This window comes from Mercenaria mercenaria, chromosome 18 (assembly GCF_021730395.1).
Source record: "Mercenaria mercenaria strain notata chromosome 18, MADL_Memer_1, whole genome shotgun sequence".
NCBI classification, from domain to species: Eukaryota; Metazoa; Mollusca; class Bivalvia; order Venerida; family Veneridae; genus Mercenaria; species Mercenaria mercenaria.
Window position 1 is genome coordinate 21119317 of NC_069378.1, and position 121896 is coordinate 21241212.

Consider the following 121896-nt stretch of genomic DNA (forward strand, 5'->3'; position numbering starts at 1 on the left):
GTAAAAAAGCAAAATAGAGTTATGGAACCTGTGCAATGTAAGTCAGTTTATCACAGTGAATAAGTGTGTGAAGTTTCAATGCATTCCCACAAGTAGTTGCTGAGATACCAGCTTACATACAAAAACTTAACCAAATCGGGACGCGGACGCCGACGCATGGGTGAGTCCAATAGCTCTACTATTCTATGAATAGTTGAGCTAAAAACAAAGAAAAAAAAAACAGAAAAAAAAACAAGAAAGAAAAAAATATGAAAAAAAAAAACAAAAAGAAAGAAAGAAAGAAATGAATTAAAAGACGAAAAAAGAGAACAAGCATTTATAGGGATGTGCCTCCAGATGTACATTTCACTATCTTATTCTGCAATGTTAAGACAAATTACTAAATTCTTTTCAAGATACCCTACATGTCTCATTTTAATTCATCTTCTCGTTATAAAATTAGTTCATGTACAGCACTACAATAAATTTTACATCTTCTCAGGCTTTCAAGTAGTCCTACTTTTTCCTACTTTTCCTACTATTTAGATCCCTTCCTACATTTTTCCTACTTTTTCTCAGAAAACTCCTACTTCTCCTACTTTTTTGATATTTTCAAAATAAAAAAAAATTAAAACATGTTCAATGAAATTTTAAATTAAGTAGTTAACATGATTATGCTTTAGTCTATTTGTAGAATGAATTGTGTTATATGATTTATGGTGTGATAGCTACTCATCAGGCTCTGATTGGACTACTGGACATGCTGCCATTGACCTCTTAGGGAATCTTCAGTGCCGGATCCAGCAAATATTGTCTTCTAAAGGTAAAGAGATACACATTTGAACACAAGTAGGCTAACAGATATGATTGCTGTGCACTGTAACTCTTTCCCAATGATGTGCAAACTGAGGGAATTGGGTGAACAGAAATGATACACTGTACTTTGACTTAGACCCAATTTTCTAAAGACATCTTTTTAAAACATAAAATATTGTGATCTGAATTTCACTATTTCAAAGTGCATTATAATGTTTCTGTTCACTCTAAGCATAGGTTAAGGTAGAACATAACTGTAGTGACCAACTATAATTCTATCTGGCTAAGCCGGATAAGAATTTGTTGTAGCAGTGCTGGGATGCCTTAACCTGATCAGTTTGCTACTGGTACTTCTCTCAAATGTAATTTATATTTTGATGTATAATTACATGAAAATATTTCTAAGCCACTGAAAATGTTTTAAGAAAACATTTGAGCTTTTGAAGTATCAGCTGCAAACATTAATGCTTGTAGTAGCTGAGCTAACTTGATATATTTTGCAGGTGTCAACTAACAGTCTAGATGTACCAAAGATAAACTAACATCCTTTAACATAGATACTAACTATGCCAGGTGGAAAGACTCATTTTAATGCTTCTTGGCTTAATAAGATTGATAAAAATGGACACAAACTTAATCAGTGGTGTAGAAAGGATTCGTCATCTAACTTGAATGGCTTCTGCTTTATTTGTGATAAATCAATTTCATGTTCCAATACTGGTGTTGGGCAACTTATGAACCATGCTGATGGACAAAAGCACAAAGATAATATGAAATTAAGAAATTCATGCTCCCAGAAGAAGTTCTTTGTTGAAAAACAGAGCAGTGTTGTTGCAAGTACTTCTCAAGGAGGAGGTGATACCGAGAAAAAATCTTCAATCATTCAGCTCCAGTCATTATCCCATAAGGAGCAAGTTTGTAAAGCAGAGACACTGTGGGCGTTTAAAGTAGCAGCTAGTGGTTACACATACAGTTCTTGTGATGGGACACCAGAGTTATTCCAAAGCATGTTCCCAGGTAGCTCTGTGGCAAAGGACTTTACAATGAGTAAATCAAAAGTATCATATATGATATCAGATGGGCTTGGTCCTTATTTTAGACAGACTATAGCAAATAAAATAGCAACTGATAAGATACCATATACAATTCAGTTTGATGAAACTGGTACAGTCCAAAATATGAAACAGTGTGATATATTAATCAGGTTTTGGAATGAAGAGAAAGGTGAAATAAGCACTATGTTTTTAAAGAGTGAACTGTTTGGTCATGCCAAAGGTGTTGATGTAGGATAGGCTTTAATTGATACTTTGAATGAAACACCTTATCAGATACCTTTAGATTTATTAGTATCACTTGGGAGTGATGGTCCCAATGTTAATAAGACTGTTTGGAACCATGTCAATACACATAAAGCTTCTCTCGGTCTACCTGAACTTACTGAATTTGTTCCATGTTCTATACATGCTGTTCACAATGGATTCAGAAAAGGTCTTAATGTCTATGGTGAGGATGCAGAGGAATTAGCCATCGACCTCTTTCAGTGGTTTAAATCACACACCTGTCAGAGAGAAGATTATGCTGCAGTGCTGGAAGACCTTAATCTTGATGAAAACATGTTTGTAAGACACGTTCAGTGTAGGTGGCTGACATTGATACCCGCTCTTGGAAGACTACTCAAGCATTGGGAGGGTTCTAGTAGATATTTCTTGAAAGTGCTACCACAGATTAGTAAAGATCAAGGAACTGACAAGTATCTGAAGAAGAATTCTAGGTACCTCAGGATTTGTGAAAAGCTGAAGTCCAAAGAAATTCTAGCACAGATTCAGTTTCTTATTAGTGTGGGGCCAGTCTTTGAAAGATTTTTGATCATGTTCCAAAAGCAAGAGCCTCTAATTCACATGTTGTATTCAGAAGCCTGTGACCTTATTAGGACATTGATGCTTAGATTTGTCAAACATGACATTGTTGCAGATGCCATCGGGTCTAAACTGGTTAAATTAGATGTGAAAGATCTGAACAACTGTCTTGATTTGAAAGAGATGGAAGTTGGTAGTGACACTGAGAAGACGTTATCTAAGCTTGACTCAGGAAAGCAGAAAAGTCTGCAATATGACATGAGGAAATTTTATCAAGAAGTAACAAGTTACTTGGCTAAAAAGCTTCCGGTTGATGTTGCTTTGGTAAAAAATATTCAGTGTTTACATCCAGAAGTAAGAGAGCAGGAAAGTGCCTTTAAACACTTGAAAAGGCTATCAGAGACTCTGCCAGGTATTTCAAAAGAAGAAGTTCCTTTAATCAGGGATGAATGGAAGTTGTATAGAGCAGATGATATTCCAGATAGCAAGATATATAATGACCAGGATGAGATTGATAGAATAGATCATTATTGGGGCTATGTCTTGAGCAGGAAAACACCATCAGGTCGTCTAAAGTATAAAAATCTGAGAAAGTTAGTGATAAGCTGTTTGTGCATAAGTCATGGGAATGCAGATGTCGAAAGAAGTCTGTCTATCAATAAGAAACTGTTAACTAATGAAAGAACACTATTGTCTGAAGAATCCCTGAATGGCCTCAGGTTGACTAGGGATGCTGTTGGTATGTACAAGGGTAAGGTCACAGACATTCCAATGACCAAAGATCTACAGTCTTCTGTTGCCAAGTCCTATCAGAAGTATAAGGATAGAATTGAGACAGAAAAAGCTGAATTTAGATTGACTGAAAGTAAAAAACAAGCATTGAAAGAACAAAGAGAAAAAGAACAGCAGTCACTGAAGCTGAATGAAGAAAGAAAACGAAAATTAGGGGAAAAAGAAAAAGAAGTAAAGAAGAGTGAACAGCAGTTAAAGGATGATCTGTCAAAAGCAAAGCATGTCTTTGCAGAAGCAAATAATAGACTTTCTGAAGCAATATAAAGAAGAAAGACTTCCAGGAATTAGACATAGCACAAGGATTGTTACAGGTTGCCAAATCAAACCTTGATAAGGTTGGTGATGCTTTGGAATGTTGCAGAGAAAAAAGGCAAGACATTGATTGCAAGCGGCAAAAGATGCTTGACAATTTTATGTACAAACAGAAAACATCATTGGACTCAAGTAAATCAAACAAGAAAGGAAATTGACTATACAGAGAGAGGATAAGCCACAAAACCAGCTCTTGGTTATATAGCTTTAATATGGTGTGACACAATCATGTATAGGAATATTATATGTATTGCAAACTGATGTTAACAATATATTAATACAGTCCACAACATTCATATCTGCTAAGTCCATCATTTAGGGTTATTTTTAAAATGGGGCATGGCTTGCTAGATGTAGAAAATACATGTTTGGTTGTTTTAGTATTAGATTAGTACTTGTATGTCAATGTTTTCAGCTAACATTTTAAAATCTACTTGACCTTGCATTTTAGAAAATGTTATTGCTAATGCATGATACTTTACTTTGCTGTATCATTTAGATGCTTTGTGGCTTATAGTGCCTTTAATAATACCATTGCCTGTAATTATATAAAGAGCTACACATAATCACTTTGTACTGTCTAGATTAACTAGACTGTTCTAGGGAAGATGAGCAGAAAACACTTGGCTTATTTTTGGACAAAATCTATATGTTTCAAAGAACTTTTCAGGCATAGTATTAAGGCCCAGTTGTGAAACATAATGCTTAAAGTTTTCAATATATCTCCCTAGAACAGTAGCTTTTATATAACATTGTGATTTATGATATGTAAAAATGTTCAGTTTGAATAATAAAATGAAAAAAAAATTTTAGGTTGATGGCAGCACTTCCATTGACTTCAGAACCTGATGAGAATGAAAACAGCTTCATACACCAAAGAATGAGTTCATTTCAAGTGTTTACATGATGGCACATGTGAGTAATTAGAAGATCAAATGGTAAGTTGACCGTTACAAGATCCTACTTTTAATGATCTGATTCCTACTTTCCTCCTACTTTTCTCCTACTTTTTTATGTTAGAGGCTCCTACTTTTCTCCTATTTTTTCTTCAAAAGTCACTGGAAAGCCTGTCTTCTGTATTTGTCTAGAGGCGCCGTTCCTATATCAGTATCAAAGAATGTAACATTTCCTATGTATATGTTTTTTGTTTGCAATACATTATTGTTAAGTGCAGATAATTACATTTTATATGAATTATGTTTTTGTTTGCAATACATTGTTTAAGTGCATATAATTGTATCAACAAAAGAAATATTGTACAGTATATTAATGTCTTTTATTTGGCAAACTTATGAAACAAAAATGTCAAAAAAGTCAGTTTATAGATGTCTAGAAAATTTTGATGAAAATAAAATGATTTAACCTTTTTCAAAATTTTTCCATTTTGGAGTACTACTTCAAAACCAGATTAAAAAAAAAAACAAGAGCACCGCCTTGCGGGTGCTGACGCTCATCTGATTTTTTTTTGTGTAATAGAAATATTGTCCTACCAATGATTTTCTAAGTCTAAAAAGGGCCATCATTCTTGCAAAAAGCAGGATAGAGTTATGTTTCTTGATATACAGTGTCCACTTATGATGGTGAAAAACTGTTGCAAGTTTTAAAGCAATAGCTTTGATAGTTTATGAGAAAAGTTGACTTAAACATAATACTCAACCAAGAAAATGATTTTCTAAGTCCAAAAGGGGCAATAATTATTGCAAAAAGCAGGATGGAGTTATGTTGCTTGCTTTACAGGGTCAGCTTATGATGGTGAACAAGTGTTGCAAGTTTCAAAGCAATAGCTTTGATAGTTTAAGAGAAAAAGTTGACCTAAACATAAAACTTAACCAAGAAATCTGATATTTTCTAAGTCCAAAAGGGGCCATAAATCTTGCAAAAAGCAGGACGGAGTTATGTTTCTTGCTGTACAGGGTCAACTTATGATGGTGAACAAGTGTTGCAAGTTTTAAAGCAATAGCTTTGATAGTTTAGGATAAAAGCTGACCTAAACATAAAACTTAACCAAGAAAACTGATTTTCTAAGTCCAAAAGGGGCAATAAATCTTGCAAAAAGCAAGATGGAGTTATGTTTCTTGATGTACAGGGTCTGCTTATGATGGTGAACAAGTATTCCAAGTTTCAAAGCAATAGCTTTGATAATTTAGGAGAAAAGTTGACCTAAACATAAAACTTAACCAAGAAATCTGATATTTTCTAAGTACAAAAGGGGCCATAAATCTTGCAAAAAGCAAGATGGAGTTATGTTTCTTGCTATACAGGGTCAGCTTATGATGGTGAGAAAGTATTCCAAGTTTCAAAGCAATAGCTTTGATAGTTTAGGAGAAAAGCTGACCTAAACATAAAACTTAACCAGGCAACACCGTCGCCAACGCCGACAACCATTCAAGTGATGACAATAACTCATCATTTTTTTTTCAAAAAATCAGATGAGCTTAAAATATAGCCATCAAATGCCCTTTCTAAAATATTGCTATGACGGATGTAGTACCTTAAGATGCGGCCACCATACATAACCCCTAGCAAAGTACTTATGTATATACCTACCTAGCCTAACCCTGGTCATACCTACACTTACCCTCTTCCAAACACATACTTATATTTTGATAAAAAAAATTTTCTCAGAGTAACGGAATGGAAAGACTTTCCAGAAGAATTACAGAAAACACTTGAACGGTATAATAAAAATGAGAGTATGGCAAAGGCAGGCAAACTGAACTCAGTACAGAGAGCATTCGTTAAGTATTTTGTAAGTGAACCAGTCAATCCTAATAATAAGAAGACAATCTTGTTAAGGAATTTGATGGAAGAAGGTTGCTTACATGGAATATTCCACAAAAATCAATGGATTGGTGATTCAACGCTAAAAGAGTACTTGCAGTCAAGAATGAAATATGAACTGAAAATACAAGCAAAACTGTCAATGAAAGACATGTTGAAAAAGGCACTTCAGACAAAACAGCAATAATGAACAGGCAGTACTGGACTGAACAGTTGAATACTCTTCGCCCTCACCCAACCCTTACCTCTTACCCTTTCCACTTACCCCTTCAGACTTATCCATTCGCACTTCTACCACCATCCTTCACCTTCGCCCTTACATTTCACCCCTACCCTTTAACTCCTCCACCATTCACCCTTACCCTTTACACTACCCATTTCACCATTATTCCTTACCCCCATTCTCCCTTACATTCACCTAAAGTCGTTGTCTGAGTCAATGTTCCAGAAAGAGTTGGAAAAGTGCAATGATCAATGTATCCAATGTATCTGCCATGTCTTAAAGTGGCTGAAATCCCCCTTTACCTTATACAATCATTTACTGTAGAAAACAGTTCTGACGATTCATTTAGTTTCTCATTTAAGTTGTAGCTATGACAGAATTGTCTATCAGAGAATAAATGTTTTAACCTTTAGCCTGCTGCCGGCAAGTGATTCTGCCTTTGCGACCAGTGCAGACCAAGATCAGCCTGCACATCCTTGCAGTCTGATCATGGTCTGCACTGTTTGCTATTCAGTCAGTAAATTTTCAGTGAACACCCCTTTTAACAGTTAATGGTTCTGTCCAAATTGAAACATGGACAAGTTCATTATAGAAATTTAGCAGGGTAAAGGTTGAAGTTCAGTAGTGTTCATCATTGTGTATCCTATTCATGCTGGAAAACAACTGTCTTGTTCATTAAGTTACAGGTCCAGTATTAAATCTACAGGGAGGCGTCGTGGTCCAGGAACAAAGCGCCGGACTCCAGATCCAAATGACATGGGTTCGAATCCCATAAGAGGCAAGTTTCTACCATATCCTTTTCAACCGAAAATTATGCACGAGAACTGGTAGGAAACCCAGGAAGCAATCATTGATCATAATTAGTCTCAGTTGTAAGAACTTGTTTCACAATTTCTATGTTATATAAATAAGTTTGAATTAATTACCCCTTCACCATCTACCATTCCCAACCTTTCAACCCTTACCATTCCACCCTGCCTTCCACCCATACCTCTTCACCCATTCCCCTTACTCCATTCACCCTTACCCTTACATCTTACCCCTTATACAATACCCCTTCACCCTTCAGCCATTCAACCTTCACTTATCCCTACAACCTAACCCCTTCACCCTTACCCATTTACCATTATCCCTTTACCCTTACCCCTCCACCACATCACCATCTACCATTCCCAACCATTCACCCTTACCACTCCACCCTTACCACTTCATCCTTACATCTTCACTCATCTCCCTTACACCCTTCACCCTTACAGCCTTACTCTTTAATCTTACCCCTTAAACAATACCCCTTCACCTTGTAGAAAAATCTTCAACTTAAACATGCAGAACTGCCTTAAACTTCATAATGTGAGTTTGGTTGTCTTTGTTCGTCAGACTGAGATATAAATATTAACAGATCACAGTAAAAAAGGCATGTCTTTTTAATTGTAGATTAGAGAAGAAAAAATTTCAAGGATTAGAGAAGTGGAGGAACCAGATAACGGCTTCACTGTGAGGTTTAGGTATCCGGACAGTACTTCTATCTCCAGTAGGTTCCTGCCATATATGGATATTGATGTGAGTACCATTCATTCAAGTAAATTTATACTCCAAGAATGATTCCATGTGTGATATAAAATGAGTCTTCATTATACAATGTTACAACAGAGCAAAACAATTAATTTTTTCAGATCTTATTGTGTGCGGCTGCAACACATTCTGACTCTACAGAGCAATTCTCTATCTATGTGCCGGGGACGGGTGTTATTGATAGTAACTCAACAAGAAATACATTGGGAGGTCTTGGAATTAGGTTTTCTACAACTGTTAATGTTGTTTGGCAAGAAGAGGTAACAATTCAAAGTCAAACGTCTACTGGAGAAATTAGCTCAATGCCAGAATTATTTCATTTAACATTTAATTTAGTAGCTTCAGCTGATTCTGTTTTCAATTGTTCCTTTTCTCGCATTAAACAGTTAAACTCTTGCTTGGCTTCTTTCGCATAATTAATGCACATTTGAAGGCTGGTCATTATAAATTTAATCTAATTTTAATTCATACTAGGTACTCTTTATACCGGCTTGGGTAAACAATATGAAATAGTCACCCGTTGAAATTCTAGATATCTTATATAATTCTACACTGAAAATGACTATTGTTCCCATCCGTTAAGACCAATGGAGAAGAGAGTAAACTAAGACAGCAGGAGAGAGAGAGAGGGTCTAGTAATCATATTTTTGATTATCATAATTTATTTGCAGGGCTCTGGACAATATAAATTGAAAACACAAGTAACTGGAAGTATTGTTCACAGGAGGGGAAAAGTACTTTTATGTGGACTACAATCAGTACCCGCATTATACAAATCTGATACTTTCATGCCTAATGGAAATCCTTCTACAAGAAGTGTAAAAATCCTTCTACAAGAAGTGAAAAATGACCAACTACCACCAACTCTTTATGTCCAGCTTGACAATACTTGCAGGTACTGTAAAAAATCATTTATGATTGCTAAAATACCTAAAACAAAGAAAAAGTACATAATAACTATTACACGTTGGTACAACAGAGTTCAAAGGTGTATAAAAACATTGACCCCTATACATACAGTATAGTAACAAACAACAAAAGTTCCATAACAGCAGAATATTTATCTAAAGGAACATAACATGCACCATGCACAACTAGGCTTTGTAATGATCACTTGTGTGAAGTTTCATTAAACTGTGGCGTGCACAAGATTCACACGACTCTATATTTTTTATCTGCTGAAATTTCTATGTATATTCTGAAGTCTGGAAAAATGAAAGTTTAACCAAAGTCTACATTGTAGAAAAATCTTCAATCCAAACATACAGAACTGCCTTAAACTTCATATGTGAGTTTGGTTGTCTTTGTTTGTCAGACCTAGATATAAATATTAACATATCACAGAAAAAAGGCATGTCTTTTTAATTGTAGATTAGAGAAGAAAGAATTTCTAGGATTAGAGAAGTGGAGGAACCAGATAACGGCTTCACTGTGAGGTTAAGGTATCGGGATGGTACTTCCATCTCAAGAAGGTTCCTGCCAGATATGGATATTGGTGTGAGTACCATTCATGCAAGTATGTTTGATATAAAATGAGTCTTAATTAAACAATGTTACAACAGCAAGACTATTAATTTTTTCAGATCTTGTTGTGTGCGGCTGCAACACATTCCGACTCTACAGAGCAATTCTCTATCTATGTGCCAGGGACAGGTGTCATCGATAATAACTCAACAAGAAATACATTGGGAGGTCTTGGAATTAGATTTTCTACAACCGTTAATGTTGTTTGGCAAGAAGAGGTAACCATTCAAAGTCAAATGTCTACTGGAGAAACTGGCTCAATGCCAGAACTATTTTATTTAACATTTAATTTAGTAGCTTCAGCTGATTCTGTTTTCAATTGTTCATTTTCTTGCATTAAATAGTTATTAAACTCGATCCTCAGCTTGGCTTCTTTCGCATAATTAATGCACATTTGAAGGCTGGTCAGTATAAATTTAACCTAATTTTAATTCGCACTAGGTACTCTTATACCAGCTTGGGTAAACAATATGAAATAGTCACCCGTTGAAATTCTCGATGTCTTATATAATTCTACACTAAAAATAACTATTGCCCTGTCCGTTTAGACCAATGGAGAAGAGAGTAACTAAGACTGCGGGATTGAAAGAGGGTAAAATATTCATATTTTGATGATCATAATTTATTTGCAGGGCTCTGGACAATATAAATTGAAAACACAAGTAACTGGAAGTATTGTTCACAGGAGAGGAAAAGTACTTTTATGTGGATTACAATCAGTACCCCCATGATACAAATCTGACACTTTCATGCCTATTGGAAATCCTTCTACAAGAAGTGTAAAAATCCTTCTACAAGAAGGGAAAAATGACCAACTACCACCAACGCTTTATGTCCAGCTTGACAATACTTGCAGGCACTGTAAAAAATCATTTATGATTGCTAAAATACCTAAAACAAAGAAAAAGTACATAATAACTATTACACGTTGGTACAACCTAGATCAAAGGTGTATAAAAACATTGACCCCTATACATACAGTATAGTAACAAACAACAAAAGCAGAATATTTATCTAAAGGAATGTAACATGTACCATGCACAACTAGGCTTTGCAATGATCACTTGTGTGATGTTTTATTAAACTGTGGCGTGCACGATTCACACGACTCTACATTTTTTATTTGCTGAAATTTCTAGGTATATTCTCAAGTTTTGAAAAATGACAGTTTAACCAAAGTCTTCATTGAAGAAAAATCTACAATCCAAACATGCAGAACTGCCTTAAACTTCATATGTGAGTTTGGTTGTCTTTGTTCGTCAGACCTAGATATAAATATTAACATATCACAAAAAAAAAAGGCGCATCTTTTTAATTGAAGATTAGAGAAGAAAGAATTTCAAGGATTAGAGAAGTGGAGGAACCAGATAACGGCTTCACTGTGAGGTTTATGTATCCGGACGGTACTTCCATCTCCAGAAGGTTCCTGCCATATATGGATATTGATGTGAGTACCATTCATTCAAGTTAATTTATATTCCAAGATTGATTCTATGTTTGATATAAAATGAGTCTTAATCAAACAATGTTACAACGGCAAAACTATTCATATATTCAGATTTTATTGTGTGCGGCTGCAACACATTCCAACTCAACAGAGCAATTCTCTATCTATGTGCCGGGGACAGGTGTTATCGATAGTAACTCAACAAGAAATACATTGGGAGGTCTCGGAATTAGATCTTCTACAACCGTTAATGTTGTTTGGCAAGAAGAGGTAACAATTCAACGTCAAACGTCTACTGGAGAAATTGGCTCAATGCCAGAATTATTTTATTAAATATTTAATTTAGTAGCTTCAGCTGATTCTGTTTTCAATTGTTCATTTTCTCGCATCAAATAGTTAATAAACTCCTGCTTGGCTTCTTTCGCATAATTAATGCACATTTGAAGGCTGGTCAGAATAAATTTAATCTAATTTTACTTCATACAAGGTATTCTTATACCAGCTTGGGTAAACAATATGAAATAGTCACCCGTTGAAATTCTCGATGTCTTATATAATTCTACACTAAAAATAACTATTGCCCTGTCCGTTTAGACCAATGGAGAAGAGAGTAACTAAGACTGCGGGATTGAAAGAGGGTACAATATTCATATTTTGATGATCATAATTTATTTGCAGGGCTCTGGACAATATAAATTGAAAACACAAGTAACTGGAAGTATTGTTCACAGGAGAGGAAAAGTACTTTTATGTGGATTACAATCAGTACCCCCATGATACAAATCTGACACTTTCATGCCTATTGGAAATCCTTCTACAAGAAGTGTAAAAATCCTTCTACAAGAATGGAAAAATGACCAACTACCACCAACGCTTTATGTCCAGCTTGACAATACTTGCAGGCACTGTAAAAAATCATTTATGATTGCTAAAATACCTAAAACAAAGAAAAAGTACATAATAACTATTACACGTTGGTACAACCTAGATCAAAGGTGTACAAAAACATTGACCCCTACACATACAGTATAGTAACAAACAACAAAAGCAGAATATTTATCTAAAGGAATGTAACATGTACCATGCACAACTAGGCTTTGCAATGATCACTTGTGTGATGTTTTATTAAACTGTGGCGTGCACGATTCACACGACTCTACATTTTTTATTTGCTGAAATTTCTAGGTATATTCTCAAGTTTTGAAAAATGACAGTTTAACCAAAGTCTTCATTGAAGAAAAATCTACAATCCAAACATGCAGAACTGCCTTAAACTTAATATGTGAGTTTGGTTGTCTTTGTTCGTCAGACCTAGATATAAATATTAACATATCACAAAAAAAAAGGCAAATCTTTTTACTTGTAGATTAGAGAAGAAAGAATTTCAAGGATTAGAGAAGTGGAGGAACCAGATAACGGCTTCACTGTGAGGTTTAGGTATCCGGACGGTACTTCCATCTCCAGAAGGTTTATGCCATATATGGATATTGATGTGAGTACCATTCATTCAAGTTAATTTATATTCCAAGATTGATTCTATGTTTGATATAAAATGAGTCTTAATTAAACAATGTTACAACGGCAAAACTATTCATATTTTCAGATCTTATTGTGTGCGGCTGCAACACATTCCAACTCAACAGAGCAATTCTCTATCTATGTGCAGGGGACAGGTGTTATCGATAGTAACTCAACAAGAAATACATTGGGAGGTCTCGGAATTAGATCTTCTACAACCGTTAATGTTGTTTGGCAAGAAGAGGTAACAATTCAACGTCAAACGTCTACTGGAGAAATTGGCTCAATGCCAGAATTATTTTATTAAATATTTAATTTAGTAGCTTCTGCTGATTCTGTTTTCAATTGTTCATTTTCTCGCATCAAATAGTTAATAAACTCCTGCTTTGCTTCTTTCGCATAATTAATGCACATTTGAAATCTGGTCAGAATAAATTTAATCTAATTTTACTTCATACAAGGTATTCTTATACCAGCTTGGGTAAACAATATGAAATAGTAACCCGTTGAAATTCTCAATATATCTTATATAATTCTACACTGAAAATGACTATTCCCCCCATTCGTTAGGACCAATCATATTATCATGGAGATGAGTAAACAAGACAGCGGGAGAGAGAGAGGGTACAATATTCATATTTTTGATTATCATAATTTATTTGCAGGGTTCTGGACAATATAAACTGAAAACACAGGTAACTGGAAGTATTGTTCACAGGAGGGGAAAAGTACTTTTATGTGGACTACAATCAGTACCCCCATGATACAAATCTGACACTTTCATGCCTATTGGAAATCCTTCTACAAGAAGTGTAAAAATCCTTCTACAAAAAGTGAAAAAAGACCAACTACCACCAACGCTTTATGTCCAGCTTGACAATACTTGCAGGTACTGTAAAAAATCATTTATGATTGCTAAAATACCTAAAACAAAGAAAAAGTACATAATAACTATTACAAGTTGGTACAACCTAGTTCAAAGGTGTATAAAAACATTGACCCCTATACATACAGTATAATAACAAACAACAAAAGTTCCATAACTGCAGAATATTTATCTAAAGGAACATAACATGCACCATGCACAACTAGGCTTTGTAATGATCACTTGTGTGAAGTTTCATTAAACTGTGGTGTGCACAAGATTCACACGACTCTACATTTTTTAATTTGCTGAAATTTCTAGGTATATTCTGAAGTTTTGAAAAATCAAAGTTTAATCAAAGTCTTCATTGAAGAAAAATCTTCCATCAAAACATACAGAACTGCCTTAAACTTCATATGTGAGTTTGGCTGTCTTTGTTCCTCAGACCTAGAAATAAATATTAACATATCACAGAAAAAAGGCATGTCTTTTTAATTGTAGATTAGAGAAGAAAGAATTTCAAGGATTAGAGAAGTGGAGGAACCAGATAATGGCTTCACTGTGAGGTTTAGGTATCCGGACGGTACTTCCATCTCCAGAAGGTTCCTGCCATATATGGCTATTGGTGTGAGTACCATTCATTCAAGTAAATCTATATTCCAAGATTGATTCTATGTTTGATATAAAATGAGTCTTAATTAAACAATGTTACAACAGCAAAACTATTAATTATCCCCCGACGAAAGTCAGAGGGATATAGTTTTGGCGTTGTCCGTCCGTCCGTCCTTCCGTCCATCTTTCCGCCCGTCCGTCCTTCCGGAGCCATATCTAGGAAATGGTTGGGAATATTTATTTAAAACTTCATATACATGTTCACCACAATGAGTTCTTGCGGCCCGTCAAGTTTCAGTCAGATTGCCCAAGTAACACCAGAGTTATGGCCCTTAGACGTTTCTAGTGTTACCTATATAGGGTACTATAAATATGGCAATTTCTGCATCATAACTTTTGATATATTTGACCTAGAACTATGAAACTTAAACAGAATTTAGATCACCATAATGTGGTTGTGTACACACAATTTCATTTGGATTTATTTGTAAATTAAGAGTTATTGCCCTTTAATTGTATAAAAATCCACATATTTGTACATAACAAACTTATCATTTTGTAGAATTTCATTAAATTTCTTTCTTTCTTTTCCATGAACATTTATTATAAACATGTGAAGTTGTGTACCCACACCAGGTCACCCACTTACCTTGATCACACACCTCCCCCCTATCCCCCGACACCCCCCCCCCCCCAAAAAAAAAAACAAGAGGGCCATGAAGGCCCTGTATCGCTCACCTGACCTATTGACCTAAAGATCATCAAGATCAACATTCTGACCAAGTTTCATTAAGATATGGTCATAAATGTAGCCTCTAAAGTGTTAACTAGCTTTTCCTTTGATTTGACCCGGTGACCTAGTTTTTGCCCCCACATGACCCAGATTCGAACTTGACCTAAAGATCATCAAGATTAACATTCTGATTAAGTTTCATGAAGATACAGTCATAAATCTGGCCTCTAGAGTCTTAACAAGCTTTTCCTTTGATTTGACCTAGTGACCTAGTTTTTTAACACACCTGACCCAGATTTAAACTTGACCTATAGATCATTAAGATTAACATTCTGACCAAGTTTCATTAAGATATGGTCATAAATGTGGCCTCTAAAGTGTTAACTAACTATTCCTTTTATTTGACCCGTGACCTAGTTTTTGACCCGACATGACCCAGATTCGAACTTGACCTAAAGACCATCAAGTTTAACATTCTGACTAAGTTTCATGAAGATATAGTCAAAAATGTGGCCTCTAGAGTGTTAACAAGCTTTTCCTTTGATATGACCTAGTGACCTGTTTTTGACTCCATCTGACCCAGATTTAAACTTGACCTAAAGATTATCAAGATTAACATTCTGACCAAGTTTCATTAAGATATGGTCATAAACGTGGCCTCTACAGTGTTAATTAGCTTTTCCTTTGATTTGACCCGGTGACCTAGTTTTTGACCCGACATGACCCAGATTCAAAATTGCCCTAAAGATCATCAAGTTTAACATTCTGACAAAAGTTTCATGAAGATATAGTCATAAATGTGGCCTCTAGAGTGTTAACAAGCTTTTCTTTGATATGACCTAGTGACCTAGTTTTTGACCCCACCTAACCCAGATTTGAACTTGAGCTATAGATCATCAAGATTTGACCAAGTTTCATTAAGGTATGGTCATAAATGTGGCCTCTAGTGTAAACTAGCTTTTCATTTGATTTGGCTTGGTGACCTAGTTTTTATCCTACATGACCCAGATTCAAACTGGACCTTAAGATCATCAATATTAACAATCTGACCAAGTTTCATGAAGATACAGTCATAAATGCGGCTTCAACAGTGTTAACAAGCTTTTCCTTTGATTTGACCTGGTGACCTAGTTTATGATCCCAGATAACCAAATATCGAACTCGTCCAAGATTTTATTAAGGGTAACATTCTGACCAAGTTTCATTAAGATTGGGCCAAAAATGTGACCTCTAGAGTGTTAACAAGCTTTTTCTTTGATTTGCCCTGGTGACTAGTTTTTGACCCCAGATGACCCAATATCGAACTCGTCCAAGATTTTATTGAGGGTAACATCCTGACCAAGTTTCATTAAGATTGGGCCAAAATTGTGACCTCTAGAGTGTTAACAAGCTTTTCCTTTGATTTGACCTGATGACCTAGTTTTTGACCCCAGATGACTTAATATCGAACTCATCCAAGATTTTATTGAGGGTAACATTCTGACCAAGTTTCATTAAGATTGGGCCAAAAATGTGACCTCTAGAGTGTTAACAAGCTTTTCCTTTGATTTGACCTGATGACCTAGTTTTTGATCCCAGATGACCCAATATCGAACTCGTCCAAGATTTTATTGAGGGTAACATTCTGACCAAGTTTCATTAAGATTGGGTCAAAAATGTGACCTCTAGAGTGTTAACAGTCAAATTGTTGACGACGGACGGACGGACGACGGACGACGCCGGACACAGGGTGATCACTAAAGCTCACCTTTGAGCACTTCGTGCTCAGGTGAGCTAAAAAAAAAAAATATTCCTTATTTTAGATTTTTTTCAAACAAACTTCATATACATGTTCACCACTATGAGGTTATGGGGCCCATCAAGTTTCAGACAGATTGCCCAAGTAACACCAGAGTTATGGCCCTTAGAAGTTTCTAGTGTTAACTATATAGGGTACTATAGATCTATAGATATGCCAATTTCTGCATCATAACTTTTGATATATTTGACCTAGAACTATGAAACTTTTAGGGGTGTAACGATACATCGAACTATCGATGCATTGCGATACTAAGTGTCCCGATAGCATGCATCGATAGAAAAGTCACGATCCAATAACAATCGCCGATAGTTCCTTCAACAATCGATAGTTTCGATAGTTTTGAAATTTTAGTAAATACAGAAATAATTTATAATTTATAAACCAAGAAACAGAGCCAGCTTTCATTTGCGCCTTGGAAAATGTTTACGTCTCCATTACAATAATTACCCTAACGGAATTTAACTACCATAAAGGACTGAGAAGTCTGGAGATAATTAATAAATTTAGTTTCTTAGAAACTTTGATTAAATATATTTAAATAACCTGTTAATCTTAGATGAGAAAATGTACTATGAACATGGAGAAAGAAGGATACTTGTATTATACAGCAAACTGTTCGGTAGGGCCCTTCATTTAGTGCTGGTACACCTTAAACCGATCCGTTAATTTTCGTCTTTTTCGATGCTTTGGGTTATTAAACATGTTGACACTCGCAACAAAATGGCCGATTCGTTTGAGTATACCTTGCATAGGTTTATTGTTTTACTTATTGTTCCAAAGCTAAGGAAGTCAAGAAATATTTAATGTTAGAATTATTTCTGTCCATTTCATTTATACAAACATCTCAATGTGTGTTAACAGCAATTATAAACAGTGCCATCTCTTACACTGTGTAACAATGCCAGTTGGTAGCTTTACTGTATAAAACAGGATGGCCGATAACTATTGCAATAGTATCGCAATAGTAACCTGCAATAGAATAGTATCGCAATAGTTTTTAAGCAATATCAATAGTATTGCAATAGTCAAAATTGGCCTCAATAGTCACCCCTAGAAACTTTAACAGAATTTAGAGCACTATAATGTGGTTGTGCACAGACAGTTTTGTACAGATTTCTTTTTGTAACTTCAGAGTTATTGCCCTTTAATTGTCTAAAAATCCACATATTTGTACATAACAAACTTACCATTTGGCAGAATTTCATTAAATTTCTTTCATTCTTTTCTGTGAACATTTATTATAAACATGTGAAGTTGCGCACCCACACCTGGTCACCCACTTGCATTGGTCACACCCCCTCCCCTTCCCAACCCCCTTCCCCTCCACACCCCCACCCAATTTTTTTTTTTTTTTTTCATTTCTTATTTTAGATTTTTTTCAAACCTTCCAAGTTGTACCATTCCCCCACCTCACTTCTCCACCCAGTCATGCCCACCACTGATCAAGCATCCTCTCCCCCCCCCCCCCCCACACTCCAACTTCACCCTTTTACCTTTTTTTTTTTTTTTTCATTTTTAATTTTCAATCAATATTTATAATCAGCATGTGAAATTTTGTTCCCTCTCCCATTCCCCTGCAACCCCACCCCCTAAAAAAATAAATATATACATATATCTATATATAGATATATATATTTCCATTCCTTTTTTTTTTTTTTTAAATGTTCAAACCTTCAACATGTTAAGTTGTGACTGCACAAACCTTGCCCCCAGCCATGTTCAAGATATCTTACCTGTGTTCTCTTAAGGACATCTGATCTTTTAAGTTCAAATGTACAAGTAAAACAGCAACACCTGGTGCCAAACCACTCAAAAGACAATATTTCATTCCAGTTAAACTTCAAGCTCACATTTCAATTAACTGCATTTAATTTTAAAAGCTAAGCTTATTACAGTAAGCATATCCGATTCAAAATAAATTCTTTAGTCAGGATCAAAGTATCATACATTTATTATGTACTCTTTAATTAAACATTTGTTTTCTGTTAAATTGATTTTGACTAATGAAATTATTTGCTTCTTATTAACATCCTTAACTTTTTGCCGGATATATCTTTTTGCCATTCCTCACCACAAACCCTTTCGGCAGGGGATACCAATTCATCGAATTTGCTTGTTTTTCCAGTTCTTGTTGTGTGTGGTTGCAACACATTCTGACTCTATAGAGCAATTCTCTATCTATGTGCCGGGGACAGGTGTCATCGATAATAACTCAACAAGAAATACATTAGGAGGTCTCAGAATTAGGTTTTCTACAACTGTTATTGTTTGGCAAGAAAAGGTAACAATTCAAAGTCAAATGTGTACTGGAGAAATCGGCTCACTGCAAGAATTATTTTATTTAACATTTTATTTAGTAGCTTCAGCTGATTCTGTTTTCAATTGTTCATTTTCTCGCATTAAATAGTTATTAAACTCCTCCTAGGCTTCTTTCGCATAATTAATGCACATTTGATGGCTGGTCAGTATAAATTTAATCTAATTTTAATTCTTACTAGGTACTCTTATACCAGCTTGGGGAAACAATATGAAATAGTCACCCGTTGAAATTCTCGATATCTTATATAATTCTACACTAAAAATGACTATTACCCCATTCATTTAGACCAATAGAGAAGAGAGTAACTAAGACTGCGGGATTGAGAGAGGGTACAATATTCATATTTTTGACTGTCATAATTTATTTGCAGGGCTCTGGAAAATACAAATTGAAAACACAAGTAACTGGAAGTATTCTTCACAGGAGAGGAAAAGTTCTTTTATGTGGACTACAATCAGTACCCCCATGATACAAATCTGACACTTTTTATGCCTATTGGAAATCCTTCTACAACAAGTGTAAAAATCCTTCTATAAGAAGGGAAAAATGATCAACTACCACCAACGCTTTATGTCCAGCTTGATAATACTTGCAGGTACTGTAAAAAATCATTTATGATTGCTAAAATACCTAAAACAAAGAAAAAGTATATAATAACTATTACATGTTGGTACAACCTAGTACAAAGGTGTATAAAAACATAGACCCTTATACATACAGTATAGTAACAAACAACAATAGTTCCATAACTGCAGAATATTTATCTAAAGGAATGTAACATGTACCATGCACAACTAGGCTTTGTAATGATCATTTGTGTGAAGTTTCATTAAACTGTGACTTGTACAAGATTCACACTACTCTATATTTTTTATTTGCTGAAATTTCTAGGTATATTCTAAAGTTTTGAAAAATGAAAGTTTAACCAAAGTCTACCTTGTAGAAAAATCTTCAATCCAAACATACAGAACTGCCTTAAACTTCATATGTGAGTTCGGTTGTCTTTGTTTGTCAGACCTAGATATCAATATTAACAGATCACAGTAAAAAAGGCATGTCTTTTTAATTGTAGATTAGAGAAGAAAGAATTTCTACGATTAGAAAAGTGGAGGAACCAGATAACGGCTTCACTGTGAGGTTTAGGTATCCGAACGGTACTTCCATCTCCAGAAGGTTCCTGCCATATATGGCTATTGATGTGAGTACCATTCATTCAAGTAAATTTATATTCCAAGATTGATTCTATGTTTGATATAAAATGAGTCTTAATTAAACAATGTTACAACAGCAAAACTATTAATTTTTCCAGATCTTGTTGTGTGCGGCTGCAACACATTCCGACTCTACAGAGCAATTCTTTATCTATGTGCCAGGGACAGGTGTTATCGATAATAATTCAACAAGAAATACATCGGGAGGTCTCGGAATTACATCTTCTACAACCGTTAATGTTGTTTGGCAAGAAGAGGTAACAATTCAAAGTCAAACATCTACTGGAGAAATTGGCTCCATGCCAGAATTATTTTATTAAATATTTAATTTAGTAGCTTCAGCTAATTCTGTTTTCAATTGTTCATTTTCTCGCATTAAATAGTTAATAAACTCTTGCTTGGCTTCATTCGCATAATTAATGCACATCTTTATCATTTCCATTTCTCTCTCTCTCTCTCACTCTTGATGTATACATTGCACTTTAACTATGGACTGGGCCCTTAAGTGACGTTCATAATGTCAACACACAAAGTGACATTTATATAATGTAACTTGAAATTAAATGCTTGTAAAATTTCATGAAATCTTCTGGAAAGTGTTGACTAAACCACAATGTTTCCAATATTACATTTTTCATCCATTTGGAAGATTTAACGCATTTATGCATGAAAAGGCTTGATTTTGAACAATGTTCTACATAACTTTCTTCAGATTAGTATTTTTCTGGTATACATACTCTTCGGTAGACAACCATGTAAAATGCTCTTTTGTACAAGCTTTTGCGTTAAATGGGGATTAATTATTTGTGTGATATTAGTCAAGTATGTATATGCAACTTGACTTTTGACTTTAAATGAATATAACTAGACTTTTGACTTTAAATGAAAATTGATATACGTTATAATTAATTCCAAGCTTAAAAACTGTGTAACAAGATGTTTTAGACTTTTAGCCAGGCTTTTAAATAATCTTTGAAAGAAGCAGATGCTTTTTGGTTGCTTCACACTGATGAATGGCTTAGTCACCACTGTGGTGGTTGAGTGTATGTTAGTCTGGTTTTGTCTTTTCTATACCTTCCTCATGCCTGGTACATCTTAAAAAGACTTGTTCACAAAGATGAGTAGATGTGCTCTGGTGAGACGCAGGGTTAAGGTCACACATAGATGTTAAAGATCAAAATTGACATTAAACTCTTACTTGTATGTTTTCCTTTGCAGCGACCACTCGAGAATGAAAGTGAACAACCAAGCAAGAAAGTAAAGGTAATAGATAAAATAATTTACATTGATCAAGTTTTTGCATGTAATTCATACTCTTGTGTATCAGACTTTCAGAATTTCAGTGTAAATTAAACTATGATTTGTGGTGAGACAAGAAGCTTTTGAGTGAGTAGTGAAATTATAATTTTCAGCAATCCAATAAAAATTACTTGTTTGATTAACAAACGAAATTCTTAAAGAGACTGGCCGTCATATTTAGGCAAAAATTATTTTGCATGAAAATAAGTATTATAACACATTATTTATATCAGAAGGTAATATATTGCATTTAAACATGTTTAAAAAATCAAGATCAAGAAAGAAAAGAAATTGAAGCCAGTGCTAGGATTTAAACCTTCGGAGACATAGAACAATCATTAACACAAAATTATTGCCAGCAAATTACACTTGATATCACGTGGGTAAATTTAGAATTATAAATGTATTGAACTCTTCAATCACTGAGGAAATATAATTATATCTGTCCCAGTACAAACACAATAGAAATCTGATTGAGAAAAGACAAAAAATAGTGTTTTTAAGGCATTTAATGTGTCAAGTAATAATTTCAAAGCCCTCTTTACAAAAACAACAAATATTTCCATGTTTATCAAAATTTTCTTTTTTTTTGTTACCTTATGACATTGTGCAAGTCCCTATAGATATAAATGAGAATATTTGTTTGTCTTTTCAGTTCTCTGTTGGTGAAAAAGTTTGGGCATTGTATAAGGATGGACATTCCTACAAGGCCAGGATTATCAGGATTAACAAAAATTGTAAGTATACTTAGTTATACATGTATTTATAGTGACACTGACTTAATAAGTAACTGAGAGTATAATCTGTGATCAAGGGTTGACTACACTTATAATTACTATAACATCTCACTAACTCCCTTGCAATTACTAAACCGAAGAAATTTAAGAAAGAAATCAATACAACCGAGTCATGATGCCCAACACTTTCACCTTCTATCATTCTATGAAGTTTGATCAAAGGTCTTGAATACTTTTCAAGTTATTCTCTGGACAAGCATTTTATTGTTTTATACCAAAAAAATGAGATAATTTAAAAACAAGAGCTGTCGCCTCAGTCACAATCAAATGCATACTTTTTAGGTGCTCCATGTTATACACCCAAATTTAAAAGTGCATGTTTATATATTCTGTCTTCAGCACTTCAGGAGTTACATATCACTACCCAGTTGCAGGTAGAACTACTTTCAGGTATCTGATGTACATATAAAACGAACGCCATGCTGTCCAATAACAGAAAAAAGGCCAAAATTTGGCGTTATATTGTTTCACCTAAAACAAGAGCACCGCCTTGCGGGTGCTGACGCTCATCTGATTTTTTTTGTGTAATAGAAATATTGTCCTACCCATGATTTTCTAAGTCTAAAAAGGGCCATCATTCTTGCAAAAAGCAGGTTAGAGTTATGTTTCTTGATGTTCAGTGTCCACTTATGATGGTGAAAAACTGTTGCAAGTTTTAAAGCAATAGCTTTGATAGTTTATGAGAAAATTTGACTTAAACATAATACTCAACCAAGAAAATTATTTTCTAAGTCCAAAAAGGGCAATAATTATTGCAAAAAGCAGGATGGAGTTATGTTGCTTGCTGTACAGGTCAGCTTATGAGGTGAACAAGTGTTGCAAGTTTCAAAGCAATAGCTTGATAGTTTAAGAGAAAAGTTGACCTAACATAAAACTTAACCAAGAAATCTGATATTTTCTAAGTCCAAAAGGGCCATAAATCTTGCAAAAAGCAGGATGGAGTTATGTTTCTTGCTGTACAGGGTCAACTTAGGATGGTGAACAAGTGTTGCAAGTTATAAAGCAATAGCTTCGATAGTTTAGGATAAAAGCTGACCTAAACATAAAACTTAACCAAGAAAACTGATTTTCTAAGTCCAAAAGGGGCAATAAATCTTGCAAAAAGCAAGATGGAGTTATGTTTCTTGATGTACAGGGTCTGCTTATGATGGTGAACAAGTATTCCAAGTTTCAAAGCAATAGCTTTGATAGTTTAGAAGAAAAGTTGACCTAAACATAAAACTTAACCAAGAAATCTGATATTTTCTAAGTACAAAAGGGGCCATAAATCTTGCAAAAAGCAAGATGGAGTTATGTTTCTTGCTATACAGGGTCAGCTTATGATGGTGAACAAGTATTCCAAGTTTCAAAGCAATAGCTTTGATAGTTTAGGAGAAAAGGTGACCTAAACATAAAACTTAACCAGGCAACGCCGACGCAGACGCCGACGCCGACGCCGACGCCGACAACCGCTCAAGTGATGACAATAACTCATCATTTTTTTTTTTCAAAAAATCAGATGAGCTAAAAATGTGCTTTTTGTCTTTTCATTTTAATTAAAACCTGAACCAGCAAGATATTTTTGTGCTATTTGATTTACAGGAAAATTCGTTTTCTTTCAGCTGCAAGTTATTTCAACTGTCTATGTCACCCACAACAGAAGATATGTACTGAAGACTGACATGACCGTTTTGTTATATATTTTGCCTTTTTGCTCTTTCCTCATATCAGATATGTGATTTCATTATGAAATAATTCTTTTTTTACTGTCTTATTTGTCTCTGTGTGAACTTCAGTCTACCTTCTTCTGAAAATAATAGCATTCTTTCAGGTGGAAGTTTCTTATCTCCTCAGATTTGACTCTGAACAGACAGTAATAAATGCACCAATTTTTTTGTCCTGTCCGTAGACACCTATTTTCTTTGTGAAGGATGCAATATTAGAGTTTGATCACTGTGGGTATGAAAGCTGCTAGGATAGTGTCTAAGTTGATAATCATTAGACGGAATTAAACTGGGTTATATAGATATAAATAGTTGTTGAATTGCAAAATGTCTTGTCCGTAGACACATGTCTTGTCCGTAGACACTAAAGAAACGGAGGTTTTTTGACAAATATCATTTATAAAATCATACTGGAGCTATTTATCCAGTTTCAATGATACACCACATTTAATGTTTATACAAAATATAGAATAAATATATTTCTAATGAAACATACTTCTTCCAAATGCAAAATGTTACCCATTTATCCTTGTGTGTACAATCTGAATCTGAGAAGTACAATGGATATAGAATTATGTTTTTATCTTATACATGACTTATATAATTGTTAAAAGCTATCAAAAAAGGAATAATACATTTCTTTCTAACCCTCCCTTTGCTATGGCAAAAACAATGCATGCAAAGAGGGTGTCTACGGACAAGACATTATGCAAATACTATTCAATATATTTTCTGTTTTCAATAAAAGCCAGCACTGAACCTTAGAAATAAATCAAGAGATCTTTGAAATAAATCAAGAGACTCTCAAATGTAAAAAAACAACAACAATCTTTTACAAGTTAGTAGTAAAACAGAAAGAATGAGAAGATAGAAGCAAACACTTATAAAATAACTGAAAGAAGTAAGGCATATAATGCATTCAGACTGAAGGACACACACAAAGACAGGAGTAAATCAATGTCTCCCACCACTGTGGTGGGAGACATTATTAAGCTACTTAATCATGGACTAAATTTATTAATTAATGCACAATCAAAACCAAAGCTGCATCAGGTCACTTGCTGTTTAGCATTTCATGAAGTGCTTAGGTCTCTGTGGCCTTATCAACCTGCTTTGACTAAAAACTGATAAATTCTTATAATAGATAGATGTCAGAGGTATTTTGGTATGTTTTAATGTCACCTTTGACATGTTTGACCTACAACAATAGCAATAATCAATCATCACATGATATGTGAGAACTGTAGACTAAAACCTCCATTTATTGTATGGAAACCATAACATGTCTGAAGGTCGCTGTAACCTCGACCTTTTATAAACCCAGTCCCAAAATAGGGACATCTGTTAACCATATGCAATCATCTTATTTTTTAAGTTTGGTTCTTGTTAGCCAAAGCCTATACAGTAGACACTGATTAGAAACCAAATGGTTTACCAACAGACACAACAACCAAAACACCTTTCTATCAAGTTGGGGGAATGGCGAACATATACTGGTTCAAGGACCATAACCTTTTGTAAGTAGGTCAAATTACACACAGAACATAACATGTCTACACCCTTATCATTTGACATTTGGTCATATTCTAGTGGAGTATGGATCTATTGTTAGACAAGGTGTGGGCTGTTCACTTTCAACTTAAACATTTTGTTATAATCAACTCAAGATGGCATATTTCTGTGCTCTTCAGGGCCAAGATATAATGGTGATTGGTTTTCAAGATTTCATTCTAAACTATTTCATTTGCCTTTCAACTTTTATTCTGTAACTGACTGAAATCACATAAAACTGAAGCAGTTTAAATCATCTTAAAAAAGAAATTACAAGCAATAGTATCCTTGCAGCTTTCTCCCTTTCAAAAATGAGAGCTATTTCATTTTAGATTTTACTTGTTTTTGGGGGGTTTAATGTCCTTTTTCAACAGAATTTAAGTTATGTAACTTAACAATTGTTAATTGATTCTGTACTGTACAAACATGTTCTCTGCAAGTAACTGCCAACTCCCCCACATGCATCAGAGGCAGAGGTCTAGAATTTTGAAATCATAGTTTGATTTACAATTGGAGTTACTAACATTTGTTCCAGTATTTTTCCAAGAAAGTAATATTAATATAGGTGATAACATGAAAAAAAGGTAAATATGATAAAAAAAAATGTTTAAAAGCTATGTCTTCGGTCATACTATCTTATATGATGGAAAAAAAGTCTATATTAATCAAAAATATTACTGGCTAGAAAAAGAGAATATATCTTGGGAATTTTAAGAAAAAAACTTAAGATTAAGTCATTAGCTGACTCAAAACTAAGTTACGAGATGCGGATAATGTCATATGAGTATTTTACAATATACAGCTATTTAAGCAGTCAGCAAGGGAGTTTGTTTCATTAGTTTTCCATTTAAGACACAGTTGTAAACAGGCTGCAAGGTCAGTTCTTAAGCACATTAAATGCATGAGCATTGATTAGAAACATTATTACTATATCTGTCTTTTAGACAGAAATTATGGTCAAATGTCTTGTCCGTAGACACCAAGCTGAAGGAGATTTTTAACATCCTATTTCAGTGAGGATCCTTCCAAGTATCATTATTTTTAGTATATAGTGAAATATGAAAACAATCAGTCCTAATTTATGTAAGAAATAGCACAGAACTTGTCACATAATGACATTTTGATTTAGTCACAGTTGTTCAAATCCTTCAATTATTCGAAGGCACATTCTGATGACCGTCAATTATACTTATTTTCTTAAACTTGTTTGTTATTTACTTGTTCTTGATCATTTTAAACATAAAAAGTTCAACAGAACTAAAAGACTGTCTTCTAAAACCTATGTAGAAAGCACTTTGCGATGATGTCTTGTCCGTAGACTTTTTGGGTAAATTTCGGCTTTCATTTTAAAACTGCGATATCTCTGCTAAACATAGTCGTAATCACAAAAATGAGACCATTATTTAAAGAGAAATGACTGAATTTTTAGAAAATAACATATTTGAGTTGAACAGATGCATTTCAAAAGGTATGCAAAAACTGTAAGCAGGTAGAAAACAAAAATTTCTAGAATTTTGAACTTCAAAAGAAGATAATAACTACAAATCTTTGTGTAATTTATTAGTTTTTTGGGTTTTCTACATAACTTTTATGTACGTTATCATGTGGTAACAATTTTGTTGGGTCACAAAGAGTTATTTGAATAAAACAGTCCTTTAAAAATGGTCATGTCTGTTTTATTTTTTCCCTGAAGATTCATCTTTATATCGTAAAAAAAATATTGTCGAACTATCAGACAGCGACAACTACCATTGTTTTTGTAGAACCAAGGTATATGGTAAATGAACATTTCAAAATAAAAGAGTTTTACAAACTTTTATTTTTGACCCCAAGTGAAACAAAAAAATGCATTTGATTGTGACTGAGGCGTGTCCGTAAGACAGCCAAGCTCGACTATTCGAAATATTGTCACAGAAGCAGGAAATTATTACCCAAAATGTTAAATATCAAAAGAGTTTTAAGTTCAAAATGGGACATAAATTGACCAAAATGCATATCAGAGTTATGGGACTTGATGCTATCAACTAGTTTAATAACCCCAAAGAAACATGTTAAGTTTCAATTCCATATCTGCATTAGTTATGGAGATAGTAACTTGCATGTAAAACTTTAACCAGAATTTTCTAAGTCCAAAAGGGGGCATAATTTGCTCAAAATACATGTTAAGAGTTATGGAACTTGACCCAGTGAGGTTGGTAACTAACCTAGAAAAAGAATAAATAAGTTTCAAAGCTATATGCCTTTTGGTAATAGCTGTATGTACTTGCACGCAAAACTTTAACCAGGATTTTCTAAGTCCAAAAGGGGGCATAATTTGCCCAAAATACAGGTCAGAGTTATGGGACTTGATTCTATCAACTAGTTTTATAACCCCGAAGAAACATGTGAAGTTTCAATTTAATATCTGCATTAGTTTTGGAGATAGTAACTTGCATGTAAAACTTTAACCAGGATTTTCTTAGTCCAAAAGGGGGCATAATTTGGCCAAAATACATGTCAGAGTTTTGGGACTTGACCCAGTGTGGTAGGTAATTGATCTAGAAAAAGAAAAAATAAGTTTCAAATCTATATGCCTTTTAGTAATAGCTGTATGTACTTGCACGCAAAACTTTAACTAAAATTTTCTAAGTACAAAAGGGGGCATAATTCGGCCAAAATGAAGGTCAGAGTTATGGGACTTGGTGCTATCAACTAGTTTTATAACCCCGAAGACACATGTGAAGTTTCAATTCAATATCTGCATTAGTTTTGGAGATAGTAACTTGCATGTTAAACTTTAACCAGAATATTCTAAGTCCAAAAGGGGGCATAATTTGCTCAAAATACATGTTAGAGTTATGGAACTTGACCCAGTGAGGTTGGTAATTGACCTAGAAAAAGAATAAATAAGTTTCAAAGCTATATGCCTTTAAATGATAGCTGTATGTACTTGCATGCAAAAACTTAACCAAAGTGTGACGCCGACGCCAGGGTGAGTAGAATAGCTAGACTATTCTTCGAATAGTCGAGCTAAAAACGTAAAAGGCTGACCTACTTCACAATTGCAGCTATCATTGTGTGAAGTATCAAACATATACCACCAATACTTTTGAAGTTATGCTCAAGATACTTAGTATAAAAAGCAAGGTAATAGTAATTAAAACATTCCTCCCAGTATGCAGTTACTTAGGACCTAATTTTATCATTCACAACAATCAATTAACATTATATCATTATGTCAATAGCATTAAAAAGTTACAGGTAGCCATTACTTTTTGTCAGTAATTGTTTGCAGTATATTAATAGTTATTCAATATGTTTCATTGCAGCCTACAGAGTGAAGAATATTGATGATGGAGTTGTCCATGATGCAGATGTTGATGGACTCCTAACTTGTGGTTGAGCTATATGCCAGATATATGATCAGATCCAAATATATGTTCCGGAGTTACGGCCCCTGAATTACCAGAAAGTGCTAATTTTCATCTTGTGAACACAATAGAGATGTCATTTAGTGTTAGATCCTAATCAAACTTGCACTTAACTTGTATCAATCTAAGATCTAAGTTCCTTACGAGAACCAGTCAGATTCCATATTATGGAAAACTATGAACTGATTTTATGTCAAATTAACTCCCTTTGTTTCAAATTAAAATAGGTTTGTCCCAGTAACTAATGAAGATACTGATTTGAAATTCCATCTATGCTATTAGATGAACTAAAACTATCAGGGTAGATAACTAATTACAAATAACCTCCCTTTATTTTTATGTTTTATACATATTGCATGACCATCTTGTTTTTCTGTGCTAGCATCGTTAATATTTTGTAATACCATTTTGTAATTTCATCCAGTTTCTGAGGCATAGTTTAATTTGATTTTTGAACTGGTTGTGACTTCAGGTAGATAGTTTTTGACGGGGGCAGTCTGTCGCGTCCATTACCTCCCTTTGTTTCAAATTAAAATAGGTATATCTCAGTATGTAATAAAGATGTTTTGAAATTTGATTTATGCCCTGGGATGGACTCGGACAATCAGGGTACATAACTATGGACTGATTTTATGTCAAATTACCTCCCTTTGTTTCAAATTAAAATGGATATATCTCAGTAACTAATGAAGATACTGATGTGAAAATTCATTAATGACGTTAGATGGGCTCAGACAATCAGGAAAGATAACTGTTGACAAATGACCTCCCTTTATTTTTATATTGCATATATTGCATGGCCCTCTAGTTTACTGAGCTAGCATCATAACGACTTTGTAATACCATTTTATGACTTTATCCAGTTCATGAAATTCATTCATTTGATTTGATTTTTAATATAAAGATGAACAGGATTTAAACTATATGCATTTATCCTTTAAACATGTCAAGTGTTGTCATTTTATTAAAGATATGATATAACTGGTATCATGCTCTTGGTTTAATTATTGAACTGATCAGTTTAAGTCATGTGTTTCAGAGTTGTGGCCCCTGAAAGTTTTATATGGACTTATAAAGGAAAAACCTTGTCTGAAATCACAAGACTTTACCTTCGATATTTGGTATTGTAAATGCAAGTAGTCTTATGATATTATCATGAGTGTTGTTTGTAAATTTACAAATCATTATTTTATTATTTCTTTTATACATTAATAGAAAATAAGTGTTGTTTGTAAATGTATGAGGTTCATTTTATTTGTAAATTAAAAGTTTTTTTTTTTTAAATTTCAATCATATTGCGAATGTAGTTTCACTATTCATGCCAAACTAAGCCATTTCGCAATACCAGGTCTTACGTGTTCCACGATGAACCTTGGCAATTGCAATATTTATGGGTTGGTTACATTAAGTAAACGTTTAGCACAATCAGTATCGTTTCGCGACAAATGTGCGAACCAATCAAACGTCGTGAAAACGTGACCGCGTTCTTTCCATATTATCAAGGGAATACGATGTCAATACGGAATATTATTATTTCTGGATGAATTTCATAAGTCGGAATTACAGGAATAAATCTTGATTTATCGCAATCATGGAATACGCCTTTATCATCGTAAGCAAGATCTTGTTTACATATTTTTTGAAGTTTCAATTCGGAGTTCCAATAATGGCGATACATTGATGGCTGAAACCACTCGAAGTAATTACGAGGTGCTATGTCACCAAGTTTAAAAGATGAAATTAAATCAGGTTCGTTCGGATTTTGACGAACCTTGATGGATGAGAATGAACCTAAGCAAGCTTCAGCAATTTAATAAGGTCATTTTCTTTGAAAATTTTCAGTAAAATATCAGTAACTGATAGTTGCTGATAATTGTAAGTAAAAAGCAGATTTTATTTGTCTACCAATGTGATTGGTTTAAAACTTAATTCCTGAAATCAGGGTATATGTTCTTATTTCATATCAGTAACCTCCCCTGACTGTATTCAATCAAAGCCTTGAAATGTCTGATGGTTGCGGGTTTTTTGGTAGATTTATTTTCTGTTTAAGTTCTTTCATTGTTTCAATTCAAATCACTGTGTTTTTTAGACATGAAATAAGTGTTGTTCAGAAATTTACACAATTCCATTATATTCGTAAATTTACGAAGTTCATTATTTCATTTGAAATCACTGTGTTTTTTATAAATGAAATAAGTGTTGTTCGTAAATTTACAAGGTTCATTTTATTTGAAAATCATTAGTTTTGAAATATTGTCTCAATGATTTCATGCTACGCATTATGGAACTTCTTAAAGTTACGAACTACTCCTTAGTCCAATTTACATATTAATTTTATACTTTATTCGTATTCCTTAATTTAGGAAATTCATTGTTCTATTTAAAATCACTGTGTTTTTTTATAAATGAAATAAGTGTTGTTAGTAAATTTACAAAGTTCATTATATTCGTAAATTTACGAAGTTCATTGTTTCATTTTAAATCATTAGTTTTGAAATATTGTCTCAATGATTTCATGCGACGCATTAGCAAACTTTACCGACTACTCCTTAATCCAATTTATATATTAATTTTATGTGAAATTTTGCGACTGATCACATTTTGTAAATGTACGAACATGTCTTCAGTTAAAAAATCACAGTGTAAAAGTTTCCCATTTAAGAAACTCTGTGTTTTGTTTTTTTCATCTAGTTCGTAAGTTTACGAAGTTTCTTAGGTCTTTGAAAAAATAGAAATTGTAATTACTTTAAGCTACTTCGTAAATTTACGAAGTTGTTACTTGTACATTAATTAATGAATTAGGTCAGATTTACATTTCTTCGCATTTGTAAATTTTTCACAATTTTCATCTAGTTCGTAAGTTTAGGAAGTGGAACTTTTGAAGTTTCTCAGATTTTTGAAAAAATAGAAATTGTAATTACTTTAAGCTACTTCGTAAATTTACGAATTTACGTTTTTGACCTCAGATGACCCATTTCTGAACTTGACATAGATTTCATCAAGGTTATTATTCTGACAAAATGAGGATCAGATGAATAATACAGCCTCTATCGCATACACAAGCTAAATGTTGACAGACAACAGACACTGGACATCAAATGATCACAAAAACTCACCTGAGCATTTTGCTCAGGTGAGCTAAAAACTTAACAAAAGCCTGCCAAGTCAAAAAAGGGACATAATTTTGATAAAATGCAAAGAAGAGTTATGGGACCTGCATTGTGCATGTCAGGTCATGACAGTGAACAAGTGTGTGAAGCCTCAATCCATTCCCTTTAATGGATACTGAGATACCAGATTACATACAAAACTTTAACAAACAAGAGCTCCTCAAACAGGAAATGCCCCCCTTGAGGCATTCAGTAACTGCACAAGGAACATAAATTATATGCTTACTGTAAACAAAAGTTCTACTGTTCTGGTTTAATCTGACCTTGACCTTTAACCTATTGCCCTAAAATTCAACAGGGGTCATCTGCTGGTCATGATCAACCTCCCTATTAAGTTTTGTGATCCTAGGCCCAAGCTTTCTCAAAGTATCTTCAGGAAAGGGTTTAACTGTTATGGGTCAATGTGACCTTCACCTTTGGCCAACTGACCTAAAAATCAACAGGGGTCATCTGCTGGTCATGATCAACCTCCCTCTTAAGTTTCTTGATCCTAGGCCCAAGCATTCTCAATTTATCGTCCAGAAAGGGTTTAACTGTTATGGGTCAATGTGACCTTCACCTTTGGCCAACTGACCTGAAAATCTGCAGGGGTCATCTACTGGTCATGACCAACCTCCCTATCAAGTTTCATGATCCTAGGCTTCCTTCTGGTTGGTTTATCAGAACATAACATGAATGTCTAATTCTGATTGGTTATTAATCTACTTAATCACCAGTATGGGTCTGTGGGGGACTTAACAGATGTTTGCTCTTCAAGATGAAAACTGTGCTTTCTTCTCACGCTGTGGAAAAACATTTAGATGCTAGCAATCTTGATGATTCTGTGTTTTTTAACAGGAACATAATGAATGAATCTATTCACAATGTTTGAATGCACCTGATGAAATAAAACAAGTCGGGAAACGTTTTGAACTAACTAAAACATTTAATTATGACAAAGGAATTTGGGGATTTACCAATCATCCAATAGAGAAAAGTGGAAACTTCACAGGTCGCTCAACAGGGCAAAAACGAAAATGTTGCAGGCTCGGTTTGATTGAGCCTGTTCATGGACGGTAGTGGAAATGCATGCTACAGTCCACGCCGTCTAGCCCCGGGTTGAGCAGAACTCAACATTTACACACGCTAAAAGTACAAAAAGCAATTTAGAGACATCCACAGATGTATTCAAACGGCGATGAACATGGAACCTTCAATGATACACGTGTTGAGGCGTGTAATTCCATGAAGAGCAGCGTTTGGTCCCCAGATAAAGTAAAGGGTTTGCCCCAAACGAGAAAACAATGGGCAGAACTAAACAAACTGGAATTTAGGAAGGGGATCTGAGGTTATGGAGCCTGCGTATCACAGGAACTGTCAAAAGACAAAATTAACAAGAGTGCCAGAATGTCACAATATACGCCCGTCACAGCAAATTTCTTTACTCTAGCACCTGTATTTGCAAATGGAATTTTAATTTTGTGAATGTTTAGTAATCATTGTAAGTCATTTGTTTTTCTAAGTCCACAAAAAAACTCCTTACCAGGTAGAGATACATTAAAATACACCTAAAATTTGAAAGTAACATCTATGTTGTACCACAGAAAAGTGGTCTTGTTTTTTCCCTACAGTCAATTATAAAAAAAGTTACAATATAAGTTATTTATAGTAACAACTAAGGGTAGATAATCTTAAAAAAAAAAATCCAAAAAAAAAAAAAAAAAAAAAATCCAAAAAAAAATTGTAAGTCCACACAAAAATCTTTACCAGGTAGAGATTGGTCAAAATACACCTCATAATTGGATGTAGCATGCATGTTGTACTACAGAAAAGTGGTCTCAATTTTTCCCTACGACTAGTAATGAAAAAGTTACAATATAAGCTATTTACAGTAACAACAAAGGGAAGTAATTCTAAAGAAGGGAACTGCGCATGACACTTCATCTCATGATGGTGTATAATTGTGCCAAGTTACATCAAAATCCCTTCATGCATGAAGAAGAAATGCTTCGGACAAAGTCATTCTTGTATCTGACCTTTGGCCTCTAAGTGTGACCTTGACCTTTGACCTTTGACCTAGGGACCTGGTTCTTGCGCATGACACTCCGCCTCGTGGTGGTGAACATTTGTGCAAAGTTATATCAAAATCCCTCTATGCATGAAGAAGAAATGCTCCGGACAAGGTTTTCATTCTTGTATCCATTTACCTCTAAGTGTGACCTTGACCTTAAACCTAGGGACCTGGTTCTTGCGCATGACACTCCGCCTCGTGGTGGTGAACATTTGTGCCAAGTTATATCAAAATCCCTCCATGCATGAAGAAGATATGCTCCGGACAAAGTTTTCTTTCTTGTATCCTTTGACCTCTAAGTGTGACCTTGACCTTAGACCTAGGGACCTGGTTCTTGCGCATGACACTCCGTCTCATGATGATGAACAGTTGTGCCAACTTTCATCAAAATCCCTCCATGCATGAAGAAGATATGCTCTGGACAAAGTCATTCTTGAATTTGACCTTTGACCTCTAAGTGTGACCTTGACCTTAGACCTAGGGACCTGGTTTTTTGCGCATGACACTCCGTCTCATGATGGTGAACAACTGTGCCAAGTTTCATCAAAATCCCTTCATGCATGTAGAAGATATGCTCCGGACAAAGACTGTGGACGCCGCCCGCCCGCCCGCTCACCCGCCAGGGGCGTTCCCATAATACGTCTCGTTTTTCAAACGGGCGTATAAAAAGCAGACACCATATACAAGGGGTGATTAAACAATACCCAAAGCTATGAAAGTGGGAGTATTGGAACCACCCAGGCCGAAATGGTCATGTTGAGAAACTAAACAGTACCAATATCACAACATAAAAGTCGTGCTGAACCATCTAAGAAGATCGAAAGTCAGAAGTTCAGAGTAGAGTACACTAAAACAAAGAAAACAACTTTTGCGATGTCTGCCTACCCAATTGGCTCAAGAATTTATTGATACTAAGGACATGTTTGGACTTGTCTGTCTATAAATAGATATGACATCTGTTTCTAAAAATATCCACCAATGAAAGAACGGAATACCTATAAAAAAAGACAACCAATCAAATATTCGTATTTATGGACCAATCAAATGTGACCTCACTGTATACACAGTACAACCTCTCCAAAGCGCCCCTCTCTTAAGCAAAAACCTCTCTATAACAACATTACCAAAGTAGTTATGACTGTTTCCAATCAAACTAATCTATCGTAGGCCCTGCGAGATCTGAATTTTGAGACCCATTCCCAAATACAGGTCGATGCCTGGATTGATTCCAAAGAATAAGATCAATATGATATAATAAAAAGGGGACCTTAATTCAAGGCCCGGGTGTTAGTTTTGGAACATGTCTGGGTGTTCGCTGTAGTATTTATTGTTTTTGCAATGTTTTAATAGTTGTATCCCCTTGAATTTTTGTTTAAATTGCCAAAATATTGTATAGGTTATGAGATATATAATTAATTTTATTAAACATTATCATCCCGAGTAACAGCCGCGATTACCTTTCATACACTCATGAAACACCTGAGAAGAACTGCCAATCACCATTGAGTATCTATACTCTAACCACCTTAATAGATAGCGCCTTTCACCCTGAAGATGTATTGCTCATATTGTCCGTACCAGTACTTCTAGCCTTACAGGGTACCCTCAGATGGGGTGCATATACAAGATCAATTTCCTGGTTATTGACGCAATCTCTTTTTTTTTTAGTTTAATTTATTATATCTTACTATTTTCGGGTTTAAACCATCCTGTCATTTATTATCGTGGTCTCCTGTTTATCCAAGCAGTAAGCCTGATATTATTGATGTATAGTATTGTGTTAATGTTCTGTAACAGATGTGTTTATGTGTGATTGGTTAATATCTTGACCTTGTACAATCAAACCTATAAAAATTATGTACTAATGTGTTTCTTTACTTGGTAACTATCCTTGTTACCCATCACTATGCCACCTGGTATTGTGATTTTTGGTGATTCGTTTGTTAGGCGTTTGGGGGTCTATTGTAGGGGAAACTTGGGTCAAGGTCATGTTCATTTTGATGGTGTTGGGGGTCGGAGGGTTATCGGGTGCAGTTGGAAACTTTTTACCGTATTTTAGTTTTGGGTCCAAGCTTAGTTATTATTCATATTGGGGGGAATGACCTCGACCATAGGGCTACTCCTCAGGACGTTTTCAGTATCTTGAGAGATGTGGTTTCGCTCTTACGCGACTGGGGGTTCAGGTAAGGATATTCGAGGTGACACCGAGGAGTTGTAGTCCTGTAACCTACGTGCAGGGCCAGAGGGCCCTGAATCATATGTTGCAGCGGCTCCTCAGTAGGGAGCTCATTAGGCTCAATGGGACAATTTATCCGAATGATTTTAGTGGTGACATGGTACATTTAAATACCAGGGGTATGCAAAAATATTACTTTTTGTTTTTATGTATCATTTCTCATGTGTAATGTGAGTGTACATTGCCCTAAGAGAAAAAACTTTTTTAGCAGGTATACTTACCATATACAGACTGAATGAAATGCTCCTTTCTAATTGGTTTATCAGAACATAAAATGAATGTCTAATTCTGATTGGTTATTCATTCTACTTAATCACCAGTATGGGTCTGTGGGGACTAAACAGATGTTTGCTCTTCAAGGTGAAAACTTGCAACTGCCAAGTTTGGCCAACACTAGCTGATTTTGAATGTATACATACTGACAATGGATCCTTACAAAGAGGTGAGAAGTTTTAACACTCATCTATTGTCAAAGTACCTGGGAGTAGATCTGAAATCAGACCCATCAAGTATTTACTCATTTTTCATAGACAGATTCCACCCCCTCCCCACCCTCACCTTCTCTGGTGGAGTCTCAGCGCGTGTGGACTTGCGTACCGCTGGCAAAACCAGGTGAAGCCATATTTAAACAGTTTTTATTATTATTATTTTTTTCTTTTTTTTTTCTTCATATTTAACTAAGTACAGATAATTCAAATAGTAAAATATATCTAACTTTTCTTTTATTTTTTATTGATGTCTACTGACTTGTATTTACTTGCATGTATCATATGTATGCTTATTTCCTCTTATTTGCGTAATGGGGGAGTAACCATATCAGGAATATTATATTTACTGTAACAGGGTTACTTCCCATACCTTTTTTATGCTAAATGCTTTAACCATGTGCTTTCCTTTACAGCCTTTTTTTAGTTGTTATTATTTTACCTTTATTTGAAATCTTTTGTTATAAAATATCCGACCTTAAATAAAGTTTCTTGTATCCTTTATCTTGTACTTTCTTCTCGAAAACACTTAGATGCAAGCAATCTTGATGCTTCTATGTTTTAAACAGGAACATAATGAATGAATCTATTTACGACGTTTGAATGCACCTGATGAAATAAAAGAAGTCGAGAAACATTTTGAACTAACTTAAACTATAACATGGGAATTTAGGAATTTACCAATCGTAAAAGTCAAACGATCAGAGTAGAGTACACTAAAACAAAGAAGACAACTTTTTGTGATTACTGCCTAACCTATTGGCTCAAGGATTTATTGATCGGACAAGTTTGGACTTGTCTGTCTATAAATAGATATGACATCTGTTTCTAAAAGTATCTACCAACGAAAGAACGATATACCTATAAAAAGACAATCAATCAAATATTCGTATTTATAGACCAATCAAATGCGACCTCATTGTATATATTACTATGGAATATTCTTTCTTGTCATAAGAGTTTCGATACTCAACCAATAAACATGGCAGTGTAAAAACTTAAAGTGAAATCACTCATGCGCAAAAAACAACTTTTATCCCTTATAGCCCAATAGACTTTATTTGAAACTCTCAGTAAATTCATGACTGGTAATGTTCTTTAATATAACTCTTTGTAACAGGTATACTACTTACCATATACAGACTGAATGAAATGCTCCTTTCTGATTGGTTTATCAGAACATAACATGAATGTCATATCTGACTGGTTATTAAATCTACTTAATCACCAGTATGGGTCTGTGGGGGACTTAATAGATGTTTGCTCCACAAGATGAAAACTGTGCTTTCTTCTAACGCTGTGGAAAAACACTTAGATGCTAGCAATCTCAATGCTTCTGTGTTTTTAAACAGGAACATAATGAATGAATCTATTCACAATGTTTGAATGCACCTGATAAAATAAAACAAGTCAGAAAACATTCTGAACTTACTAAAATGTTTAATTAAGACAAAGTAATTTTGGGATTTACTAATCATCCAAATCAGAAAATCAGAGTAGAGTACACCAAAACAGAGAAGAAAACTTTTGTGACTGCCTACCCTATTAGGTCAAGGATTTATTGATAGGACATGTTTGGACTTACTTGTCTGTCTATAAATAGATATGACATTTGTTTCTAAATATATCCACCAATGAAAGAACAGAATACCTATAAAAAGACAACCCGTTAAATATTCGTATTTAAGGACCAATCAAAGCGACCTCATTGTATATACTATGATGGAATTCTGATTGGTTATTCAATCTACTAAATCACCAGTATGGGTATATGGGGGATTAAACAGATGTTTGCTCTTCAAGATGAAAACTTGCAACTGCCAATTTCGGCCAACACTAGCAGATTTTGAATGTATACATACAATGGATCCTTACACAGAGGTGAGAAGTTTTAACACTCATCTATTGTCAAAGTACCTGGGAGTAGATCTGAAATCAGACCTATCATGTAACAAGTATTTACTCATTTTTCCCCCTTGCCTTGTGGAGCCTCAGTGCATGTAGACTGGCCGTACAGCTGGCAAAACCAGGCAAAGCCATATTTAAACCGTTTTTATTATTATTTTATTTATTTTTTCTTCATTTTTAACTAAGTACTGATAATTAGTAAAAATAGTAAAATATGTCTTATTTTTATTTATTTTTTTATTTATGTCTATTGACCTGTATTTACTTGCATGCATCATATGTATGCTTATTTCCTCTTATTTGCGTAATGGTGGAGTTACCATGTCAGGAATATTATATTTACTGTAACAGGGTAACTTCGTATGTTTTTTATGCTCTGCTTTACCAAAGTGCTTTCCTTTACAACCTTTTTTTTTCAGTTGTTATTATTTTACCTTTGTCGGGAAATAGCTTTAAGCTAATGTTTTTTGTTCTGTAATATCCGACGTTAAATAAAGTTTCATGTATCTTGTGCTTTCTTCTCGAAAAACACTTAGATGCTAGCAATCTCAATGCTTCTGTGTTTTATAAAAGGAACATAATGAATGAATCTATTCACAATGTTTGAATGCACCTGATAAAATAAAACAAGTCGGAAAACATTTTGAACTGACTAAAATGTTTAATTAAGACAAAGTAATTTTGGGATTTACTAATCATCCAAATCAGAAAATCAGAGTAGAGTACACCAAAACAGAGAAGAAAACTTTTGTGACTGCCTACCCTATTGGGTCAAGGATTTATTGATAGGACATGTTTGGACTTGTCTGTCTATAAATAGATATGACATTTGTTTCTAAATATATCCACCAATGAAAGAACGGAATACCTATAAAAAGACAACCAATTAAATATTCGTATTTATGGACCAATCAAATGCGACCTCATTGTATATACTATGATGGAATTCTGATTGGTTATTCAATCTACTTAATCACCACTATGGGTATACGGGGGATTAAACAGATGTTTGCTCTTTAAGATGGAAACTTGCAACCGCCAATTTCGGCCAACACTAGCAGATTTTGAATGTATACATACAATGGATCCTTACACAGAGGTGAGAAGTTTTAACATTCATCTATTGTCAAAGTACCTGGGAGTAGATCTGAAATCAGACCTATCATGTAACAAGTATTTACTCATTTTCCCCCTTGCCTTGTGGAGCCTCAGTGCATGTAGACTGGCCGTACAGCTGGCAAAACCAGGCAAAGCCATATTTAAACCGTTTTTATTATTATTTTATTTATTTTTTCTTCATTTTTAACTAAGTACTGATAATTAGTAAAAATAGTAAAATATGTCTTATTTTTATTTATTTTTTTATTTATGTCTATTGACCTGTATTTACTTGCATGTATCATATGTATGCTTATTTCCTCTTATTTGCATAATGGTGGAGTTACCATGTCAGGAATATTATATTTACTGTAACAGGGTAACTTCCTATGTTTTTTATGCTCTGCTTTACCCATGTGCTTTCCTTTACAGCCTTTTTTTTAGTTATTATTATTTTACCTTTGTCGGGAAAAAGCTTTAAGCTAATGTTTTTTGTTCTGTAATATCCGATGTTAAATAAAGTTTCTTGTATCTTGTGCTTTCTTCTCGAAAAACACTTAGATGCTAGCAATCTTGTTGCTTCTGTGTTTTTTTAACAGAAACATAATGAATGAATCGATTAACAATGTTTGAATGCACCTGATGAAATAAAAGAAGTCGGGAAACGTTTTGAACTGATTAAAATGTTTGATTATGGCATGGGAATTTTGGGATTTACCAATCATCCAAGTCAGAAGATCAAAGTAGAGTACACCAAAACAAAGACAACTTTTGTGATTACTGCCTACCCTATTGGCTCAAGGATTTATTGATAGTACATGTTTGGACTAGTCTGTCTATAAATAGATATGACATCTGTTTCTAAAAATGATCCACCAATGAAATTTATTTATTTTATTTTATTTGGGTTTTACGGCGCACCAACACAGGATAGGTTATATGGCGCCAAAGAGGACTACAAATTTTGGTTTCATATCTCATTTACTTTGAAATAAAAACATGAGGTATGGAATCACCAATGAAAGAATGGAAAACCTATAAAAAGACAACCAATCAAATATTCGTATTTATGGACTAATCAAATGCGACCTCATTGTATATATATATATATATAGTTTTGATACTCAACCAATAAACATGGCAGTGTAAAGTCTAAAATGAAATCACAGACAACTTTTATCCCTTACAGCTCAACAGACTTTATTTGTTTGTTTGTTTGTTTGTTTTGGGTTTAACGCCGTTTTTCAACAGTATTTCAGTCATGTAACGGCGGGCAGTTAACCTAACCAGTGTTCCTGGATTCTGTACCAGTACAAACCTGTTCTCCGCAAGTAACTGCCAACTTCCCCACATGAATCAGAGGTGGAGGACTAATGATTTCAGACACAATGTCGTTTATCAAATAGTCACGGAGAACATACGCCCCACCCAACTTTATTTGAAACTCTCAGTAAATTCATGATTGGTAATGTTCTTTAATACATGTATAACTCTTTGTAACAGGTATACTTACCATATACAGACTGAATGAAATACTCCTTTCTGATTGGTTTATCAGAACAAAATATGAATGTTTAATTCTGATTGGTTGTTAAATCTACTTAATCACCAGTATGGGTCTGTGGGGGATATAACAGATCTATGTTTGCTCTTCAAGATGAAAACTGTGCTTTTTTCTCACGCTGTGGAAAAAAACTTAGATGCTAGCAATCTCAATGCTTCTGTTTTTTAACAGGAACATAATGAATGAATCTATTCACAATGTTTGAATGCATCTGATGAAAAAAAAACAAGTCGGGAAACGTTTTGAACTGACTAAAACAGTTAATTATGACATAGTAATTTTGGGATTTACTTATCATCCAAATCAGAGGATCAGAGTAGAGTACACCAAAACAAAGAAGAAAACTTTTGTGATTACTGCCTACCCTATTGGCTCAAGGATTTATGTTTGGACTTGTCTGTCTATAAATAGATATGACATCTGTTTCTAAAAATATCCACCAATGAAAGAACGGAATACCTATAAAAAGACAACCAATTAAATATTCATATTTATGGACCAATCAAATATTCTTTCTTGTAATTAGAGTATTGATACTCAACCAATAAATATGGCAGTTTAAAAAGTGAAATCTCTCATGCATTAAAAAACAACTTTTATCCCTTACAGCTCAACAGACTTTATTTGAAACTCTCAGTAAATTCATAATTGGTAATGTTCTTTAGTATAACTCGTTGTACCAGGTATACTTACCATATACAGACTGAATGAAATGCTCCTTTCAGATTGGTTTATCAGAATATAACATGAATATCTAATTCTTATTGGTTATTCAATCTACTTAATCACCAGTATTGGTCTGTGGGAGACTTAATAGATGTTTTCTCTTCAAGATAAAAACTGTGCTTTCTTCTCACACTGTGGAAAAACACTTAGATGCTAGCAATCTCAATGCTTCTGTGTTTTTAAACAGGAACATAATGAATGAATCTATTCACAATGTTTGAATGCACCTGATGAAATAAAACAAGTCGGGAAACGTTTTGGACTGACTAAAACGTTTAATTATGACATAGGAATGTTAGGATTTACCAATCATCCAAGTCAGAAGATCAGAGTAGTGTATATCAAAACAAAGAAGACAACTTTTATGATTACTGCCTACCCTTTTGGCCCAAGGATTTACTGATAGGACATGTTTGGACTTGTCTGTCTATAGATATATATGACAACTGTTTCTAAACATAACTACCAATGGAAGAACGGAATATCTATATATAGACAACAAATCAAATATTCATATTTGTGTACAAATCAAATGCGACATCAATGTATATATTACAGTGGAATATTCTTTCTTGTCATTAAAGTTTTGATAGTGAAGCAATAAAGATGGCAATTTCCAGATGTTATTTCGCTTTGGGAATTGATCGTTATGTGCAGAAATGAGAGTTGACATTAGGGAGTGGCTAAGCAACAAACGAAGACAGGTATCAGTTTAACATTAATGCGTAAGAATTTTGTAGACAAATTTACCTATGCAGGTAAACCGTTACAAGATAAGCAATCCTATTGAAGTCACCTTACAGGTAATGTTTATTGTATCATTACAGAAAACAGTGTATACATGCGTGGACATAAGACAGTATTGGAAGCCAGAAAATGAAGTGGTACCGACAAAGAAAGGCATATGTTTGAGACCAAAATAGTATGTCTGTTTGAAAGAAGTTAAGTCACAGATAGGAAGGAAGCTCCTATCCTATGTATGTGCATAGATAAACTACTATATTGTTCTTAATATGTATACTGTATTGATAGTTTATATATTCCAGTCTGCAAACATCAACAGCCCAGAAGTCTGAAGGTTTGTACAATGTCTGTCAACAGTCACAAATAGCAAATGGGTCAGCAGCCTGGGCATCCAAGAAATCAACAGAACCAATAGTCACAGATCTCAAAGAGTCAGCACCTTGGACTTTCAAAGAATGTACACATGTGACAACACAGGTAAGAATCTTGAGCTGATTCACAGTATAATGGATACTAGTTAAAATATAAATCAATTTTACTGACATCTCCTGTTAACACAAGTGGGCCAAGATGGCCCTAGGCGGCTCACCTGAGAAACACATCATAATAGTGTAAACATGTTTGACCTAGAGGTTTAACTAAAACAAATATTCTGACCAATTTTCATTATGATTGGACCAAAAATGTGGTCTCTAGTGTGAATAAGTATTTTCTTCAATTTGACCTAGTGACCTCGTTTTTGAGCCAAGATGACCTACATTCTAATTTTACCTAAATTTGATCAAGGCACTCATTCTGACCAAATTTCATCAACCTCAATTGAAAAATACAGCCTCTATCGCATACAAAATGATTTTTCTTCGGTTTGTCCTAGCAACCTATTTTTTTACCCCAGATGACCCATTCAAACCTGACCTTAATTTCATCAAGGCAATCATACTGACCAAATTTCATGAAGGTCAATTGAAAAGTCCAGTCTGTATTGCATACACAAGATTTTTCTTTGATTTGACCTAGTGACCTAGTTTTTTACCATAGATGAAACATATTCTATCTTGACCTAGATTTCATAAAGGCAATCATCCTGACTCAATCTTATGAATATCCAGAGTAAAATGCAGCCCCTACTGGGTACACAAGATTTTTCTTTAATTTGACTGGGTGGCCTAGTTCTTGACCCTAGATGACCCATATTCAAAATTTTACTTATACTAAAAATACATCACTGAAACCATATGAGCAAAAACTACTTACAGTACGAAAACCTACACTTAAATTTTGCAGTAAATCTTGAAACTTATAATTGTCATGTGCAGCTTATTGAAAGTTTACTATGTTGGTCTTTTTTAAAGGGTTAAGCATTCTCAGAGGACGAATGAAACTGCTCTTACACTTATGGTGATTGTGGATACAACAGGGGTTATCAATGCAGCACATTGTGATTGTATGCCTGGTCTGGGAGAGGCGTGTAGCCACACAGGGTCCCTGCTGTTTTATCTGGAGGCAGCTACTAGAACTGATTTGTCAAAAAGAGTAACTCAAAATAAAACATACTGGTTATTGATAAAGGTCCATAATCAATGTCAGACATTGATTTCACTTCAGCAGAAACAAAACAAGAGCTGTCAGAGGACAGCAACTCTCAACTATTCAACAGCCTTGTCAATTGAATGAATACGAAAGTCGAAAAAGGGGCATAATTTTGTAAAAATGCAAAACAGGGTTATGAAACCTGCACAGTGCTTATCAGTTCATAACAGTGGACAAGTGTGTGAAGTTTCAATTCATTCCCATTAGTGCCTACTGAGATTCCAGCTTACATATGAGAATTTAACCAAAAACTGCTAAGTTGAAAATGGGCATACTTTTGTAAAAATGCAATGTAGAGTTAATGAACCTTTGCACTGCATGTCATATCATGACAGTGAACAAGTGTGTGAAGTTTCAATCCTTTCCCGTAAGTGGATACCAAGATACCAGCTTACAAACAAAAACTTAACCAAAAACTGCTAAGTCGAAAAAGGGGCATAATTTTTTGGGGGAAAAGCAGAGTTATAGGACCTGCTTAGTGCATGTCAGATCATGACAGTGAACATGTGTGTGAAGTTTCAATCCATTCCCACAATTGGTTACTGAGATACCAGCTTACATACAAAACCTTAACCAAAAATTTCTAAGTCGAAAAAGGGGCATAATTTTGTAAACAAGAGCTGTCACTAATGGTGACAAATGCCCCCACAGCGCCTTGATCTTTGACCTGGTGACCTTGACCTATGACTTGGTGGCACCAAAGTCAGTAGGGGTCGTGTAGTCAGTAAGTACTATCAGCATGTGAAGTTTGAAGGTCCTGGGTGCAGTGGTTTTGAGTAAAGTGCCTTCATGCAAAAACTACCTAACGAACAAACAGACGGACAGTTGAAAACTAATATGCCTCCCTTTGGGGGCATAAAAAGCAAAATAGAGTTACTGAACCTGTGCAATGTAAGTCAGTTTATCACAGTGAATAAGTGTGTGAAGTTTCAATCCATTCCCACAAGTGGTTACTGAGATACCAGCTTACACACAAAAACTTAACCAAATCGGGACGCGGATGTAGATGCCGACGCACGGGCGAGTCCAATAGCTCTACTATGAATAGTCAAGCTAAAAAGGAAACTGGACAAACTGCCATTGATGATGAAGATGAGGGTGATTCGCGATCAGCTACAAAGCTATCGAAAGTGCCAGAGCCTTCACAATCTGAACAGGAGAATTTGTTAGTGTTTTTTCCATAACAAGTAAAAAGCAGCAATTTTAACAGTTTCGTCAAAATACCAAGAACACTTTGTGCCAGAAATTCTCAGTGACGGCAAAGTACCAGAGCCATTGGTCAATTTGAGAGACGACAAATACCTCACTATGCTGTTTGAATCACTTTGAAAGATGCCATTCCGAGATGATGAAAACTGCTTTTTATTTCACAGAAATATTTAAATTTTAAAAAAGAAACAACAAATAAAACAGTATTATTGGAAAAATAAATAACTTTTTCAGCAGCATTATACTCTTCTGTCTGATTATATTCCTCTTACAGTAATACATTTCAAGGCTCTGAATAAGTAACTCAAAAAAAACCTACTGACTCAGGACCCACACTGGGCTGAAAAAAGTTGGAGCCACCTTTTTTCTCGGGAACGGTAGGGAGGTTGCTGGAGAGGTTTCCCTTCCTGCGGCGCGTTGAAAATTTTTGTTACTTCCCATAAGCAAATGGTGATATTCTAGCTATAAAGGGGGACTTTTGAATGAAAGTGGGTATACCTCTAAAGCAAGTTTTGTATTTTAAAATGTTGTTGGATGTTTGAAGCAACCTGTCTGAAATATTTTTCCATTACAGCTTCTTTTTGTTGTGGGCCTACTATGTAAATGCATGGCCCGGGGTCTGTGTTTTTGGTGCTCTGTGCTTCTGAGAAATCTACCCTGATACAGGATTACATTTCAAATCCATTCCTAACTTTTAAAGACATTCAAAAAACTTGGCAAACACCTTTACTAATTACTTACTAAGATCACAGACACGGGTCCAGTGTTGTTTTTTTTTTTATTAATATAAAAAACAACCTTTTTTCACACAAATATGCTTTCTATATGTTAGTCAAATGAAAAAAAAAATGACAACAAAAATCCGGTCACAGTGTCGTGTATGATATTGTGACCGGATTTTTTGTCATCATTTTATTTTTCATTTGACTATAACATATAGAAAGCATATTTGTGTGAAAAAAGGTTGTTTTTATATTAAACAAAAAATACACTGGACCCGTGACTAAGATACTGTCTCACGGTGGCGACAACGTTAAAACATTCATCAAACCATTCATTATTTTGCCGATTTATTTATTAATTATTTGATCCATGGAAATTAAAGGCATCAATCATTTAATCTGCCGTAATGACAACAAAACAAAAAGATTATTTTAACCCGATAATCGGTTGCTAATTGATTGCAAATTGCATCTTCTCGCGTGTCAAGATGTTTATTACACATTGTTATATGTAATTAAGTAAACGCAGACTGGGTAGTACTATCCCGAAATAAGTTAATTTTATAAGCTAAAATTATCGGAACCAGTCAACTGTTTTTTAACATAATTTCTCGGAGGTTACAATTTAGAACGTCTGAAACAAAATGGCGGTCCAAATTACGAACATTTTTTTCATTTTCGCCACTCGCGATTTTTCTTCGCCACTTTCATCGCAGATTCGCCAAATGGCTCGAGTGGCGAACGACAGCGTGGGCCCTGTGACTGCCTGAATGTATAGAAGATCTTGTAAATTTAAAATAATTCCCCAGCCAGACAAATGGAGGGAAGTCTCAAGAATAAGAAGCAGACTCTGATTTATACATCCAGTATACTGAAATGGCTTGGATATTTATATAAATAACACATGTTGCAGTATTTTACAACAGGAGAGTATGGGACAGGAGCAAAAGTCAAAACGACACTGATGGTAGACTGCAACAGGGATCATCTACTTGGCATGTCCAATCATCCCACTAAGCTTCAACATTCTGGGCCTAGTGGTTCTCAAGTTATGAATTGGAAACAGTTCATAAAAATCAGTATACTTTAAAAGCATGATAGAAACAACAGAAAATATGAAAAAGAAAGAAGAACAAGGGGACTTGAATAAAATAAACTTTTAAAGATATGAATTCAGGATATAAGCTGAACCTAAATTTATGATCAGAACAGTAGTGATTGATTAAGCTAGAGCTATTACTTTAAAGAAATAAACTACTATTATCACATTATTTTTGTTATGTACACATCAATCTATTAATATTTCGCTAAATCTTATTTTCGGTAATTGTTTACTCCAATATTTGTTACACACAAGGTGGTTGGGTTTCAAAGGGTCAGTGGATGCCATTTTGGCTAATTATACCAGGATAGTGTCTGTTTTCCTTCAAGAAACTTCTGGAAAGGCTCTGGGTCTGCATAAGCCAATCCATTTGTACCACTTGACTCTCTGGAAAAAGAACTAGACACCATTATTGTTTATTTGGCATCTTTTGGCTTTGAGGGAGCAAAATCAGAATTGAAAAGTTTCCTAAAATTCAAGCAAAATCACTTGGTGGTAATAAGTCCATCTCTGACATATTGCTTGTGTGTAACCTACTGATGTATACTGCAATTAATGGACCAGATTCAGGACACTAAAATGCATACTCCAAAGCATTTAGTGTATAGGCAATGAAAAAGAACATAAGGATTTTAAACTAGATATGTGAATGTGTTAGTGCTATACAAAAAGACAGAAGAAATACAAATGTAAGCTTGCTGATGATGTGCTATAATTAATACTGTGCTATTTTTTGTGTTCTATGCTGGTATCTTGTATGTAGATTAGATTATTTGAATAAGAATTTTAAAATAATTGTTAATCTATTATTTAGTTTCTTTAACGATGGAACTCATCATAGTAGAAAAAAATTTGCGGCAACATAGTTTGCTACAATGATAACAATTTGGCTACACATTTTTCTAATTTGGCTAAAGTACCGACTACAACCTGACTCTCGCCAGAGTGAGCCCTGACATTGTAACCTGTTTGAGTTTTTAATCAACATAGTGGAAGTGTTATAAAATCCGCAGTTGTGATTACCTCCCTTTATTTCCCTGACGGTGTTAGCTCAGGATTTACCTTAAAAGAACTCAGCGTTTTTTTTCACCAAAATATTCGGCGAAATTCGGCCCCATTCCCCCCTCAAAATAGTATATTTTTTTCCCCTTTCCGATGCCTAAAATTCCCCTCTGAAAATAAAAAAAAATTCCAATCAATTAAATCATAATTCACTAGTTTATTTTATTTATTTTCATATAGAAAACAGTTCACCGCGGTATCTCGCGTTTTGTTTACATCGACACCGGTTGGAGTAACTTCCCTTGATAAATCAGAATCATCGAAGCGCTTTATTATTCTGCACAACAACGCTGTTGAATGTTAGTCTGTAAATGATTTGCATTCTGTTTGTTTGGCCAGGTAGTGTTGAGTTTTCCATCTTCTAGTCAGTCAGGGTTTGATTTTATGCTTTGGGAAGGGACTAGTCCAATGCATACATTGTTTTTTACAGTTTGTTTTTATTGTGACAGGTCAAATGTAACAGTGACTGCAAATGTCAGACTTTGACACAAATAAAATCAAAGGCCTGAATGGCCTGAGTCGGCTAATGATTGATGTACTGACAGTATAGTCTACCAGTTTCAGTTTGTTTTTAGTTTTTTTTTCTTAAAATTTCATAACACAGCTCGATATTTACCCAAAATATTATATCCGGATACGATTACACTTTTCTCCAGTTTGAACAATATATTTTACAAATTGTGATGATACGAAGACATTTAGCAGCAATTGGCAGTATCTGACATTGAAGTTTACGGTTAAATTACCTCTTATTTAAATCTTTTCATAAAAAAGTGTTTTTTTTTCGCCAAACATAGACGATCTACTTTCGATTTCAAAAACTACAAGAAAATACAATTTAATGTTTCGCCGATTTGTTTATTTCTCGAAAAATAAGAATTAAAATCATTTTTAATATCTGTAGTAACTAAACAAACCAGTAAGAGCTTCTTCTTCCGATAATTTATCCGTTTACTTACTGCAAAATCCATGTGTGTGTGTAGAAACCCACGCAAAGTTTATAGAAATCATACGATGCGTGTATACGTTCAATGTGGGAGAATTAAGGCTGATCGGGATCGGCTATGTTACCTAACGCATCCAGACGATTCAGATTTTGTTTTTTAAAAAGCATTGTGTGCATTTCTGTAATTTTATATACGTTTAGAAATTATTAGACATGCGTATTTGCATTATTTCTATACGTAATTTACGCTAATACGCATCTTATCTGGAGCCCTGTGGAACTATTTTTTGTCTTTCGCTGGATGTTACGCAAGCTTTGTAAGCCTGCGCAATTCATAAAATGCACATTTATGCTTAATGAGTTACATTCGAGTATTGCACAATTACAAGTCATAAATATGACAGATTACATCGTATATTGGTCATAGCAAAGGGAATTCACGCAACTTAACTTCATTCTTGCAGTGAACTGTTTGAAGTTTGAGAAATCTTCACTGTGTTATTTGGTCCATTTAGACTTAGAGAATCGCTGGATAGCAAGGACTCGTCAAAACGATTACATCGTTTAGCTGACTCAAAAACAGCCACTCACCGATTTGTTTAAGAAGGGACCTAATGTCTGTTGTAAATTTTGGTAGTCTATTGGATGTCTTATCCTCCACATTTGAAAAATTTATTTGGTTATCTGGTATTGATATGCTACATTGTGTTATATGTCATGTCAGATGCTCTTATGGGCCCTGAATTTATCAATAAACTTGAAACTATAGTTTATTTCAACACAAATGAAAATTCCCCTTTTCTTAGTTTTACGTTGAATTTTTCCCCCTCCAAAGGGCACAGACCCCCTTCCCCCAAAACTGAAAAAAATCACTGGAACTATTTCTGAGCAAGAACTGCATCACTTTTTAACATAAATTAGTGTTACTGAACTTTCAACAGAACTACATAAATTTGTATCAATAATTTAACAAATTACTCACATTTTAGATTAACTGGTCACTTGCTTGCACCAAGTTAGGCATTGACACTAAGAATACTACACATACAAACCCACAGTCCCTTGCACTGTAAAACAAAATCAGACATCAGTACAGTTGTCTTCCTTGTATTACACAAACTTGCAATCTTCATCTTTCTCATCCTTAAACTATCTTCCAGAAGTTGTTAAGCAGAGATGTCTTCCTTGAATTGCAATTCATTTGTTGTCTCAGAATCATTGTTATCTCCCTTGTATATAACGAATGAATCTACTGCCTTTAACAAGTTTTCAACAGAGTTATCTTCCTTATATTTTGCAAATGCATCAAATCCCTTCAAGTCAATACTGCTTTCCGTAATTGACTCCAACAAATCTTGAACTTTCATGTTCTTACGATACTTCACCTTTCCGAATATGTGACTATCTTTGATGTGTCTTTTTACAGCTGATTTTCCGGAGTATTTCTTTTGACAAATGGCACATTCCCATCTCAAATCCCCAGTATGAGTACTTTCATGTCTTGTTAGATCAGTTTTTATATGAAACATTTTATGACACACCACACAAGAAAACTTCTGAGAGTCATCATGGCTCTTTTCATGTACTTTTAAACTCGATTTGCTCACAAACGATTTTGAACAAAGGCCACAAGACCAAGGTCTCTCCCCTGTGTGGGTCAACAAATGTCTTTTCAAATCTGTCTCGGCACGAAATGTCTTATCACAATTATGGCATTTATAAATGTCTCCTATCAAATGATGCAACTTCCTGTGTCGCATTTGACTGGATCTGCACACAAATGATTTATCACACTCTGGGCATGGGAAGGGTCGAATTCCCTTGTGCACGTTAAGATGTCGATCTAAATCGTACCGAAGTTTAAACGTTTTGCCGCAAACTTGGCAGAACAAACTATATGCTTTGTGTTGCACTTTTATATGATACTCGGCACTTTTCTTACATTTATAACATCTTGCACACAAGGAGCATGTAAATACACGCTCCCCCAACTTTGTTTCTGTTTCAGTAACTGAAGGTTGTATCATGGTTTTTTGTGATGACATCTTTGAAGAATCTCCGAATTTGGCAATAACTGGAATGAGATAAAATGTATCAAAACAGACTTTCTCAAGTACATTTCTTTCTTCAGAAATCTAGAAATCTCTAACAATATTACCATAGACTTCCAGTAAACTTTCCATTTGAGATGAATTTAAAGTATGTTTTACTGTGTTGGGTTTCAAGAAACCATAACCCACATGTATGATAATCTGACATACTTGTTGGTATGAATATAACTTTCTAGAATGACAATGGAGGTAGATACCAGGATTCCTTCCAAGTATTATTTCAAGGACAGATGGACACTTTGGTAGAGCCACAGACCTTCCTGCCAGTTGGATTATTTCCACATAAAGACTTAAGAAGCAAAACAGAAAATTAAAATAGTTCCTGTAATTTAGTTAACTGTTTGTGTTCTGACAGAGCCAGCTGTTGAAAAGTTTCCATTTCTGAACCAGTGCAGTATAATAGTTATAATGCACTGCATAGAAATCTGAAACATATCTTGATGGCAGCTCAAGCCAAGCCTCTCACCACACACATTTGGTGATGACTTCATGAGAACTGAACATTCAGTCATACCTGGGTTCATTACTAGGCTTTTTTTCTCACATTGGGTGCTTTCAGAGTTATCACAATGACACACTGGCATGGTACATTTGTACTATTAGAGTTAACACTTTTTGCAATGACTACGAGTGGTGAATAAGTCAGTCTTCCCAAGGTTCTACAAACAGGATGAATAATATGCCTACAACTGGAACAATTAAAATGTGCTGTTTTTACTCTGAGATGAAAACAAAATTCACCTGTTCGCCCTGAAACTTCATCCTCAAAACAATCGTCAGAATCACCTTTGTCTAAATCACTCTCTTTATCAGCATCTACACTATCACCCTCCACATTAGTATTGTCATCTGCATCCACAGTATCACCCTCAGCCTGCAATGAGTTTGATTTTACTCCATCCTCCACATTTGCACTGGTAACATATTCTATGTTCATTTCAGAACCAGCTTCTGACTGTTTTTGAAGGGGTTCTTCAAGAGCACTAAAAGGCTCTACATCAAAGAAGGTTTCCTCAATTTCATGAACTATTTTGTCACCTTGTTCTTGTTCCATTACTCCAGTAACTACAATAAACAAGAGCACCGCCTTGCGGGTGCTGACGCTCATCTGATTTTTTTTTGTGTAATAGAAATATTGTCCTACCCATGATTTTCTAAGTCTAAAAAGGGGCATCATTCTTGCAAAAAGCAGGATAGAGTTATGTTTCTTGATGTTCAGTGTCCACATATGATGGTGAAAAACTGTTGCAAGTTTTAAAGCAATAGGTTTGATAGTTTATGAGAAAAGTGGACTTAAACATAATACTCAAGCAAGAAAATGATTTTCTAAGTCCAAAAGGGGCAATAATTATTGCAAAAAGCAGGATGGAGTTATGTTGCTTGCTGTACAGGGTCAGCTTATGATGGTGAACAAGTGTTGCAAGTTTCAAAGCAATAGCTTTGATAGTTTAAGAGAAAAAGTTGACCTAAACATAAAACTTAACCAAGAAATCTGATATTTTCTAAGTCCAAAAGGGGCCAAAAATCTTGCAAAAAGCAGGATGGAGTTATGTTTCTTGCTGTACAGGGTCAACTTATGATGGTGAACAAGTGTTGCAAGTTTTAAAGCAATAGCTTTGACAGTTTAGGGGAAAAGCTGACCTAAACATAAAACTTAACCAAGAAAACTGATTTTCTAAGTCCAAAAGGGTCAATAATTCTTGCAAAAAGCAAGATGGAATTATGTTTCTTGATGTACAGGGTCTGCTTATGATGGTGAACAAGTATTCCAAGTTTCAAAGCAATAGCTTTGATAGTTTAGGAGAAAAGTTGACCTAAACATAAAACTTAACCAAGAAATCTAATATTTTCTAAGTACAAAAGGGGCCATAAATCTTGCAAAAATCAAGATGGAGTTATGTTTCTTGCTATACAGGGTCAGCTTATGATGGTGATTAAGTATTCCAAGTTTCAAAGCAATAGCTTTGATAGTTTAGGAGAAAAGCTGACCTAAACATAAAACTTAACCAGGCAACGCCGACGCAGACGCCGACGCCGACACCGACGCCGACGCCGACGCCGACAACCGCTCAAGTGATGACAATAACTCATCATTTTTTTTCAAAAAATCAGATGAGCTAAAAACAGAAATTTAAAGTCTGTTAACTTAGTTACAAGAGAAGTCTGTAAAACTCACAAACCTCTCATGATGGCCAATCAAAGGCAAGGAGGTATGTCGTTTTGTATGCAGTGACCTTGACCCTTGACCAAATAGCCTCAAAAACGTAAGAGGTAATCTACTGACTACAGGCAACCATCCTAAGAAAGTTGACATCAAAAGATTTCTATAACTCCTGAGCTGAAACCATTTTCAGTTTAGAGGTCACTTGGACCTTGATCTTTGACCTACTGATTACAGACAATAATCAAATGAAGTACATGTATGATGACTGTAAGTCAAAGTCTTCAAAGTTTTTAAGCTGCGTGTGACACCATTTTTCAGTCACCGTTTACTTTGATCAGTTTTGGGGAAAAAGCTGCGATTTTGAGTCTAAATATGGTTTTTAACAGTTTTCAATTTTAGTTTTAGATGTAAATTTATAGATTGAAAAATCTGTACATTTATAGATCTAAAAGGAAGTGTCTAGGGGTACGGACCTCCGTTTTTCTAGAGATACATGTATAGGGTTATTTACAGCTTAAATTTTGTTGAAAATGAAGTAACAAATAAGACTTCATCACTTAGATCTAAATGGTTTACAGATACCAGCGTTCACCCGATTGTTTACCATTTCTTTCAAAACCTAAATAACTGAGGAACTCCAAATAGCTATTTTTATTTAGGGGCCCCCGACTGTTAACAATAAAATTTTAATATTAGGTATACGGGCATTTTCTCCAACAATTTAGGGGCCCAGCCTAAAATCTAGAGGCCATAGGCTACTGGGCCCCTGCTAATTTATATCCCTGGAATACACTGTTCCGTGCCGCTAAGTTTATTGTAAAATAAACTGTTGATAACAAATTAATGAGTGAAAATAACCGTTGAATGAATTATATTTGAAATTAAGCAGAAAACAAAAATAAATTAGGCATAATAACATGCACCTACTATTGTTTGCAGATCAAAAATGCCTTTTCGCCTTTTCTTAAATCAATAGACTTGTATCTTTACATCACAAAAGCAGTGATGCTGAAGTTATTTTTGGATCTCGTCTATACAGGTAACTCCGCCTTTCCGATACGAGTAAAAATATACTGAATGAACTTGTTTACATTGGCTGCATCGCCGAGAAATGATGATTTAAATACTCATAAATACTGCTGGAACGGGTGTTTAACCAGATTGTAACAGATGTAGGCCTACCAGATCTAATCTACATTTAGAATTTAAATGAATCTTGCCGCAATGCACACTACATTTAGGTAGCGTGGATGTGAAAAAAAAAAGACACCCTCTTATACATTACAGGCCTTTTTCTGCCTAAATTTCAGTACCTTTTGCTGCAGAATTTTCTTTTAAATAGTGTATCTCGTGTTTAGTTTTCACTATAATTATAAAACGTGCCTGACTAGAGTTGTTGGATTCGCTCATCATTGATTGAAGGGCATAAGATCGAATCCCGGAACCGACCATGCCTCTTAGTTGAAAAAAGTCGGCAATTTCTTATGGAATATATGCGAGTCTTAGTCAAACTAATTGGACGCGATCCTAGGAAACAGTTACGAGTTATTTTCTCCACTCGAAAGAAATTGTCGACTCATCGCTAGATTTGGGTTTAAATGCTGATTTTGTTGCGAATATAGATAAATTCAAATAAAACTTACATTGTACTCAAGAGTTGAATATCGTTTATTTTTTGACTGGTCGATATCCCCTTTAGGTAGACAACGTAAAATATCAAAATGTAAAATCGGTCTTCCCAAGGTCTCATTATTTAGACATGTAATCAAAAGCGGGATTCAATTCCTCATTAATTTATGTAAAAGTTATCATAATTCCCCTTAAAACACAATTAACGTTACACATAAAGTGCAAGCGATAAAACCAATAACTTTACACGATGGTGTGCTGTTATTTATCCTCAATTATTTTGGTCCTTTTAGAGTGACGGTCACAAATATAAAACAAACTAAACATCGAATTATTTTGACTTTTGTGAGTCTACAGATCTACAAGTGTTACGCAGCCTGAAGGTTCAATGATACCTTTCTATAAAACCTTGTATACCTTGCGTGGTTGGAAATTTCGTTGATAATAATTGTCATAACAAACAAAAACCGCTGTTTTCATTTGAACGTAGTTGAAACATTCTATATTCTACTTTTAAAACATTATCCATTATCAGTTTATCACCTTACTGCACGTTACAATGTATTGCAAGTACGGCGATACTTCAAAGATAGAGTCAGAGCGCATGCTCTGTGTGACGTCAAGATAAAGGAAAAAAGTTTCACGACAAAGTGAATGAATAATTTATTGTGGATGAGGCGGGGTTAACCTGTCAGGGTTACTTAAAAAATAGCTTCAGCTTCACATTTTTGTGACGTAAACGTGCAACTCTATCGATTTGAAAAAATGTGAAGGGGCAATTTGATCTGCAAACAGTAGTATTTATTTTGTTATTTAACAAGATATAATAATCGGCACGGAATTGATGGTTTAATAATCAAATAATCGACATTAAGCATTTAAGAAACTGATTGGCTAATATCTTTAATCATTTTTCTGCCAGTCTGAATCCTTATGATTTATCTGGTGTCCCTTGGTTATGGGTTCAACCTTGGTATTTGTAAACCATTTAGATCCAAGTTTAAGGTGAATTCTCATAAAATCTCATTTGTTATTTCATTTTCAACGAAAATTGAAATGTAAATAACCATTAATCTCTAGAAAAACGGAGGTACATACCCCCAGAAAACCCCTAGCAGGCTTGTCTAGAGGTAAGGATCCATACCTTAGACACTTCAAGTTCCAATCTGTAAATATACCACTTTCCTGGACCTGTTAGGCCTAAGAGTATATTAGGGTATTTTCAAAACAGGGATATAGATTAGGAAGTGTCTAGGGGCAGGGCCTCCGCTGCCGATCGCCAATGTCGCCATTTGCGATAATTTTAAGAATTTGGTGCTAAATTTTGCGAACTGGCGAAAATACGTGGCGCATAGTTTTTTTCCTCGGCATTTGTTTTTTCCGTAGTGATATAAGCGGCCCAAGAATTGGTTCTCGATACACGTGTTTACCTGATTCTGATTCTAGAGGTACGGATCTGTACCCCTAGACAAGCCTGTTAGGAATTTTCTAGGGGTACAGACCTCCTTTTTCTAGAGATTTAGGGTTATTTATATCTTAAATTTTGTTTAAAATGAAATAACAAGTAAGACTTAACCCGAGTGTTCTCTTAAAACTTGGATCTAAATGGTTTACAGATACCAGCGTTCACCCGACTGTTTACTTTCTCTTTAAAAACCTAAATAGCCAAGGAACTCCAAATGATATTACACTGTTCCGTGCCGATTAGTTTGTTGTAAAATAAACTGTTGATGACAGATTAATGAGTGAATCTAACCCTTAAATGAATTCTATTTGAAATTCAGCAAAAAAAAAAAAAAAAAATAGGCATAATAATATGCATCTATTTATTTTGTTATTTAACAAGATATAATGATGATCGGCACAAAACTGATTGTTTAATAACCAATTATCCGACATTAAGAAAAAGAAGAAACTGTTTGTGAAAACGTCTCTTGTATCTCGTAACGGCTACCAAATGTGTGGAAAACATATTTACACTAAGGGTTAATTATCGTTAAAAATAGCTTTTTTCCCCAACATATTTAATATTATTTTGTTAAATCTTTATATCTTTTTTCTGCCAGTTTGAATCCTCGTGATCTATTTGGTGATTCTCGGTTATTTACGTTCCAAAAGAAAATGTAACAAATCGGATGAACGTTGTTATCTGTAAACCATTTAGATCCAAGTTTCAGGTGAATTCTGATGAAGTCTTATTTGTTATTTCATTTTCAACAAAATTTGAAATGTAAATGACCCTTAATTTCTAGAAAAATGGAGGTCCATACCCCTAGAAAACCCCTAACAGGCTTGTCTAGAGGTACGGACGGATCCATAACGCTAGACACTTCCTATAAATTAGGAAGTGTCTAGCTGTCTAGTAACCGGACGCCTAGCCTGCGTTCTAGCCGTCCGGTTACCGGACGTCTAGAAAATCCTGGGAGAATTTTCTAGCCGTCAGGTAATAGATTTCCTAATGCATAACTAAATTACTAATGAAACCTGACAATTTACTAAAGATATCGATACTTATCTGCAAACAAAATTTTGTGTGAATACATACTAGTAGCCTGGCTCCCTGGCTGCATGGTTATCTTTTATATTAATATTGGAAACATTTTATAAGAAACTTTTAAACCTCTAAAATAGCACAGTTTTATCTGATGGCTGAACCATAATAAGAACAAACATAGGGACGGGAGCCAGTCTAACATACTAGAGATTTAACTTAGAATAAATCACTGCATTATTCCTGCGATGCCTAAATCAATAATGGCGAGATCGCCATGACGTCACTTATTAAAATCTGTTCATCTGGCGGGCAAAACAATGCTTTTGTGGGATCAGTATTTTTAAATTTTAACAACTTTTTCACTGTATTTTCAAAATTAAAACAGTTTTTAAATAGTAACGATCTTTGTATTTTAGAATTCAAATATTTTTTTATCATGAATAACTGTTTTAAATGACATTTATAATTTCAATAGCTGGCAGGGTGATGTTAAAAACTTTTAGAAACAAGAGCTGTCTCCATAGGATGACACATGCCCCCGATGGCACTTTGAATGAATAGTTATGGCCGATGTTAGAGTTTAGGACCTTTGACCTACGGACCTGGGTCTTGCGCGCGACACATCGTCTTACTGTGGTACACATTTATGCCCAATAATTTTAAAATCCATGCATGAATGACAAAGATATGGACCGGACATGCCCATCAATGCACTATCATGAAATATGACCTTTAACGTCTAAGTGTGACCTTGACCTTGAGCTACGGACCTGGGTCTTGCGCGTGACATGTCATCTTACTGTGGTACACATTCATGCCAAGTTATTTGAAAATCCATCCATGGATGACAAAGATATGGACCGGACATGAATGCACTATCATGAAAAATGACCTTTATCGTCTAAGTGTGACTTTGACCTTTGAGCTACGGACCTGGGTCTTGCGCGGACATGTCATCTTACTGTGGTACACATTCATGCCAAGTTATTTGAAAATCCATCCATGGATGACAAATATATGGACTGAACACAAATGCACTATCATGAAAAATGACCTTTAACGTCTAAGTGTGACCTTGACCTTTGAGCTATGGACCTGGGTCTTGCGCGCAACATGTTGTCTTACTGTGGTACACATTCATGCCAAGTTATTTGAAAATCCATCCATCGATGACAAAGATATGGACCGGACACGAAAATTGCGGACAGACTGACAGACGGTTCAAAAACTATATGCCTCCCTTCGGGGGCATAAAAAAACAGTAGTTAAGCGTTCATAACTAATCCATTTTATTTCGGAATAAAAGTCAAAATTAATTAATGAATTGCTTTCTATTCATCAATATTTTTTTTTATAAAATTGTGTTTAAAGAATTAAAGTTTAGGCCGTTAGAAAAACATCCCTTTTTACAAAATTACATGGACGTTCGGCGATCAACATTTTATCATTTCTAAAAATAGATTGTTTTATCGACTGAAAAATCGCTAATCTATTAGACGATGAAAAATTTACTTTGGTATGTATTAATTCAAACAATATTTTGTTTACAGATAAGTATAGTCGTCCACGGTATTCTCGCGTCATTGGTATTTTCGCGGTATTTCCGTTTTGCACTGCAGCGCCATCTGAACATTGTTTACTAACAACCTACTTTCATTTTCAGTTCAAATTTTCATCAATTGATCCAGAATGCATAGAATTTTGGTGATTTTGCTTTCTAATTGTTGAAATACTTAAATTTCCATCCAGTTAAACCAAAACCCTGTATTTTTCACTTGTTAACATCGTTTTCGCCAATATTTTGTTTAAGTCGTCTGTTATAGATAGACCCGATTCGGATGAACGACGATCCCACAATGCCCCGCTTCCCTTTATTTCTCGTCTCGGTACCATAATTTCCGAAACGAACAAGATTTTAGCGCTTACATACTGCCAAATTATGTCAGGGTTCTGGTAAGGGACAGCACTTTTAGGTGGGCAGACTGTCAAAATGGAGTAAATTGTCAAGTACTGGGTGCGGAAAATTTCAAATAATTTTACCAACATTGTTATAATTAAACGGTAATTTTTACAAATAGACACAGTATTCCTTAGTTTACCGAAAATGAAAAAATACAATGGTATGTAACCTCACAATATTTCTACAACTACAACAACAACATCTTTAACGCGAAAATACCAAGGACAAACAAAATCAAAATGGTAGAAAGTGTACATGTTGACATGTGATTATCGGGAGTATTTCAGCTATATTTTGGATCAAAAATTGCACGTTTCAATACATTATAAATTATTTGAAATTATTTATTAAACAAAACGACTGATATATTTTTATTTGCTTACTTACTGCACTCCTAGTCATTAGTACCGCGAGAATATAGGGGAACAGGCTATATTGATATCTTAAGTAAATAACAGTTAAAACTATATAAAATCATTACTTATTCATTAAGAAATCTATTACCGGACGGCTAGAAAATCCACTGATGATTTGCTGGCCATCCAGTAACCGGACGGCTAGACCGCAGGCTGGTCGTCCGGTTACCGGACTGCTAGACACTTCCTATAAATCAACACTCGCACAGTGCGACCAGATTTAAAGCTGGTCGAAACAATTAATCTTCCAAGATACAGGGATATAAACTAGCTATTTTTATTTAGGGGCCCAGACTGTCAAAAATGAATGTTTAACATTAGGTATATGGGCATTTTCTCCAATAATTTAGGGGCCCAGCCCAAAATCTAGGGGCCATGGGCTACTGGGCCCCTGCTAATTTATATCCCTGAGATAGTCGCCCAGCGGTATTTGGGAATACCGAAAACTACTCCATTACCGAAAACTACCGAAAACCAGTTTTGATTACCGAAAACTACTTATTTTTCTAAAAGTATTATTATTATGATATTAAATTTAATACATACTATTAATATATAATATTTTATTATAACAGGCGAAATTTTGAATTAATTCGTCCATGTTTAAGTGTTTTATCCGACATTATTGATTACGCTTTGAAAATGAAACATTGAGTTACTTCCCTTTCATATATATACTGTACAAAATCAGTTACACTGATTTGTTTTAGAGTTTCCGTAATATGAATATAAAATTATTAAGTTGATTTTTGAGAAAAATTAATTGTTGTCTTAATAGAAAGTTTGCACTTTTAGTCGAAAGAAAATATCAACGAGTCATTAAAACGGTGAGTAATAATTGTAGAGTGTTTGAAGAAAGAAGTTCAAAGGTAAGTATAAATGTTTTTCATACCTGGTTGAAAATTATTTTTTTGATATATTAACTAATTATTTAATGAGTGTTAATTTTATATTTAGAGTCTTTTCAGGTTTGCACGTGCATCTTTAATCCATCTGTATGGTGCTAAATACATTCCCGCTCAAGTTCTTTAAGGTGATAACAATGTGTCTTTAATCTGAGCTTTCAATCGACACATTAAAGGTAATTATTAAAAACAATATATCTTGAAATTGATTCTTATTGAATCTGCTTCTCTTTAATCTACTTAACATCAGAAGAAACTACATAAAAAAAGTTTTGTCACTCATTTTAATTCTTCATAGCTTGTTGTCTTCTTTGTTTTTAACGTATATTTAAGCTTACGAAAAAGTAGCCTCAGTACCATTGTCTTTGGTTTCATTATGGAATATCCATGCTCTGTCTGTGCTCTTGAGTGCCATGAAGGCATACATTGTTCCAATTGTCAGAATTGGGTACATAGTGATTGTGCAAATTTAAGTTCTAAGGACTTGAAAACTTGGTCTGCTGCTCACTTAAACTTTCTGTGCAAATGTTGTGTTTTCTCTGGATTTAACTACGATGCAAGTGCAGCTTTGTCAAGGTAAATATAACTTCTTTATATTCAGCCGTTATGATTTTAGAATCAATTGTTGATAAACGTAATGATTTTTGGATAATAATGAAGTATTTTCAAAATTAGTATGCATTAAAACAGACACGTATTTCACTGACCAATTATAAAAACTTTCAACAATCTTCAAGAAATCGTTTTGACTGATGTCTTTTTTTTTAAATAAAAATGTCTTTTCCAATAACCAGCAGGATAGTTATAAACATTTATCAAGCAATAATTACTTGAATATGCAGGAAATTTGCAACGCTCATAACACGTGCAAAAAGTCTATTTTCCGTCCAGTACGGACATAATATATGCCGTGACCCGTCAAACATGTTATTTGTTATTTAAATCTAATTAATTGATGTACTTTATCTGAAAATGGAGATCATGTTATTCATGTTAATGTTCATATAAAGTCTTTTTAGTACGATTTCGTTTATATAGCTTACCGTCACAGACTGTTATATGGTACTGACCTGTTATATGCTTCAAATTTCACGCGTGTCAGCAGAAATTTCTTCAATTTGTAGCAAATATAAAACATTTTAGGCTTTACGTTTCCTAAAAGCATCAAGTATGCGAGGATAAAATTTAAAAGATAAATGCAAATATGAAAATATTTTTACCTTGAATATCTAAGCTTTCAGAAAATATTTTCTACGATACGTGATACAATTATTTATTTTATCTACCTATAATAATCCATTAACATCCGCTGTTCTCTAAAACACTGGTCTTTAAAAAATCATATGCAATCATAATTTGATAATGTTTAATAATACAATTATTTATAACCGTTATATTCAAATAAAACAAACTTGTGACGACAATGACATTTAATACTATTCGATTATTTTATCAAAGGGAAGTAACTTAGTATACAATTATCACTCATTTTAATAAAATCCAAATTAAACCACTTTAAAATTGTCATATTTCTTCAAAATTTCGTCTGTTAATATATATTATTATATGTTATCAGAATATATTAACTTAAATTCCAAAACAGTAATACTTTTAGAAATATAAGTAGTTTTCGGTAATCAAAACTGGTTTTCGGTAGTTTTCGGTAATGGAGTAGTTTTCGGTATTCCCAAGTACCCGTCGCCCAGCCGGTGAATGGCTTTCAAAGTTTGGATTCTAATGTCAATATTCTGGGTTTTCCGAGACTGTCTTATTAATATGCACGACGTCACTTAAATCGACCAAGTCACAAATATAAAACCATCTGAACATGGAATTATTTGACTAATGTATATCCCTGCAAAATGCTACCAGATGCTTACGAAACATGTTCGTGTTAGTCAGTCAGATATGTCTGTGTGACGGTAATATGAAGAAAACTGCTGACCAATACTAAGATTGTCAAAGCCCCAAGTGTCTGTGGACTGGGACATTGCCCATGGTAGTATTTATTTATTAATTTGGGTTTCATGGCGCACCAACACAGTATAGGTTATATGGCGCCAAACAGGACTACAAATTTTGGTTTCACATCTCATTTACATCGAAATAAAAACATGAGGTATGGAATCAAAATTTGCATACCTGCTGAAATCACAGAGTTACTGCAAAACCAAGTGTTAAGACCCTATCAGTCGCCTCTTACGATCATGCAAGGGTAAAGCAGTGGTTCCAATTCTTTTCATACACAGATCGTCCCAGAACCACATGGGGCTAGTAAATTATGTGAGAACCTGCAAAGTGCAAACGAAATTTCTAGAAACTTTTGGCAACATTTAAATTTCCCTCAACCATCACCTGAAATATGAATTCAGACATTAAATGAACAAATACCATACCATCTGTGCTCGTTTTTCGTAAACTGACTGCAGACCGCACGCAAAATAAAAATTTTGCCAAAAAGCGGGTGACTGAAACAAGTGACAGAACTGTTTGCTTGTTTAAAATCAAGCGTCTGTCAGTGGAGACTTTTTTGTCTGAACAAAAGAAGACGACTTTTAGTATTTTTGCAATGTTATTTGCGTCAATGGTAATTGTAATTTTCACCAGTAATACAAAATAAGTATTTCTTTCCAAGTAACATGTAATTACTTTAAAAGAATGTCAGGAAGAACGTATGAAGCACTTTGATTAGTGTAGGGGAAGTCGGATATGATGTTTAAAGACGAACTCCATAAAGCTCCTGACCAATTTCAGTGTCTTAAGGGCAGGGGACAGTAAATTTGAAAATTGAAGGAATGTGGTATAATGTCGCAATTTCAGTCTTTCAAAATAATTGTTTTCATTTTAAAATGTGAAGTAAAATTTTGGTTTAAGGACACTATGTTTTGCAGAAAAAATGACCCAGATTGCACACATAGCTGAACCTAGTCTCAGTTTTTCGACTGCAAGGCAGACCAATTTCACAGATTGAATTTTACCATATATCTGCCTCTACGTGTCAAGTAGTTAGTATCCAAACTGTGCCTGTAGTGGAAATTGACGCAATATAAACTTAATGATTTATAGATTTAGTACAAACACATCAAGTGTCGGTGAGGTTTAAAAATAATCCGATCGATACATGAAAAGTGTACACACAGCTTTACATGACTGCATGAGGTAGAAATTTAATGGTGTAAGCGGAAAACACGCTGACATACATGGAGTTTAAAAGTGTTTTGCCTACAAAACAGAGGTTTTCTTATTAGAAAGAATAATGATTGTATATGGAATGAGCTTTCCAGACATGTAATTTTTAGTGTGAAAAATTGGATTTAAATATGTATTTGAAGCCACCAAAATTTGCTTCACTGGTTATATACACATAGAAGGAAAAATTTGTGGAGGGCGTTATACTTATTGTCTCTATATATCAAAGAGCCCTTTGCACACAATTAGTTGGGCTAAGCACAACCTGTCCCATATTACCTGCAAATGACTGACCTAAAACATGTATACATTTAAAGCATGTGACCAGATGAAAACAATTGTGGTAAGAAAAATGTTTCTTAACCATTTACTTTTTTTTTACCATCTACACGAAGCTAGGGAAATCAATTCAAACATTCATTTATCAGTCAGGGGTGTAACTGTTTCAAGTTATCGCAGTTTATAACCCATTTGAGTTATTAGCTCACCTGTCACGAAGTGACAAGGTGAGCTATTGTGACCACTTGATGTCAGTCGTCCGTCGTGCGTAATCCGACGTGCGTGGTCCGTCAACAATTTCTAAAAAAATCTTCTTCTTGAAAACCACTAGGCAGAATTACACCAAACTTCACAGGAATGATCCTTGGGTGGCCCCCTTTCAAAATTGTTCAAAGAATTGAATTCCATGCAGAACTCTGGTTGCCATGGCAACTGAAAGAAAAAACTTTAAAATCTTCTTGTCCAAAACCACAGGGCCTAGGGCTTTGATATCTGGTGTGTAGCATCATCTAGTGGTCCTCTACCAGAATTGTTCAAATTATCCCCCTAGGGTCAAATAGGGCCCCGCCCCAGGGGTCACATAGTTTATATAGACTTATATAGGGAAAACTTTGAAAATCTTCTTGTACAAAACCACATGGCCTAGGGCTTTGATATTTAGCATGTAGCATCATCTAGTGGTCCTCTACCAAGATTGTTAAAATTATCCCCCTAGTGTCAAAAATTTTACGCAAGGCTGATAAAGTTTTATGCATAAGTTTTAAAGCTATAAAACTCTTAACTATCAGGTCATGATCAGACTAAAAGAGAATTATATTAACCACAGTTTGCTCCTAATTTCACTTTAAAGGTCACTTTGTGAGAACAGCAAAAAGACATTTTATACGCCCAAAGGGACGTATTATGTTATGGTCCCGGTGTCCCTCCGTGTGCCAAACGGCATACTTGTGGTACTATTTTTACAGATTTTATATACTTATGTGACGATTTTTGATTTGTGTGACAGTCACGCAAAAAAAACATGTCAAAACTGCTAAAATCTTCCTATTTTTAGAATTTTTTAATTTATTTTGATTCGAAGCAGAAGTCATATGGACAGATCGTGTCCATCATTTTTCATTTGGACTCTAAAATGGTTGGTCAAAAACTAGGTCAGTAGGTCTAAACAGTCTAAACTTTTTGACCTCTCTAGAGGCCATATTTTTCAATGGATCTTCATGAAAATTGGTCAGAATGTTCACCTTGGTGATATCTAGGTCAGGTTCGAAACTGGGTTACATGCGGTCAAAAACTAGGTCAGTAGGTCTAAAAATAGAAAAACTTTGTGACCTGTCTAGAGGCGATATTTTTCATGAGATCTTCATGAATGTAGGTGAGAATGTTCACCTTGATGATATCTAGGTCAGATTCCAAACTGGGTCATGTGCCTTCAAAAACTAGGTCATTAGGTCAAGTAATAGAAAAACCTTGTGACCTCTCTAGAGGCCATATTTTACAATGAATCTTCATGAAAATTGGTCAGAATGTTCACCTTGATGATACCTAGTTCAGGTTTGAAACTGGGTCACGTGCCATCAAAAACTAGGTCAGTAGGTCAAATAATAGATAAAGCTTGTGACCTCTCTAGAGGCGATATTTTTCATGGGATCTGTATGAAAGTTGGTCTGATTCATCTTGATGATATCTAGGTCAAGTTCGAAACTGGGTCATGTGTGGTCCAAAACTAGGTTAGTAGGTCTAAAAATAGAAAAACCTTGTGACCTCCCTAGAGGCCATATCTTTCAATGGATCTTCATGAAAATTGGTCAGAATGTTCACCTTGATGATATCTAGTTCAAGTTCGAAACTGGGTCCACTGCGATCAAAAACTAGGTCAGTAGTTCTAAAAATAGAAAAACCTTTTGACCTCTATAGAGGCCATATCTTTCAATGGATCTGTGGTTTTCAATGAAACTTAGCCACAATGAACTGGGTTGAGTGATTTAGGACCAACATGGTCCTCTTGTTTCAGTCTGTTGCAGGAAATTGATGGCCAGACTGACTGGTATATTTTACATTCTGTTGAAGGAAATTGATGGCCAGACTGACTGGTATATTTTTAGCTCACCGGTGAGCTTTTGTGATCGCCCTTCGTCTGCCATCCACAATTTCTTGTGAACACGATAGAGACCACATTTTGCAAGCAATTGTGATCAAGCTTGTACAAAACTTGTATTGGCATGATATCTCAGTTCCTTTCGAAAACTGGCCAGATCCCATCTTGGGTTCTAGAGTTATTGCCCCTTAAAGGGCCAGAATTTGCTATTTTTGTGCGTCAACAATTTCTTGTCTGCACGATAGTGGTTTCATTTATGATTTTATTTTAATCAAATTTGCACACAACTTGTATCACTATAAGATCTTGGTTCCTTTGTTGAACTTGCCAGATCCCATTATGGGTTCCAGAGTTATGGCCCCTGAAAGGGCCAAAATTAGCTATTTTGACCTTGTCTGCATAATAGCAGCTTCATTTATGAGTGATTTTAATCAAACTTGCACACAACTTGTATCACCATAAGATCTCGAATCCTTACAATAATTTTTTTAAATTACTTCCCTTTTAGGTTACTATAAATAGCTTATTTAGTAACTTTTTAGCTTGACTATATGAAGTATAAGGAGAGCTATCCTACTCGGCCCGGCTTCGGCGTCTTTCCGCGTCCCCACCTTGGTTAAAGTTTTTTTACACTTTCTCTTTTTTCAACTTATCTCTGTAATTACTTGATGGATTTGATTCAAACTTGAAATATAATATAATATATATACTTATTCCTCATCATCATCCACATCATCTGACATAAGGTGCATAACTCTGGCACCAATATTTCATGAATTATCCCCCCTTTTCACTTAGATTTTCAGGTTAAAGTTTTGATGCACTTTCACTCCATCTCTGTTATTACTGAATGGATTTGATTCAAACTTAAAATAGTTGTTCAACATCATCCACATCATATGACACAAGGTGCATAACTCTGGCACCATTTTTTCATGAATTATTCCCCCTTTTTACTTAGAATCTCAGGTTAAAGTTTTGATGCACTTTCACTCTACCTCAGTGAATACTGAATGGATTTGATTCAAACTTAAAATAGTTGTTCAACATTATTACCCTTATCATATGACACAAGATTGATTATGATTTTTTGACCTTCTTGTCCTTAAGTGCAATGATAACAGGTGAGCGATATAGGGCCATTATGGCCCTCTTGTTTCAGTCAGTTGCAGGAAATTGATGGCCAGACTGACTGGTATATTTTTTCAGTCTGTTGAAGGAAATTGATAGCCAAACTGACTGGTATATTTTTTCAGTCTGTTACAGGAAATTGATGGCCAGAGTGACTGGTATATTTTACATTCTGTTGAAGGAAATTGATGGTCAGACTGACTGGTATATTTTTTTCAGACTGTTGCAGGAAATTGATGGCCAGACTGACTGGTATATTTTACATTCTGTTGAAGGAAATTGATGGCCAGACTGACTGGTGTATTTTACATTCTGTTGAAGGAAATTGATGGCCAGACTGACTGGTATATTTTGTATATTCTGTTGCAGGAAATTGATGGTCAGACTGACTGGTATATTTTGTATATTCTCAGAATATTCTGTTGCAGGAAATTGATGGCCAGACTGACTGGTATGATACACTGCATTCAGACGAACCTGATAAATGGCAAGAGGCCTTAATGTAAGTTGCAACATTCTAATACCGTTATCTTAGGGTAGTGCTGGCTTTTGTTTACCATAACCTATCTTTGGTTTGCTAGAATTGAAATTTTAGCTACAGTAGGAGATTCCATGACCATGTACTTACGTTGAATCACATACTCTCTCCTCTGCTAACATTCTTCTGGAGTAGTCACCCATATGGGTTACGAGTGGCAACTATATATAAGCTTACATACAAACAAACACTTCCAGGGTTTAGGCACACCAAGAGGTTTACCATTAGTATATCTTATTTTATATGAGGAGGATTTTTAGCTACAGCTTGTTGTCTGTATCTGAAATAATCCACAGTGGGCGCCTCGGGCATCCTTCCACCGAAAACATGGGTTGGTATGGTATAAATTCCAGTCTTTAATCACCATGAGTGGCAGATACTTGAAACTACTCAATTAACCTCACAACTTAATTTAAACAGTATATAATTTCAAAACTATATTTCTTTTTGAGTTTCATGACCAGTGTCTGTTTAATATGTACATGTTTATGTTGTATCATTGCAGCTGGATTAAGAATGCTGTGATTGGAAACAATAAGCAGAAATCCAATGCTATCAACCATGGTGCTGTACCAAGGTAAGTGTTGTGTTTGTTGTGGCAAGATCCAGTTATAAACTTTATATCTTTCTAAAGGTCTCCAAGTGAATTAATGCTATCTGTTTTATGACCAAAAATGTATTTTCCCAGTTGTAAAAATCATGGAAAAAATGTTTTAAGAAACTTTACCAACTGTTTTATCATTGAAGTTTTGTAACTATCCACTCAGGAGTGGTGGTCTAGTGGTTTTAAAAGGTGTCACCAAATCCGGGGGTTGTGGGTTTGAGTCCCACTTTGGTCAAGACCAAGCCTTCTCATGTTACACAGATGCTGATTTTTCCAGGAAACAGACTCAAGAGTGGTTCAAATAAGCTTGAAGCTTTCATCACAATCAAGCTAAGATGAATTTGTATAAACTAAACTAATCCACTCAAATAAATAAAATCAAAATTTAATTGAAAACATTTTTTCCAAATGTCTGAATTTACAATGGAGAAAACCACATCAAAACTGTCTATGATTCAAATCTCATCAAGATATTCTGAAAATTAAATAAAAAAAGTTTCTATTACCACCCTTGGAAAATGATTTTTTAACTGGTATTGTCACATTAAAGAGAAATCTTACATTTAAAGAGAAATCAGGGAAAAACATTGTTGAGGAAAAGTTGGATCAAATGGTAATAGAGAAGGAATAACAGCCGTTGTGTTAAGGTAATTTTGAAATACAGTGAAACCCCATTAAAAATCAGAAGCCCCCAAAAGTGGAAACCCCTCCAAACTGAACATTGGTAAGTTGCTTTTAACAGGAACCCCCTCCTATAAACCAGAATCCCCCAAAAGTGCAACCCCTTGCTGAACAAAGCTCTAGGTCCAGTGTAAGTTCCTTTAACCCTTAGCCTGCTGGTGGCAAGTGATTCTGCCTTTGCGACCAGTGCAGACCAAGATCAGCCTGCACATCCATGCAGTCTGATCATGGTCTGCACTGTTCACTATTCAGTCAGTAAATTTTTAATAAACACCCCTTCAAATGATAAACGGTACTGCCCAGATTGGAAGATGGACCAGTCCATTATAGAAATTTAGCATGGTAAGGCTTAAACATGAATCATTTCATACTGAACTATGATCTTGGTCTGGAGTAAGTTCTTTTTAACTGGAAACCTCTACATCTTGGTTTTGGGTTAGGTCCTTTTAACTGGAAACCTCTCAAAACTGTGCTTTTCTTTTGATTTTAAAGCTGTTGCTTTAAAAGGATTCAACTGTACAGTCAAACCCATATATTAAAATCACACTTGGGAGAGGCTTTTAATGGACTCGTTAAAATACCCTGTAGATATCTAAATTTAAAAAGAATCCAGTGGTTTTTATGCCCCCGAAGGGAGGCATATAGTTTTTGAACTGTCTGTCAGTCTGTAGGTCTGTCCGCAATTTTCGTGTCCGGTCCATATCTTTGTCATCCATGGATGGATTTTCAAATAACTTGGCATGAATGTGTACCACAGTAAGACGACATGTCGCGCGCAAGACCCAGGTCTGTAGCGCAAAGGTCAAGGTCACACTTAGACGTTAAAGGTCATTTTTTATGATAGTGCATTCATGTCCGGTCCATATATTTGTCATCCATGGATGGATTTTCAAATAACTTGGCATGAATGTGTACCACAGTAAGACGACATGTCACGCGCAAGACCCAGGTCCGTAGTTCAAAGGTCAAGGTCACACTTAGACGTTAAAGGTCATTTTTCATGATAGTGCATTCGTGTCCGGTCCATATCTTTGTTATCCATGGATGGATTTTCAAATAACTTGGCATGAATGTGTACCACAGTAAGACGACGTGTCACGCGCAAGACCCAGGTCCGTAGCTCAAAGGTCAAGGTCACACTTGGACGTTAAAGGTCATATTTCATGATAGTGCATTGATGGGCGTGTCCGGTCCATATCTTTGTCATTCATGCATGGATTTTAAAATTATTGGGCATGAATGTGTACCACAGTAAGACGACGTGTCGCGCGCAAATCCCAGGTCCGTAGGTCAAAGGTCCTAAACTCTAACATCGGCCATAACTATTCATTCAAAGTGCCATCGGGGGCATGTGTCATCCTATGGACACAGCTCTTGTTAAAGCCAGGATTAGTGGCCTCTGTTATCTTTACCAAAGCTTAAACTGTAAATGATGTGAGTATTTTTGTTTTAAAGCAGAAAAGAAAATTTGTTGAAGAAAGTAAAGAAGTTAACATCCTAAAAAAGGAAAGAATTTCGGGGGGACAAAAAATAATGACACTGTAGCAGTGTAGATCTACAGAGGTTGCGGTGTAAAATATTGTTGAAACAGAAGCATATATCATTTTTTCTCCAGATTGTTACAGTGGCTGGTAGATGAAGATGCCCCACAACAGATTAGAACTGATGCTGCTATTGTAATGGGATCAATTGCTAAAGGCACTGTGGATAACATAAACACCCTGGTCGAGGAAGGCAGTGTTGCTGTTTTACTTAAAGGTATTGACAAAAAGTACTGTGTAGTAACATTTGAGATTTTCTGTTGTATATTCAGTTTATGAATATTTATTGATGGTTTCATTAACTTTAAAACTGTAAGATGAATAAAAATGTTTTCTTAAGTGTCTTCCTCAACTTTTAGACATATTGTTTTTGACTTTGGAGTCTGCTTGCCCGTCCACCCACATTATGCTTATAAGAGTTTCTTTACAAAAATGCTTGGCTGGATTTCGTTGAAACTCCACAGGAGTGACTGGAAAGAAGACTAGTTTTGCATATCATTTTTTCTGCACAGATGTATCCCCTTAAAAGCTGTTTTTAAACAACATTTGTCCAGATTACTTCTCCTTTAGTGGGATTTGAATGAAAAAATTGACTTGAATCATCAGTACCAAGGCTTGTTGCCTATAGGTTACTTCTTTTATGGTTATTTTTAGCTCACCTGTCACATAGTGACAAAGTGAGCTTTTGTGATCACCCTTCGTCCGTCGTCTGTGCGTCCGTCAACAATTTCTTGTCTGCACGATAGTGGTTTCATTATTGATTTTATTTTAACCAAACTTGCACACAACTTGTATCACCATAAGATGTCGGTTCCTTTCTTGAACTGGCAAGATCCCATTATGGGTTCCAGAGTTATGGCTCCTGAAAGGGCCAGATATAGCTATTTTGACCTTGTCAGCACAATAGCAGCTTGATTTATGATTTGATTTTAACCAGACTTGCACAAAACTTGTGTCACCATAAGATCTTGGTTCCTTTCTCGAACTAGCCAGATCCCAGTATGGGTTTCAGAGTTATGTCCCCTGAAAGGGCCAGAATTAGCTATTTTGACCTTGTCTGCACAATAGCAGCTTCATTTATGATTTTATTTGAACCAAACTTGCACACAACTTGTATCACCATAAGATCTTGGTTCCTTTCTTGAACTGGTGAGATTCCTTTATGGGTTCCAGGGTTATGGCCCCTGAAAGGGCCAGAATTAGCTATTTTGACCTTGTCTGCACAATAGCAGCTTCATTTATGATTTGAATTTAATCAAACTTGCGTCACCATAAGATCTCGGTTCCTTTCTTGATCCGGCCAGATCCCATAATAAGGGCCAGAGTTATGGCCCCTGAATGGGCCAAAATTAGCTATTTTGACCTTGTCTGTACAATAGCAGCTTCATTTATGATTTGATTTTAACCAGACTTGCATACAACTTGTATCACCACAAGATCTTGCTTCCTTTCTTGAACTGGCCAGATTCCTTCTTGGGTTCAAGAGTTATGGGCCCTTAAAGGTCCAAAATCGGCTATTTTGGCTTTTGCAGCCATATAGAGACTTCATTTATGGTTTTATTTGATACAAATTTCCAAAATATCTTCAACAACAGTAAATCTTGGATTCCACGACAAATCAGATCCATTCGTAGGTTCCAGAGTTATTTTATATCTGATTACCTCCCCTGATTGTAATCAAAATGGATTTATATCAGTAAGTACTTATAAGACTTGTTTGCTTATTTGAAATTTCATTATTGTTATTAGTTGGACTGAGACAATCAGGGTAGATAACTATGGACTGATTTTATGTCAAATTACCTCCCTTTATTTCAAATTAAAATGGGTATATCTCTGTAACTAATGAAGATACTGATCTGAAATTTCATTTATGCCGACATATTTATTTGGCAGATCCTTCTTTTGTTCACTTACAATATTTTTTTTTTTTTTTACTTCCCTTTTACGTTACTATAAATAGCTTATTTTTAGTAACTTTTTTATTATTGGCCATAGGGAAAAACTGAGACCACTTTTCTGTGGTACAACATGGATGGTACCTCCAATTTTTAGGCGTTTTTTTTTTACATATCTACCGGTATACCTTGTAAGAATTTTTTTCTTCTTTTTGGTTAAATTTCTTCCCTTTGTTGTTCCTGTCCTTTGGATTTAGATATTTTTTCTGAGGACCTTCTTGTCCTCAAGTGCAATGTAACAGGTGAGCGATATAGGGCCATCATGGCCCTCTTGTTAACTGAGCTATTGCCCTTTGATAGTTATGCCTCAAGTCTGTTCATGTTTCATTTCCACAACTTCTGTCCATATTTCAGTGTAATCTTCATAATTTAAAGTATATTTTTCTCTGAAACTAGTTAACATGTACCTAGACATTCTGTTTTCTAGAATAAACTGCCTTGTAGGAAGTTGAAATGTGCAGGTAGACATACATTTTTTTCCATAAACACTCAATTATTTGTATTTGCTAGCATCGAGATTCAATTCTTTAAGAGTCTGTTTACTAGACTCAACTAGCTTCTACCTAACACTATACTTAGATAGTTTTCACATTCTCAGTATATTTGAACAGGTTTAAGCAATCCCAGCTTGCCATTTGTTGAGGCGTGTTTACGATGTTTGAGGACTATTTTCATCAGCAATTCAAACTGTGTCAGTTTCATCTATCAGGTAAATTGTCAGCTACTGAAGTAAGAGGAGATTAATTTGCAGTTACAAGGTTACAAGTTACCAGGTGCCCCTCCGTGCATTATTCTACTACGGGCAGGCACTTGGGTAGAACCATTTACCTTCAGTAAGCGTGCTGGATGGCTTCCTCACATGAATAATTGGTTGCCCCAAGTGAGGCTGGAACCAACATCGGTAAGTGGCAAGTGATTCGAAGTCAACGGCTTTAACCACTCAGCCATGGGGGCCCTGGACTTATAACGATGATGTGACAGTAAAACTAACAGAAACAAGAAAACAAAAACATTCCTCCTACTCCGTCTTAGTTATGTTAATAAGTTGTCAGTTACTTGTGGAGAACAAGTCAGTCCTTGTTCAAACTCCAGAATCAATGATGACATTAACCCTTATCATGCTGGACACTATTGGTTCTGCCTTTGCGCCCAGTGTAGATCATGATCAGACTGCACGGATGCATTCATTCACTATCTTTTTGGTAAGCACCCCTTTTAACAGTCAGTTGTACTGTCCAAATTGAAAGATGGACAAGTTCAGTATAGAAATTTAGCAGGGTAAGCATTAACTGACAACCACTGCTTTACTGATATAGTAATGTGGTGCCATTTGTTTATTATGAAGATAGTAAATAGTCAAAAAACATGATGCAATTGTTGTTGTTGTTTTTTTCAAATTAGATAAAATATCAGAATGTCTATAGACAAAGATGGAATTATTTCATTACAGGATCCTACAATCATTCCTCACCTAGTGAACATCATGCAGCAGTCTGTCTGTACACAGGAATGTATCACCAACATTCTAGCTAACTCGTGCCAGGTTTGTCAATCTTTTCATATTTTTTACTGCTGCAGCACATTCATTGTTGAGTTTTAACTTTTATCATGCTGAACACGACTGATTCTGCCTTTGTGACCAGTGTAGACCAGATCATGATCAGCCTGCACATCCATGCAGTCTGATTATGATCTGCACTATTCGCCATTCAGTCAGTATCTTTCAGTTAATGGTACTGTCCAAATTGAAAGATGGACAAGATCATTTTAGAAATTTAGCAGGGAAAGGGTTAAAGAAAACCTGTAAGGAAATAGATTGTCTTTTTATTGGATTGAACAGAGTTTTAATTAAATACAGTACTCAGAAAACTGACAGAGATTGCTTGATATCTAAAATGTTATTACTTTCTCACTACGGTTAATTCCCAACTTTCCCACTCAGTGCAGGTCTAGAGGACTTAAAGGAGTGGACGTAATGTCCGATGAAATTGCTAGGAGGAACATGAGCATGTTTAGTTGTATGTTGCTCACAAACCTTACATGATGTCCATAAAGCGTGTATGCTTGAAATCAATTCCAAAAGAAACTTAATTACTGCTAAGATATTTTTTTGCATAAACTTATTTTTATATCTATGATATGCACAAATTTTTGTCCCCACTTTAAAGCCAGTCTTTGCCAAAATCATGAAATTATATGCAGACATTTTTTTTCACAGCATTTGAAAAATGGAGGTGCTAACTACCAAGTATTATCATAGATAACCAGTATTTCATCCTTATATTACAGAGGCCAATATTTCACTGCTTCCCAGTTGAAAACCAGGTTATTTTTTCCCCATTTTCAGAGAAACTTCCAAAAATATGAAACAATTTTTTTTTTATTTTATCTCTATGGCATATGACTTTCAAAGGACAGGGCCTATTTCCAACTTTTTGATGAAAAGCCTTGAAAGTGGTTCACAAACATGTTACTCATTGATTTATATATTTCCTGTAGAGTATACTCTACTGAAATATTTTACTACTTGTAGACAACAGAGCAACAGAACAAGTTGTGTAAAAATCAGATAGTACCAGTGTTAGTTTCCCTCATTGCCGGTAATGTATATAAAGTCCAGATGCCGACGCTGAAATGTCTAGCTGTGCTGGTGAAAGACAATGATGATACTAGTGACACTGTTGCAAAAGGTATGACATTCTGACAAGAAGATATTTATATTTGTTACAGTGGGAACTTTATAAAAGATCCAAATAAATACCACTAACTAAAATCTAAACAGATATATTCACGGGTCAAAAAGTTCACAATTTTAGAAGTTTTGTTAGCAAAAATATTCCCTAATCCAGGAAAACTGAAGTGCTAAGTTTGTTTGCTTAAGAAATAATATATCTCATTTAGTGATTTGTCGCTGAATAAATCATTGTTTGGAGTTCAGATGTGAAGGCCCTCGTGATATAATAATATGCATCTGAACGTCAAACAATGATTTTATTCAAGAGCAAATCACTAAATGAGATGTATTATTTCGATTCTAACATGTTACCAAGGATTTTAAAGTACATCCTTGATGGCATTCATTATATATTGGCCGTTTTCAATCGGTTTCTTTTCTGGCGCGCCGCTATGCCGTTTGACGCTATGACGTTATAATTGTGACATCAGAATAGTGAATTGTTGTATAATAATTAGGGATGGCAACAAATGTTCGAATATTCGTTCATGACACGAATATTCGAATACTGTTTCACTATTCGAATAGTCTTGAAAAATACAAGATCCTAGGAAATAAATAAAAACCAAATTAAAGAACCAGTATGTTCGTTTATCTAATTTACCAAACTCCGCTTTCATAGTAGATAGGCGCGAAAATGGCTTCTGTCGCTGTCAGACGTGTCACTTTGTATATTAGCGTGCCGAGATTGTACATCGCTATGGTGATGACATCGTAACCTGCAGTAAGTACCTCTTAATTGCTTACCTTTAGAAATTTTACTGGTCATTTATTGATGCAAATCCGTCACAAATCGCCTTGTTTTCGGTAGGTGCGAACCGCATGTATTTAAAAATCATTAGAAAGCACTTGAACAAATGACTCGGTTTTCAGTCAAGGTCGATGTATTGGAGTAAAAAAAAGTGCCGAAAAGTGTTGAAAACAAGTCAAATGTGATGGTATTCATTATTTTAATAAAAAATAGTTTAAGCTTTTGAAACTTTTTCATTATTTTAATGAAAACGGATCATCCTCTTGATATAAATAAATGCATTTCGTATGGAAAAACAAATAGTAGAATCTACTCAATATTCAGACAAAGGGTAAAGTTAAGCAAATTATATCTTTTATTAGACACCCCCACAGTCTTAATTTTACCCTTCGTTTAATTGAAAATATTGTTCATGCTATTACGTGAATCTACTGTCAAAATGCAAGCAATGCCGCCTGTCTTTTTAATATATCACGTGATCATTGGATAGAAAGTCGGCTACATGTAATATCTGTGGAGAGAACCTTACTTACGGGAGGGCTACATCCATGTAAAAATAAGTAAAACCTATATAAAGTATATTAAATGAAGGAAATTAACAAATATTTTATATTAAAAAATATTAAACAAGAGATGAGAACGATTACTCAGTCCTAATTCGTCAATGCCTGAATTACTTCCGGTGTAAATGAAAGTAGAATTAATGCAGATCGCTGTTAATTAGGGTACGATAAATTCATAAGATTTTGAGTTTATTTGTTGATCATTTGATGACCGAATATTCGAATATTCGTTCGGAAGGTTGACCGAATATTCGAATACCAAAATTGGTATTCGTTGCCATCCCTAATAATAATTCACAGTTTTCAGCCTTCTTTGTTAGCTCACCTGTGCTCAGGTGAGTTTTTGTGATCGCTCGATGCCTGTCGTTTATCTGTCTGTCTGTCTGTCAACATTTAGCTTGTGTTTGCAATAGAGGCTGTATTTTTCAACTGATCTTCATGAATTTTGGTCAGAATGATCACCTTGATGAAATCTAGACCAAGTTTGAAAATGGGTCATCTGGGGTCAAAAACTAGGTCACTAGGTCAAATCAAAGAAAAACCTTGTGTATGCGATAGAGGCTGTATTTTTCAATTGATCTTCATGAATTTTGCTCAGAATGATTGCCTTGATGAAATCTAGGCCAAGTTCGAAAATGGGTCATCTGGGGTCAAAAACTAGGTCACTAGGTCAAATCAAAGAAAAACCTTGTGTATGCGATAGAGGCTGTATTTTTCAGTTGATCTTCATGAAATTTGTTCAGAATGATTGCCTTGATGAAATCTAGATAAAGTTTAAATATGGGTCATCTGGGATTAAAAACCAGGTCAAATCAAAGAAAAACATTGTGTTTGCAATAGAGGCTGTATTTTTCAACTGATCTTCATGAATTTTGGTCAGAATGATCACCTTGATGAAATCTAGACCAAGTTTGAAAATGGGTCATCTGGGGTCAAAAACTAGGTCACTAGGTCAAATCAAAGAAAAACCTTGTGTATGCGATAGAGGCTGTATTTTTCAATTGATCTTCATGAATTTTGCTCAGAATGATTGCCTTGATGAAATCTAGGCCAAGTTCGAAAATGGGTCATCTGGGGTCAAAAACTAGGTCACTAGGTCAAATCAAAGAAAAACCTTGTGTATGCGATAGAGGCTGTATTTTTCAATTGATCTTCATGAAATTTGTTCAGAATGATTGCCTTGATGAAATCTAGATAAAGTTTAAATATGGGTCATCTGGGATTAAAAACCAGGTCAAATCAAAGAAAAACATTGTGTATGCGATAGAGGCTGTATTTTTCAATTGATTTTCATGAAACTCAGTCAGAATAATTGCCTTGATGAAATCTAGGTCGAGTTTGAATATGGGTCATCAGTGATTTTTTTTGCGTATTTTTACTGCCGAATATCGGCACTTTCCCCTCGCCAAAATAGGCCATTTTTTCCCAAAAAATCGTCTATTTTTCCCCTAAAAAAGAGATGTTTTCCCCCCTCAAATTATAATATTTTATTTCCAAAATGTAACAGTATATATTCGGGCGTGAGATCCGCGATATCTAACATGAAATTGGCAGAAATGACATCAAAAACGTCCTTTTTTAAGATCAAAATCGCATCAAGGTTACAGTCGCGAAAACACGTGACAAACAAAACATTGCCGATTTTCAAGAGAAATATGGACTTCAGTCGGTTTAAATATGTTTCATTATGTCAGTTAATCATTTATGGTAATGAAAAATGACAATATCTCTCCTAGTTTTTGGAAAATTGGAGATCAAAATCGCCGCGATTGTACCGAATTTCGGATAGTCAAAATTTCGGACGTTATCAAATTTCAAGGGAATGAAGTGAAAATTGATAAATACAATCAATACAAGTTGTATTGGTGTCTTAATTAATTTTATCACCCAAAAATTTCACGATTTTAAATCCAAAAGTGGTTTTGAAAAAATATAAACTCTTTAAACAAAATTCAGTTAGGAAATGTACAGATTTATATCACTTAGTATGGAAATTAAACATATTTATATTTTTCCCAATTTGGGGAATTATCGCGCTTATTTTCCCAATTCAGCGGGCACAGGCACCTTTATTTTTTCCAAAAAAAATCACTGGTCATCTGGGTTCAAAAAGTAGGTCACTAGGTCAAATAAAAAAAACACCTTGTTTATGTGATAGAGGCTGTATTTTTCAATTGATTTTCATGAAATTTGGTCAGAATGATTGCCTTGATAAAATCTATGTCAAGTTTGAATATGGGTCATCTGGGGTCAGAAATTAGGTCACTAGGTCACATCTTAGAAAATACTTGTTTAAACTCAAGAGACCACATTTTTGGTCCAATCTTAATCAAAATTGACCAGAATATTTGTTTCCATGAATCACTAGGTCAAACATGTTTACACTGTTATGGTGTGTTTCTCAGGTGAGCGACCTAGGGCCATCTTGGCCCTCTTGTTAAGGTAGTTCTGCACGTTTCGATCAAAACTTTTCCTACAATGAAGAATTTAATTAAACTCTGATTTTTCAAAACTTCAGAATATACCTAGAAAATTCAGCAAATAAAAAAGATAGGGACGTGTGCTTGATTTTTTGCTAGACTGATTTGAAAAATTTGGACCTCATGCAATATTGCATAATGGGAGTCTATGGGAAAATCATAACTTTCATAACATTTTCGCGAATAGAATTTTTTCTACAATGTGGATTTTGATGAAACTTCCCACGGTTGTTAATAAACATATGCACTATAATTTGATGAAATAAAATGTGCTAATTTTTGAGATATTTGACCATAATAAAAGTGAACTGGACATTTCACGCAAATTTAACACATTATTTTGATTTTTTAATGTGCCATATGTATTAATATCATATTTTGACTTTAGAAATATAGCAACAGTGCCATTGTAATAAATTTACTCACAGGTTTCAATTAATTCATAAACTGATTTTCATTTCCGTACGCCAAATCCAGGCTTTATTCTACGTTTTCCAGATAAATAACGTTACGCCATCACTTCCGGTTTTTCAAACGTGCAGAACTACCTTAATAGGAAAATGAATCGGATCGTGTTAGAATTGACTATACTGACATGTCTTGGTGAATGTGGAAATTTACGTTGGCTGATAATTTTGTAACTTTTGAATTCTTTAAATTGGCAAACACTTCCACGTAACTAACTTTTCCAATACAGGACATAATCTGCATTTAAAAGTGTAATTTTACCTGTTATGAGAGACAACCTCTTTGGGTCACCATTTTCTATACCCATTTAAAATACTGTTTTACCTGTTATGAGGGACAGCCTGTTTATAAGAGCAAGTATTTTTCATTTTGCAAGAGTGATCTGGATTTTGATATGTCAGGGTTTACTGGAATAATTAAATGGTCATGAATTTATATTTTGGTATTAATTATCAGTTAATACCATAGATCCAAATATTGGGAGCATATTTATAATTTTCTTGTACAGTTAAATTTAACACCTTTATTTCTTGTTGAACAGTGTGAATTTGTTTCCTTTTTGAATCAGCAAATTCACCTCATTTACACTTTTATAGTCTTTGATAGAAATACAGATATCTTCTACATGAGGTGAATTCAAAACACATTTGTAGTTCTTTATATTTCATCTTTGTGAGCAGCGAAGCGTGCCCACAGATTTACCATACCACAAATTTACAGTCTATGCAGGCCTCGATCTTAACCTACTTTTGCTGGTAGCCAGCAGGGCTACCAACTTGTGAAATCAAGTAGCCCGACCAGGTTTCTGGTAGTCCCGTTTTGGAAAAGAGAAAAATATATACAGTCTTCGCCTTAATTTTTTTCAGCACTTGTCCTTTCGGGCAAGTAAGTTAAGAAAACCACTTGCCCGAAAACATTTTTAATTGCCCAAAATCATTTTGTTTATAAATATGATGTATTTTAGTTTATGCTTGATTCAACATTCAGTTATTTAAATGGTAGGCAACTAACCTACCCACACTACCCATGGGCAGGCTAAGCCAACATAAGTGGATAACCATGTTGCAATATTCAAGTATTTAAGCAGACAGAAATTATGGGAGAAAACTGTAGAAAAAAAGTAAGACCTATACCAGTATCTAGTTATATGCCAGGCGTGGGGTTCAAATTTGCACTACCCTTCTAAAACTTACTTTTTTAGCCAGGGCCTTTAAAATATAGTGTAGCTGTTCAAATTTAACTGCAATAATGGATCAGCCTGGTTAGCCCCCACCCCTCCACTGCCCCCAACCCCCAAAAAAATGTTGTTTCTGGTGGCATAGCCATCAAAAGTAGGGTCGGTAGGTTGGTATATTTTTTTTAAGCATTATTATCAAGTAAATGTAGCCTATTATCAGTCCGGGGCGACGTGGGCACAATAATCATCATCAACCCACCCGTGTTTTAAAGCGAAAAGAAAAAACATTAACAATTATCGGTAATTATTCTGTTTATAAACAAGTAATTGGCCTTGTTTTCATCATCAATTAAAACCCCCTCAAAGAGCTAAAAGAAGTGTTGGTATCATGGCATCTGAAGTGGAGATCAAAGCGGTTTATTTGCCCCAGATTGTCATGGCATTACGTCATGTTTTTGCGCCATGTGGCACATCACTGTCTGATCGTACGGCCTCGGTTCTTTAGATTGCTGAGAAGAAATCAGTAAAAAAGTATCTTCTTTATTTTTTTAAAAGCGAATGTGCAATATCCCGTATAAACTGACAGGTAAATGTGTCAAACGATAATAGTAGATGATATCCTACCTCTGTGACCTATTTGCCCTCAAGGAATTTACATTATTGTTTGAAAAGAATATCTGACATAGTGTCGAGTCAAAAAAGACATGTACAAAGCTTCATTTACTTATTAAACTTATTAAAAACCACAGCGACATCATACTGCTTTATTTTAAAACAATCATTGTTTTTATTTACGTTCACGAGGTCCCGTAACCTATTCATCCGCACTTGCAGAAATCTGTTTGCCAAAAATCGTTTTACTCAATGTATCTAAATTGCTGCCGCTTTTTCATTATTTAAGATTTTTTAATTCTGTTTTTTGTACTTTCTTGTCAAAAGTCTGAATTTTATGACCATAGTATGTATTATTTATTTACTTTTAGAAAGAAAGAAATAATTAAGATCGCGCTGTTTGAAATTTTACAAATAATTGTATGAAACTTCGATCGTTTTTAGCTCATCTGATTTTTTGAAAAAAAATGATGAGTTATTGTCATCACTTGAGCGGTTGTTGGCGTCGGCATCGGCGTTGCCTGGTTAAGTTTTATGTTTAGGTCAGCTTTTCTCCTAAACTATCAAAGCTATTGCTTTGAAACTTGGAATACTTGTTAACCATCATAAGCTGACCCTGTATAGCAAGAAACATAACTCCATCTTGCTTTTTGCAAGATTTATGGCCCCTTTTGTAATTAGAAAATATCAGATTTCTTGGTTAAGTTTTATGTTTAGGTCAACTTTTTCTCTTAAACTATCAAAGCTATTGCTTTGAAACTTGCAACACTTGTTCACCATCATAAGCTGACCCTGTACAGCAAGCAACATAACTCCATCTTGCTTTTTGCAATAATTATTGCCCCTTTTGGACTTAGAAAATCATTTTCTTGGTTGAGTATTATGTTTAAGTCAACTTTTCTCATGAACTATCAAAGCTATTGCTTTGAAACTTGGAATACTTGTTCACCATCATAAGCAGACCCTGTACATGAAGAAACATAACTCCATCTTGCTTTTTGCAAGATTTATTGCCCCTTTTGGACTTAGAAAATCAGTTTTCTTGGTTAAGTTTTATGTTTAGGTCAGCTTTTATCCTAAACTATCAAAGCTATTGCTTTAAAACTTGCAACACTTGTTCACCATCATAAGATGACCCTGTACAGCAAGAAACATAACTCCATCCTGCTTTTTGCAAGATTTATGGCCCCTTTTGGACTTAGAAAATATCAGATTTCTTGGTTAAGTTTTATGTTTAGGTCAACTTTTTCTCTTAAACTATCAAAGCTATTGCTTTGAAACTTGCAACACTTGTTCACCATCATAAGCTGACCCTGTACAGCAAGCAACATAACTCCATCTTGCTTTTTGCAATAATTATTGCCCCTTTTGGACTTAGAAAATCATTTTCTTGGTTGAGTATTATGTTTAAGTCAACTTTTCTCATGAACTATCAAAGCTATTGCTTTAAAACTTGCAACAGTTTTTCATCATCATAAGTGGACACTGAACATCAAGAAACATAACTCTATCCTGCTTTTTGCAAGAATGATGGCCCTTTTTAGACTTAGAAAATCATGGGTAGGACAATATTTCTTTTACACAAAAAAAATCAGATGAGCGTCAGCATCCGCAAGGCGGTGCTCTTGTTATAGAATTTTGCCTACATTTCTGTCGACATCTTATTAAAATCGTTATAAAATTCAAACTGTATTACTTCTAAAGCGGTGCTGAAAATTTAAAGCGATTATATTAAAAAATGAATGCACTACAAGCGTTTTTTGTGTATGTGTCGATAAACATTTAAGTAACGGCGATACGATAGGTCGCACGTGCTCGTGGAATGGAAAATTACTGGCATGACATTTTGATATCTTTACGATTCACAGGTAAATTCCAGTCAATCCGGGTAATTTTTAGGGATGTAATTTCTGAATTTTGTAAAGTTACTTTATATATTGCAAATCTAAAGTCATCAATTCATGCATAAATATACGAAAGCTAGTATTCAGGATGTTCATTTCAGATTCATGAAGTCCTTTTTATAATTATTGTGAAAATTAAGGGATTTAAATTTCGGAAAAATGGCCGACCGGTGTTATGCGGACCGAAAATATCGTTGTCATTTAAAAGGAAACATCAGATAAACCGGTGAAATTTCAAGCTTTTATTATTAACATGTTTGAAAACTTAGTAGCCCGACAGACTACCCAGCATGGGAAATTCGGTAGTCCGTCCGAAAAACTGGTAGCCTCGGGCTACCGGGCTACCGTCAAGATCGAGGCCTGCTATGTGTTTTATCCGAAACTGAAAAACAAATAGTTCCATGTCCTCCATAAATTTTACGTAATTCAAGTCTGTTTAACTTTCAGAAAGCTACTGAGATTCAACTTTATCAAAAAATACATTGCTTAAGTATATATTTGTCATAATCTATATTTTATAACAAAAACAAAGCGTATGAAAATGAGCATGCTTGCTTTGATTGTTTCATGGAGTACTTCTTTGTTACAGCCACACATAATGGAGAACCATTCCCAAACCTTTTGGTGCAGTTGTTGTACAGAGATAAAACATCTGAGATGCAGATCTTAGCAGCTAAAGTGCTTGCATACATGTGCAGAGGTGGAGCTATTGATCCACACGACCCAAAAATAGCCATGAAGGTACAATGTTTGCATACATATGTAGAGGAGTCCAGATCTATAGATCTGTCTGACCCAAAAATAGCCATGAATGTTATACAGCAATACTATGCAGATCTTTAATTCTTGCATACATATGTAGAGGTGGAGCTATAGATCCACCTGACACAAAAATAGCCATGAAAGTAATATAGTATGCAGATCTTTAATTATTGAATACATGTGTAGAGGCAGAGCTATAAATTAACATGACACATAAAATGGCCATGAATGTAGTGCTGTATGCATTTCTTTAATTCTTGCATGCGCTTGTAGCAGTGTTCAGAGCTATTGATTCACATGATATAAAAATAGCCATGAAGGTTATCAGTATGTATGATTTTAATTCATGCATGCATATGCAGAGATGGAGCTATAGATAGGGGTGAGTATTGAGGCCAATTTTGACTATTGCAATACTATTGATATTGCTGAAAAACTATTGCGATACTATTCTATTGCAGGTTACTATTGCGATACTATTGCAATAGTTATCGGCCACCATTTTTTATACAGTAAAACTACCAACTGGCATTATTACACAGTGTAAGACACGGCACTTTTTATAATTGCTGTTAATACACATTGAGATGTTTATATAACTGAAATGGACAGAAATAAATCTAACATTAAATATTTTTAACATTTTTTCTATTTCTTGCCTTCCTTGGCTTTGAAACAATAAGTAAAACAATAAACCTTTGCAAGTTATACTCAAACGTATTGGCCATTTTGTTGCGAATGTCAACGTGTTTAATAACCCAAAGCATCGAAAAAGACAAAAATTGACAGATCAGACTAAGGTGTACCAGCACTAAATGAAAGGCCCTACCGAACAGTTTGCTATATCATACAAGTAGCCTACTTTCTCCATGTCCATAATACTTTTTCTCATTTAAGGTTAACAGGTTATTTAAATATATTTAATCAAAGTTTCTGAGGAACTAAATTTATTAATTATCTCCCAGACTTCTCAGTCCTTTATGGTAGTTTAATTTCGTGAGGGTAATTATTGTAATGGAGATGTAATCATTTTCTGAGGTGCAAATGAAAGCTGGCTCTGTTTCTTGGTTTATAAATTATTAATTATTTCTGTATTTACTAAAATTTCAAAACTATCGAAACTATCAATTGTTGAAGGAACTATTGGCGATTGTTACTGGATCGTGACTTTTCTATCGATGCATACTGTCGGGACACTCAGTATCGCAATGCATCGATATTTCGATTTATCGTTACACCCCTAGCTATAGATCCACAGGACACTAAAATAGCCATTGAGGTAATCTACTACAAGTGTTTCAATCTTCCACGTTAGTTTGTTTTACATTTAAGATTGAAATAGTTTTCACTCATGGACACCAGATTGTGTCTGTGCCATAAATATTGCTCTGATGTTCATTAGGTGAAAGATATTTCAATATTACACTGAAGCAAATATCCTGAATATCTCTAATGCTCGCATACATCTGTAGAGTTAGAGCTTGTATATATAACTGGCCATGTATGTAGGGCAAAAAGATAAAGTCTGACAGACATTGTTAGTAAAATGAGATCTTGTTTACACATCAGTTGATTATATAAATGAAATTTAGGTTAGTACTGAGGTTAAATCAATATTGTTTGAAATTTGAAATGCTTGCATTTAGGCAATAGACACAAAACTATTAAAATCATCTCCTATTAATGCTATGCATTAGGAAGATCAAGTACTTTAGTCAGATTGTACATGAATCAACAATATTGTAACAGTGCTATAATCTTTTTTTTATTTCATTGCTGTGAAATCAATTGATTTCTTTATGGGTAGAATAAGTGATAAAGACCAACAAGTGCAAACACTTAAGTACATGCTATAAGAAGAACTTGGGGTACAGTCTATTCCTAATATCTTAAAATGACAGTCAATCTTCGTCTGTTTGAACTCAGATAATTCGACACCACCTTTTGCTCTAACTCATCGTTAGGTCCCGGCAAAATCCCTATATAGTGCATTTTGCTGGTCCTGTCGGGTTCAAGTAACCGAAGGTCAGCTGTATTTATTTTCAGTATCTTCCAGACTCAGCGTAATATGTAGTACAGCCTCTCCAGAGCGGCCCTCTCTTAAGCAAAAACCTTTATAACAACATCATCAGATTTTCCCTAAGCTGCAATATAATATCAAATTCACCTCTCCAGGACAACAACCTCTACATAACAGTCAATATTTGTATCTCCCAAAGGATGTTGCTCTACAGAGGTTGCACTGTACTTTGAAATCATTTTCTTTTGCTGATATAGAATTTTTTTTTTCTGACAAAGAGGCTATTTCGTGTTGATATGAATTGATGGATTTCAGCTTTTTAACTTAAAACAAACGGAAGTTTGACCTGTTCTTTGGGATTCAAGTTCAATCTATTGACACAAACACAAAATCTGCGAAAATTTGTCCCATGAACATTAATGATTTCCCAGTATTATCAGTCAAACTTTAATTTATTCTTTCAGACGCTGCCTTGTTTGATCAGAATGTGTAGTAAGGACCGAACTCTAGAGGAGAATGTTGAGGGAGCCGAGACGCTCGCATACCTCCTGGAAGTGGATGCCACTTTACAGAGGACAGCGTCCATATCAGAGCGTATCATTAAAACACTGTCAGAATATTTGAAATATACGGATGTTCAACAGATTACTAGAAGTGGGAAGCAGAGTGTTAGTATAATAATTGAGCAGCACCACAAGAAAACCAATATAGTGCATTTGCGACCAGCATGGATCCAGACCAGCCTGCACATCCGCGCAGTCTGGTCAGGATCCATGCTGTTTGCTTTCAAAGTCTATAGCAATTAGAGATTATTTTGCCTGGTTGCATTTTGTGCTTCTAAAAGGTCTTTTTACAGATCATATTAACCCTTATCATGCTGGGCACGATTGGTTCTGCCTTTGCAACCAGTGTAGATCATGATCAGTCTGCACATTCATGCACTCTGATCATGATCTGCACTGTTCGCTATTCAGTCAGTATCTTTTTGGTAAGCACCCCTTTTAACAGTTAATGGTACTATCCAAATTGGAAGATGGACAAGTCCATTATATAAATTTAGCATGGTAAGGGTTAATTACAGAAGGTTTTTTCCGTGCTTACAATTCTGCGATGGTTGTGTAATGCTCATATTATCTAATATGGACTGCAAAATGTTAATACTTCTGATACTAATTCTTGAATTTTGCTATAAATATTTTACCATCAATGTTCTAATACCTTGTGTTTCAGGATATACACTGGGGTAATGAAATGAAACAAGCAGCATTTAAAGCATTTGCAGCCCTTGGTGCTAATGAAGAAGATATTAGAAAACAGGTAATAAAAAGATTAAATCTGGCTCAGGCATAAAGTAGGATTTACTAGAAAATTGTGTTCTAGTTACCAGTTTTTATCAATTTGGCTACTGTTTTCACCAAATTTGGACGCCAACATTAACACTGACGCCTACGCACAGGTGAGTCCAATAGCTCAAACCATATGCTGGCCCCCCAACTTCAAAATTGGGGGCTGCTCCTACGCCTATGAACATGCTCAAACTTGTGTCATGTATGAAATGGAATTCATTTTATTTTACTTTTAATACTTCCATGTAACATCAGGGTGATTATTTTGCTGAATATGTTTTGAAAAATGTGGCTGAATAAAATTAGGAGACAACAACAGTACAAATAATTAGACATGGCAGTTTTTAGGCAGGCAAGGTTACACTATCATATTACAGGCAAGAGTTCAAATTTGCACCTGAAATGTGAAAGTACAAATAAAATATTGTGCAAATTCAACTCATCCCTCTCAAATACTTTGAATAATTGTACAAAAATACCAGCCATGATAATTATATTGCAGGTGAGCTTTTGTGATCGCCCTGTGTCCGTCATCGTCAACAATTTGACTGTTTGACTGTTAACACTCTAGAGGTCATAATTTTGGCCCAATCATAATGAAACTTGGTCAGAATGTTACCCTCAATAAAATCTTGGACGAGTTTGATATTGGGTCATCTGGGGTCAAAACTTGATCACCAGGCTAAATCTAAGGAAATGCTTGTTAACACTGTAGAGGCCACATTTATGACTGTATCTTCATGAAACTTGGTCAGCTGAGCTTTTATGATCGCCCTGTGTCTGTCATCCGTCCGTCTGTCCGTCGTCTACAGTTTGACTGTTAACACTCTAGAGGTCACAATTTTGGCCCAATCTTAATGAAACTTGGTCAGAATGTTACCCTCAATAAAATCTTGGACGAGTTCGATATTGGGTCATCTGGGGTCAAAACTAGGTCACCAGGCCAAATCAAAGGAAAAGCTTGTTAACACTCCAGAGGTCACAATTTTGGCCCAATCTTAATGAAACTTGGTCAGAATGTTACCCTCAATAAAATCTTGGACAAGTTTGATATTGGGTCATCTTGGATAAAAAACTAGGTCACCAGGTCAAATCAGAAGGAAAAGATTGTTAACACTCCTGAGGTCACAATTTTGGCCCAATCTTAATGAAACTTGGTCAGAATGTTACCCTCAATAAAATCTTGGACGAGTTCGATATTAGGTCATCTGGGGTCAAAAACTAGGTCACCAGGTCAAATCAAAGGAAAAGCTTGTTAACACTCTAGAGGTCACAATTTTGGCCCAATCTTAATGATACTTGGTCAGAATGTTAACTTTAATAAAATCTTGGACAAGTTCGATATTTGGTCATCTGGGGTCAAAAGCTAGGTCACCAGGTCAAATCAAAGGAAAAGCTTGTTAACACTCTAGATGTCACAATTTTGTCCCAATATTAGTGAAACTTGGTCAGAATGTTACCCTGAATAAAATCTTGGACGAGTTCAATATTGAGTCATCTTGGGTAAAAAACTAGGTCACCAGGTCAAATCAAAGGAAATGCTAGTTAACACTCTAGTGGTCACAATTTTGGCCCAATCTTAATGAAACTTGGTCAGAATGTTACCCTCAATAAAATCTTGGACGAGTTCGATATTGGGTCAACTGGGATCAAAAACTAGGTCACCAGGTCAAATCAAAGGAAAAGCTTTTTAACATTGTAGAGACCACATTTATGACTGTATCTTCATGAAACTTGGTCAGAATGTTAATCTTGATGTTCTTAAGATCCGTTTAGAATCTAATTCATGTAGGCTCAAAAACTAGGTCACCAGTTCAAATCAAAAGAAAAGCTAGTTAACACTGTAGAGGCGATATTTGTGACCATATCTTAATGAAACTTGGTCAGATTGTTATTCTTGATGATCTTTAGGTCAAGTTCAAATCTGGGTTAGGTAAGGTCAGAAACTAGGTCACTAGTTCAATTCAAAGGAAAAGCTTGTGAACACTCTAGAGGCCACATTTATGACTGTATCTTCATGAAACTTAGTCAGAATGTTAATCTTGATGATCTTTAGGTCAGGTGAGTGATACAGGGCCTTCATGGCCCTCTTGTTTAAGATACAGCCTTGAAATTTGGATGACATGTACAGTTTTGCACACTGATACAAAAACTGACTTTCAGTTACCATGAATGTGACCTACTGACCTACCTTCTTAACATTTTAGTATCAGTTTGCCATTTGAAATACGTGGCTCATATTACTCAGGTGAGCGATTCAGGGTCATCATGACCCTCTTGTTTGTATGTATCTCAGTAACCGTTTGTGGGGATAGATTGAAACTTAACACACTTATTCACTGAGATAAACTGACTTACATTGCACAGGTATTTTGCTTTTGTGATCACCCTGTGTCCGTCATCCGTCAGTCGTCCGTCGTCAACAATTTGACTGTTAACACCCTATAGGTCTCAGTTTTGGCCAAAACTTAATGAAACTTTGTCAGAATGTTACCCTCAGAAAAATCTTGGACGAGTTCGATATTGGGTCATCTGGGGTCAAAAACTAGGTCACCAGGTCAAATAAAAGGAAAAGCTTGTTAATACTAGAGGTCACAATTTTGGCCCAATCTTAATGAAACTTGGTCAGAATGTTACCCTCAATAAAATCTTGGATGAGTTCGATATTGGGTCATCTGGGGTTAAAAACTAGGTCACCAGGTCAAATCAAAGGTAAAGCTTGTTAACACTCTATAGGTCACATTTTTGGCCCAATTTTAATGAAGCTTGGTCAGAATGTTACTCTCAGTAAAATCTTGGATGAATTCCATATTGGGTCAGTGGGTCAAAAGCCAGGTCACCAGGTCAAATCAAAGGAAAAGCTTGTTAACACCTTAGCGGTCACAATTTGAGCCAAATCTTAATGAAACTTGGTCAGAATGTTACCTTAAATAAAGTCTTGGACAAGTTTGATATTGGGTCATCCGGGGTCAAAAACTAGGTCACCAGATCAAATCAAAGGAAAAGCTTGTTAACACTGTAAAGGCCACGTTTATGACTGTATCTTCATGAAACTTGGTCAGAATGTTAATCTTGATGATCTCAAGGTCAAGTTTGAATCTTGGTCATGTAGGTTCAAAACTAGGTCACCAGGTCAAATCAAAGGAAAAGGTAGTTTACACTGTAAAGGCCACATTTATAACCGTATCTTAATGAAACTTGGTCAGAATGTTAATCTTGATTATCTGTAGGTCAAGTTTAAATCTGGGCCAGGTGGGGTCAAAAACTAGGTCACTAGGTCAAATCAAAGGAAAACCTTGTTAACACTAGAGGCCACATTTATGACTGTATCTTCATGAAACTTAGAATGTTAATCTTTGTGATCTTTAGGTCAAGTTCGAATCTGGGTCATGTCTGGTAAAAAAACTAGGTCACCGGGTCAAATAAAAAGAAAAGCTATCTAACACTTTAGAGGCCACATTTATGACCATATCTTAATGAAACTTGGTCAGAATGTTAATCTTGATGATCTTTAGGTCAATAGATCAGGTGAGCGATACAGGGCCTTCATGGCCCTCTTGTTACAAAATTATGTCCGGTTTATCTTAGCAGTTTTTGGTTAAGTTTTTGTATGTAAGTTGCTATCTCAGTACACACTAATTGGAATGCATTCAAAGCTTCACACACTTGTTCACTGTGATGATCTGACTTACATTGCATAGGTTCCAGAACTCTACTTTGCTTTTTTACCAAATATTCCCCTTTTTCCACTTAGCAGTTTTTGGTTATGTTTTTATATGTAAGCTGGTATATGCTTTTCTGTTGTTCTTATATTACCACGATTGGTGTAAGACACCCAACCATGACACACCCAATTGAGGTTATATACCCAGATAGGAAGATATGCCCAACCTGTTTAACTACATCTACAATAGAGAAGACCAAAATTTTTTCAATATTTATTTTATAAGAAAAGCTTAGGTTCATATTTTCAAACTTTTACCGATTTGCAGTACATTTACTAATGATGTGTCGAACGGTTTCATGAGCTTCATGGCCTAAAGTTTTTATATATCATTCCGAATTACACAAAACAGTTTCAGGATGCATTAGATGGCGTCAGGTTGTAATGAATCATTTCATTTTACAGTGCACATACTCATGTTTCGTTAAACCACTTCACAAATGGCGGCATGGCATCAAATTTTTATATGCCGCTCCAAGTTACACAAAACAGTTTCAGTATGCATTAGCCGGTGCCAAGTTTTCATGAATCATTCCATTTTACACTGCACGAACTCATGTTGCGTTAAAAGTTTTCACATTGGACTGCATGGCATCAAATTTTTATACGCCACTCTGAATTACACAAAGCAGTTTCAGTATGCACTAGACAGCATCAAGTTCTAATAGATCATTTCATGCAACACTGCACATTCTCATGTTGGTTTAAAAGGCTTCACATTGAGCTTTATGGTATCATGTTTTGTCGGATGATTTCATATTTCGATGCAACGCAACAAGTTTTTCAATGCATCGTTTCATGTTTCAGTGGGAGGCATGAAGTTGTGTATTAAATGGTTTCAAAATACAATGTGTTGAACACAAATTTGTTGGACAATATGGAGTTTTAGACTAGACATCATTGAAATGCTCTGCACTGACTGACTTGTTAATGGATGGATTGTATATTTACTAATTGTGGCTGTGACTGCCGCCCATGTATAACTTAATGGTATATATTGGTAAATGCAGTATTTCTAGGGTTGCAGTAAATTAGGTTGGTATGTTGTGCATCTCTGCTTTTACTAACAGTAGAATTAATTTTTCTGGTGTGTAATTTAAAAACAAGCTTTTTTAGTACCATGTTATGGATTTCAATTCTTTATTAATTACCTCCTTTTAATATGATGAAATATTTCATTATATTAAATTTATTTTTTGTTATCAATTCAAAAATAAAATCACATTAAATCTTTAAAATACAGATATTAGCATTTGAAAGCATTCGCCAATTATAGATTTCCAGACCTTTTCAAACTTCATAATGTCTTGAATTATATGATATATAGTTATGATTTATATACAGTTTTAGTATATTGCCTTATTACTTGGAAGATGTTGTAATGGTATGCAATATGATTTGTAAGAAATGTCCCTAGGCGGAGGACATTGGTAACTCTGTTACAAATTCTTGTTAAGTTAACTTTTCTTTATGGTCAGTGTGTTTGTGAATATTTCTTCATTCAAAATTTTATGTTGTTCTTGAAAAAATTTGTATTTATATGTATATTTATGTTAACAGTCTTTATAACTTCTGTGATTTCAGATTATTGAAACAGAGAATTTGATGGACTGTGTGGTAGCAGGTTTGAACAGTAGTGACATGAAGGTGGCAGCCGCAGCTATACGGTGTTTACACAGTTTGTCAAGGTCTGTTCAGTTGTTGCGAACAACGTTTCAAGATCATGCCGTTTGGAAACCTCTGATGAAGGTAAAACTTCGTGTGCAATGTTAAAAAAATATAAGGGGAGCAGGTGGTAGTGTGTAGGTTAAGGTATTAGCTGCTCAACCTGGATGTCATTGATTTTGAAGCCCTACTGAACTCTTAATTGGTTCTATTTTTTTGCAGCAGAGTGGTTACGGTCACTGATTTCTAATCACATGCCCCACACCAGTGTGGATTGAAAATGTTGCTCAGAGTGTAAGAACCATTCAGCTGGCTGGTTCTACCCAGGTTTGTGTCTGTACACCAAATATTGCATGGAAGGGCACCTGGAATCATACTCCACCATCAGAAGCTGAACAGTTACCATATGACCTATAACTTCGTCAGTGTAATATAAATTGACCGAAACAAAAACAAAACAAGATAGCCCTGGTTGTTCATTAAAGTGGGCTTGAGTGTGATTCAAATACTGTATCATTTAATTTCGTGTGCATGAAATTTCGTGGTTTTGTTCAAATCGACAATTTCATGGGGATATGAATTCATGGATTTCAACTTTTAAACATAAAACGAATGGGAATTTTACTTGTTCTTTGGGATTAAATTTCGTGGATGGACTCAACCACGAAATCCACGAAAATTAGTCCCCCACGAATATTAATGATTTCACAGTAGGTTTTATGCTTCCATCACCAGTGAGCTAATATTAATCAGTATGAACTAAACTAATGAAGATGCAGGTGAAATAGAGTATGGTGCTTCATCAGCTTAAGTTTTTTATGAAAGATTTACGCTTACAAATTACAAATATCTTAAAGCAAAAATAAAGAGCATAATTGAGCCGTGCCATGGGAAAACCAACATAGTGGGAATGCGACCAGCATGGATCCAGACCAGCCTGCGCATCCGCGCAGTCTGGTCAGGATCCATGCTGTTCGCTTTTAAAGCCTATTGGAATTGGAGAAACTATTAGCGAACAGCATGGATCCTCACCAGACTGCGCGGATGCGCAGGCTGGTCTGGATCTATGCTGGTCGCATACCCACTATGTTGGTTTTCTCATGGCACGGCTCAATTATCTTGATTGGCATGGGTTTAACTTGGTTTATTGATTTGCAGTTACCTACTTTAAGAAGACTGAAATTGTGCATAGGTGTCTCCGCAGCCAAGCAATTAAGATTGATAGCTTTAAATTGCTTGCCGCTGACTGCAGCGGGTTTTAAATCTTGCTCAGATGTTGGTTGCCAAACTTAGTCTGTAACAACTTGAAACAGAAGTTAGTTGCCAAACTTTGTTTGAAGCATCCTTGTTTGGAACTCTTTAAAAGTTTTAATCAAAGGTTTTGCACCATACCGTACAAGGATGGCCAGTGCTAAAATGGGAGATAACTCTTAAACCTTCTTCTCCCTTGAAATATTTTATAGATGTTCATCAAACTAGCATCATGACAATCAGATCTTTGATTTAAATTTTAAAAGAAAACAAATCCTGCATCACTCATTGGTGTCAACTTATTGTTTGAGTAACTAAGAACCAATTTGACCTTTTTTCAAAAAAACTATGAAATTATGACCATATATATTTCAATTTCTTGTCTGTTCTGAAAATCTTTTGCCTTATTTAATTTATTCATATTATGAGTGTTCTGCAGATAATTCAGGAAGGACCAGAAGAGCTTTTACAGGTGTCAACATCAACACTATGTAACCTGCTGTTAGAATTTTCACCTAGTAAAGAGGTATGTGTAACTTATGCTTTGTTCTACTTTTTGACCTGATAAAATCATGCACAACTGCAATCCTTTTGAACTCCAAAGCTTTCTTATTAACATTTTGAACAAAATGAAGTTATGCATATCATTACAAAGGTCTCACCAAAGTGTTGGAACATTTTACCGTCTGTCTGTAATTGTTTGCCCTTGAAATGGCTGTTAGTTGGGATGGGGATAAAGAATTACCCATGTCTGTCATTGTGTTCTAAAAATCTTGTGCTTTGAACTTCTGATACACTACTGCATACAGTTAATTCAAAGTTTAACAGATTATCACCCATAATGTGAAAATACACATTCAGAAAGAGAATTTGAAGAGGTAGTGACTTAGAAGAGTGATTGTAGAACTCTTGAACTTCATAAGCTGATTGCCTTCTTGTCAGTTGATACCTCAATTTTTATCATTTGACAGTAAATGGTTTCTGATAAACAAGTTGATACTGTTTGGACCTACAACCATTAAACTTACAGGCATTATTGTCTGTAGTCATTTGATGACCCCTTTTGTTCATGGAGTCATTAAATCAAAGTTTACAGTCACAGGAATTGTATACTGAAAAACTACACCTATTTTTCATTGATATTTTTCATTTGTGACTGATGTCTTTTACAAACCAAATTTGGTTTAATTTTTCAGTGTATACTGGACTGTGGAGCTATCAATATTTTAGTAGGACTGACCAGCAGACCTGATCCAGGGCTGAGGTTAAATGGAATTTGGGGACTTATGGTAAGTATGTGAGCCTGATTAGTGGGTCTGCTTGGGTTTGATTAATCAAAATTTGCAAATGCTTGAGCACTAGGTATATGCACTGTTGGTAATGCATTATCAGTTTACACATACATGTATGTAATGTGTTTATGTTACTGCTGCAGGTACAGAAATAATTGTTACATAATATAATCAACCAGGAGGCAATATGACATGGTTTGAATAGTATATCCATTCAGATACTGTTACGTTTTACCTTAGTACAAAACTGATAACCACTCGCAAAAATTGCTGACCATTACATCTCTCCTAAGGCATTCATTGTCCATCGTCAACATTTAAACTATAGCACAATCTCTGAAACTACTGTATTACAAATACTGACCAGTAGCATTCTTGCATGGTCCTCTTAAGTTTGTTTAAATGATTTCACTTGATTGCATGTAGAGACTACTAGAGCTTGTAGTAGAAAAACGTTTGAAACAATTTCTCTTAAACTATGAATATTTTCCAAACTCACTGGTTCGACACAGTCTGGTAGTTTTGCTTTAAAAAGTACATTCAAGGAATTTAATGACTGCCGCACGTGTTATGATTATTGTGATAAATCTAAAAAAAAAAAAAATGTTTTTCCTTGTTGCAGAATATGACATTTCAAGTTGAACAGAAAGTGAAATCTCAAGTTGTTGAAGCCATTGGTACAGAACAGTTATTCAGGCTTCTCTCTGACCCTGATGCAAACATTGTTATGAAGACGCTTGGTTTATTGCGCAATCTTTTGTCTAATAAGCTGGTGAGTCATTTACAATTTTTTTTTGTTTTGTTGTTGTTTTTTGTAGCTTTTTTTTTTCATAAAATGGGATGTTTATGAGTTAGAAGTCAGAGATTTGGACTTCCAAGTCAGGGATTATTTTTAACCAATCTACTATACATCAGTTGTAAATACAGCTTCCTATCTTATATTTGACACACTGGATGACTGCCTCTTGTCTTTCTGACTAGTCTTTGGTTAGAGGTTGTGGGGACTGCTCTGCGAGGATTTGAACCAGTGACCTCAGGAGTTTGACACTACACCTGCATCACTGTGGCCCGCTTTCAGTCAGAGGTTATAGATTAATGCCTCATGGTGCAGCTGTTTGTTTGCTTTATCAAAAAGAAGAATTTTTGTACCGTATTCAGAAAACCTGTAATGCCTGTACAAAGTCGGATCTTACTAAATCTGATGACTTATGGAAGGGAGGTAGTTAGAAGTTCTTGAACAGGCCAGTCTGTGTTTTAAAAAATTAGTTCTCAGATTTTAACTACTACCAGAGATAGGAGATTCAGGAGATGAGAACAGCATCTTGTGCATATTTATTTTGTGGATAACTTTAGGTCAAAGCTTCAAGTTGTTTTTAATACTGGTAACTAAATTTGGTTTTTGCTCAGAATGTATTTGTAGGGCTTATTAGGTTGGGTTCATTTCACAGAAGTGGGGGTATATCAATTGCAGTGTAACCTGTTTATAGTGGTCATCAAAGGGACTGACAGAAAATGACCACTATATCCAGGTTTTTGATGTAGGATATCAGCATTGGTTTACAGCTCTTTAAGGTGTTTTGTTTATTTAATGTTAGAAACTGATACTTTGTTACAATATTAACCACACACAATTCACATGCAACTGATGTTCCAGAATATAATTATGATGGCTTCCTCTTCACTATCTTCAGAAATAGATACTGTCTCATAAATAAGAGTAATAACTTTTTGTATGAAGTTTGACATCCTTTTATGACAGCTGTTGTATGGTAAATATGCTTTAGAAATGTTTTCACAATATTTTTAAAGTGATCATTCTGAAAAATATTATGATCTGTGGCAGTTCTGTGAAAATTAGGCATGTCCCTAACAAAAGATTTACTCAAATATAAGCAAATCAGAGCATTATTCCACACCTGTTTAGATAATAAACTGCCTGTGATTTTGTAAACCTTGCCTTGTTATTTTACCACATAAGAGATTTAGTGACTGTTACAGTGCATTTTGCCGATTTTTTCTACTGACACCATCATGCTATAAAAAGGGTTATTATACCGGGAATTCCAATGGTTTAACCAGGTGGTGACGATCCTAAGCATGTCACGCTATATACAGGTGATCGCTAGTGCAGATTAGACTGTAGCTCATGCTGGTCAATCAGTAGACAATTTGCTTTCAATGAAGTAACTAGAGAGTACTTTTGCCTACAGTGAACACAGTAAATACACAGTAAATAGGATGATTGACTTTGGTTATTGTATGACCACTATTGTTTGGGGTTCAGAAGGTCAAGGTCATAGTAACCTTGAAACTGAAAATGGTTTCCAACTAATTACTGGATAACACTTTGGCATATTGTTCTCTGCTTCATAGGATGGTTGCATGTGGTCATTAGATCACCCCCATTTAGGGGTCAAAGGTTAAGGACACAGTAACATAAAGCCTGGTTGGTGATCTGTTGTCCATCATTCTTTCCATCTGGTAGCAGTTTAGTTTTCACTAAATAACTTAAGAATGCTTTCAGCTATGATCCTCCAGCTTGATAAACATATTGTCCAACCCCTATTAACTTTGAGGTCAGTTTGACAAAGGTCAAGGTCAGAGTGACTGTTAGAACAAAAGCTATTTCAGCCTAATATCTTGCCTGCTCGGTATCTTGATAAACCTTGATAATCCTCAGGCTTCAAGGTTACTATGACTATATATTGCTGTGTACAGTGCTGCTCTTGTTTTTGATTGCATTGATACAAATTCAGTTGGGAAAATTTTCAAACTTACATCAGTTAGGAAATTTTGTTTCGGTGAATGAAATATTGTATGCATCAGGCATTTTATATATTTTCATCATAAAACCAATCCCTATTGTCTGGAGAGACAAAATCAACCTATTGCACTTTCTCCTTGATGACACAAAAGACACATTTGCACTTTTAAAGGTCACATTAGGTAATTGAAGAGAGCAGTTCAAGTCTGTTGCTTTAATTGAATATTAATTTTTTAAAAGATCTATGACAGTTTTATGATACATTGTGTAGTGAATGCAGTTTAAGTGACTTCCTTTATTGTTTGAATATTTCATGCATAAATCATAATCATAAACCAATTTCTACATGCTAGAAAAACATCTAGGTCAACAGTTTTATGAGTGTGTTGTCAGTAAAGACCTTTTCAGATGTATATCTGAAAACATGCCAAATGTAGAAATTAATTTAAAAAATTTTTTTACAACTTCAAGCCAGCCCACAGATCACAGGGCCGTGAGTCTGAGTAAAATGTTATTATATGTTTTTACTGATTTATGAAAACTTCTATCCATTTTAAAATATTGGCAATGCATACTTTAATATACATCTGCAGGGATGCTGCTTTAACAGCATGTTTTTTACATAAATGGCAGAGCTATTAATATGATACGAGAAGAGCTAATTGGAAATTTGATTGCCTTTTGCAAATCAATTGCTTGACTTGAGAATTTCTTCTTATTAAAATCATGCTGAACAAGCAGAATTTGTTAAGCTGGGTAAATTGTAAAACCATTACAGGGTAAGGAGGCACTAAACAGTTTTCAGAGCTTTTCGGACTACAGTCGCCTACTTGACTTTCAAAACCTCACACCAAAGTCTGTAACCACACACCTGAAATACAAATATTGCAATATTAACATGACTGTATGTGTATCATTACAAACCATCTGCAATACATGTCTAACATTTAGTGTTAAGTTTACAAGCCCTGAATTTTGTGCTGTCCCGTCCATGAAATCTGATGACAAAAAAAGCTAAATTTGCCAATTTTCAAATCACTGCAGAAAATCTCGTGCAAATGATAGCACCAACTGCTGCACTGTCTCTTACTCCAGTAACACTGTAAAATCTGGAAAAAAAGCTCAAATATATTGTGCAGTCCGTACCATTTTTTTTTCACTTAATTCAATTTTCATGAGGCCCCTGTCAAAATGGCAGCTTCACTATAAATTAGCTTAACAAAGGCATGTCACTATGTCAATATTTAAAACTCATAGCTACTCCACTAATTTTCACTTAATAACTGAAACTTAATACTTGCCACTGAAACTTCAATTCTAGCAATAATTATTATTTGAGCCGTGCCATGAGAAAACCAACATAGTGGGTTTGCGACCAGCATGGATCCAGACCAGCCTGCGCATCCGCGCAGTCTGGTCAGGATCCATGCTGTTCGCTAATAGTTTCTCCAATTCCAATAGGCTTTAAAAGCGAACAGCATGGAGCCTGACCAGACTGCGCGGATGCGCAGGCTGGTCTGGATCCATGCTGGTCGCATACCCACTATGTTGGTTTTCTCATGGCACGGCTCATTTTAAGATACAAATATGCACTTCAATTCTAGCAATAATTATTATTTGAGCCGTGCCATGAGAAAACCAACATAGTGGGTTTGCGACCAGCATGGATCCAGACCAGCCTGCGCATCCGCGCAGTCTGGTCAGGATCCATGCTGTTCGCTAATAGTTTCTCCAATTCCAATAGGCTTTAAAAGCGAACAGCATGGAGCCTGACCAGACTGCGCGGATGCGCAGGCTGGTCTGGATCCATGCTGGTCGCATACCCACTATGTTGGTTTTCTCATGGCACGGCTCATTTTAAGATACAAATATGCACTTCAATCCATCAGTTGCCTCTTATTATTAAATTTGACCCTGGCCAATTTAACACTGACAGCTGAAAATTGTTCATCGCCTCCTTAAACAGTCAGGGGTATAACTGTTTAATGTTATCAAATTCATTACCCAATTAAGTTATCCAAAGGTAACACCGAAATAGGCTATCCTAACTTGATTTAATTATCAGTAGAGAAATATAGCTGTTCCACATTTCTTTAGGTGTCTGAAGCATTTATTTCCTGGTCCACTAAAGTTGTTTTTGACATCTTGTTTTAAAAATTGTGATGCAATACTGGGAAAAGTCAGCACAAAAACAAAGTGTTTGAAAAATTGGGAAAAGCCAGCACAAATCATTTGAAGCAAATGTATTTGAAAAGCCTGCATAAAGCATTTGAAAATTGGGAAAACCCTGTACAAAGCATTTGAAGTAAAGCTTTTGAAAATTGGGAAAAACCTGCACAAAGCATTTGAAGCAAAGCTTTTGAAAAATTGGGAAAAGCCTGCATAAAGCATTTGAAGTAAAAGCAATTAAAAATTTGAGAAAAGCCTGCACCAGCATCAAAGCAAAGCTTTTTAAAAATTTGGGAAAAACTGGCATAAACATTTGAAGCAAAGCATTTGAAAATTTTGGAAAAGCTGGCATAAAGCATTTGAAGTAAAGCATTTGAAGGATCCATTTGCACAACATAGTTGGCTATAAAACACTCAAATCCTCATCAGGCACTTCAGCATCTCATTTCATGTAATAACTATTTAATTTCCAACAGTAGACTAGACAACTAATTTCACTTCACAGAGCCCATTGCCAGAAAAGGTATTAAAGACAAACCATGGTAAATTAAACAACAAATCACAAGAAGATCTTGATTGTTTCCATTCTAACATGGTCATTGAAATATTTTGATAAATGTTTTGCTGAGCTTCATTTATCCAAGTATAAATAAACTGGATGTGATGCAGCAGTTTGACGTTATAATACTTTTTACCAGTCTAGCTGTGTGTAAACCGTTGTTTATCACAGAATATAATTAATTATAGAGCTTTCCTTTCTTCTTGTTTAACTGTCAATCAAACCAGCTATGTGAGAATAAAGAATTTACAAAGATAAGTGAAAATCATAAGACTTTTTAGCTCGACTATTCGAAGACTTTTTAGCTCGACTATTCGAAGAATAGGGGAGCTATCCTACTCGCCCCGGCGTCAGCGTGAGCGTCACACAAATGTTAAAGTTTGCGTACCACCCCAAATATTTTCAAAGTCCATTGAGATATTGCTTTGATATTTTGCATACTTGTTTACCTTCATGACCCCAGTCTGTAAAAAGGAGGAGGCAACTCTATCAAGCATTTTGACTGAGTTATGGCCCCTTTTCGACTTAGAATAAATGTTAAAGTTTGCGTACCACCCCAAATATTTTCAAAGTCTATTGAGATATTGCTTTGATATTTTACATACTTTTTTACCATCATGACCCCAGTCTGTAAAAAGGAGGAGGCAACTCTATCAAGCATTTTGACTGAATTATGGCCCCTTTTCGACTTAGAATAAATGTTAAAGTTTGCGTACCACTCCAAATATTTTCAAAGTCCATTGAGGTATTACTTTGATATTTTGAATACTTGTTTACCATCATGACCCCAGTCTGTAAAAAGAAGGAGGCAACTTTATTAAGCATTTTGACTGAATTATGGCCCCTTTCCGAACTTAGAATATGCTTATTGTAATGTTAAAGTTTTACTCATTGCTTATATTATACTATCAAGCACTGAGAATAGTCGAACGCGCTGTCCACTGACAGCTCTTATTAAATTCTCTCTGCAGTACCGTAAAAGCACATAATTTCGCTGGGTCAAAATTTCGCGAAGTTGAAATTTTGAGTATGTTCGCGAGGTTGAATATTCGCAAAATTATAAAAATGGTATCCTACTTGAATTTGAATTATGCTAATGGTAAATATTTATGCAAGAATTAATTTTCGGAAGATGTAGGACCTCGCTAATATAGCGAAAATTAAATCCTCAAGAAAATTTCTGCTTTAAGGTAGTTCTGCACGTTTGATAAACCGGAAGTAATGGCGTAACGTTATTTATCCGGAAAACGTAGAATAATACCTGGATTCGGCGTACGGAATCGAAAATCATTTTATGAATTAATGGCAACCAGTGAGTACATTTATTAAAATGGCACTGTTACTATCTTTATAAAGTTAAAATATGATATCAAAACATCTGACACTTACATAACTCAAAAAATGTCTTAAAATTAGCTTAAAATAGGCGGTTCACTTTAATCATAGCCAAATATCTCAAAAATAAGCACACAGACCTATACATTTTATTTCACCATATTATAGGCCATATATTTATTTACAACTGTGAGAAGTTTCATTAAAATCTACATTGTAGAAAAAATTCTATTCGCGAAAATGTTATGAAAGTTGCGATTTTCCCATAGACTTCCATTACAAAACTTGCATGAGGTCGAAAGTTTTCAAATCAGTCTAGCAAAAAATCAAGCACACGACCCTATCTTTTTAGCTCATCTGATTTTTTGAAAAAAAATGATGAGTTATTGTCATCACTTGAGCGGTTGTCGGCATCGGCGTCGGCGTCGGCGTTGCCTGGTTAAGTTTTATGTTTAGGTCAGCTTTTCTCCTAAACTATCAAAGCTATTGCTTTGAAACTTGGAATACTTGTTCACCATCATAAGCTGACCCTGTATAGCAAGAAACATAACTCCATCTTGCTTTTTGCAAGATTTATGGCCCCTTTTGTACTTAGAAAATATCAGATTTCTTAGTTAAGTTTTATGTTTAGGTCAGCTTTTCTCCTAAACTATCAAAGCTATTGCTTTGAAACTTGGAATACTTGTTCACCATCATAAGCAGACCCTGTACATCAAGAAACATAACTCCATCTTGCTTTTTGCAAGATTTATTGCCCCTTTTGGACTTAGAAAATCAGTTTTCTTGGTTAAGTTTTATGTTTAGGTCAGCTTTTATCCTAAACTATCAAAGCTATTGCTTTAAAACTTGCAACACTTGTTCACCATCATAAGTTGACCCTGTATAGCAAGAAACATAACTCCGTCCTGCTTTTTGCAAGATTTATGGCCCCTTTTGGACTTAGAAAATATCAGATTTCTTGGTTAAGTTTTATGTTTAGGTCAACTTTTCTCTTAAACTATCAAAGCTATTGCTTTGAAACTTGCAACACTTGTTCACCATCATAAGCTGACCCTGTACAGCAAGCAACATAACTCCATCCTGCTTTTTGCAATAATTATTGCCCCTTTTGGACTTAGAAAATCATTTTCTTGGTTGAGTATTATGTTTAAGTCAACTTTTCTCATAAACTATCAAAGCTATTGCTTTAAAACTTGCAACAGTTTTTCACATTCATAAGTGGACACTGTACATCAAGAAACATAACTCTATCCTGCTTTTTGCAAGAATGATGGCCCTTTTTAGACTTAGAAAATCATGGGTAGGACAATATTTCTATTACACAAAAAAAATCAGATGAGCGTCAGCACCCGCAAGGCGGTGCTCTTGTTTATTTGCTGAATTTTCTTAGTATATTCTGAAGTTCTGAAAAATCAGACTTTAATCAAATTCTACATTGTAGAAAAAAAATTCGATCGTAACATGCAGAACTACCTTAACAGTACTGAAACAAATAATTATAATCTATTTCAATTATTTTCAAATATTTGATAGGAAAAAATTAAAACATTTACATCTTTAACTGTTGATATTATTACATAAGTAAATGTTTGGAGAAAAAACAACAATGGGAGAGGTTTTTGTCTAAGTGGGGTTTTGTCCATTTAATAAAAATCAGCAAGAGGTGTTTTGCCTTAGTGTCCTCCATTCCCACTGCACAAAATGAGCTGCTTGAACTAAAACAAAAAGCACGGAATTCACTGAAGATTGAAGTTAGTTTTTGCAGAGAGATGTGGTTTAGGGCCAACTTTAACCTCTTGCTTGTCCTATTGAGATGAGTGATATAGGACCATATTCACCTTCTTGCTTATATAAATTCTTCGATCAATATCATTTCTATGGCTGGCATTTCTTGAGACTTGAAGCCAAACATCTATTTCAAAGCTTTTAAGCTGAAGATAATGAAGTACTTTCTCCCATGATGTAAATTGCGTATGTCGCTACTTATTGAAATATAGAATGTCAGCAAATTGCTGCATGCACTTATTCTTCCGGGTTGATAACAAAATTACATGTTGTCAGGCTTTCATAATAATAAGACATACCAGTTTCCAAAGAGCTAATTAACCAGAACTGCCAATTATGAGTCGTTTATGCACTTGTCTAATAAGAAAAAGACTGATTATTGCAAAATAAAAAAAACAACAGTTCTCAGGTAAAACGGTGGCTTTTTGAAAGTGAAGGGTGATCCGTACGAAAGCTGTCTAGCTGGTTTGCAAAAGGTTGGTGGCTATATCCAAGTGCGTTCCTGTATTGGAAAAAATTGTCCAAAGGAGCACCTGCCATATGATTTAAATTGTTTAGATTTTATTTAAAACCCAGCATACAATCAACATATAGACAACATGCAAACAACCAACATTTATGTATACCTACTTATTTCATTACCTCGACTATTCAAAGAATAGTAGAGCTATTGGACTCACCCATGCGTCGGCGTTGGCGTCCCAATTTGGTTAAGGTTTTGTATGTAAGCTGGTATCTCAGTAACCACTTGTGGGAATGGATTGAAACTTCACACATATTCACTGTGATAAACTGACCTACATTGCACAGGTTCCATAACTCTATTTTGCATTTTTACAAAATTATGTCCCCTTTTCAACTTAGAAATTCTTGGTTAAGGTTTTGTATGTAAGCTGGTATCTCAGTAACCACTTGTGGGAATGGATTGAAACTTCACACACTTATTCACTGTGATAAACTGACCTACATTGGACAGGTTCCATAACTCTATTTTGCTTTTTTACAAAATAATGTCCCCTTCCATAACTCTACTTTGCATTTTTGTCAAAATTATGCCCCTTTTTCGACTTAGAAATTCTTGGTTAAGGTTTTGTTTGTAAGCTGGTATCTCAGTACCCACTAATGGGAATGGATTGAAACTTCACACACTTGTTCACTGTCATGATCTGACATGCACTGTGTAGGTGCCATAACTCTACTTTGAAATTTTTTCAAAATTATGCCCCTTTTTCGACTAAGCAGTTTTTGGTTAAGTTTTTGTATGTAAGCTGGTATTTCAGTATCCACTTATGGGAAAGGATTGAAACTTAACACACATGTTCACTTTATGAGCTGATAAGCTCTGTGAAGGTTCCATAACCCTTTTTCCCATTTTTACAAAATTATGCCCCTTTTTATTGACTTTTGTATTCATTCAATTGACAAGGCTGTTGAATAGTCGAGCGTTGCTGTCCTCCGACAGCTCTTGTTTTAGGCATAATATTTACTATTTTAGGCATATTATTTACTTTTTCAGCATATAGAGAACACTGAGTGTATAGCAATCTTTATTTGTTTTGTGTTATTTAAGGTAGTAGACCTGTAATAGTAATGTTTAAAACATTGCAGTAACTTGATACAGCCCTAAATTTAACATTTTTAGCTCCACAATTCGGAGAACAAGGGGGCTATTCTACTCACCCCGGCGTCAGCGTCGACGTTGGCGTCGGTGTGAGCTTTCTTGGTTAAAGGTTTTTCGGCACCCTTTGTTTTTCTGTCATATCTTTGTTACTATCGCTTATATCTTTCTGTAACTTCACATAAACATTGTCCAGCATACAAACAAAGTATACGCAGGGGCTGGGCCCATTATACCCAAGGTCAAGGTCACCAAGATGTTATACTTAGGTTATTTTTAAGGTTAAAGTTTTTCAGCAACCTTTTTAGCTGTCAAGGTGAGCTTTTGTGAACGCCCTGTGTCTGTCGTCCATCTGTAGTCCGTCCGTCTGTCGTCAACAATTTGACTGTAAACACTCTAGAAGTCACAATTTTGACCTAATCTTAATGAAACTTGGTCAGAATGTTATCCTCAATAATAAAATCTTGAACGAGTTTGATATTGGGTCATCTGAGGTCAAAAACTAGGTCACCAGGTCAAATCAAAGGAAAAGCATGTTAACACTCCAGAGGTCACAATTTTGGCCCAATCTTAATGAAACTTGGTCAGAATGTTATCCTCAATAAAATCTTGGATGAATTTGATATTGGGTCATCTGGGGTCAAAACTAGGTCACCTGGTCAGATCAAAGGAAAAACTTGTTAACACTCTAGAGGTCACAATTTTGGCCCAATCTGAATGAAACTTGGTCAGAAAGTTACCCTCAATAAAATCTTGGACAAGCTTGATATTGGGTCATCTAGGGTCAAAAACTAGGTCACCAGGTGAAATCAAAGGAAAAGCTTGTTAACATTGTAGAGGTCACATTTATGACTATATCTTCATGAAACTTAGTCAGAGTGTTAATTTTGATGATCTCAAGGTCCAGTTTGAATCTGGATCATGTAGGGTCAAAAACTAGGTCACCAGGTCAAATCAAAGGAAAAGCTAGTTAACACTCAAAGAGGCCACATTTATGACCATATCTTAATGAAACTTGGACAGAATGTTAATCTTGACGATCTATAGGTCAAGTTCAAATCTGGGTTAGGTTTGGTAAAAAACTAGGTCACTAGGTCAAATCAAAGGAAAAGCTTGTTAACACTCTAGAGGCCACATTTATGACTGTATCTTCATGAAACTTAATCAGAATGTTAATCTTGATGATCTTTAAGTCAAGTTTAGAACGAGTTCGATATTGTATCATCTGGGGTCAAAAACTAGGTCACCAGGTGAAATCAAAGGAAAAGCTTGTTAACACTGTAGAGGTCACATTTATGATGTATCTTCATGAAACTTGGGTCAGAATGTTAATCTTGATGATCTCAAGGTCAAGTTTGAATCTGGGTCATGTGGGGTCAAAAACTAGGTCACCGGGCCAAATCAAAGGAAAAGCTAGTTAACACTTTAGAGGCTACAATTATGACCATATCTTAATGAAACTTGGTCAGAATGTTGATCTTGATTATCTTCAGGTCAGTAGGTCAGGTGAGCGATACAGGGCCTTCAGTGTCCTCTTGTTGTGTCATATCTTTGTTGCTATTGCTTATATCTTACTGTAACTTCACATAAACATTGTCCAGCATGCAAACAAAATATGTGCAGGGGCTGGGCCCATTATACCAAAGGTCAAGGTCACCAGGAGTTATACTTAAGTATTTTTAAGGTTTAAGTTTTTTGGCAACCTTTGTTTTTCTGTAATATCTTTGTTACTATTGCTCATATCTTACTGTAACTTCGCATTAACATTGTCCAGCATGCAAACAAAGTATGTGCAGAGGCTGGGCCCAGAATACCCAAGGTCAAGGTCATCAAGGTGTTATACTTGGGTTATTTTCAGCAACATTTGCTTTTCTGCCTTATCTTTGTTGCTGTTGCTTATATCTTACCGCAAGTTCACATAAACATTGTCCAGCATACAAACAAAGTATGTGCAGGTCAAAAGTTTTTAAAGCTTTGTTTATAGACATATCTTTGTTTCTTTAAAAGATAATGACTTGAAATTAAAAATATTTCTTTATAATGTGTGTTACAATCCTCATAACTCTAATTGTATTTTTGACAGAATTATGCCCCTTTCATACTTAAAATTTTTTGGCAATCTTTGCTTTCTTGATGTTACTTTAGTACAATATAAGATAAAGACTTGAAACTTGGAATGTATCTGTATCATCATTATCTGCATGAGTGGTAACAATCCCCATAACTCTTGATTTGTATATTTGACCAAATTATGCCCCTTTCATACTTAAATTTTTTTGACAATCTTCGTTTTCTGGACATAACTTTGATACTATATAAGGTTATGACTTGAAACTTAAAATATATTTTTACCATCATCATCTGCATGTGTGGTAACAATCCCAATAACGACAGAATTATGCCTCTTGGTGTATCTTCCTTTTAAAGTAGAGGTCTCTTATTGAGACATATATTCATTTTACTGTCAAATCGCCGAATAGTGGAGCAAGCTGTCTTACGAACAGCTCTTGTTAAACAACTTTTACCATGTCATTTTTTTTTTTAAAAATTGTATGACTTGTGTATGTGCTCCCATTTCTTTATTTTTATGTCTCCCCCAGGAGATGGGGGAGACATATTGTTTTTGCCCTGTCCGTCCATCCGTCCGTCCGTACGTCACACTTCATTTCCGAGCAATAACTGGAGAACCGTTTGACCTAGAACCTTCAAACTTGATAGGGTTGTAGGGCTGCTGGAGTAGACGACCCCTATTGTTTTTGGGGTCACTCCATCAAAGGTCAAGGTCACAGGGGCCTGAACATTGAAAACCATTTCCGATCAATAACTAGAGAACCACTTGACCCAGAATGTTGAAACTTCATAGGATGATTGGTCATGAAGAGTAGATGATCCCTATGGATTTTGGGGTCACTCCGTCAAAGGTCAAGCTCACAGGGGCCTGAACATTGAAAACCATTTCTGATCAATAACTAGAGAACCGCTTGACCCAGAATGTTGAAACTTCATAGGATGATTGTACATGCAAAGTAGATGACCCCTATCGATTTTGGGGTCACTCCATTAAAGGTCAAGGTCACAGGGGCCTGAACATTGAAAACCATTTCCGGTCAGTAACTTGAGAACCACTTGACCCAGAATGTTGAAACTTAATAAGATGATTGGTCATAAAAAGTAGATGACCCCTAACGATTTTGGGGTCACTCTGTGAAAGGTCAAGGTCACAGGGGCCCTAACATTGAAAACCATTTCCGGTCAGTAACTTGAGAACCACTTGACCCAGAATGATGAAACTTCGTAGGATGATTGGTCGTGCAGAGTAGATGAACCCTAACAATTTTAGGGTCACTCTGTTAAAGGTCAAGGCCACAGGGGCCTGAACATTGAAAACCATTTCCAGTCAATAACTTGAGAACCTCTCGACCCAGAATGTTGAAACTTCATAGGATGATTGTTCATGCAGAGTAAATGACCCTTATTGTTTTTGGGTCACTCCGTTAAAGGTCAAGGTCACAGTGGCCTGAACATTGATAACCAGTTCCAATCAATAACTTGAGAACCACTTGACCCAGAATGTTGAAACTTCATAGGACGATTGAACATGCAGAGTAGATGACCCCTATTGATTTTGGGGTCAGTCTATTAAAGGTCAAGGTCACAGTGGCCTGTTCATGTAAAATCATTTTTTGGAAATAACTTGAGAACCACTTGACCTACAATGTTGAAACTTAATAAGATGATTGGACATGCAGAGTAGATGACCCCTATTTATTTTGAGGTCACTTGATCAAAGGTCAAGGTCACAGGAGCCTGAACAGTGACTTGAGAACCACTAGGTCACGAGTGTTGAAATTTAGCGGGATGACTGGACATGCCAAGTAGATGATCCCTGTTGCAGCCAACCATCAGTGTCTCTTTGACTTTCGCTCCTGACCCCTATTGACTTCTTGCCTATAGGACTTTGCATTGGGGGAGACATGTGCTTTTTTACAAAAGCATTTTCTAGTTGGTCTCTTTTTTGCTAAAATTTGAAAATATGATGGATATGAACATATTAAATGCAGATATCTAAATTACTGATTTCAGAACACGCACAGTATTTATTTGTAGTCTCCTAGGCAACATTACTACCTCAAAAGCGGCCCAACATCATTATGGCGCTGTCATATCACACACAGTTAAATGCATATTTTTACATCTTCTTAGAATAATTAAATACTGTGCATATGATATTTCTGTCGAAGAAATTGGATACTGAACTGCAAAGTAATGTTTTAGCACATGTAAAATAGACAAGAGACAAATTTCGCCAGATGACGTCACATGACGTTGCCATACTAACTCGCATCTACTTGTTATTTATCCAAAGACAGTATTATTTCGACATATCAACTGATATTCCTTAGCCTACATTATATAGCAGTTTCATTTATTTTTGATGATACATGAGTAACATGAAACATGAGAGCACTTTTCCGGGTGTTTATTGAACACCCCTTGTATAGACAACATTATGAGGATGTTGTGTTTCTTTCTTTAAACAGATAGAATAAAATCTGGAAAGTAGATCCCTCGGAAGCACCGGGAAGAAGGCAAACAGTGAAAATTGCAGACTCGGTTTGATTGAGTCCGTTCGTGAGCAGTAATGGAAAATGCAACACAGCTCACGCCCCCTTGCACCGGCTTAAGCAGTATTCAATCTTCAACTTTAAATTAGTTGAAATAAATTTAAATGAGTTGAAATCAATGATCCCGAAGGACCAGAAAATATAACAACACTGAGGTGAAGTTGGGGCGACTTTTTACGGCCGCCACACAGCACTTAACACCCGCTGTTGTGAAGTAAATAAATTCTGGAAAGTAGATCCCTCGGAAGCACCGAGAATAAGGCAACATTACAATGATGTTGTGTTCTTTATTTCAGCATGTAAACAACATTATAAGGGCGTTGTATTCTGTATTTCAGCATATAGACAACATTATGAACATGTATGGAAATCAGATTATGCAGGCAGTTATCTTTATTCTAGAGGGAGATCACCCACCACAGGTCAAGGAACAGGTACAACCATTTTGTGGTTAGAATATTTATATTTTGGAAATTCTTATCTTAAATACTATAAGAACTATAGCCTAGAAACTTATTTTCACTGCTTTATCATCATTAGATAAGTATGTAGGTCAAGAGCTGTAACTCTGTATTGCATATTGCCTGTCAAGAACTGTAACTCTGTCCTGCATAGTGCCTGATGTCAAGAACTGTAACTCTGTCTTGCATATTGCCTGATGTCAAGAACTGTAATTCTGTCTTGCATATTGCCTGATGTCAAGAACTGTAACTCTGTCTTGCATATTGCCTGATGTCAAGAACTGTAACTCTGTCTTGCATATTGCCTAATGTCAAGAACTGTAACTCTGTCTTGCATATTGCCTTATGTCAAGAGCTGTAACTCTGTCTTGCATATTGCCTGATGTCAAGAACTGTAACTCTGTCTTGCATATTACCTAATGTTTAGCACTTACAGATGAACATTGGCACTTTTAGGCTGTACTCTTGTTTATCTGGACATACTTATTCAAATATTTGCATCACTTCATAACCTTAAATTTTCATTTTAAGTTCCAGATTTCAACTTAGTTTCAAGTCACAGGCAGGGGAGACATATTGTTTTTGCCTTCACGTCTGTCAGTCCATTCTTCCACATAAAGCTTGTCCAGCTTTCACAGGTCAAACTGCTGGCGGGATTTTGACAATACTTCACAGGTTTGACCAGCACAAAGCCTAGTTGTACATTTCACTGGCATGTTCCACTTCGCTTTATAAAATGGCCACAAGAGCTAAAAATAGAAAAATCTTATCCGGCAACTGCGGCTCAGATTAAAAAAAATTCAAATGAGTGATCAGTACCAACCCTAGTTGTGCATTTCGCTGGCACGTTCCACTTTGCTGCACAAGATGGCCACAGAGCTAAAAGTATGTACGGCTTTCACAGGTCAAATGGCTTGACAGATTTCGGCAAAACTTCACAGGAGTGATCAGTATCAAGCCTAGCTGTGCATATCACCGACACGTTCCACTTCACTGCACAAAATGGCTGCCAGAGCTAAAGGTAGAAAAATCTTGTCCAGCTTTCACAGGTCAAACTGTTGGCTGGATTTCAACAAAACTTCACAGGAGTGATCAGTACCAAAACCCTGTTGTGCATATTGCCAGCACATTCTGCTTTGCAGCACAAAAAATGCCACCAGAGCTAAAAATAGAAAAATCTTGTCTGGCTTTTACATGTCAAACTGCTGGACAGATTTCCTCTTCTATCCTTATGAATACATAGAGGGGAGACTGAAATACCTTCTAGTTAAATATATTTCTTTGCAATAGATTATGATTTTTTTCAGACACTATGTATACTAGCTAATGTAGCTGACGGGGACCAAGCCAAGGAGTATATTATGGGAAATGAAGATGTCCTTAAGAAACTTATGAACTACATGGTAATTATATTTCAATTTTTAATGTTAATTTACTGACAGTTAGCATAAGGGCTATCCATTCTACAGAAATAATATGGACTTGGAATAGATTAATTCTTGTCTCACTATTTAGAAGTGTTGTCATTATATCGCCATAGACAAAGTTTAGGAGTGGGTATGCTGGAGTCACCATGTTGGTAAGTCTGTCTGTTCATGCATGCGTCTGTGCACCTGTGATGACTTCTGAAAGGATTGTTGGACTGAGTTCATTTTTTGTACACATGTATTATAATATCCAGGTCGAGGGTGCTTTACAATACAATCCACCTATATTTGCCAGAGTTATGGCCCCTTTTTATCCTCTGCCAAAGGTGGAGGGATATTGTTTTGGTGTTGTCCATTTATCTGTCTCCATGCATCTGTCCATCTGAAATTAAAGAAGTATTTAAGGTAGAATCACCAAACTTTATACAATCATTAGTTAGCACGTGGCCTTTGCTCACATTTACTCTTATCCTACTTGACCTAGTAAAAGCAGAGTTTTTCCCTTGATGTGATAAAAAAATGGAATTTTTGACTTTATCTAAATAACCTATTGATGGATCTTCATTAAGTTTTACACAAATATAGAACTTCTCCCCCTGATTTTGTAAGAAAATTGGAAGCAACAAATAATTGCATGGTCCTTTAGTACATAACTTGTGTATATCAGGAAATTAAATATTGTTCAATATATAATTCCGTCATTCACAAAACAACTTATTCCGTGGGGGATATAAATTCACTAAATTTGCTTGTTACTTAAAATTCAGCAAAATATTGATGTTTATTTAATCTCTCTTGAAAGGATGAATTGATTGAATTGAGTTTTGTTTTACGAGGTGATTGGTTATGAAATACAGGTAAAGTTTGATTTAGGTTACAATCCATCAGTTTTTGATAGAGTTATGGTCCCTATTTTACTTTGAATTAGGTTCTCCTTTTGATAACTCTTGAAAAGATGAAAGGATTTACTTTATTGTCCATTGACAAGTACTTGGTAATAAAGTGCAAGCTCAGTTCGATTTCAGTTGCAATTAATAAACATTTGTTGGAGTTATGGCCCCTTCAGCAGAATGTTAATTTCCTTTGAATAACTTCATGTCACTAGTCCAAGGTCAAGGTCACACTTTAAGGTCAAAGTTCATTGTCATGTTTTACATTCCCAGTATCAGTGTGGCCTCTGTGGGTATTAATCACCTATAGTGATAGCTCTAGTTTATATTTAAATAGATTGATATCAGTCTTTCTTTTCAAACAAAATTGATAGAAAAATAAATGCTTGTTCAGTGATTATTCCACCTATAATGATAAATGAGCCGTGCCATGAGAAAACCAACATAGTGGGTGTGCGACCAGCATGGATCCAGACCAGGCTGCGCATCCGCGCAGTCTGGTCAGGTTCCATGCTGTTCGCTAACAGTTTCTTCAATTCCAATAGGCTTTAAAAGCGAACAGCAGGGAGCCTGACCAGACTGCGTGGATGCGCAGGCTGGTCTGGATCCATGCTGGTCGCAAACCCACTATGTTGATTTTCTCATGGCACGGCTCAAATGTTTGTTATAGTACTGTGGTAGGAATGATTGACATTGATTTATGGCAGTACAAAAGACTTGTGTGCAAAAACACTTATGCAATTTCCAGTGCACACATTCTTGGCATTCTTTTTTTCCCATTTTTAGCCCACCATCATGATGATGGTGGGCTATTAAAATCACTCTGCGTCCGTGGTCCGTCCGTCCGTCATTCCGTCCGTCCGTCCGTCCGTCCGTTAACAATTTCTCGTTATCGCATCTCCTCAGAAACTACTGGGGGGATTTTGACCAAACTTTGTCAGAATGATGTATTGGTACCCTAGTTGTGTCCCCCTGAAAATCAGACTGGTTCAACAATTTATGAGTGAGTTATGGCCCTTTGTTTATTTCTATAATTTATATAGATTTATATAGGGAAAAAGTTTGAAAACCTTCTTGTCCAAAACCACAGAGCCTAGGGCTTTGATATTTGGTATGAAGCATCATCTAGTGGTCCTCTACCAAGATGATTCAAATTATTTCTCTGGGGTCAAATATGGCCCCGCCCTGGGGGTCACATGGTTTATATAGACTTATATAGGGAAAAACTTTGAATAACCTCTTGTCCAAAACCACAGGGCCTAGGGCTTTGATATTTTGTATGTGACATCATCTAGTGGTCTTCAACTAAGATTGTTCAAATTATACCCCTAGGGTCAAATATGGCCCTGCCCTGGGGGTCATATGGTTTACATAGACTTATATAGGGAAAAACTTTGAAAATCTTCTTGTCCGAACCACAAAGCCTAGGGCTTTGATACTTGTAATGTAGCATCATCTAGTGGTTCTCTACCAAGTTTGTTCAAATTATCCTCCTAGGGTTAAATATGGCCCCGCCCCGGGGGTCACATGGTTCATATAGACTTATATAGGGAAAAGCTTTTAAAATGTTCTTGTCAGTAACTACAACATTCAAACTTGGACCACATGTATATTTTTGAGTGGCAAGATGAACCTTGACATGAGTTGACCTTGATTTTGACCTAGTGACCTACTTTCACATTTCTGTAGCTACAGCCTTCAAATTTGGACCACATGCATAATTTTGTGCACTGGAAAAAACTTTGACCTTTATTTTGACCTAGTGACCTACTTTCACATTTTTGAAGGTACAGGCATCAAATTTGGACCATATGCATAGTTTCGTGTTTCAAAATGAAATTTGACATTGATTTTGACCTAGTGACCTACTTTCACATTTCTCAAGCTACAGCCTTCAAATTTGGACTACATGCATAGTTTTGTGTACCGAAAAAAACTTTGACCTTGACATTGACCTAGTGACCTACTTTCACATTTTTGAAGGTACAGGCTTCAAATTTGGACCACATGCATAGTTTTGTATTCTGAAATAAAATTTGACCTTGATTTTGACCTAGTGACCTACTTTTACATTTCTCAAGCTACAGCCTTCAAATTTGGACCACTTGCATAGTTTTGTGTACTGAAATGACCTTTGACCTTTACATTGACCTAGTGACCTACTTTCACATTTTTAAGGTACAGGCTTCAAATTTGGACCACATGCATAGTTTCGTATTCCGAAATAAAATTTGACCTTGATTTTGACCTAGTGACCTACTTTTACATTTCTCAAGCTACAGCCTTCAGATTTGGACCACATGCATAGTTTTGTGTACCGAAACAAACTTTGACCTTTACATTGACCTAGTGACCTACTTTCACATTTTTGAAGGTACAGGCTTCAAATTTGGACCACATGCATAGTTTTGTATTTCGGAGTAAAATTTGACCTGGATTTTGACCTAGTGACCTACTTTTACATTTATCAAGCTACAGCCTTCAAATTTGGACCACTTGCATAGATTTGTGTTGTGTACGGAAATGAAATTTGACCTTGAGCTAGTCAGTAAGTCTTGAAATTTGGAACACTCAAAAATGGCACATTGGTGGGCGCCAAGATCACTCTGTGATCTCTTGTTTTTCTGATAAGGATATCCCCCATCAAGGTGTTAAAAAACTATTGCCAGAATATGCACACAGGAGCAGATTACCAGATGCTATAACAATCAGGCAGATGTAAAAATGTATTCTCAGCAATAAGCGAGGTTAAGTACAGTAATATGTTGCTAAACTAAAATGTTGCATGGAAAGTTGATAATTCTGAAGGAGAGATACATGCTATTCTTTTCTTTATGTACTGCCTGTCTACAAATGTCTGTGTCCGAACCTTTATGCCAATTCTGTCTGTCTGGTCTGAGTCTTGCACTATCCACCCACTGAAAGATACTAGATCTAACAGTCTTCTGGAGAAGTCACCCATATTGGTTACCACTAGCAACAATAAATGAGCTTACAAACACACAAATCCTGTTGTCTCTTTATAGTAATGAAGGGTTCAGTTTTGTTGAGTTTTAAAAGGAACTCAATGTAGCATATGCTAGGTTGCAATTGTAGGCTTTGAACTTATTTATAGTCAGTCTCTGATGTCCTTGTTTTTCAGTTACATTTGAACGTGAACCTGCAGATTGCTGCCACCGCCTGTATCTGACTGATGTCCTTGTATTTCAGTTACATTTGAACGTGAACCTGCAGATTGCTGCCACCACCTGTATCTCACTGATGTCCTTGTATTTCAGTTACAGATTGCTGCCACCACCTGTATCTCACTGATGTCCTTGTATTTCAGTTACATTTGAACGTGAACCTGCAGATTGCTGCCAACGCCTGTATCTCACTGATGTCCTTGTATTTCAGTTACATTTGAACGTGAACCTGCAGATTGCTGCCACCACCTGTATCTCACTGATGTCTTTGTATTTCAGTTACATTTGAACATGAACCTGCAGATTGCTGCCACCGCCTGTATCTCACTGATGTCTTTGTATTTCAGTTACATTTGAACGTGAACCTGCAGATTGCTGCCACTGCCTGTATCCCACTGATGTCTTTGTATTTCAGTTACATTTGAACGTGAACTTACAGATTGCTGCCACTGCCTGTATCTCACTGATGTCCTTATATTTCAGTTACATTTGAATGTGAACCTGCAGATTGCTGCCACTGCCTGTATCTCACTGATGTCTTTATAATTCAGTTACATTTGAACGTGAACCTGCAGATTGCTGCCACCACCTGTATCTCACTGATGTCCTTATATTTCAGTTACATTTGAACATGAACCTGCAGATTGCTGCCACCACCTGTATCTCACTGATGTCTTTACATTTCAGTTACATTTGAACGTGAACCTGCCACCGCCTGTATCTCACTGATGTCTTTATATTTCAGTTACATTTGAACGTGAACCTGCAGATTGCTGCCACCACCTGTATCTCACTGATGTCCTTATATCTCAGTTACATTTGAACGTGAACCTGCAGATTGCTGCCACCGCCTGTATCTCACTGATGTCTTTATATTTCAGTTACATTTGAATGTGAACCTGCAGATTGCTGCCACCACCTGTATCTCACTAATGTTCTTGTATTTCAGTTACATTTGAATGTGAACCTGCAGATTGCTGCCACCACCTGTATCTCACTGATGTCTTTATATTTCAGTTACATTTGAACGTGAACCTACAGATTGCTGCCACCACCTGTATCTCAAACCTTGTCTGGAACGAAGAAGAAGGTCAGTGAAGAAATGCTTGCATGTTTGTTTTGTAGAATTAAGGAATATGCTAGATTCTTAGTTTATGTTAATAAGGTAAAAGCAATGTATTTCTAGGTAGTACTGTGAAAAATTGATATTTCAGATAGACTAATGTATTTTGTTGTTACTTGAATCCAAAGACATGTAAAATGGTACCAGTAGCTTCCTTGCTTGGCACTCCATATTAAAAGGGAAACAGGCTTCTCTTCTCATATACCCTCTTGGTTATTGATTCCATCAGGAATAAGGTGTCTAGAGTGATTGATTAAGTTGATGAACTTGCTTCACAATCCGTCTAAAGTAAATAAGTACAAACTTTCAAAATTAAATCCAAATGAAGTGAATAAATTTCTCATTAATTTGATTTGTGGAGATCATATGTAAAGAAAAAAGTATTTTAGGTTGTACTAAACAATAAACTTTTATGGCAAGGAAATTAAACTATTGATATTTCTAGGAAAAGGAAACAGATCAGTCAAATTAAAATCATAAAGACAGAACCATTTTCTGCTTACAATTAACCTTATAATTTTACAATTAACCTTATAATTATTAATAACAATGTCTAGGTTCGGCTTTATTAGATGTGGAAATCGATAATTCATTCCTTATAGTTGATAATTTATTCCTTATAGTTAACAAATATTTTCTTTGAAGGCCCTGTGAAATTGAAACTTTAGAATCACATTCTCCACCTCGCTAGCCCTGTGGTAGAGCATCTGCTTTGAGTGCGGGAGGTGGTGGGTTCGATCCACAGCCGCATCATACCAGATGTGAAAAATGTACCAGTAGCTCCCTTGCTTGGCACTCGGCATTAAAAGGGAACTGGCTTCTCTTCTCTCTTACCCTCGTGGCAATGGATTCCATCAGAAATGAGGAGTCGAGAGTGATTAATATAAGTTGTAGACCTTGCTTCACAATCAACCTAAAGAAAATTAGTATGAACTAATCAGAGTAACTTTCTTATTGACAGATTTTTAGCTTGACTATTCATAGAATAGAGAGCTATTGCACTCGCCCATGCGTCGGCGTCCGCATCCCGATTTTGGTTAAGGTTTTGTATGTAAGCTGGTAACTCAGTAACCACTTGTGGGAATGGATTGAAACTTCACACACTTATTCACTGTGATGAACTGATCTACATTGCACAGGTTCCATAACTCTATTTTGCTTTTTTACAAAATTATGCCCCTTTTTCGACTTAGAAATTTTTGGTTAAGGTTTTGTATGTAAGCTGGTATCTCAGTACTTACTAATGGGAATGGATTGAAACTTCACATACTTGTTCACTATCATGATCTGACAAGCACTAAGCAAGTCCCATAACTCTACTCTCTTTTTTTTCAAAATTATGCCCCTTTTTCGACCTAGCAGTTTTTGGTTAAATTTTTGTATGTAATCTGATATCTCAGTATCCACTAATTGGAATGGATTGAAACTTCACACACTTGTTCACTGTCATGATCTAACATGCACTGTGAAGGTCCCATAACTCTACTTGGCATTTTTACAAAATTATGCCCCTTTGACTTAGCAGTTTTTTGTTAAGTTTTTGTATGTAAGCTGGTATCTCAGTATCCACAAATTGGAAAGGATTGAAACTTCACACACTTGTTCACTGTCATGATATGACATGCAGTACAGAGTTTCAATACCTCTACTTTGCATTTTACAAAATTATGCCCCTTTTTCAACTTTTGTATTCATTCAATTGACAAGGCTGTTGAATAGTCGAGCGTTGCTGTCCTCCGACAGCTCTTGTTTTACATACCACCTTGAAATTGATGCAAATTTTACTTAAAGTTTGCGAAATATTACTTTTTTTAGGTGCTTATATAAGACAAGCAAAACTACGAGAGATGGGAGTTCAGACATTGCTACAGAAGCTGTTGAGCACCAACGATTCTGTCCTGTTTGAGAAGTAAGTTGTGTGAATATTGCAGTAAATCTTTAGAGATTGTTAGAGGCTGAGAAGAATGTTTGAGATATCCCTGATTCAAGCCAATTTCAGACAGAACCATTTTCTGCTTACAATTAACCTTATAATTATTAATAACTATGTCTAAGTTAGGCTTTAATAGATGCCTAAACAAGATATAAACTTTAAATAGAACTGCATATCTATGTACGATTTTGTCTCTTTTTCTAGGGTTAAAACGGCGCTACAACAGTTCACCTGACAAAGAGAGAGCCATACTGTACTAATTGTGGATCTTTCAACCTTTTACGTTTGATTCCTCAAGAGTTGGATATATTCAAATGTAGAAGTGAAGAATGGAGATGGACATTGATACACTGAGTGAAAAACTCTGAACTAACTTTGAATACATTTAGATATTAGATCTTAAGAAACTTGCATTTGTTCTATTATACAATTATTTGTTTCTCAAAAAATTTATGCAGATGGCTGCTCCCTGTACAAAAAAAAATAATACTGTAAATCCAGTATTATTCGCGGTGTTTTAATTTTCGCTATTTTTCGCGAATCGGGTGCATCGCGAATTCATCAATCTGCGTAAATTCCCTTCCATAACATACATAAATATCCGAAAAAAATGTCCGTAATAAGGCCAAGTTCAGCAATGAATACTGACCGCCTGTATACAATGTTAATTGAATGAATTTCAGTTTATTTCAATAATTCTGAATAAGTATAATAAAAAAAATCCTCGGAAATACATTTCTTGTAGATCATACTGCTTAAAGACATAATTTACGCAAGGAGCTAAAGTTTGGATTTACATGCAGCTGACAGGGTTGTTTCTAACATGAAAACTTTGTTCATTTGTTTAACAGAATACAGATGTGTCGAACAAGCAGAGCACGTGTTGCCTGAGGGGATGATCCATATCATCCTTTATTTGATATTTTTTACCCATTGTTTAGATAACAATAGGGATTAGCACACAAATTATCAAACCATTAAGTTACAATTATCTATGAAATGACTGTAACAAACTTTGAAAAAAGCAATTATCATGTGAATAACTTAACCGATTACGAAATAAGTGTTACGGGCCATGTTTTAACGAGTCCTTGGTGTGCATGAACTCGGTACGGTAGGGAAAATTTGGCATTAATGTAATCACAACTTCTGGAATCGGAATTTCGCTAATATATGATAAGAACTTTCGCGAATTTAAATTTCTGACCCGCCACCCGCGAATTCATAAATCCGCGAAATAATTCAGGGTAAGTGATTTCGCGAAATAAAGATCACGCTAATATAAAGTGATTTACAGTAAGAGAAAATGTATGCCTAATGCTGCTTTTTACACACACAAAAAATGTGTTATTTTTAAAAGATTTTGAGATAATTAAATTTTCTTTTTTCATCAAATTCGGTGGATGAGTGGCTAGAAGTGGTAGACTGTGCAGAGTACTGGTTTTCATGGACAAAATGATAATCTTAAAATATTCACGAGAATAGTCCATTTTATGTGCTAAAAGTCTTTTTTGGGGGGTTGGGGGGAGAGGGGAGGATGTGAAAGTTTGTATTTATGAATACATGATTTTTTTTGTTGAAGTATTGTATTATATTTGTATATGTGAAAGAAAGCGATTAAATGTGCTGATTTAAACTAGTGTTTTACTTTAATTGTGTAAAAGCTCTATGCAGATAAAATCTGGAAATTAGATCCCTCGGAAGCATCGAAAACAAGGCAAACAGTGAAAATTGCAGACTCGGTTTGATTGAGTCTGTTCATGGTTGTGTATAGAGGTACACAAATACCTTAAGAGAATTATTTGTTTTAAAAAAAGATCTATGCAGAGTTGCATATCTAGGTA

General features: G+C 35.3%; 2 protein-coding genes across 4 annotated transcripts; one reads left to right on the top strand and one right to left on the bottom strand.

Annotated features, from left to right (window-relative positions):
* Positions 1 to 47186: 47186 nt before the first annotated feature.
* Positions 47187 to 63899, bottom strand: LOC123537871 (gastrula zinc finger protein XlCGF52.1-like). The gene is made up of 3 exons (XM_045321758.2): positions 63810 to 63899; positions 52587 to 52910; positions 47187 to 51808 (listed from the first exon to the last, which is right to left on the bottom strand). Exons 2-3 carry the CDS (start codon positions 52897 to 52899, stop codon positions 50901 to 50903), a joined length of 1221 nt encoding a protein of 406 aa, XP_045177693.2. The 5' UTR covers positions 52900 to 52910; positions 63810 to 63899; the 3' UTR covers positions 47187 to 50900.
* Positions 63881 to 121688, top strand: LOC123537870 (armadillo repeat-containing protein 8-like). 3 transcript variants are annotated; one of them, XM_045321755.2, is made up of 19 exons: positions 63882 to 64000; positions 68536 to 68609; positions 69151 to 69222; positions 71546 to 71688; positions 74041 to 74138; positions 74880 to 74972; positions 75963 to 76119; positions 84708 to 84859; positions 87365 to 87568; positions 88131 to 88217; positions 93555 to 93719; positions 95326 to 95412; positions 96083 to 96175; positions 96801 to 96950; positions 111372 to 111467; positions 112802 to 112897; positions 118014 to 118086; positions 119935 to 120028; positions 120257 to 121688. In XM_045321755.2, exons 1-19 carry the CDS (start codon positions 63983 to 63985, stop codon positions 120285 to 120287), a joined length of 1983 nt encoding a protein of 660 aa, XP_045177690.1. In that variant the 5' UTR covers positions 63882 to 63982; the 3' UTR covers positions 120288 to 121688. The 3 variants fall into 3 exon arrangements, with proteins under 3 accessions (XP_053385927.1, XP_045177692.1, XP_045177690.1); XM_053529952.1 differs by lacking the exons at positions 118014 to 118086; positions 119935 to 120028; positions 120257 to 121688 and adding an exon at positions 117480 to 117856 and having other exon boundaries at positions 63881 to 64000; XM_045321757.2 differs by lacking the exons at positions 118014 to 118086; positions 119935 to 120028; positions 120257 to 121688 and adding an exon at positions 116954 to 117016 and having other exon boundaries at positions 63881 to 64000.
* Positions 121689 to 121896: the final 208 nt, after the last annotated feature.

What these genes read in the sequence shown, in the direction of transcription:
- LOC123537871 (XM_045321758.2), bottom strand. Translation starts at nt 52,899, where the DNA reads ATGGAACAAGAACAAGGTGACAAAATAGTTCATGAAATTGAGGAAACC. An exon ending in TGAAGTTTCAGGGCGAACAG is followed by an intron (nt 51,809 to 52,586) that starts GTGAATTTTGTT and finishes ATCTCATTCCAG; the next exon opens with TTATTGCCAAATTCGGAGAT.
- LOC123537870 (XM_045321755.2), top strand. An exon ending in TTTGGAAACCTCTGATGAAG is followed by an intron (nt 93,720 to 95,325) that starts GTAAAACTTCGT and finishes AGTGTTCTGCAG; the next exon opens with ATAATTCAGGAAGGACCAGA. An exon ending in AGAAACTTATGAACTACATG is followed by an intron (nt 112,898 to 118,013) that starts GTAATTATATTT and finishes TTTATATTTCAG; the next exon opens with TTACATTTGAACGTGAACCT.